At 43.3% G+C, this 141,377-nt stretch overlaps 9 protein-coding genes and 1 long non-coding RNA gene across 12 annotated transcripts in view; 6 read left to right on the top strand and 4 right to left on the bottom strand.

Annotated features, from left to right (window-relative positions):
• Positions 1-38,467, top strand: part of gak (cyclin G associated kinase) — a 39,201-nt gene extending 734 nt beyond the window's left edge. The window contains exons 2-28 of the mRNA XM_048996417.1: positions 3,801-3,862; positions 8,750-8,809; positions 9,944-10,058; positions 11,623-11,765; positions 13,571-13,696; positions 14,377-14,466; positions 15,104-15,239; positions 16,836-16,948; positions 18,400-18,490; positions 20,539-20,665; positions 22,202-22,251; positions 22,577-22,725; positions 23,808-23,930; positions 24,018-24,151; positions 24,728-24,922; positions 26,060-26,177; positions 27,043-27,122; positions 27,651-27,844; positions 28,190-28,348; positions 29,870-30,310; positions 31,432-31,587; positions 33,745-33,888; positions 34,009-34,095; positions 34,375-34,611; positions 35,331-35,479; positions 35,824-36,000; positions 36,339-38,467. Of these exons, the coding sequence (XP_048852374.1) occupies positions 3,801-3,862; positions 8,750-8,809; positions 9,944-10,058; positions 11,623-11,765; positions 13,571-13,696; positions 14,377-14,466; positions 15,104-15,239; positions 16,836-16,948; positions 18,400-18,490; positions 20,539-20,665; positions 22,202-22,251; positions 22,577-22,725; positions 23,808-23,930; positions 24,018-24,151; positions 24,728-24,922; positions 26,060-26,177; positions 27,043-27,122; positions 27,651-27,844; positions 28,190-28,348; positions 29,870-30,310; positions 31,432-31,587; positions 33,745-33,888; positions 34,009-34,095; positions 34,375-34,611; positions 35,331-35,479; positions 35,824-36,000; positions 36,339-36,440 (3,758 nt within the window). The 3' untranslated portion in view covers positions 36,441-38,467. The remainder of the gene's footprint in view (positions 1-3,800; positions 3,863-8,749; positions 8,810-9,943; positions 10,059-11,622; positions 11,766-13,570; positions 13,697-14,376; positions 14,467-15,103; positions 15,240-16,835; positions 16,949-18,399; positions 18,491-20,538; positions 20,666-22,201; positions 22,252-22,576; positions 22,726-23,807; positions 23,931-24,017; positions 24,152-24,727; positions 24,923-26,059; positions 26,178-27,042; positions 27,123-27,650; positions 27,845-28,189; positions 28,349-29,869; positions 30,311-31,431; positions 31,588-33,744; positions 33,889-34,008; positions 34,096-34,374; positions 34,612-35,330; positions 35,480-35,823; positions 36,001-36,338) is intronic.
• LOC125721113 (uncharacterized) lies at positions 34,618-35,127 on the top strand. The gene is made up of 3 exons (XR_007385684.1): positions 34,618-34,854; positions 34,890-35,029; positions 35,065-35,127. It is a non-coding gene; the product is annotated as an uncharacterized LOC125721113 (long non-coding RNA).
• A 2,361-nt stretch (positions 38,468-40,828) lies between the features above and the next one.
• acaa2 (acetyl-CoA acyltransferase 2) lies at positions 40,829-47,249 on the top strand. Its single transcript, XM_048996693.1, has 10 exons — positions 40,829-40,956; positions 41,598-41,764; positions 43,030-43,158; positions 43,562-43,678; positions 44,049-44,196; positions 44,775-44,950; positions 45,354-45,483; positions 45,855-45,925; positions 46,109-46,263; positions 46,661-47,249. The coding sequence occupies exons 1-10, from the start codon at positions 40,941-40,943 to the stop codon at positions 46,743-46,745; spliced, it is 1,194 nt and encodes a 397-aa protein (XP_048852650.1). The 5' UTR covers positions 40,829-40,940; the 3' UTR covers positions 46,746-47,249.
• Positions 47,250-49,074: 1,825 nt separating this feature from the next.
• On the top strand, positions 49,075-51,972 carry rpl6 (ribosomal protein L6). The gene is made up of 6 exons (XM_048996895.1): positions 49,075-49,266; positions 49,450-49,548; positions 49,632-49,775; positions 50,158-50,206; positions 50,498-50,682; positions 51,789-51,972. The coding sequence occupies exons 1-6, from the start codon at positions 49,102-49,104 to the stop codon at positions 51,939-51,941; spliced, it is 795 nt and encodes a 264-aa protein (XP_048852852.1). The 5' UTR covers positions 49,075-49,101; the 3' UTR covers positions 51,942-51,972.
• A 577-nt stretch (positions 51,973-52,549) lies between these two features.
• Positions 52,550-54,454, bottom strand: dynll1 (dynein, light chain, LC8-type 1). 2 transcript variants are annotated; one of them, XM_048997051.1, is made up of 4 exons: positions 54,388-54,405; positions 53,792-53,880; positions 53,348-53,486; positions 52,550-52,875 (listed from the first exon to the last, which is right to left on the bottom strand). In XM_048997051.1, exons 3-4 carry the CDS (start codon positions 53,477-53,479, stop codon positions 52,738-52,740), a joined length of 270 nt encoding a protein of 89 aa, XP_048853008.1. In that variant the 5' UTR covers positions 53,480-53,486; positions 53,792-53,880; positions 54,388-54,405; the 3' UTR covers positions 52,550-52,737. The 2 variants fall into 2 exon arrangements, with proteins under 2 accessions (XP_048853008.1, XP_048852998.1); XM_048997041.1 differs by lacking the exon at positions 53,792-53,880 and having other exon boundaries at positions 54,388-54,454.
• Positions 54,455-55,330: 876 nt separating this feature from the next.
• On the bottom strand, positions 55,331-61,485 carry polb (polymerase (DNA directed), beta). Its single transcript, XM_048996823.1, has 14 exons — positions 61,260-61,485; positions 60,531-60,588; positions 60,341-60,407; positions 60,102-60,176; positions 59,762-59,820; positions 59,583-59,632; positions 59,302-59,353; positions 59,079-59,133; positions 58,797-58,869; positions 58,632-58,702; positions 58,320-58,406; positions 58,036-58,097; positions 56,974-57,113; positions 55,331-56,848 (listed from the first exon to the last, which is right to left on the bottom strand). Exons 1-14 carry the CDS (start codon positions 61,318-61,320, stop codon positions 56,754-56,756), a joined length of 1,005 nt encoding a protein of 334 aa, XP_048852780.1. The 5' UTR covers positions 61,321-61,485; the 3' UTR covers positions 55,331-56,753.
• Positions 61,486-61,717: 232 nt separating this feature from the next.
• On the bottom strand, positions 61,718-67,557 carry enkd1 (enkurin domain containing 1). The gene is made up of 8 exons (XM_048996810.1): positions 67,427-67,557; positions 66,678-66,768; positions 65,079-65,303; positions 64,527-64,699; positions 63,918-64,046; positions 63,188-63,324; positions 62,965-63,101; positions 61,718-62,646 (listed from the first exon to the last, which is right to left on the bottom strand). Exons 2-8 carry the CDS (start codon positions 66,760-66,762, stop codon positions 62,486-62,488), a joined length of 1,047 nt encoding a protein of 348 aa, XP_048852767.1. The 5' UTR covers positions 66,763-66,768; positions 67,427-67,557; the 3' UTR covers positions 61,718-62,485.
• A 1,930-nt stretch (positions 67,558-69,487) lies between these two features.
• On the top strand, positions 69,488-79,636 carry vdac3 (voltage-dependent anion channel 3). The gene is made up of 9 exons (XM_048996880.1): positions 69,488-69,621; positions 71,717-71,794; positions 72,824-72,873; positions 75,313-75,465; positions 76,462-76,514; positions 76,743-76,970; positions 77,084-77,234; positions 77,460-77,517; positions 78,378-79,636. Exons 2-9 carry the CDS (start codon positions 71,728-71,730, stop codon positions 78,467-78,469), a joined length of 852 nt encoding a protein of 283 aa, XP_048852837.1. The 5' UTR covers positions 69,488-69,621; positions 71,717-71,727; the 3' UTR covers positions 78,470-79,636.
• Positions 79,637-80,298: 662 nt separating this feature from the next.
• On the bottom strand, positions 80,299-132,750 carry ikbkb (inhibitor of nuclear factor kappa B kinase subunit beta). 2 transcript variants are annotated; one of them, XM_048996497.1, is made up of 22 exons: positions 132,732-132,750; positions 119,977-120,098; positions 109,129-109,223; positions 101,329-101,446; positions 101,087-101,156; positions 100,427-100,515; positions 98,016-98,105; positions 97,664-97,788; positions 95,838-95,945; positions 94,947-95,076; positions 91,611-91,805; positions 91,323-91,437; positions 89,286-89,409; positions 88,863-89,014; positions 88,691-88,752; positions 88,465-88,568; positions 88,115-88,164; positions 87,929-88,028; positions 87,704-87,851; positions 87,328-87,434; positions 86,978-87,071; positions 80,299-82,430 (listed from the first exon to the last, which is right to left on the bottom strand). In XM_048996497.1, exons 1-22 carry the CDS (start codon positions 132,733-132,735, stop codon positions 82,389-82,391), a joined length of 2,244 nt encoding a protein of 747 aa, XP_048852454.1. In that variant the 5' UTR covers positions 132,736-132,750; the 3' UTR covers positions 80,299-82,388. The 2 variants fall into 2 exon arrangements, with proteins under 2 accessions (XP_048852454.1, XP_048852464.1); XM_048996507.1 differs by lacking the exon at positions 132,732-132,750 and adding an exon at positions 121,040-121,414.
• Positions 123,764-141,163, top strand: plat (plasminogen activator, tissue). The gene is made up of 15 exons (XM_048996600.1): positions 123,764-123,949; positions 131,533-131,626; positions 131,979-132,021; positions 132,791-132,925; positions 133,442-133,552; positions 134,296-134,470; positions 134,853-134,944; positions 135,045-135,219; positions 137,483-137,568; positions 137,788-137,847; positions 138,128-138,323; positions 138,402-138,538; positions 138,913-139,053; positions 139,322-139,470; positions 140,282-141,163. Exons 2-15 carry the CDS (start codon positions 131,564-131,566, stop codon positions 140,447-140,449), a joined length of 1,731 nt encoding a protein of 576 aa, XP_048852557.1. The 5' UTR covers positions 123,764-123,949; positions 131,533-131,563; the 3' UTR covers positions 140,450-141,163.
• Positions 141,164-141,377: the final 214 nt, after the last annotated feature.

Genomic DNA, 141,377 nt, shown 5'->3' with positions numbered 1-141,377 from the left:
TCACTGTTGGCTGAAAAATGCACCGGATGTACCAGTTTGTTTATGACAGAGGCTGATTCAGGTGTAAGCATCAGGGAAATAAAACTGCGAAGTATAAAATAGTTTGTTTTTTGATTTGCTGTCTTTGTGGGCACTCATATTGAAATTTTGACACTTGTAGTTTTTCTTTGTGAAATACAGACGTGTAGTTGTTTTTAATTATCAAATAATATGGAGTGAATTCAGTATCAAATACTTGTACTGAATCAGTGACACCAGAAAAGTTTTGTCTATGCCAGTGTATCCCAACCCAGTCCTTGGGGATACTGTTTTGTTTTAGGGAGATAGACTAACATATGACAATATGTCATTATTTTTACACTTGTAGATGTATCCCGCTTTAGTGAATATCAGCTGTATCTCTTACGATATTTTGCTGCTAACTTCTGGCCTTTTTACCATGGAGTAGCAGTCACCCCTCTATTCTGTATCCAGCTGTGCCTGTGTTTTATTGTTATACATTCTCATTCTGGCTTAACTCACATTTACAGCTACTGACAATTTATGTGGGTTAACCAGGAACCTTTGGTTAAACTTGAGGTCAGTGTTTTCAGTTTAAGTAGAATTTTGCTGAAATCAAAATGAACAATGGTGCCTCCAGAGCCCTTCAAAATTTGACATATCCATATCCACAACAAATATGAGAGGTTAAATAAAGAAACATCTAATGGCTGTCATACGGTGTCAATCAGCATCAGTCAAAACACTCTCAGGTTTACCTTCGTAAGGTTGATTAACGTGTGATGCGACGATGCTTGTCTTGCTGTCCGGCATGCAGCACTTAATGGAGGGTAGGGGAATGGCGGTCACACTGCAGCAATCAAGTGACCTCCTTGCCTTTTACCTTAGAGGAAACACAGCACCCTGTAATGTCAGCCTCCACTTACAAACCTTAAATACCTTTTTTTCTCATCAGTGTGTGTGTAGAGCTCTGAATTGACTTTTCATTTGACTTTTTGACTGTTCAGTCTTCTGTGACTAAAGTATAAGCAATGCTTACAGGCCCACCTTGTGAAAAGCTTGTAATTATTAAGCTGGAAATTTCAGTCAACACCACACAGAGTAGGCTTACTCTGAGCTGAACTGCCATTTGCGGAAATGGAGTCTAACGGATCATCATCTGCTGTTTTGTGATTGTGGCCACACACCAGGCATCAGCTGCCGTGGCACATCTATCAACTGAGAAATGCTTTCTGACTATGGAATTCATTTAACATTAATTTTTGAAAAATAGTCTAAAGAAACATAACTGGTTCTCCAAGAAATGGAGAAGCAGAGAAGTGAAAATGGTGTGTATGTTAGGTTTTTATCAAGATTTTCACAAAGATATTTCTGCACTTCTCCTTGTCTTCTTAGAAATAGTGTGACATAAAACTTTGAATGGCTGTCTCATGCCTGCTCTGGTTTGTAAAAAAAAAATGCATTAGTCATTAGGTGTGAGTTTGTTGTCATAAGAAAGTTAGATTTGTAGGTTTATGAATTGTGTTGCATTATATTTGCAACTGTAAACAACAGATTCGTACAGATTATCTTAAGTGAAATTTTACTTTCCTCCACATACTCTGGATTTCTTCTGCAGTCCAAAAAGACCTGTTTAGGTGAATTAGTGTCTCTAAATTGCATGTTGAGTCTCTCTCTCTGTCTGTCTCTCTCTGTCTGTTTCTCTGTTTCTCTGTGTGCCATGTTATGGATCAGCATTATTTCCAGGCTGTCTCCTGACTTTTGCTTTGTACACTTTGACCCTTCATTGTATTATTACTTATGGAAAATGTTAGGATGGACCTTCACTTTCGTGATAAATGATTGGAAGGTCATGTGTATGTTTATCACAAAATTGCATTTACATAAAGGACATGCAATCAGGAAGTGGTTATCAGCTTGGTATCTGGCTGGCATCACAGACCCTCTGCTGTATCTGCCAAGAGCACAACCAGATGCCCCTCTAGCTACTGGCTGTCCTGCATGCCATTGGCTTGAAATGAAGGCATTTTTGACATTTAGTTGAATTTGTTCGCCATTTAGCTCAAGCCATTTACCCCCCTACTGTAAGATCATCTACTGCCATTTAAACACTGATTCCCAGGGTGCATCTCTGCACTCTTGGCATGCTACGGATTTGATAATGGCACTGTCCAGCACACTGTCCAGCACACTGTCCAGCACACTGTCCAGCACACTGTCCAGCACACTGTCCAGCACACTGTCCAGCAAATCCAGATAGTGTTCCGAAGCAGCGAAAGTAGAAAGATACAAAATGACTCAAACAACTTTTTGCTGCTTTGCAGGTCCCAGATCCTAAACATATGATGGATTTTTCTGTTTGTATACTTAAATATGAGCGCAAAGGAAGTCTTTCTTATAAAATGGATTATTTTTTGTTCGATTATTTATCTTTCCCCCACTCTCTCCCTTTTACTTGCTTTTACGGGGTTTCTTAAGCGTTCCATGTCACTGAGGGCCTGTGGCGCTCATGATTCCTCCGGGGATTAACAAGTGTGTTTTGTGCCTGTGGGTGTTTGTAAAGGCCTGCTTACACTTTGTGAGGGTTTGTTTGGTGTTCTCCCTCAGCAATATGAAAACATGCGTTAGAGTAGTAAGTGAGGCCTCGCTCTCTTCTCTCTTGCCGCTGTAATCCTCTCAGTTTCTTTAATTTCCATGAGCCCTGTTTCTGGAGTGTCTTTTGGCATTCTTCGAAACGTGAGACCCAAAAAGCTGTTTTCTTTTGGCTCATGTGATATGTCGCCATGGTTACCCTGGCTCAGTCCCACACTGCCTGTGTTTCCACAGTGAGTATTATATGACACCTGAAGGTGCATTGTCTGGGGCTACTGACCTCTCCTCTTCTAATGGCTCCTTGTCCGAGTTACTCCGTTTTTGGGGGTATGCACCAACATTTATATGCCTTTTATTTGTAATGGATTAATTATTGAAGCTGTTGTGGTTGGGGGATGCCCGAAGCCCTGTTCATATGAATTGTAAGAATTTGCAGGTTTCTTGTTGTTAGCTATGAGAAATGAAAGCATATAATCTCATGAATTCTGTAATGATTACATTTTGGTTGCTCTAAAACTCAAGATCCTTAGAGGTGTTTAACAGAATGCCGCCTGGCACTAATCTCAGATTCATTTCTTGTTGGACACTGAAGAGGATCCTAAAATTTAAGCCTCTCAACCAGTTGCATTGCAATAATGTGGACACTTACATGTTACCTGTGTCATTACATTGTGCTACCATTCAAGTGCACCTTGCATTGAATTGTCTCTGTTGCCATGGGGATTGTCCGTATTTGAAATTGTTAATTTAGCTTAACACAGGAAGCCTCTCCCCAGTAATGGTGGGGCCATTGGTGGAATTTTCAACAGCAAGAACACAGAATTTTGTCACACAACAAACACAACCTAATTCCTTGACCAGACACTATCGACATGCATGATTCCTTAAAAGTTCTGTACCCTTGCTTGGACTGTCTTCTGCTGGGCCTGTTCTTACCAGGCATCTTGGTTTCTCTGTATTCACTCGCCTGTACATACCCGTGACCTGATTTACCCAGCTGGGTGTGTGTCGTTCAGATTCTCCTCTGCCTGGGTACAGAGATTCTTTGAAGAAGCCTCTGACCTGAATGCAAACATCATGCCTCAGCTGTCATAGAAGGGAAGCTGCCATGTACTGGAGGCTTCCTAGCAGGAAGTAGTGGCAGCAGTTGTGATTATAACCATTGTTAAATATGTATAACTAGGTTTTCTGTTTCTCTTGGTTTGCAGGTGGATTCGCCTTTGTGTATGAAGCACAGAATGTCACCAGCAACAAAGAATATGCTCTCAAGGTACTATGTCTTCCACAAGGTCATCTCCCTTTGTGGCCACACAAAAAGAATTAGAATAATTTCTTTTGTCCTCTTTCTCTCCTTTCTTAGCAGCATGTCTGCTGTTTTCTGGCCAGGTTTGTAACATGTAGGGTGCTTGGAAATACCACCTTGTAGGTCCTGCCAGGGTTTCAGACCGCGATCATTAAATTTCAGGTGGTCGCATCTCTGTGCGAGTGTATGATGATCATTAGGATGTTTTGGTCTGACACGGGTGCTGCATTAAAGAATTGCAATTGAAAGTTTTTCTTCACTGGCTTTGTGTGTCTCTTTTGAGCTGGTCTCTCCCTACCTGCACTTGGGAGTGCGTACATGTATGTGCACCGATGATAAAACACGCAAAAAAATTCCTTTAGCTGTGGTGTGAACATATTCCAAAAATGAAGAGGTTTGTAGCTGATTATTTTAAAAACAAAATGAGAAGGTGATGATGACAGTTATTAAAGTTAATGTTTTGATCCATATACAGTAACCGCTTCACATTTGTGCATTTGACTTTTACAGTTTTTGTCACTGGGGTGTTGGTCGTGAACAATTAAATGAGAATTTGTTTTGGAGGTTGATGAGAGATTTCAAAAATCTGAAACGGAATGCTCCCTATGTCCAGTATGTACTATGTACTCCCTATGTACTCCCTACTATGTACAGTAGTAACCTCGTACATACTGTGGTATAATTTAGATGGTTTGTATATTATTTAAAAGGGTTTTGACAGTTATTTGACATGCATAGAGTACAGTACTGTTTGTTTAGAAATTGGTAATAAGTAGACTTTTTATGTTATTGTAGAGGCTAGGGGTGCTTGACTATTATTCGCAAATTGTCACATTCACAAATCATCTGCCCTTTGTCTTAGGCCCACAGCCTTCTGCTGCTTACTAACACAGTCCTAACAAAATCCCTAATGATGGCTCTGTGTCTAGGGATCTGTGCCAGCAACTGGAAGGTTGCTGGTTCAAATTCCGTGAATGCTCGGAGTGATTCTACTCTGTTGGCCCTCTGAGCAAGGCACTTAATTTAACCTGCAATTGCTTCATCTTGGGTATGACGTTAATCTACATCCAGCCCTATCAGGAGGTCCTCCAACTTACAGGGAAAAACTTGGGGGTTGGTGGCAGGATTGGCACTAGTCCATTCAGACTAGTGTGGTCCTGAAGTATCACCCGCCGCATGGCTGCACTCAAATGCAAATATTGGTAACACTAGTGCCATCACTGAAAAAGTTAGTCAGGAGCCCTGCTCACCTAACGCTAATGGAACAAAAATATCTGAGTACCAAGTATACTGCTGTCATGAGCTGTTCAGAAACTGATTTTTCCTCCATTGGAATCTGTTATGCTTGTGCTGAGTTCAGTAAAATACATTTAGTTATGTGTGTCGCCTTGTAATTGTACTCCCTGGACAGGTACACATAAGGTATTTTTTATCAACTTTGAAGAGACATCGTGTTTGTTACGGAGTGGAACTTTTCAAACAGATTGTCCCAAAACCGAAGCAGCAGCACATAGTGATAGCAACAGGCAGACACTTCATATTACAGCTTGATAACTTGAAAATTGTTGGATCTTTTGCAGACTTTGCAGGCACATTGTTTGGGTGAAGATCTGAGCCCTATCAGATTTGTACTAAGACTGAAGCAACGTCGCTTTGTGACAGCAAAGGGAAGTGTCACCCCAGAAGACACTTGACCTTATGAACATTAAAAAGTATTCAGCAAAAGTATTCCATGGGTCTTTCGCAAACTTTTTATGAGCATTGCACAGGTCAGTGGTACTGAAATTATATGAATTTTAACCCTCCCCCTCCCACTAGCTTGGCAAATTTTATTAGGAGTTGGTCAGTGAGATTTGCCTTTGGGTAACTTTACTATTACAGAAATCCTTATCTACTGGTGTGGTACCTTCTGATTGAAAGCATGCTAATATAACGCCCATATTCAAAAAAGGGGATAGAAGTAATCCAACAAACTATAGACCAATCATCTTAACTTGCATAACAGGAAAAATAATGGAAGCTATTATCCAAGTGAAAATGGTAGATTATCTGGATTCTAATAACATTCTGAGGGATAGCCAACATGGATTTAGGAGAGGTAGGTCCTGTTTAACTAATCTACTTGAGTTCTTTGAGGAAGCTACAGGAGAAATTGATCACAGAAAGGGCTATGATGTGATCTACTTAGATTTCCAGAAGGCCTTTGATGTCCCCCACAAATGGCTCTTGCTTAAGATCAAAACTGCAAGGATTTCAGAAACTGTAGCAACTTGGATCGAAAACTGGTTAACAGATAGGAAGCAGCGAGTAGTTATTAGAGGCACAAAGTCACAGTGGGCCTACTTTCATAGTGGGGTACCGCAGGGTTCAATTTTAGGACCACTATTGTTCCTATTTTACATTAATGATATTGACACCAATTCATACAGTAAACTGGTCAAATTTGCAGACGACACCAAGGTGGGTGGTGTAGCTGATACTGAACTAGCAGCATGGAGGCTATAACAGGATCTTGATTTAATTAGCGACTGGGCTGATACATGGCAGATGAAATTTTACGTAGACAAATGTAAGGTAATCCATGCAGGAAGCAAAAATATAAAGTACAGATATTTTATGGGTTCCACTGAAATAAAGGTAGCTGATTATGAGAAAGACCTCGGTGTGTATGTTGATGCTTCCGTGTCCCACTCTCGCCAGTGAGGGGAAGCAATAAAAAAGGCCAATAGGATGTTGGGTTACATCTCTAGGTGTGTGGAGTTTACATCAAGGGAGGTGATGCTACAATTATACAATTCTTTGGTACGACCCCACCTAGAATATTGTGTGCAGGTTTGGTCACCATACCTTAAGAAGGACATTGCTGCCTTGGAAAAGTTTCAACATAGGGCTACAAGAATGATTCCTGGTCATAGAGGAATGTCTTATGATGAGAGGTCAACTGAGCCAAATCTGTTTAGCCTCGAGCAAAGGAGACTAAAGGGGGGATATGATCCAGGTATATAAGATTCTAACAGGTCTGGATGCTGTTCAGCCAAATGGCTACTTCAATATTAGTTTAAATACTAGAACTCGTGGCCATAGGTGTAAATTAGCGGGAGAACATTTTAAACTGAATTTGTGGAAGAACTTCTTTACACAGCGTTTAGTGTATGGACTGTCTTCCTGTTCATGTAGTGCAAGATAAAACCCTGGGTTCATTTAAATCAGAGCCAAAATAAGATTTTAACAACTCTGAGCTGTTAAGTTCTCCCCAAACGAGCTTAATGGGCTGAATGGCCTCCTCTCATTTGTAAATTTCTTCTGTTCTTATGTTTATTGTATAATTTAGTCCTAGTTCAGGTCAGTGGTGGCACCTGAAAGGACAGCAACAGACACAGATTTGATGAACCTGATTACACTGAGATACATCAGATGAAGGTCAGCTTGTACTAAGAAGTTTTTATGAGAGCTGTGGAGAGTGTATAGGGGATGCTTGGGTGGTATTATAGTAATATGGTGTACTGCAGTGTTTGCAGTTTACCTTAGTTTTTTTGGGTAGTATTTTCATTCAGCAAAATATATTGAAGGTGAACTCCCTCCTCTCCGTTGCCTAATCTTATCCTGGGGGGCCCCTCTGCCAAAATATTGGAATATCATTGCTTTTGGAAGGTCATACCGCTAAAATACCTTATACCACAATATAATATATGAATTATATGACGGATTGAAAAATTAGATACTGTTCAACCTAGTGTGGTGTTAGAGAGGTTGGGGGGTATGGGAGGAGTAGGGATTTGGTATGGGGGCTGTCTGTAGATTACACTGTTATTGTTCTGACTACATACTAGACTTGTAATTTCCTCCTCCCAGGGATTTTGGTAGGACTGAGTTATTAAGTAGCAGAAGGCTGTGGACCCAAGACAAAGGTGCTGAGTTACACTTCATGAACCAAGAAGTTTGAAAGACAATTTGTGGAGGTTGTTACTTATTAACATGTAGCCTGAGTCAATACACATCTGGAGAGAAGTAACACTTTGTACTTTTGCAAATGCAAAACCTTCACATTGACTCCAAGGACCATGGCGATCAATTGTTTGTCTGACTTCTAGGGAAGTGGTTCCGATACCATTTATTGAATAGACGAGAATATTCCATTATTTTCTATATATTACGCACATCGTCTTCACCTAGTTATGGACGTGAAAAGTAGTTGTTTAGGATAATGAGGTCACCTGGAGGTAAGAATAACTGACTTATGGAATGGGTAGGGACACTTGTGAGTTTGGGAACTTTTTTCCCAGGAAACACAAGGCGAATACACCGACTTTCCAACTAAATAATTCAACAAAGCAATTCATAGCTGCAGCAGAGTGACGACTAGCTCTTCCTGCAGACATGAAGGAGTTTGATTGGCTACCATTGGTTCTCTTCTGACAAATCCCGTGAATCTGTTCACATATTAATGTTTAGATTGTTGAAAATCCAATGTTTCCTCAAAGTGGTGTTTTCCGTAAAACTTGTGGCACATTTATCATACAGAAGTGTCATCAGTGTAGTGAATGATTTGTAGTATTTCAAACTGCATTAATAGTCTGCTAAATAGGAAGCTTTAGAGACAATGGTATGTTCATGACTGATTCAAGAATATTTCTAATCTATGCATTTAAATGTCTTTGTAAAAACTTGTTTTACATTTAGACTAACTTTTATGTGATATTGGTCTGTCCTTGTCCCTTTCATGAGCTTTAAATTATGTTTTTTAAAGAATCTCCATTGATTATTTTTTTTTTTTTTTGAGCACTAGTGACATTTACCAGTGTTTTCCATTTCTTTGCATCTAACCTGTGCTTGGTGTTCTGTGTGTATTTTCAGAGGTTATTGTCCAATGAGGAAGAAAAGAATAAGGCCATCATCCAGGAGGTCTGCTTTATGGTATCCTTTCGCGTATGTGGGAATGAAAGGGCCCACTGCATTTTGGAGCATTTTCTTGCATGCATTTGTATATTGAATTAAGGTCATCCTTAAGTCCCTGTGTTCTGTTTAGTTTGCTTTATTGTGATTATCTGGATTATTCATTTGATATTCTTTTCAAAGAATTTGTTTTGATTTGATGGGTTATAATGGTATGTGAGTGCACCCGGCATGCTTTATCAAGAATACTGCCTGTCAGACTGAGTGAAATGGAGGAACCAGTATGTGCTTTTTAAATTATAATAAATTGGCAGGTAAGTTCCTTGTCTGGAAATTTTACTTTGGCTCTTTGAAATTGAAATTTTGCTTAAACTTTAGTGGTCTACTTCACTTGCAGGCACTGCAGTTAGGAAAGTAACGCAGGCAGCACTGGATACCCAGAGTTTTATACCGACAAAGTGAGTTAGTCATTTTCAGACATTTTAGAGGTTGAAAGCCGCCTGAATGGGAGTGCAGTTTGAGGGGCTGCCCTACAGGACAGATGTCAAAAGCTGCATGTCACGCAAGTTTTACCGTCATAAGAACACCTGACGACCTCCCACCCTCGTTCTGCAGCCTTTTAGACCAAGCCCGAGAAAAGCTTGCAACACCACTAATAGCTTTTGTGCTTTGTCAAATTTGCTAGATCTCCATGGAAACCACAGTTCGCTATATCCTCTGTGCCCCTGTAGGGCGATTGAGGTGGTCTTCCTTCTGTCCAAACAGGATCTCCTTTCACTTCACTCTTTTAGGCCACGTATTGTCAGTCATTAAAATGTAAATGGCCACTCAGGTCTCATGTGAGTGTGTGCTTGTACAGTGTAGATAAATCAACCCATTTGATACCAGATTTTATTCAACAAATGTAAGCTTTATAAACTCATCCCAGTTGTATATTATGGCGCTGAGCCTTTATTGTTTCTTTGTTTCTTTTTTTAAGTCACAAGAAGTTTTTCAAAGCTTTGAACTGCTAATATGAAAACGCTAGTTCATTTCAAAGCAATTGTTTTCTCTTCTTTCAAAAGGGAAAAAAAAATCCTCTCCCTATTATGCCACCAGGTGGTGCTCAATTACATGTTGGATCCAAGGATATTTTCCTTCACTGTTTGTGTTCAGAAAAAGCTCTCGGGTCACCCCAACGTGGTCCAGTTCTGCTCGGCAGCATCCATCGGAAAGGAGGAGTCAGATACCGGCCAAGCAGAGTTTCTTATCCTCACTGAGCTCTGTAGAGGTAGGGTACTACCTGCTTCTCCCCGTTTGTCAGGAATTCAAAGTCCAACAACAATACATAGCCTACATTTTCTCTGGGTTAAATTTGCATAACATTAAAAAGAAAAATGGTGCCCCTTATAGCAGCTGCATATCTCACCAGCGTGATATTATGAGACCTCTGCACTGACCGGTGATCGCTGCTTTGTCTGCACTACAACATGCATGTCCTGCAGAGCATGTAGAACAAATAAAGATTCTGCCTAATAACGAACACTACATTTCTCGAATGATCTAGTGTAAACACATCTTTACACTGGCGATAACATGGCTAAAGCAGGGTAACACTCATATTGCATTGGTATTTAATGCTGTAAACATTTGTATTTTGTTGACCTTCGTTCTGTATCAAATGTATGAAAGTACATTTTTTTTACTTTGTATTTCAGAACACTAATATATAACACCCATTATATGTGTGGTATGTGTGTGTACTCATTTTAAAATGATAAAGTATAAAGAACACTTAAGCCAGCCTGGGGCGATATGGCCAAAATGTCATGTCATATGATATAGATCACGATTTTGTTTGTTTGCAAACCAAACACATTGGAATATGTGTAATAAAGTTAACCATTTAAAGAGTGGTTGTGTTTCCACCCGTTATAAACAGTCTTTGCAATGTTCGCAAATTAAAGTAATGTCGGATCTCGCAAATCCATACTGCTTCCACAAAATCGAAATAGATAATTTTTTGGAATTAATTCTCCCCCGTCAGCCATGCCATATGCTCTGTTTATTTGACAGCACGGTCATTCCTTTTATATCCATGTATTGCTTACTGTGTGACACAAGTTCAGTATTTTTTTATTTTTTTTGCTGTCCCTCGTAATATTTTTTTAAACCAAGTTAGCTAACTGGTAAGAAAAGATCAATTAAGTTTTTAGTTCAATGTCTAGTCCCTAAATTGAGATCCACTCAGACAGATAATTGATACGGTGACAGATATAGACTGTGCTGAGTTTTTATGCAGGCTGACATTGCTTTGTTTCGCATCGGTCTGCTTTTGTTGTAGTGTTGCAGCCGATGAACATTCTGGCATCGTGTGATTGGAGCTTGGTGGTTTGTTCTGTTATGATAATAGTATTAAGTAGTGCTGTATCGCGATTCTTGCGATAATGTTTATTCTGCATACAGTTGCAACCAGTAACGAGTAATTATCCCCATATCACCCACCACTAACTTAAACTGTTCTATCCAACTGAAATGTGTTCTTGTTGTTCTAAACTGGATCACTGTTTACTAATTGCTTATATTCTGCAAAATAGGGGGAGACAGATTTTTAAATGAATAACGTCATGTTTAAAATATCCCGATATGATACAATTATGGTGTAAATATTTAATTGCTTTGCTCTCTTTGTCAGAGTGCTGAATGATGATTCGAAATGAGCTTCATTAGCAGGAGAGAAGCTAGTTCTGCTGCGACAAAATCCAAGAAATAAACTCGTAAACATAACAGACAGAAGCTACAGAATGATAAGCGACAGGATTCTGACGGTTTCTTTGTCCATTTCTCTGATGCAGGTCAACTAGTGGACTTCATTAAAAGAATTGAAGTTAAGGGATCCATGTCATGTGACACCGTGCTGAAGATCTTCTACCAGTCATGTCGCGCCGTGCAGCACATGCACAAGCAGAAGCCACCAATCATACACAGGGACTTAAAAGTCAGTATGAAACAGCTGTGCAGATTGTAACTAACTGCACCTTTGCAGTAATATTTTTATGTATTTCAGAGTTACCAGAAAGAGGACACATTTCTACACTGTATTCCCTTTCTGTATTGCCTGATACTTCTGTTTAACTTTTCTCACTAGTCTATGGTGTTTATTCAGGAGTACTAAAAAACACTTCCTTGGGATGAATATGCATTTTGTCACCCTCTGGTGGATTATTCTGGATGTGACTGATTATCTTTGCCCAAAGGTAGAAGAGGCTATGTTTAATTACCCACTTATTACAGTGTCCTTGTAATAAACCTAGAAAGGTGTTAATTGCACACAGTCTCTAAGCAGCAAATATACTATATGGACAAAAATATTGGGGCAGACCTCTTAACCATTGAATCTAGGTGTTTCATTCACACCCATTGCCACATAAAATCAAGCACCTAGCCATGCAGTCAGGTTTACAAACATTTGTGAAAGAATGGGTTGTTCTAAAGAGGTTAGTGTAACAGTGCAGTACTGTTATAGGATGCCACCTTTGCAATATGGCAGTTCATGAAATCTCTTCCCTGCTAGATATTCCACCGTCAACTGTAAGTGGTATTATTGCAAATTGGTAGCGTTTCAGAACAACAGAAACTCAGATACGAAGTGGAGCAGTTGAAAAGTGTTCAGTGGACACACTTCTCTGACTGGCAGTCTGATGGACAAGTCTGGGTTTGGTGGATGCCAGGAGAACATTACCTGCCTGACTGCATTGTGCCAACTGTAAAGTTTTGGTGGAGGAGGGATAATGATATGGGGTTGTTTTTCAGGGGGTTGGCTAGGCCCCTTAGTTCGTGTGAAGTGAACTCTTAATGCTTCAGCATACCAAGACATTTTGGACAATTCTGTGCTTCCAACTTCATTGGAACAGTTGAAGGCCCTTTTCTGTTCCAACATGTCTGTGCCCCAGTGCACAAAGCAATGTCCATAAACACATGGTTGAGTGAGTTTCATGTGGAAGAACTTGATTGGCCAGCACAGATACCTCACCTCAACTATATCGGACACTTTTGGGATGAATTAGAACAGAGATTGAGCCAGGCCTCCACATCCAGCATCAGTGCTTGACCTCACAAATATTCTTCTGGTTGATTGGGTGAAAATTCCCACAGACACACTCTAATCTTGTGGAAAGCCTTCCTAGAAGAGTGGTAGCTATTATAGCTCCAAAGGAGGGGGACCAACTCCATATTGATGCCTAAGGATTTAGAATGGGATGTAAAAGTCCCTGTAGGTATAATGGTCTGGTGTAGCAATACCTTTGTCCATATAGTGTATAATAATCATTCTGGACTGGTGAATCAGGTTGGGATTTTTATGTATATTCATATAGTATTTATGTGAATGCAGCTGTTGAAATTGCTGAACTAGCATTATAATTTGTGTTACTTCTTCACTTTCCCCTTGTTTGCACAGTGAAATGTTTCTAGTCACTTTCCTTGGTCTAGTTGGCCTGTTGACAACTTACTCATTGGCTGGGGGGGGTGGGGTGGTGCTTTATGTAGAGGATGAAGTCAAAGACTAGAAGGAAGCAGAATAATTCCAGTGCTAGATCACATATTTGTGGAATTTTTAAAGAATTTTGCAAGACAGCATTTTAAAAGTAAAATGCATGACTTGGAAATGTGTGCTTGGGGAATTACAGGTATTTTAGATTGTCCAGGCACAGAATCTAGGTCTAATCCCAGCCTCTGTTGCCATGTGCAAAAACAACATGGATAAGCCAGTACCCACCGGACAATTGGCCTTTTCCCTTGCAGATCGAGAACCTGCTGATCAGTCACCAAGGCACCATCAAGCTGTGTGACTTTGGCAGTGCCACCACCATAGCTTACTACCCGGACTACAGCTGGTCTGCTCAGAAGAGGTCTATGGTTGAGGATGAGGTAGGAATCTCAAAGTGAGACCAAGCATGCCATTTTCTGTCTTTCAAGACATGGCTTGCTGTTTTGCAGCTAGTTAAATACTATCCTGGAAAGTGTAACAAGGTCTGAAAATGAAGACGGGCTTTAAGGTTTGAAGCCCATATTGCTCATCTCTGTCTGCTGGTCGTCATTGCAATTTAATAGACTTGTGAGCCATTAATTTTATTATTTTCCTTGAATGTTTTTCATCCCGGGATTGACAGCAGAAAGGATAAAAGCCTTTCAGATTTCCGGAAATCTTTTGGTCACCACTCACCTTGTTTGCACATTTCCTTAAAGTCGACCGTATGTCAATGAAATGGACAAGATTGATGTGCGTTTCTCTGCTGAATCCATGGAAACTGCGTCTGATCCAAACATCGCCATCCTCCAAGGCGTGTTTCCCGACCTGGTGACACATAATTAAATTTAGGGCCATTTGCACAATGTCAAAGAGCCCCTGACATGAATGAAATAAAGAGAGGAAGCCATCACTGAAACATAATGGCCGTGTTGATCTGCTGCAACAAGATTCTTCAAAATGCTTGCAGACAAGTTCAGAAGCAGTCTGTATTTTTGACATCAGCTTAGTTAATTTTCGGTACCGTTTCTGTCTGAGTGGAACTACACATGGAAGAACTGCATTGAAACTCTTTTCCCAGATAACCAGGAACACTACACCAGCTTACAGGACACCTGAAATGATAGACCTGTATTCCAACTACCCAATCAATGAGAAACAGGACATATGGGTGAGTGGGGAAAATTGACTTCATTACTGGTTTTACATCTAGCCAGAGACTAATTTTCTTTGTTTCTTTGATTTATAGTTAATGCGTTTTTTTTTAACCTTGCTTATTTGCAACTTGAATCTCCTAAGTATAATATTAAGTGACTCAAGGCTACAAGAGCTGAAACTCTTTATATATATATATATTCTTTAGCCTCTCTGCCACATGTTGGCACAGTATAGGGGCTCCTACACTATTCCTGTGGATCCTATAACAGCAGCTTGGGTTTAATCTCCATTCTGCTGCTTTAGGTGCAGTGCTGTGGTTCAGATAACCTGATTGACTACAGCAGGAACTGTAGTCAATCAGGTTTTAAATTCAAGTGCTTTACACAGCGGCAGAGGTCTGTACTCTGCAGGTTGCATAACCACCATTTTGCTGGTATATTCAATTTGGCTGGAAATGTAGGAGGTATTTTTGCCAGTGATCCACTCAATCCAGGTCGGAAAGAAGAGAAATAAAATGGGCTTTAACCAGCCTTACATTTAAGTAATATTGTATGACTGGCACCAAGTGAGAGTCTGTGTCCTTGTTGATGAATGAACTTTGCAGGCTTCGCCTTGGGTCCTTTTTGGTATCCCTGCTTCTTTCTCTGCAGGCTTTGGGCTGCATCCTTTACCTCCTCTGCTTCAAAGTTCACCCCTTTGAGGAGGGGGCTAAGCTGCAGATCGTCAATGGGAAGTACACCATCCCCCAGAATGACACCAAGTACACAGTCTTTCACGATCTCATCCGTGAGTTCCTCTCTGAAAATCCTACCCCCCCGCCCCCCCAGTTTTCTCAGTTATGGAACAGAATACCTTCAGGTGACCTAAGCTACGTCCAGCTGGGAAATTGAATGAGACCATAAGGAGTAATGTACAGTGCAAACTGCATTTAGTTGTCACGTCTGTCTGGGTGAAATTGATCACTGTAAGTGGATGATCATTATAACAAATGTTATAAATTATTTTGTCTTGGCAGATTACATTAATATAAGGTAATAGAATGGACAGCATAACTATTTTAATGGCTCACCTGTTTAAAACACTTTGCAAATTACTGTACCCTGCAAATTAAATTACTGAACTGTATAACCCAAACACACAATAATACAGTACTGTATATAAAATATAGCTTATTGTGGTTTCGTTGATTCATCTTATTGGCTCTTTTTGTCCGGTTTGTCAAGCTTTGAGTCTATACAGACGCTCCTCTACTTACGAATCAGATGTATTCCGAATGGCCGTTCGTAACTTGAAATGTTCATAAGTCATTATTCAATTCATTTTAAGGGCATACGCAAGTACAAAGAACTAGGATGCTGGGAGTCCGCACGATACGCTGCTGCGCGGCGGGAGTAGGGGCCAAAAATTGTACCAGGCGGAATTGCCGCACAGAAAAAAAAATTGATGTTGCAGGCAGAAAACAGGAGCCCAGTTAACAAAATTTGGACTTGCAGTCCTCTTCATTCGTATGTCTGAAAGTTCGTAAGTAGAGGAGCGTCTGTATTTTTCATTGAGAGAAAATGGGGAAGCAGAAGGGTTACTGCAATGCAAAGTAGGGCTATAATAGTAAGAAAAGAAAAAAAATAAAACAATTGCCATAGTTTGATTTTTCCATATGTTGTCATGTATAAAAACCCCAAAATGAACACTGTAAGCAGACTACTTGGTTACTATAAGAAAATCATTTAAACAATATTTCTATAGGAATGATTTTGTCCTAAGCTTTTTTGATCCATGTAAGCGGTACATCACTATGACCGTGATCGCTATGACCGTGATCACTAAAAGCAGTTTCCACTGTATTTGTATTAAAACAATTTAATGTCGTTAAAGGGAAGAAAAGAACGTTTTATGGTCAATTATACCTGTTATTCATCAGCACAAGTTATTATTTTGGTTAGATACAGCAGAGAAACCAGCCAATAGAAATTAAATGTCAGCTAAGGAACAGGGCTTGTAAACAGAGCAATGACTTTAAATTAGACCTTGATTTTGATTCTCAATGGTAGTAATATAGTCCAGACTAATCACTTTTCTGTCTACAAAGAAGTGCTGCGAGTATAATGCTCACTTGCTTTAAATGAGGAGCTGTTATGGAGGAAGAGGCACATCCCTCTTAGTATTTTTGGGGTGTAGTTAGACAGTAGATGCTTATGTCTTTAGGCTTGATCCATGGGGCCTGTGAGGAATTGAGCTATTTTAGTTATAGTCTGTGATATATAAGGCTAATGCAGTAACCTGTTCCGAAACCAGATGTGGCGGTCCAGGCCACTGATTGGTGATCAAAAGGGCAAATGAAATCTGTAAGAAGCACCCTGTATTATAATGTGTTGTCACTCATAGGGTCTATGCTGAAGATCAACCCAGACGAGAGGCTGTCCATCACTGAGGTGGTGAACCAGTTGCAGGAGGTGGCTGCTGCTAGGAACGTCAACCCCAAATCCCCCATCACTGAGGTAGGGCGGCCTCGCCTACCGGGCCCGTCTCCAGCTGGCGCTCATGCTTTCAAATTTACTTCAGATGAGTAGTAAGGTCTGGCTCCAAATGACATTTCTCCTGGGCAGCAATACAATTGCTCTATAAGGTGACCAGTAAAGGTAGAAACTATGTGTCAAAAATGATGTTATAAACTTAGTAGTCATTGCAGTTGCTGACTGAGCAGGTTTGTGATCTCATGCCTCCATGTTGCTCAGTTTGATTTCTTCCCTCAGCTCTGTGAGTATGGGGATTGCAGTTCAATGAAATTGTGTCTAAATTGGCCAGAGTGTGTGAGGTGATTGACTTGAGTGTGTTCATGGAGATAGGGTAGCATGCCATCAAGGGTACCCCCCCCACGCCCGCTGATATGGATTTCAGGCTCTGCTGATACGGGAAATAACCGCAAACATTCAGGGTGCCATTATGAGTAAGGTTCTGCTGGACAGAGCTATGCCGATTTCTCTTCTGTTTGATAGATATTCAGAAAATGGGAGAGGGGGCGGTACTGGTTAGGACTGGGAAATACTGGGTGGCCCTGGGAAATGAGGAGGAACTGTGAATTATCAATAGCTGTTTAGTCCAAATTTGTGAACTTCGCTGAGCTTTTTGCTGAGGGTTCTCCATGCCAATTACCTGTCAGGCTCTGTATATTAACATCAGCTATAGCCATGTTTGGATTCCCTGTTGTTCTGTACTGTGGGTGCAGGATGCTTGTAGCATGTCATCCCACAAAGCCCAGTGATCACTGGGCTTCTGCTCCGTTGTCTGTGGGTCACGACGCTGTGTACTGACGCTCTGCAGTGTAAACAAACAAACGGCGTGCCCTCCATGCAAATGTGTCCTGCTGCTCAGTGGCCTCTGAAGGACCATTCAGAACCTACTGGCTGCCTCCTCCACCCCCCCCTCGCCTAGCTCCTGACCCTGGAAGAAAAGCCGCCTTGTCTCCTGTGGCGGGCCTGTGAGCGGCGCCATCTCTGGCTGCTGGCCTCACGCGCCGGCGGGGCCAGCCGGACGCACAAGAGAGCAGGGTTACGTACGCACCAGGGCTCTGTTTGGGCACCGTCACCCTCGAGACCGGCAGACGTGGGGACCCGTGAGCCACGGGGGTGGGGCAGAGGGGGAGCTGTGCCCACCCCACTCTGTTTGACCACAGATGTAGCTTGAGATGATCTGGGTTAAGCTGGAGTTTCTGCCTGGGCTAAGGCGCTTACCCCCCCCATTGCAGTGGAGCAGAGCGGAGCAGAGCCGAGCGCAGAGGACAGTTTTGGCCAGTGTGCTGGCTGGGCGCTCTCACGACGCTCTGGGCGTCATAAACACTCTGCACGGTGCTCTGCCTCTCTGCTCCTCTTTGGGTTTAGTCTGTGCAGTCATGAGTCTGCTGAACACTTACTGCTGGAAGGCCACTTATGATGGCTATGAATCCCTGCAGCTGCTGGAGCAGAACGGCGGATTCGGCAACGTTGGGGCCCCTCAGGGGGCCCCCCAGCCTCCCACGCAGAGCAACAACATCCACAATGCAGGTGGGTGTCTACGAACAATCGTCACTCTGCTGCCTGTGTCTGTATTTCATTTCATGTTCTTAATAGTAATGCATTTTGTGTGTGTACATCATTTTCATGAGCTAATGCTGAATGTTATGTTATTACGTATGCCGTTGTGTGTTTAGTTATGCTGTGCTGTAGTCACTTTGATAGCATTTTGCTTTTGGTTCTTTGTGAGTCACTGTGCACCTGCTGAACATTATTATTGTAATATTGTTGTTGCTATTACAACATACGGATGGTTATAATCTAATCATTGATTTTCAGAATTCTGCCAGTCGATTTATTACTTATTACTCTCTTCTGGGAGCATTAATGTTAGAATTGGCATATGTCAACCTGATGCTGCCACAGATCTCTCCCAGTGTTTGGAGAGAACACTAATGAGTTAGTCGGCCCTCGTTTAGTCAGTGCTCTGCTTGGGTTGTTAGAAAATGTAGTTGATTGTTGGGTCTAACGAGGGGCCACATGAGTAATCTGCTCTCCGCTCTGGGTGGGGGAGAAAGTGTCATCAACCCAACAGATTGCCTTCTGCTGTGCCTTTGACGTGACCTGTGGACCTCCTGGTCACCCCCTCCCAAACTGCTTTATTTCTGAGGTCTTGGCCTCTATGTTTGGACCGTCTGCCCAAGGCCTTCACCACTCACACAGCTTGTCCAGTCCGCCCATCTCTGTAAGGCAGGTGTGGGCTCTGGCCTATATGGTGTGTATTGAGTCTGGTAAACCTAAGTTAGCTGCTCCTGTCTCCGTTAAGATGATGAGTGAGGTCAGTGGTGCTGTGGCGTCTCTCGCAGGTCACGTATCTCAGGCATATTCAATTGTGTCATTTTCTCATTAAGAGTAACTCTGGTCTTATTTCATTTAGGAAAATCGCTGTACATTGTCTTCATATCGATAGATAAATGGGTTGTTTCCATCTTGAAGTTATAATGCAGGTGACAGTATCAGTATTGAATATTCTTTGATGTTCGCTGTTTTACTGTGAATCTCAGTAAACAAAAATGCTAGTTTTTCCAAATGATTAAAATTTCAGAGTATCTAGCACACCTGTCTGGAACCATAACATAATCAAGACATTTTAGACTATTCTATGCTTCCCACTTTGTGGGAACCATTTTGGGAATACCCTTTTCTATTTTAGCATGACTGTGCACCAGTGAACAAAGCAAGGTCCATATAGAGATATGGTTGTGTGAGTTTGGTGTGGAAGAACTTGACTGACCTGCATGGTGAGCCCTGACCTCAATCCCATTGAACATCTTTGGGATGAACTAGAACTGAGATTGTGAGCCAGACCTTCACGTCCAACGTCAATGCCTGACCTCTCAAATGCTCTTCTGGATGAACAGGCAAATATTTCTACAGTCACACTCCAAAAGCTTGTGGAAAGCCCTCCCAGTGGACTGGCAGCTGTTATAGCTGCAAAGGAGGGGACCAACTCCTATTGATGCCTGTGGAACTAGAATGGAATGTCATGAGGGTTCCTGTTGGTGTAATAGTCAGGTGTCCCAATAATTCTGTCCATATAGTGTTATTCTTTGTAACAGTACTAGATCTCTGTACACTCTTAACACACTTAAATTAAACCCTGTGGTGCATGTTTGATAGTGTCTTGGACCAAGTACTTGAGGTAATCATTGCAGTATTGAAGTTCAGTAATTCACTTGTTAATTGCTCTCAAGCTAACACAGGCCAGGCTCTCTCTGGAAGGCCAAGTGCTGACTTTGATCTATTTAGACCTCCTATGTTTTGTCTGATACAATTTTTGTTTTATTTTAATGTCTAAAAACACAAAACATTTTTTAATCTGGGTCTTTAGTCTTTTTGTCAAATTGTAAAACATGGTTATGAACAACTTCCCTTGTATGAAAAAAATTGCACTTTCAATATTAATTGCATATTGACATGGTGAGTATGTACAAAATTGTACAGAACGCTAAGTGCTTACCTATTGTAAACCTGCTTAGTCGTCAGACAGTGGTGCTTATGTGTTTAGCATCAGTGCTAACGCTCCTCATCCCACCCAGGTCTGTATGGGTCCAATGTTGACCAGTCGATGAGTGGCGGCTTTCTGGACATCCTGAAAGGCGGCACAGAGCGCTTCCTAACCAACATCAAGGACACCTCGTCCAAGATGATCCAGTCAGTGGCCAGGTGAGTCGTACTCATGGCTTGGAATCATTACGTGAAATTAAGAAGGAAAGCATCTACCTTAAAACTATCTCTTATCTTGTAGCTACAGTCACTAGGAGGAGAGCCTGAAGCAGATGGCCATCTTGGCTGTAGTTAGGGCCCCATCTCCACATCTTAAGCATCAGTCAAACTGTCGCTGTTCTGCTGACAGTAATTTGACCCCCGCATATTAGAGATCAAGCTCAGCTTATGATGTGTAGGGTATTTAAAGTACCCATGTCCCAAATGCCTAGTTAGACGCCCTTAGAAATGAACACCATTTGATTAATTGACAGGGCATTGTAAAATAAAACTATGCAAATTAGAATTAGCTGATTCCAGACTCTGGTGTCTGTGATGGAAGCATTGACAGATTATCTAACCAGGTGTCATAGTTATTAATTTCCTGTTCAAATAATACATGGAGGGAAAAGAAAAAAAACTTGGATATTGTGATTAAAAGTGGCAGGACCCCCTTTTCTCGCAGTTGTATGTATTTTCACGGTGTTGCTAAACATAAAGAGATGATCAGTTGCTCAGAGTCCTACTTCACTTGCTGCTGTCCTTCCTACCATCTCCATTTGTATGTGACTTAGGTTATCAAACTTATTATTTGTCCATTTTGTTTTGTTTTACTCTGCCCCCGCCCCTTCCCCCCCCTCCACCCCCACCCACCCCAAACAACACTGCAACCACCCTTCATGGCGCTAAATCTTCATCCTCTAGCAGCCCAAGGTAAATGAAGGCTCTGGATGCTCTTGGTTTGTGTTGGTTTGTAGTGGACTGAAGACACTCTGCGTGACCCCTCTCCTGTGCCGTGTGCTGAAGTCAGCTTTGCCTGTGTCTCCTCCCTCCCTCTCTCACTTGTTTTGTTTGGAAACACAAACATGGGGATTGTGTCTGACGTCGATAATCATTGTTTTGTCTTTTGTCTTGTTGTGGGCTTGTTTTCACGTCGAGCATAATAAAGTGGCTGCCATGTTTGTAGTCTTTACTGTGTTTATCTAAAAGTGTGTTTTAATATCACTTCTGTAATCTATAAACTCATGTTGCACTATGCAACAAATCAAGTTTGAGGTTTCATGAACATTGATGGTAAAAGGAGTCTAACCAAACATTTGTTTTTATTTTTAATCAACCGCTGTGATAACTGATAACACACCTTGAATGAAACTTACAACTTAATGGAATTTGTATCCTTCCGGGCCCTCAAAGCACCAGCGTGACAGACTGTTCCATAATGAGGAAATGTGATGGCAACATCCTTGTGCACTTGATCTGATTTCTTTTAACAATATCAGTATGCAGAGAGAGGTTAGCCAAGCACTGGTGCCAGGCTACTCCTATGTCTTGGTGAGTTTCCCAGTCCAGATGGATGACACAAAGATGGACTGGTTCCAGAACTAGGCAACAGTGTAGCGACTGTGCCAGGGTCATTGACCAGGCGGAGCAACAAGAGGGAGACCTCTGTCTACAGAGAGAGCTGACGTTTTATTGATGTCATTTCTCTTCCTACAGTTATGCCAAAGGGGACCTTGACATTTCCTATATCACATCCAGAATTGCAGGTTCGTTTGCTAACCGTAATTAACTCTGAATTAATAGAGTAATGAATCATTAAGGACTGGGTTGGTTATTTACAAGCATTTGATTGGTGCAGTAATGTTTGTGTTTGGGAATTATGTAAAAACACAACAATAGTTAACCCAGGATAAGACCTTGCATTTTTAGTTATATCCCTAATGTAGTATGAGAACGTGGCGAAACCTTTTGCCATTTCCTCTGTGGTTATTGAATGTTAAGTTGTAATATGTTATAGTATTTTTCCTGGGGGGCATTTTGGCCTAAATGACTCCTCCCTTTGAACCTGACGCCGCCTTACCTCTGTTGCAGTCATGTCCTTCCCAGCAGAAGGAGTCGAGTCAGCCATCAAGAATAACATCGAGGACGTCCGTCTGTTCCTGGACTCGCGGCACGCAGGCCACTACGCTGTCTACAACCTGTCCAAGCGCTCATACCGGCCGTCCCGGTTCCATAACAGAGTAAGGTTACACTTCACAGCTGGGAACACGCTGCTCCTGAAGGCCCGAATGACGTTGCCTCATTAGGATGTGTTGGTTGCGTTAAGGAACCCCTTTAATGAAACTTAGTGCTTTATGCCAGCTTTCCCCAATCCCGGTCCTGGAGGGTCAGTCTGCAACACAATTTGCAGGTTTCCCTGCTGGAACACTCCTTCTAAAGCTGGCAGTTAGCCGATGAGCTGAGTAAGGTGGGTTTGAGCAGGAAAGTGTGTAAACTGTGGTGTGACCCTTCAGGATTGGACTTGGGCAACCTGGCCTTATGGTGTCGGGTGGCTGGCTTAGTCTGCACTGCAGCCCCTGCGCTCGGGGTTTGAACCCCCTCATTGTGTGTAATTTGCACGTTCTCACCATGCAATGGAGTTTGGTCTGGATGTGGACTGCAGTCGGCTGGTTGGTGACTGTTGCTCTCTAATTTACAGTTGCAGAATTTAAACCCTTTTTGGTAATCGTCAGATTATGGTTATTGGTGTTTTTCTGAGTTAATGAAAAAATATTTATTATATATTTATTGTTGGGGGCGGCATGGTGGTGCAGTGGTTAGCACTGTTGCCTCACACCTCTGGGACCTGGGTTCGAGTCTCCGCCTGGGTCACATGTGTGCGGAGTTTGCATGTTCTCCCCATGTCGTCGTGGGGTTTCCTCCGGGTACTCCGGTTTCCCGCAACAGTCCAAAGACATGCTGAGGCTAATTGGATTTGCTAAATTGGCCGTAGGTGTGCATGTGTGACTGCATGGTGTGTGAATGTGCCCTGCGATGGGCTGGCCCCACATTCTGGGTCGTTCCCTGCCTCGTGCCCATTGCTTCCAGGATAGGCTCTCGACCCAGTAGGATAAGCGGTTTGGAAAATGGATGGATGTATTTATTGTTTGCACATGTGTATTTATTATTGTTGTTGTTGTTGTTTTCTTTATTTTTAGCGTCTGTGTGTTAGGCAGGCATTAAACCCCCCCCCCCCCCCCCGCAGGAATCAGTCTGTTGAAGTCGACCGCTCTCCTGAGTTTTTGTGGGTCTTGCTTATGAGAAATGCGGTTTCCGTACTCAGGTGTCCGAGTGCGGCTGGCAGGCTCGACGGGCACCCAACCTGAGGAACCTCTACAGCATCTGCAAGAGCATGCATGGCTGGCTGAAGCAGGACCAGAAGAACATCTGCATCGTGCACTGCCTGGTGAGAGAGTGTCACGTGGGCATGCTAACCCTTGCCTGGAGCCCCCCCTGACCTGTGACCCCCCCCCCCCCCCCCCCGTGCCCCCAGGACGGCCGTGCAGCCTCGGCGGTGGCTGTCTGCTCCTTCTTGTGCTTCTGCCGCCTCTTCACCACGGCGGAGGCGGCTGTCTACATGTTCAGCATGAAGCGCTGCCCCCCAGGAATCGCACCCTCCCACAAGAGGTCAGCACCGCCCCCCCCCAGTTACAGTACTGTTGTCAATGAGCAAAATAAACAGGACAGCAAAATTAATCACAACTGAAACGTAGCAGACTGTAATCTGTGTTCTGCTAAATTATCGGGAGGAGGTACAAAACCAGCAAACTATCTAATTAAGCATCTAAATACTAAACATAGCAGGGAGTGACTGCACCGGCACCAGCAGCACTGTGCAACAAGCCACCGTGCAGCAAGCACTAGCAGGGAGAGAGAAAAGGTCAAAGGGTGACCCTCATACAGTGAAAATGACAGAGGCCTTAGCCAGCTTCCTGAGGTGCTACACAGTGTAAATCATTTGTGAACCAGTGCTTTAGACTGTTTGAGGCTGCCTGACAAATGATTTTGAATCAAATTAAATCCCATCCACATATCTATCATTTCCCACAAAGAATAAAAAAGAAAACAAGAAACACCTCCCTCCCCCCCCCCACTGCTCTGCAAGTTTTATTGACAGTTCTGTAGCAGATTATCTGTACGAACTGCTGTAGGTTCCTGCCGATCAGATTGCCTCCTATGCATTAAATGCTAATTACCCCCCAGGTACATAGAGTACATGTGTGACATGATGGCCGACGAGCCCATCATTCCGCACAGCAAGCCCATCCTGATCCGCTCCGTTGTCATGACGCCCGTGCCGCTCTTCAACAAACCGCGCAACGGCTGCCGGCCATTCTGCGAGGTGTATGTAGGCGAAGAGCGTGTGGCCACCACCTCGCTGGAGTACGACCGCATGAGGTGAGGTGGCCCTTTTCGCTGTTAATCATTCTCACTCCATGTCTGTGCTATAAACATGCTGTGAACATCTTATTATATTTGTCTTTCCATCCAGTGTGACTTGCATAAAGTTGCCTATGGATCACATTCATTTAGATTCTTAGTTTTTGAACTTTGTTAGTTTTTTTGTTTGAATACAGTAGCTGAGCATCTTCTGAGACTGTTGCCTTTGGGTTACCAGCTCAGTCCCTAACCCACTGCAGCCCCTGATTTCATGGCCCTTCCCATCCCTATACATGCCTGCATCTCTTCTCCGATTCCTCCCTTTGAAAGACTTGGTTGAGAGGTGGCGGAGGGCGCGCCTGGGAGGTGGCGGAGGGCGCGCCTGGGAGGTGGCGGAGGGCGCGCCTGGGAGGTGGCGGGGGGCGCGCCTGGGAGGTGGCGGGGGGCGCGCCTGGGAGGTGGCGGGGGGCGCGCCTGGGAGGTGGCGGGGGGCGCGCCTGGGAGGTGGCGGAGGGCGCGCCTGGGAGGTGGCGGAGGGCGCGCCTGGGAGGTGGCGGAGGGCGCGCCTGGGAGGTGGCGGAGGGCGCGCCTGGGAGGTGGCGGAGGGCGCGCCTGGGAGGTGGCGGAGGGCGCGCTTGAGTGTCAGTTGACCGCTTATCATTAAAAAAGCCTCTTGGGTGGCCTGTGGACTCCATTGCCAGAATCTGAAGCTGTCAGGTTGTGCTGGTCACCGCCAGCAGCTGCCTGCCTCGAGTGACTCACCAATGCTCCGTTTCAGATGTTTTGCAAACAAGTCTTACCAGTTGACCAGTTGACTTCCGGCTCTTGTGTGACCTTGGTTGTGACCTTGAATGTCCACATCTTGCTTAGAATGGAAATTCCAGAGGGCCTTTTAGGAGTGCATCACATCACATGGAGAATTATCAGCTTAAGCCCACGACTTTGGAGTGGTCGTGAAGTGTGATGACGCATATGTGTGATCAACCACTGAGTGTCAGCTGTGACTCAGCGATGAGGACCTGGCACTGTTTTTAGTTTTTCCACCCCAAGGATGTCAGTGTTGATGTGATCTGTCTTTCTGTTCAAATGACCAGTGTTAGTGGTATTAGTGAAGATGGCCATAGTGTTTATAAATGGGATGCGTTCTCTTTACAGGGACTTTAAAATCGAAGATGGACGGGCAGAGATCCCTCTCGGGGTTACAGTGCAGGGAGATGTGCTCATTGTCATCTACCATGCCCGCTCCACCCTGGGAGGCCGGCTGCAGGCCAAGGTAAGGCTGACAGGCTCCTCCTGCCGATGTCGTCTTTGATTTTATGTATATGCATTGAAGGTCCCTGGTCAAGTAAACATTGGTTGGCCTCTAATCTGAGGCTTTTGTTGGTGATGGCCAAAACCTTTCAAAAAGCGGTGTAGTGTGAATTTAAGCCTGGTATGAATTTCCTGGCAAAAGCGCACATTCGGATGATGTTATCTAAAATTCTAAAGTTAGCATGTTGAATGTGTTTCCAGTAAAATATGAGAGTTCAATATAACGGAGCCAACAGACATTCTTAGTTTTATGAACTACCTTCTCTGGTGTTGGCAAATTTTTTGGAAAGTCCCAGTGTTCCCAAACTACTGATTTGAGTGATGTGGGAGAATCTTTGATCTCTCCAGCACTAGCTATTACCAACTCAAAGCCGCAATTAGTATGTTTTCCATGTTGAGGAGCTTGTCAAGAAATGTATTAGTTTCATAGAGCGTTCCATACTGAAAATACTGTAACTGAAAGGCAGAAAGTGTAACAAAGTGTACCATTGCAGTCCTTGTCTTTACTGTAAATGTAGACCTGAAATGCTTTTCAGCAAAATTTCCACTATCTCTCTATAATGCCGATTTGGCCGGTCACTGCCGATTCCCATCCCTGCTATTTACCTTTATACTCCAGCTCAGTTTTCCCAACCCAGTCCTCTAGGCCCACAGATAGTCCACGTGCTCCTTCCTAGCTCCGTGGCAGAGGGAGCAAATGTATGGACTGTCTGCGGGTCCTGGACTGGACTGGGAAACAGTGGTCTAATTAATCAATAAACAAGCAGGTTACCTGACGCCAGCTGAATGCCCTCACATGCATGTGTGATGTTTATGTCCTCCTGCAGATGGCCTCCATGAAGATGTTCCAGATCCAGTTCCACACAGGTTTCGTGCCCAGAAATGCAACTACCGTCAAATTTGCCAAGTGTGTACTGCTGCTGTTCACGTGCCTCATCAGCAGTGCTGTGCTGCTCCACTCTGCTGCATACAAAACTAATCTTTCCATTCCACTTCAGTTCTTAAGACTAGCAGAATGTTATATTATTCTTTCACACAACTTAATTCAGACATATGATTTTCCAAATAGGCTGCATTGCTCCTAATTAACAAATACAATCAAGTCAATCCGCATATTGATTGTCAGTCATGGTAACAGCATAACATAATGCATAAATCTAGAGCATAATAAATACTGCAAATGCCCCTCAGAATATTACTGCACTTGGCGAAGTTATGCAGCTAATATCAACACACTTAGATTGGTGTCATGTTTCAAAATCATTATCTAATAAGTCACAAGTGTTTGAATTTAACTGGAACTGCAGAAGAGTTAATGACATTTGTTAAAATTAAAAATATCAAAATTAAGAACTAGTTTTAACAATTTGGTGGTGGATTTGTATGTCCCCATTTGGGGGATACATAAAAATTTCCATTGTCCGTCTCTTAACAGGTATGACTTGGACGCTTGCGACATCCAGGAGAAGTACCCAGATCTCTTTCAGGTCAACCTGGAGGTGGAGGTGGAGCCGAGAGATCGGCCAAGCCACAGGACGCCACCCTGGGAGAACTTTGCTACCAAGGGCCTTAATCCCAAGATCCTCTTTTCCAGCCGGGAAGAGCAACAGGAGATCCTCGCCAAGTTTGGTGAGCTGTGAGAGATTACATAGCGTCTTTGCTTGAGGTGGTGTCAACTAATCAGTCAGAATAGCGACCCCAGTCTGGAAAGAAAAGACTGGCCACACTTGTTAAACTTTCACTGGAAAACACCCAAGATCACAAGCTATTCACATTACTGATGTGACTTTGCACAAATGAAGCCCTCTCTGCTCAGTAAAATGCTTAAACAAATGGCAGCACCCTTCCGAATCCTAGCATCTGCACTATGATGGTCTCAACTGGACTTGCAGGATGTGTCTGCAGTGATCTATGACCTGTGGTAAAGATGGCTAGTGGGACCCAGGTGACTGGCGGCCATATCTGTACCCCCAGGCAAACCAGAGCTCCCACGTCAGCCTGGATCCACAGCCTTCTACGATGCTGAGTCGCCCCAGTTGGATCAAACTCCTGAGGGCTCCACCACGGAGCCAGAGTCCCCGCAGAGCATGGACACCAATGCCAACAACTTTTTCCAGACCCTGGACTGGGACGGTGAGCAGTCATTCCAGTGCTGATTATGGGATGTCCAGCTGCTGAACACTACAGCAGTAACTAAGCAGCTGTGTGAACGGCTGCTCATTAAAAGCTGTATTTAAAATACCTCCATGCTAATAGGTCATCAGATCAGTGTGAACGGCATTTAGTTTTTTCACTGAGGGTGAAAATCGGTTCAGGGGTGGCTTTCCCAAAAGCGATCGATCTTGGTGAATAATGAACAGAATGAAGAATGATGTAGGTAAAGAATTAATGAGGTTTACATGCGTTTCCCAAAAACCTTCGTTATTCAAGAATTAACTAATATACTCAGCCCACTAATCAGCCACCAGCAAACACACCATCCTTTGCTATCTGACACACTCCAAAGCTGGACCAGGTATAAGCACCATGTGTACTCCTAGCCCACTAGGAAAGCCATGTGCATCTGTAGGGCTGCAGGAATCCACCAGTGGCGTAGAAGCTGAACGGTGCACTGAGGGCAGAATTCCAGTCTGTTCCTCTTTTCAATTTGTCCAGCAGCAGACCAAGGAGGCTCATTATTTCACCCCAGGCCAGCCTGTATTTCTTCATGAATTGTTCATTAAGGAGATGCTGCAAGGGGTTCATGACCACCCACAAAAGCAACTTCTAGAGGACGTTGTCTCAAAAGCTGTCTTCTTTTGACTTGCACAATTCTGCATTGCTGGCCATGCGGGGTGATTCACCTTCCCAGTTCAAAAGATTTGACTGATTACATAGCAAGTTTGATTGACTGATTAGCTGATGTATCTTATCAAGATTGTGCAGGATTTACTAACTGGATTTTGAATTTGCTTGGCGACAACGTGTACGATGTTGAACTTGGATGACTGTAAGAGTTTAATTCATTTCAGTTCAATGCACTCACATGAATGACATTTAATCTAGCAAGACATGAATAATTACATAACAGATTTACTTCCAAGAAGGTAGATGTATATATTGATCTTATATGTGCACCAATGAGTAAACTTTATATTTGTATGATAAAGATAAAAATTTTAGCCTATTTTAACAATATGGATTTGGTTCATACAGCAGGCAAAAGTGCAAATAAAGATCAACATAGAAACTAAGGAGTGGGTCGGAGCCCTCATAAATCTACGGATGAGTTAACGAAATACATTAGTTACGAAGGGTTTTGGGAAATGCGTGCTGATTAACAATCAGTCTAAAGTACTAGATAAGGAACTACTTATTTCAGGAAAGCCACCCCAGATTGTTTGTCACATTACTGCTGTTCGGCTGGTTTTTGCTGGTCATTTCTGACTGTATCCCCCTTCAGATTTGGGTAACGCTGCTCAGCAAGGCTATAAATAAGCTGCACATGCATGGTCACATCTGCTATTTTTCCTGCTGCAGCTGTGCAGGCTTCTGTCTCAGCATTTCTCTCCAGGCTTTAAAGTGCCCCCCCCCCAGTACTCTCTGCTTTATTTGATTCCTGTGTTTTTTCCCCCCCTGTCAAACTCCACAATTCTTCCCCATTTCCTACCGCAGATGGGACTGAGCATCGGGAAAAGCCAGACAGTCCAGCGGAAGACCATGATCTGAGCGACCCCTCGGAGGAGGAGCCGTGCTCCTACCCAGGTCCATGCAGCAATGACCTCAGTGAGGACAGCCAGCCCTTCTCCCGGGAGCCCAGCGAGCCGCTCTTCATGGCCGAGCCGGCGAGCCAGCCGTCTGAGTCGGGCCACAGCGACAGCGTGGACCTGCTGGGCCTGAACTACGAGCCCCTGGCCCCGGCAGCGCCCCCCCCTGCCCCCGGAGGCATGAAGGCCTCCTCAAGCAACAGTGACCTCCTCAACGACCTTTTTGCCCCAGCCGCCCATGTTGACCCTGCTGGCACCGCCGACCTGATCGGAGGAGGTGTGGAGGGAGACCTGTTTTTTAGCAGCCAGCCCCCCCCTGCAGCTGGTACAGCCCCCACAACTTCCAAATGTAAGTATCTGCTGCAGTCAGAGTGCATCCATCACTTTTGTTCAATCTGCAGTCATATTTAAGTAAGCTGTATTCACTTAAGTAATATTCCAGCATTTTCCACTATCTCTATAAGCAGGAATGAGGTCAGAGATGAACCAGAATAGTTGAATTGATTATTGTTCTAGAACAAATATACAGGTCATTGGCTGTTATATGGAGACGTACACACAGGGCCTGGTTTATTAGGCTTACAAACAGCATGCTCCAGCAGGTGACGAATCATGTGGCTGCAACTGCATGTATACAGCATGGAGAGAGGCTGGGGATGCTCAGCTACTATGTGCGTGATTGCTGGTGCCAGATGTGATGGTTCAGTCATCTCAGAAACACAGCCTCCCCAGGATTTTCATGCACTATGATGGCTAAAAGTTAGAGAACTACTAGAGAAGAAAACTCCTTGTTGATGAGAGAGGTCAGAGGCGAATGGACTCATTAAAGCTAATAGGAAGATAAGTGCAAAAATAACAGCCCTATATAACAGCGCTGTGTAGAAAGGCTTCTCTGAACACACAGTTCATCTACCACTGAAACAACTATGGAGGTGCTAGCTAGAGGTACCTAATCATGTGGCCAGGTTCGGGGTCCAATATGTTATGTTTTTATGGGGCCCACAATCTCTAGCAGCACCACTGAACATGGTGACTGAGTCCATAATATAAAAAACAATGGTCCCAAAGCCCGCCTAAATAGTTACCGTATCATTAATCACATGTTACAGCACCAATATATGGTTAAAAAACAATGGCAAACAATTAACTGCAATAATCTGAGAAATGTCAGAATGATTATTAGTTTATTGTAATCATCTTGACCAGACTTTAAAATTGAAACTTGGCTAGTTATCTAGCTAGCAAAGATATAGACACAAAAAATGTAGGTTCTAGACTGCAAGCATGACAGAGTGGCACATCTGGGTGTCACTGGTCCAGCTTTTCGGTATTTGCTGAACTACTGTGCTTTACACTCTAAAGTCAGACTTACAAAAACCAGATTGAGAGGTCTGTACAGTCTGAAGGTCGCCATGTTCCCTTTATGAAGCAGAAATGAAACCTTGGCTGTCACTTTGCCCCCCCCCTCAGCCAGCGACTTGTTTGACCCGTTCGGCATGGGGCCATCCCTGCACTCCGAGTCGGACTTGTTCGGAGACCTCCTGAGTGCAGAGGATGCTGCCCCGAGCGTCCCGGCCAGCAGCCCGGCACCACCGCCCAGCTCCGTCTCAGGATACTTCAATCTCAGTAGGTGTCCCTCCTCTTTCCCCATTCCCCCCGCACGGCCGCCCCCGTCCCCCTCCTCTTTCCCCATTCCCCCCGCACGGCCGCCCCCGTCCCCCTCCTCTTTCCCCATTCCCCCCGCACGGCCGCCCCCGTCCCCCTCCTCTTTCCCCATTCCCCCCGCACGGCCGCCCCCGTCCCCCTCCTCTTTCCCCATTCCCCCCGCACGGCCGCCCCCGTCCCCCTCCTCTTTCCCCATTCCCCCCGCACGGCCGCCCACGTCCCCCTCCTCTTTCCCCATTCCCCCCGCACGGCCGCCCCCGTCCCCCTCCTCTTTCCCCATTCCCCCCGCACGGCCGCCCCCGTCCCCCTCCTCTTTCCCCATTCCCCTGTCCCCCTCCTCTTAACAGGAATCCCCTTTTTTAATTGTCCTGATGATATCAGCTGAGGCAGGTTTGTTGCTTCTGGGCCCCCCACTGAAAAAAATCACACCGGGGTCCCTTGCCCCCCTCAGATATTTAAAAAATTACATAGATAGCTAGCAAGCTAATTAGCAGAACTTCTGCTTCAGCATCTCCAAAATAATGAATGTGTTTATTCAATGTTTAGTGTACTGACTGCTTGTGGCCAACAGGGGGCGCATGGGTTGAGTGGTGGTAAACACTGCCGCTGATTATCGGAAGTTATGGGAATGGTGGGCTTTATTCTTTTGGAACTTGAATATTATTATCATTCAGAGAGACGTTAGCTGATAGTCAAACAAAATCATGTGAACTGTTGGTGTTAGTTTCATTCATTTTGGTTTTAAATCTACACTCACCGGCACACCTGTCCAACTGCTCCTTGACGCAAATTACCGATCAGCCAATGACATGGTGGCAACTCAATGCATTTAGGCATGTTGACATGGTCAAAACGAACCATTGCAGTTCAAACTGAGCTTCAGAATGGGGAAGAAAGGTGATTTAAGTGACTTTGACCATGGCATGGTTGTTGGTGCCAGACAGGCTGGTCTGAATATTGCAGAAACTGCTGATCTTCTGGGATTGTCACGCACAACCATCTCTAGGGTTTACAGAGAATGGTCCAAAAAAGGGAAAACATCCAGTGAGCGGCAGTTCTGTGGGCGAAAATGCCTTGTTGATGCCAGAGGTCAGAGGAGAATGGCCAGAGTGGTTCGAGCTGATAGAAAGGCAACAGTAACTCAAATAACCACTCGTTACCACCAAGGTATGCAGAAGAGCATCTCCGAACGCACATCGAACCTTGAGGCAGATGGGCTACAGCAGCAGAAGGGTTAGGGTTAGGGTGCCGCTCCTTAGTGGCCACACCGGGTGCCACTCCTGTCAGCAAAGAACAGGAAACTGAGGCTACAATTCGCACAGGCTCACCGAAATTGGACAATAGAAGATTGGAAAAATGTTGCCTGGTCTGATGAGTCTCGATTTCTGCTGCGACATTCGGATGGTAAGGTCAGAATTTGGCATCAACAGCATGAAAGCATGGATCCATCCTGCCTTCTATCAATGGTTCAGGCTGGTAGTGGTGGTGTAATGTTGTGGGGGACATTTTCTTGGCACACTTTGGGCCCCTTAGCACTAATTGATCATCATTGCAACGCCACAGCCTACCTGAGTATTGTTACTGACCATGTCTCTCGCTTTATGACCACAGTGTACCCCATCTTCTGATGGCTACTTCCAGCAGGATAATGCACCATGTCATAAAGCTCAAATCATCTCAGACTGGTTTCTTGAACATGACGATGAGTTCATTGTACTCAAATGGCCTCCACAGTCACCAGATCTCAGTCCAATAGAGCAACTTTGGAATGTGGTGGAACGGGAGATTCACATCATGGATGTGCAGCCGACAAATCTGCAGCAACTGCGTGATGCTATCATGTCAATATGGACCAATATCTCTGAGGAATGTTTCCAGTACCTTGTTGAATCTATGCCACGAAGGATTAAGGCAGTTCTGAAGGCAAAAGGGGGTCCAACCCAGTACTAGCAAGGTGTACCTAATAAAGTGGCCTGTATATTCTAACCAGATATTGGGGCAAGAGCCGCTTTCTTGTGTGCTGTATCATGCAGGATGTAAGCAACGGGTGTTAGATCCAGTTGGAATTCCCTATGTGATGCTGTTGGCATGACGTGGATTTTCGCTGTTCCTGCACAGATAAGGTGACGAACGAGCCAACTAAGATGACCTCGTCAGCCAGTCAGCCTGATCTGCTGGGGGGGTGGGACAGCTGGAGCTCAAGTGGGACTGGGAGCAGCACCGCAGCCAAGTCAGGCCCGTCCAGCAAGCCCCAGTTCATAGGTACAGGCCTCTCTTGGAAGCAGAACTGGAAGGTGTTCTGATACGACTGTCTGTGCATGGAAGGATGGACAGACCTGTGTCTTAGTTCATATAAGGTAACATATTTTATCGGCCTTCCAGCCCCTGGAATCTCCTCTTTCTCGAAAACCAAATCGCAGAGCTTTGACCCCTTTGCTGGCCTGGGCAGCCTGGGCTCCACCCTACCTGGTGAGTCACCAGTCAAAGTCTGTGGTAGATTGAGGTGGGCTATATATAAGCCTCATTGTAATGTTTTATTAAAAATGTGGTGCATTTTGCATAAAAAATACACAGTATTTGAAGAACTAGATTCACCAAACTGTATAAATCAGTATTTCAGAGGACAAATGGGTTCCCTGGGCAGGATATCAAATTATAGTCATATGTACATAGTGTGTTGGTATAATGTAAAATAATGAGTTTTAAAAAAAAAAAAAAAACCTACCCTGTTTTCCCATTGGTGTCTAGCTGCTGCTTCTACTGCTGGTTTTTCGGGTCCCAGTTTCAACACCAAACCCGCCCCATCAGCAAAAAGCGGAACCCAGTGGCAGTCAAGCCGGCCTGCTGCCCCCGGTCCCGGGAAACCCTGGGCTCCACAGAGCGCCCCCCCGAAAGCACAGCCCAACAAGCCCAACTACAACTTGAACTTCAGTGTGATCGGGGGCCGTGAGGACAGGGGCCTCCGGGGCGTCGGCGTCGGCTTCGGTGAGGAGGCAGCCGACCTGAGTGGGCAGCTTTGTTGGCATAAAATCGGCTTGCAAAACCCAGAGTTTCTGGAGGGTTGATGGTTTGTGTGTGTGTGGGGGGGGGCATATGACTCTGCCGACTGTCTCTGATTGGAAGGTCACTGGCTGAAATGCCCTGTCTGTGATTGGAAGGTCACTGGCTGAAATGCCCTGTCTGTGATTGGAAGGTCACTGGCTGAAATGCCCTGTCTGTGATTGGAAGGTCACTGGCTGAAATGCCCGGTCTGTGATTGGAAGGTCACTGGCTGAAATGCCCTGTCTCTGATTGGAAGGTCACTGGCTGAAATGCCCTGTCTCTGATTGGAAGGTCACTGGCTGAAATGCCCTGTCTCTGATTGGAAGGTCACTGGCTGAAATGCCCTGTCTCTGATTGGAAGGTCACTGGCTGAAATGCCCTGTCTCTGACTGGAAGGTCACTGGCTGAAATGCCCTGTCTCTGATTGGAAGGTCACTGGCTGAAATGCCCTGTCTCTGACTGGAAGGTCACTGGCTGAAATGCTGTGTCTGCCAGACTGACGTCACCACTGGGCCCTTGAGTGAGGCCTTTAATGGCTTAACTCCTTAACCCCTAATGGCTCCAGGGACACTGTCTAATCCTGATCTCTGATCTTCACTCCTATGTCTCTTTGGATAAAAGTGTCTGCTAAATACATGGATTTCCTTTATGTAAACCGACAGGTCCAAAGCCTGTAGTGAAGGAAGATGACTTTGAGGACCTCCTGTCAAACCAGGGATTTGCCTCCAAACCAGACAAGAAGGGTCCGAGGACTATTGCTGAGATGCGGAAGCAGGAACTCTCAAAGGATATGGACCCTCAGAAACTGCAGGTCACTGAATTGAATTCTGGGTAGAATGTGAATGAGATGATAGCATGACTAATCTATACACCTGGCTTGGATAAAGTTGCTCTAATTTTTATTCAAAGGGTTGCAATGAGCATTATGTTGGACCCTGCAGTGTTCATTCTCTGCAGACCTGATTATTTCCTAGTTGTGGTTTTGCAGCGAAACGTGACATTTCATAGAACAGTGAGGTGGATTAGTCTCATCTTGATGACAGTGATGTTTGTTAAATTTAAATTCATTTCCAGACCCACTTCAGCCCAGCTATTAAAGGACAAACCTTCTTGACCTCATTTGATAGCATATTTCATGTTTGATTGTTCTTGTAGATCTTGGAATGGATCGAAGGGAAGGAACGGAACATCCGGGCTCTGATATCAACACTTCACACTGTCCTCTGGGAGGGTGAGACTCGATGGAAGCCCGTGAGCATGGCTGACCTCGTCACCCCAGACCAAGTAAAGAAGTTCTACAGGAAGGCTGTACTTGTGGTCCATCCTGACAAGGTAGCTATAGTAATATTATCACTACTTCCTGAGCCTGGGTCCTCAGATCTTAGTTTTGGAATTGTTGTCTTCTGCAAATTTTAATTTTGCACGAGCTACTGTCTGCTAATTTTATTGTCTTGCGGTTGGTGCTTTTTGTTGCTAAAGATGCACAATCATTGGCCCTCCTACAGTCTCAGCTAAAACTGTGCTAGAGGGGTGAACTGCTAATCATGTCATATTTACAGTGTTCTCTGTCACACTTTTTCACCCTGAAATCTGTGGCTCATGTATTGCCAATTTCCTATTCTCAAATGAAGCTCTGTAATTTATATGTACATTTTTGCTGTTTCTTGAAGGCGGCAGGACAGCCCTACGAACAGTATGCCAAAATGATTTTCATGGAGCTGAATGATGCCTGGTCAGAGTTTGAGAACCAAGGCTCAAAAGCCCTCTTCTGACATGGACCTTGAGAGCCCTTCTGCTCCCACTTCTGCTTTCACTGTTTCTGAGACAATCACCAGACAAGAGGCAGTAATCGAAACAGGGATTTGTTTCCACGAGCATGCCACATTTCAGATGCCGAAGGATCATGGAAAACTGTAGCCCAGTGGTGCAAGGTAGTGAATGACACTCCCAGGACAGAAGATAATGCATCACATGAGACGTACAGATTTTCAAAACAGGCCATTATGTTAATGTTAACCTTCTGCGCTGGTGGTGGAAGGTGAAGATCTTAAATGCAGTCATCTGCCTTTCATGTTGAAGTGATTAATGAAATATATATTAAATCAATAAAAACAAAGAACTTGATTACATGAGCTAACCCATTTTGTCTTGTGCAAAGGTGGTAGTTTTCTATCACTGTAAATATTACATTGTCAGTATGGTTCTTTGATCTCTGCTGAGCCAGTGATTCAAAAACATAAAGCACTTGAATTCTCTTCTCGTCTTTCCTTGTTGATGTAACATTGTATTCTCAAGCTTGTGTTATCGGCTGTTATTCCAGTCCTATAAAGATTACATCTGATCATTTATGTTCCTACTCACGGGCCAGTCAGGCATTTTTCTTATTTATGTTTAGTCAGAAATTTACAAGGCATTTTAAAAGCAAAAAAAATAAATTATTATATAAATTGAATGTTTGGATTAAGATCTCCCCATAAGCAAATAGTTCTGTGTAGAAATAATTCCAAAGTATGTTACCATGAATGTGCTTTTATATGGACTTTGTATATTCCTATATATGTTACACCTTCCCATTCTAGTTTTTCTTAAATGATTCCTTAAGAGGGGCTTTTCCCGCTGTTTTTTCCATTTTAATGTTCCTTGCATCTCTTAACATACCATTGAAGAATTATTCCAGCAAATACACTATGATCCCTGAAGCTTTTGTTGTGAACAGACCCATATCATGCTAATAAAGCAGCATTCTCTCCACCAGAATACTGTAAAAAATGTGTTGGAGCAAATACTGTGCTTGAAATGGTCATTATGAAACTGATGCAGCAGAAAGCAGTTTACTAATAGGCTTCAGCTTGCTGTTACTGTGTCTTTACAGAGATGCATAAAAACAAGCTTGTGTATTAAGAGAGAGAGGTTTTTCGACTGTTGGCCATGAGTATAATATTTTGTGTTCATGTATTGTAAAGGTTTACTGGCAGTTGGTGGGGTGAACGTGATTGGAGGACAAAGTCCTCATTTTATATTTTTACCCATAGAAATATGACTTATTACGCAGTTTTCCCTACTGACAGTTTGCTAAATGCTCACTTAAATGAAACTCTACTGCTAATTATGTATTTGCTGCTACAAGACTGCCATTCCATAAGAGATTTCCCAACATGCCCTGTGGTAATTATTGACATTCAGGTGAAACTCAGCTGTTTATAGTAATACTAATAGCAGACGTAGAAGTAACTCATTCAAATGGGCACAACATTTGAGGTTGACAAATGTGTGTAGGCTAATTTAAATGATTTATTTTTTTGTTAAAAGACCAAATTTCATACAAATTCCTTGTAATCCTTTGCATAGCATATTTCTTTGCAATACACGCAAAAGTGCTTGAAACATTTAAGTTTACAAGTTTGATTGAAGGTGGGATCTGTTTAGATATGATTCTTAATGTTGAATTCAGTAATGAACACAATGTTAAGATCCTCCCGCTTTAAACAGACAGGAATAGCGCATTTGTAAATTACATGATGTACTGCTTTACCTTCTCTGTTTTTATTGACAAATTTTTCTCAGTTTTATTTTTCATAATCTCTAAATCCAGAGGACTAAATCTTCTCTTTGGTCACTTAAAGATGTGGTTTTCTTTTCCAGGTTTTATAGAGCAGAAAAAGTTACAAAAGGTGGTTTCTCACTATAAATACATTTGAGTGTTTGTATATATTTTGGTGCAGGGTTTAAACTTTCAAGTCATAAATGATGCAAATTGTGTATTTACAGCAATGACCAATAAACACAATCATCAAAAGAACTTTTTCATTCCTGCCATTTAGAATGAGAAATTAGTAACTTGTTGGAAGAATTAGACTAGTTTTTAAGATGTTTCTTTAACTTTAACAGCTTAATTCAAAAGATATTATATATTTAAAGGTTGAAATTATGATGTTCAAAATGGCAAAACTGATTACATTGGTTAAATTTTTACTTTCTTTTTGTTACAAATCGAAATAGGTGGATCTTATAATATTATTTATGCTGAATTCAAATATCTAATCAGAATTTACCTTTCATGCAAGGCTTTTGAGTGACAGTTAAACCTTGTTATATTTACGATATATGTGCATGGTGGAAGTGTATGATTTTCTGCTGTACATGGCCACAAGAACATCTCTCTTAAAGGTCCAGCAGAAGTCGGCAAGCATACTGGGGCTCCACTTGCCTTGATATTGTTTTTCCATATCGGAGAAAGAAGAGGATGCTGTCTCAATATGTCCAAACCTGTTACAGCCTTTAAACTCTGGCAAAACAGACTTACAGTACGTTGTGTCCTTCTGTAAAGTCCTAAAAATATTCAGAAATAGAAATAAAAGCATTTTTCCTAAATTACTCTTAAATATGTGCCCTTGAGAGGTAAAGTGGGCTATCCCACAAAAACAAAATTGAGAAAATGAGCTCAAGTTGAAATTTTTTCAAAAAAATCAGTGTGCCTATACCCCACAATTGATATATATCATAGGTAGCACAGAGGTATGACTTACATAATAGCAACTTATCCAATTGAAAATATTCAATAAAAAGGGGGTAGGGGTCAAAAATGTGGGATAGCCCACTTTACCTCTCAAGGGCACATATATCCCTACATTCTTAACAGGGAATTATTTGCTATCAATATAGCCTAAAAATTACATCAGTGGAAAACTATGGGTGAGATCAAAATTCTGAGAACATTTCTTAAATCAGCATTTAAACGTACATAAAGATACCCCTTACTTTTGTGAAAATGTTTGTTGAACAGTGTTATGTGAAATACCTATGTTTTAAACATTTTATGACAATTATAACAAAATTGACTCACAAACCTTGTGAAAAATCTTTGTTACATTTTATGATGCTGATCACATTAGTATCTGGGGAAAAGCATAAAAGAAATAAAAACCTTAAACCAGCCATTGAAACACAATTTGGATCTTAAATATCAGACATCTTTCTGACTTTTTTTTAAGGAATTGCATGAATTTCTACCCGAATTTAAGAACACAAAACAAAATGAGTCAGAGGGGCAGAGGGCTTGACCATGAGATTACAGAGTCAGTAAATTTTACTTAGGGCCTACATGTAAACCTCATTAATTATGTTTTTGGTGTTAGAAATTGGTTTCTAACTGAATTTCAATCAACTAAAGTATGTCATACTGTATTTAAAATAATAGCCAGCCACTGTACATAGATTTTGGTGAAAATTATTCATTTTCACACAGATTTCGTCATAGTCAACAGAAATGTTGCAATACTATTAACTTCTCAAAGTAAAAATTCCTATAATTTATCCAAGAAGAACTCAGCAACCTGATCAAATATAAAGAGGGGCCTTGTATAATAGCGTCCATTGCAAACTAAAATCCCTGCATCAACGTCGAGTGGGGTTTTTAAATGTGCTAGTTCATACAATTATTTTAATATTTATTCCCAAGTTTTCAAAGCTGAGTTTGGGATGTTAAATTACTTTATTCCCCCCGTTACAGTTTGGCCGTGGTCTCAGAGAAATGATCACACAGCTGCGACATCAGAATATATCAGATATAGCGCAGTAGCCATGTCATCATCGACCACAATGTAATAAAGATCAAATTTATAAAACTAACGTACGATATCAACTGCCTAGATAGTACAATGACATGATCAAAGCACCAAATAAACTTATTAAATTATGACTTAGCGGTCTAAAATAAAACCACATTCCCTACATACACTAGTGCTAACGAACCGAATTAGCTAGTTTGTAAATCCCCTGATAGATACATATTTACTAAATTCTGGTTTAACGACTTAGATCAAATATACTGAAGCGCTTCCCGGTCACCTTATTTCTATAATCATTTCGGCACTTCATAAAAAATGCCAGATCATATAAGGAAAACAAGAGATCACATTCGGTACAACGCTTCAGAAGAACGCTCGGACTGCTATGATGTATTAATTGTATAAAACGCAGCAGCACTTTCTGTTGTCCCAAAGAGCGGCCCAAAAAAATAATTATTTATATTTTATTATTTTATAAAATACCACTTAAATTTTATTTGCAGGTTTCAGCTTAACATGGAAGATATAGATGACTCACCTTTTAAAACTTGCAGTTATATTGTCATATAAAGCGAATGTTAGATTACCAATGTGGAGCTGATTTTCGTATCTAGGCGAAAGGTCGCACTATTGACAGCCTGTTAGATGTGGCGGCAGAACTCGCAGACTCACTGACCTTTGGAAATTAGCGCTGGAAGCAGCAGCATGTCGCTCATTAGAGGTAAGTAAACTTTAGCGAACTGGCTTAAAACCTACTGTTGTTGTATCTGTTACAACGCACCTATTAATCTTTGCCGGTTCGATGTTATAATGAATAGAAAGGCATGAATCACTAAGGCGTACGATTAATATTTAGATCAAAGTATATTTTACTTAAAAAAACTACTGACGAATCAAAAGCTGTTATTTGAACGTGCATTCGTGTCTGCTCTGTGTATTACAATAAACCAGTATTATTTAATATATCGTTTTTAGTAAGTAAGTCATTGCTGTGTTTAAAGTATCACTCAGGAATGTTATAATAGGTAATAAGATGACATTTATTAATGAGATGCGGAGATTGAAGGTAATGCATGTATTAGCATTTTCCTGTTCACTGTGATATTGCTCGGGAGATTTTGGATGTTGTAGCGAGGAGACGAACATAAGATGGAAAAAAAACTGAAGTTTATTCAAAATCTCATAGAGATTATGTTAAACCCGCATATATTAAAACAATAGTATGTTAGAAACGATAAATACGCATATTTGTCACGGTTGTGATAGCCTTGTTTTAGAAGGTTACTGAAGAACTCATCATTGGTGCAACAGAAAATTTGCAGTAGCGTAATAACCGAATATATGGGTTTTGAAACTGTTCAGGTGTGTTCATTGTGTCTGCGAAGCGCACTCCCTTTGGTACGTATGGGGGGCTCCTGAAAGATCACAGCGCCACTGACCTGGCGGAGCACGCCTCACGGGCCGCGCTGGCCGCCGGGAACCTGGCCCCCGAGCTGGTCAACAGTGTCATTATGGGAAATGTCATGCAGGTGAGACCCTGCGTTGTGTAATCAGAATGTATGCTTTATCAATCAATAATGGACAGCAGGTCACACAGTGCTGAAGATATGGTCCACAAGACTTCAGATCATTTTTTCATGTAGTAGGCAGGTTCCTAATCTTCTGAGCTCCAAAAACCTGTAATGAAACTGATGTTGGTGACGTTACATCTAGAGATCCTGTGTGCTGGTGTGTAGCAGCCACTACATATAATGCAGGCAGTCAGATATTGGGAAGCTGTGCTGATTTGGGAGACTGTAGTGAGCTTATACAGAGTGAACTAACCAATGAAATCCTCCCTCCTTCACTATAGAAAATGATAGATTGTCCAATGCAATCACCTCCATTATTTTAGCATTTATGTCTTCAGTGGTGCTAGTGAACATTGACTAGAGTCTACAGTACATATTGGTCGGCAGTATTGGCTAAGATTGACATATTTGACCAGGGATGTAGCCACATAGTAAAAATACATGTTTGAATGCCCCCTCCTCAGTCTGCAAAATCTGCTGAGGCAGACCTGTGCCCCACAAAATTAATCTAACTACAGGCCTGCACCTGACTGATGCCAGTGTCTTGATTTAATGACTGCTGACTGATACACATGTACTAACTGCTGTATCGGGCAGCTTTAATACATTAAAATGGGAATGTAATTGGCCATCATTGATCACAGTGTTCATATTGCCTTTTTATGAATTATATAGCTATAACTATATTAATAGTATATTAATATTATATTCATAATAGTTCAATAATTAAAAAACATTTTATTTGTTTGTTCATTTCACAATTCTTGGAGTGCTTAGCTGTTTGTCTGTAACTGACACTGTTTATGTGATTTATGTAACACTCATCGATGTTGCCACTTGCTTGTAAACGTGGTTGTCAAGCTAGTTATCTTGTACAGCAGACATTTAACATTACAGGTTATATTGTGTAAAACCATGTTCTTCTCAGCAGCCGTGTCATGTGACCTTTATTACAGTTGGAACTTATCCAGTATTCCTCGCTTTGAAAGCTGATATACACTTCAAAAAGCACGATAACCCTTTTGCACAGGTGATACTCTGAATACCATTTTGTAACTGGCATGACTTCACTGGCAGAAAATTAGTGGATAGTAGTAGATTTCATCCATATGTAACTAGCTCAGCTGCTCTGATGACCTTAGTGTTTGGTGCTACTGCTCTGCAGCCTGTATTCAAAGCCCTACACCTATGGCCTGTGAATGTTTTTCTGCGTCCCTCCCCAGAGCTCTGCAGACGCCCCCTACATTGCACGCCATGTGGGCCTGAGGTGTGATGTTCCTGTGCCTGTCCCAGCTCTCACCGTCAACAGGCTTTGTGGTTCAGGCTTCCAGTCCATCATCAACGGTGCTCAGGTAGACAGAACGTTGGCGCACCTTGTGATTTTAGCTCCGATGAAACTTGATGGAGACCCCTCTATGCCAGGGGTCTCTAACTCCGGCCCTGGAGAGCTACTATCCAGTAGGTTTTCTATCCTACCTGGCTTCTGATGACTCACACCTGCTCTCAGGCAAATACCAAGAGCAGCTCTGGCTCATCAGAAGCCGGGTAGGATAGAAAACCTACTGGATAGTAGCTCTCCAGGTTCGGAGTTGGAGACCCCTGATTTATGCAGATATTTGATGCTTCAGGATGTTACTGTTGCTTCTGTTTTTTTTTTTTTTGGATCTCTACCATCATGGTGCAGCACAAGAGGGGGGAAAATGCATATTGCTTCATAATAATGCTTAATCTGCTGTTTACTCTTCTATCCACTAGGAAATTTGCTTGAAGGAGTCAGAGGTTGTCCTGTGTGGTGGATCCGAGAGCATGAGTCAAGCCCCATATGCTGTACGCAACATCCGCTTCGGGACCAAGTTCGGCCTGGACCTTAAGGTGCGTGACAGCTTCAGAATTGAATTTTGGCACTTCATCATTATCCCGGTCGTTTCTGGGGAAGTGAGCAAATACCCTGCCGGAATGTTTCCTCTATTAATACTGCATTTCACAATAAATCATTATACTGAGCTGCAGTCTGTTTGCGGCAGGCTTACGGATACAGTAGCCCTGTTGTTGTAGAATCGCGGAAATGTGAAGCATGATCAACTGAAAACCTTTTTTTGTGGCGCACCAAAGATTAAACCTGGACGAAATATTAATATTTCCATTTTTTTTAAGTCCGTTCCTGGGGGATTCAAATTAGCATCCGGAGCTTAGAAAATGAGATCCTGTAAGACGTTGTTGACCATTGCCCTGTGTCTGTCAGCTGGAAGACACGCTGTGGGCAGGGCTCACGGATCTGCACGTGAAAACGCCCATGGGCATAACGGCTGAGAACCTGGCCGATAAATACCAGATCAGCCGGGAGGAGTGTGACGCGTATGCTTACCAGACGCAGCAAAGGTGGAAGGCAGGTGAGCACCGTTGACTCTTTCATCATCACCTGGGTTCGACAGTGATTGCTGATGGGGCTTTAGGATTCCATACAGGAACGGTTTCAATTCAGCAAACATCATGTGACAGTATCTTGCTGAATGAAATGTGTGTGTGATTTGAGCTGTCATGTAAGCACACTGGAGAGAGCCATTGACACCTAGAGTCAGATTGCTTCTGTGAGCCAGCATGCTTGGCCAACAAACCTGAATCTGATTCGGTAATATGGGATAAATCTCAGACTAAACTTCTTTACTCCTGATTTCATGTTTCATGAGGATTTTTTGACATTGATATTTTGTATAAATAAGAAATGAACTCTATTGTGTTGCATTCATTTCAATATTATTGTTTGGAATATGAAATGTATTGAATGAGTATTCCTTAGAATTTGTGTTTCCCAAGGGAATTGCCTTGTCATACCCGTGGAAGAAATGACATGCTGAATTCAGCCATAGCAGTACTTGTCGTTCAGAGGATTGCTCCCCCCCCCGGCCTGCTACCTCTGTTGATACTGCAGGATGATCTCATTGTAGAGTCTTTGTCTCCTTTGGCACAGCACATGAGGCCGGCCACTTCAACGCTGAGATCGCGCCCATTGATGTCAAGGCGAAAAAGGGCAAGGTGGCCATGACACATGACGAGCACCCCCGCCCACAGACCACCCTGGAGCAGATGGCCAAGTTGCCAACGGTCTTCAAGAAGGGTGGAACCGTGACGGCCGCCAATGCCTCTGTGAGCGTGCAGGCTGCCGCGAGTAATTTCCTCACGGAAAAATGTCCTGATGATGCTGCTGAGATGACAAATTTGGTTTTTGGTTCTATGGATGCTCCAGACCAGTGTTTCCCAACCTGATGCATGGGGACCCACAGACAGTCCACATTTTTGCTCCCTCCCAGCTCCTTGCCAGACGGTCCACATTTTTGCTCCCTCCCAGCTCCTTGCCAGACGGTCCACATTTTTGCTCCCTCCCAGCTTCTGCCTGCGGGTCCCCATGGGCCGGATTGGGAAACGCTGCTCTAGAAAGTGTTATGTAGTAATAGCTGTAATTTGTTAAGCAAAATGAAATGTTTAAGAGCATGATGACAGAGATTTTTTCCATGGTTTCTTTGTGTTGCTGACTGGCGTGTGTTGACAGGGCGTGTCCGATGGGGCTGCCGCCGTGGTAATAGCCAGTGAGGATGCGCTGAAGCAGCACAAGCTGACTCCTCTAGCCAGGATCGTGGCCTATCATGTATCTGGCTGTGATCCCAGCATCATGGGAATTGGTAAATGACCAGCACTGCGAAGAAGCTCAGCGTTCGACCATTACTGCTTTTCAAAATTGGCCCTGTTTATAGAGGCGTTGGTGGGCCGAGGCAGTCTGTGATTCCCAGTGAGGCCTCAGCAGAAGCTTGCAAAGAACGGGTGGCAAGCAGCGAGGGCAGGGCTGAGATCAGCGGGAAGAGCTAAAAACATGACAAAGTATCAACAGGATCCGTTAAAGGACTGAAATGATTCTGATGATGATATTAGTTTGCTATTGCATGGGGATAAGATGCATCTGTTTTTTCTAGAAAAATTTCTGACACTAATTTTATGCAACGTGTGTAATATAAAATGCTAAAATATTAACAAATTATGTAAAATGTTTCCTTAGGCCCTGTGCCAGCGATCACTGAAGCTCTGAAAAAAGCTGGTCTCTCTCTGAAAGACATGGATCTTGTAGAGGTGTGAATCTAATAGTACGAGCATTAATCCTGCGTGTATTTGGGTCACTTATACAGTCTGGATCACATGACCACATGGGGCTGACACTTTTCACTTTCCTACCCATGGTGTTGTGTTAGATGGTCTGCTGTGAGCTCTGATCCAAGCGCCATAATCTGCTGTTGTATGAACATTCTCTCCTAGGTGAACGAGGCCTTTGCTTCGCAATACCTCTCTGTGGCCAAGTCGCTGGGGCTGGACCCTGAAAAGAGCAATGTGAACGGAGGTGCCATTGCCCTGGGCCACCCTCTTGGGGCCTCTGGCGCGCGCATCACTGCTCATCTGGTCCACGAGCTCAGGTAGCGTCAGTCTCTAAATAACACCTGCATGTGTATCACCACTCACCTGCTCTGCTGGGTTAGGTGACTGAAGCAAAAACCTGTTTAAAACGACCCACACATTTCCATTTCAGTTAAGGTTTGGGGTGGCTGGTAAAGTAATTCTCTCTCTAAGCAATGTCGATGTGTATATTGGGGATTAATTGAGTATTTTATGCTAATTTCTTATTTGGACTTCCCCATAACAATTTGCTTGGGTGCATAAAATAGACATTAAGTGTTGTTTGCAGTTACCTGTTAACAGAGTATAATAAAACCAGTCAAGATGCATAACATTCCAAGACGCACGCATTACAAAATAAATTCCCAGGTTTTAGAAAGCAGCCAACTAGATGTTCTGTATGCTTACTATTCACAGGCGGCGCGGAGCAAAATACGCTATTGGGTCGGCCTGCATTGGTGGAGGTCAGGGCATCGCTATCATCCTGGAAAACACCAAATGAAGATGCGGTCCCCATCTAATCCGGATGCTGGCTGCCGCTATGTCCATGAGATGGTTCCTTTGCAGAACAGAATACCACTAATGACCATACTCTTCTTTTCAGCTACAAACACATTCACATGTTTATAAAAATCATATCTGTGCCTTAAAGACCTAACAGCTTAGCTTTAGCACTGATACATTTTAATGTATCATTTATATTTTTGTTTTTGAAGGCGCCTACAGTTTTCCCTCTGTGTGTGCACTCATATAGTTGTCACACACATCACATGTGTCTTGATTAATTAATTTCTGCAATGAAAAGGATTCTGTTGGAAGTTTTCCCCTCCCGTCATACAATGACATCATGCTGTTCTCCTTCTGACCGTGATAAACACACTCGCTCTAACTGGCTCACATATATCAAACAGTTCACAGACACATGAGCAAACTGGAAAAGCCTGACATTGCTTTGTTCTATGTTTGTGTAAGGAATCATTTCTTAATAAAACTGGGATTTAACAAGTGTGTTTGGTAACTATAGTTTGTTTTCTTTAGTTAGAAGTACAAGCAGGTAATTTTGCTATATTGTTCAATTTTGTCTGTTGTGTTCAATTTTTATATATATATATAAACACACACACACACTAGAGCTCTTAGTGACACTGACAAGGGTCAAATCATGTTCAGACAATGGAGTCAGAGCATCTTTGAAATTTATCACATGTGGCACAAATCACAGGAGTAATATGTTATGACACAGCACATGAACCCTCTTGCATATGTGCTTATGTAGCCATGGATTGCTCAGCCCCGCACATTCCACAGATGCTTACGCTGCAGGACTCGATGCATATAGTTTAGTTAGTTAACTAGTAAGTAAGTAATTGAAAGAAAGACAGACGGACGAACGTACCATGGAAAAAAATATCTCCCCCATGGCTGCCTCTAGCTATGGGCAAAATATGAAGGTGCCTAGAGCCCCCAAATCACCTGTGCTGTGGAGGAAGTGAAACGACAATCACTTTGCTTGATAGGGGGGCATCCCAAGTAAAGCTTTGCCTAGGGCCAATGAAGAGGTAGATGCGGCCCTGCCTAAAACCACATTTTAGTTTTTAAATGTTGTATCAATTTGCATTGAATTATTTATTTGGCCATCACATTACTTATTACACATTATTGATTCTCCAAGTTAGCTGTGCACGCTGTGAATATTTTAGCTCATAGTGAACCTGACAAACATATTTGACTTTGTCATCAGGTAATTTCAATCTCTAGGCATAATGAGCAAGCAGCCAGCTTGTTCTCACCTACAGAGAAAACGTTGGAGGAGATGTAAACAGAATTTACACATGGGGATCGATAACGCATCTATTATTATTATTATTGTTCTTATTATCTGACTATCATCATCATTATTAGTAGTAGTAGTGATAGTAGTATAATTATACGTTACTGTAACATTCAATCGAAAACTACACAGTCCAGCAGGCAATGCGTGTGCGTCATACGTCACGCAAATCTCGTTTATAGCCGTCAGTGTCCCGTATGTCGGTCTTTTTTTCTTAGTGAAGGTAAGAATGGTTCCTCCTCGTTCCTTTCTGGGAATTAATATCGTTAACCATCCTTGCGAAAACAAATTAATTGTTTAGCCGCTCGTTTATACATGAACGTTTTATCAATGTTAATGTCTTTTAATGTGGAAATTACGCATTTCTTTTGCGCGAACATTTGATTAAATCAATGATTTCGAAAGCGTAGGCCCAACATCAGAGAGGCACGCACAAAATGCTCCTTTTTCTTAAATAATTCTACGTTTTCCAGTACCGTCACTGTAAAACTTAATCGTTGCCTTTCTGCTGCTGGCGACATTTTATGTCTAAAGTTTTGTTCGGCTTCTTCCTAGTCAGTGTTACAGGGCTTATGCCTGTTTTGAGTCCTTGTCGATGTGTAGCGTGAGTCGGGCCTCCGCACTAATATTTATGAATAAACGAATGATTTGTGCTGCCTTTGATTACTGTTCGGTGTTTAAAAACTTTTAAAAGCTGCATGAGCTGTCAGAAACTAACTACCTCGGGTATTCAAGCGCCTGAAAAACTGTTACTGGAGACGTTTCTGCCGATGTGTGTTAGATGTGCCCCGCATGCTCTACAGTAGGTGGCACATTGTATTTGCACGTTTTTGTCAAAAATTGCAGTTTTGTTCAGCTAACCTTAGCTGAATTCTTTAACTGCTGACAACAGATTAAACCGAACGTTGCTTAGCTCGAATGACTTAGTCGTACAGGTAATTGATATTGACTCGGCTAAATTTTGCTAAGGCTGTAGCATTGCTAATGAGATGTTCGCTCCTAACTAGTACATTATCCTTGACCACAGATGGCAGAGGGTGATAAGAAGGTGGTGAAGAAGAAGAAGGCGGCCAAGAAGAGGCACTCGAGCCGCAACCCTGTATTGGCTCGGGGGTTGTGTCGCTACTCCCGCTCTGTCATGTATGCTCGCAAAGCGCTATATAAGAGGAAAACCAAGGCACCTGAGACCAAGGTGAGTACATATTATTTGATGGGTCGGTGGGACAGGGGTCAGGTATGGTTCAGACAGGAATCTGAAATTTGGAGGGGTCTCTGTACAGCCCAATGCCGATGTAAATGGTGTGTTCCTGTTCTTAACATGTAAGGGTGCATGTAAGCATGCAACTTGTATGCTTGATGGTGCACATGTCCGCAGATTGAAAAGAAGTTGAAGGAAAAGCTGCCGACAACGGTCACAAAGACCGTTGGGGGGGACAAGAATGGAGGCACGCGTGTGGTCAAGCTGCGGAAGATGGTGAGCCTGGGCGTCTCTCTGGGTGGGTGTCTTCTCTCTCCCCCTTACGTGCAGCTTTCACTGATGGCTTTTTCTCCCCAAAGCCCCGCTACTACCCCACAGAAGACGTTCCTCGCAAGCTCCTGAGTCACGGCAAGAAACCCTTCAGCCAGCACAAGCGACGGCTGCGTAGCTCCATCACCCCAGGCACCGTCCTCATCCTGCTGACGGGCCGGCACCGCGGAAAGGTGAGCCCAGGCAGGCGTCCGCACCGCTGCGCTTATCCTGCCAGAAATCCTGCCCAAGTGTTTGTCTAATTGCTGCTGCTTAAGCCTAAGCCGTGGCTGCCACCTCCTGAATTTGGTGTCTTCAGCTTAATATCTTTAAAGCTCTTTGCTGTTCATTCCAAATGAGTTCTTGCTGTCCTATTTTGTGCGGAGGTACTACAGTTATACTGTAGTAAGGTAAGCATGAGAGTCTGCTAGCACATTGTAGATCACATGGCCTGAACATTCTGTAAGTAGTCATTGGGTCTAGGGCTGTTTTCATTCTTGGATGTATGCACAGCTTGTCATTTACTGTGAAAATCTGACATAGAACTGTCATTAATTATTTTTTCCCCTCCCTTAGCGTGTCGTGTTCCTGAAGCAGCTGTCCAGTGGTCTTCTTCTTGTCACCGGTAAGAGTTGATTGACAACTCCTGTTGGACGTTGCGCTAACATCTTTATACAGGAGTCAGTATCCAGTCTTGAGGAGAAAATGATAGTAACGTCTGACCCAGCATGGAGAAATGTTGTGTGTGTGTGGTTGGTTTTTTTTTGTGCTTATCTAGTGTATATTGTATGCATCCAATTTGCCACACTGTCCTGTTTACCATTTTGAACAGCTCTTGCCTCAGCTTCAGGCCTCATGTCTGAGCTTAATGCTGGTGGACAATGACTGACACCCTGTTTGATCTGTCCTTGCTCAGGGCCGCTGGTCGTCAATCGCGTGCCTCTTCGCAGAGCTCACCAAAAGTTTGTCATTGCCACCACCACAAAAATCGACATCTCCACTGTGAAGATCCCCAGGACCCTCACAGACTCGTACTTCAAGAAGAAGAAGCTGAGGAGACCCCGGCACCAGGAGGGCGAGATCTTCGACACGGAGAAGGAGGTAATGTTCCCCTCGATCCCATAAGACCCCAGTATTCTCTCTACATTCTCAGTCAGAGGAGAATTGCATTTCCAGCTCATTTACATGGTTTACGTTGCCCAGGAATATCATGCATCTGATTAATTGTAAAAGCAATGTTGCATTTAAACATAGCTTGTCTGCCCTTATTTTTGGCTGTTCTTTGTATGTCCTCCTTGTGAGGCTCCAAACCTTCTGTTTGTGACAGATTTTACCAATGGCCAGTTTTTGGGGATGTTAAGTTGTGATTTCATTTTTGGTTTTTACCCCTCTACTATTGTGTAATGGTGCCACGTCTCAATAGAATCATCTCTTTGCTGTAGAGCTGTAACTTGTCACATTATCTGTTGAAGACATGATTTGAATTTTCAAAGTATAGGAGTTTAGGCTATTTGGATTTGCAGAACTGGTTGAAAGTATGTGGACAGTCATTAAAAATCACTCTGTATGGAGTGTTGGTGTGGTTTAAACTTGTTTGTTCAATTTGAATCTTCTGAATTTTAATATGCAAGGCCTTTGAAATTGGGATTGACGTTTCTGGATTGACTACACAATTCATTAAATAAAATTAAATTTCTGCTGTGTTGGCTAATTGGCTTGCTACCCATGCAGATTGCTGTTGTGTAAAACTATTTGACAAGACGGGTCCAAATTGAACCCTACATATGACATTAAACCCTTTCCCGATAAGGGTCTTGAGTATCTTATTTACTTGTTACGGTTTAATGGCAAATCAAATTTAAACAGAATGAGTTTTTGGTACTTAAAGTTGCCAATATAAATCTTTGCTTGGCCATCTTCTCCTGGCTGTGGTGTCTTTTTAAAGCTTCTTTTATTCCATGTTGGTACTACTTCGGGCCCAAGTTTGTATGCATGCATGTAAGTGGTTATTCAAGTGTACTGTGAAGGTGTGGCCATTTGCTGAGTGAGGTTGGGGATCTGTGCTTGTGTTCCGACGTTTGCTTCTTTGAATTCTGTGACCAGCAGAGCCAAACCTAAACTTCAGTTGCTCCAGGTTAGTTTGGTACAAGTCCTGCTGTCTGACCTCAAGCCTTCCTCACTTAGTACGTTCGCTGTGTCCCCCACAGAAATACCAGGTGACAGAGCAGCGTAAGATTGACCAGAAGGCTGTGGACGCCCAGCTGCTGCCCCTCATCAGGAAGGTCCCTCAGCTGAAGGGTTACCTGCGTGGCTCATTCTGCCTCACCAATGGTGTCTATCCGCACAAGCTGGTCTTCTAAACAGTCTAATAAATGACATCCTGTCCACTGACTGTGTGCTCATTCATTTTTGCAGTGACCCAGTATGTCGGGGTCATGCAGTGACTTGGTGGTCAGCAGTTCAGCCTTTTGCCATCAGGGCTGTGGCTTCCCGTCCTCTTTGGTTTGCTGTTCGTTTGTCCTGCCTGTGTGGGTTTGCTCCTGCCTCGCTATGTCAGATGTGCGTAAATCTCTCCATTGTGTGTGGTGCAAGCCCTGCTTTGGGGTGTTTCCCCCAGCTGGATGGCATGGTGTACAGGCTCATTGGCTTAACCCCATAACTAAAGTTAATATTGGCTGAAGGATGACACAGGTTTTAAATTACCAGTGATCTTTAAATCTGATTCCCTGGCCATGTTGCCCTTTTAGGCTATTCACCCTAAAGTTTCCCATTATGTGTCGTGACAGTGGGTGGGTGACGTGTGTAGGGAAGCCTTAGCATCGAGTCTCATGCTGATTTGTAATGTAAGCTTCGGTGTGTCTTACATGTGGAAAAATCACAGGTGGCATCAATGAAATGCTGTAGAAAGTCACTGTAGCAAAAAATGTATACATGAAGTTGTGGACCTTAAACAAACCAGTCATGAAACTTAAGTAAAAAATTTATTTTGAGGACTTAACATTCTGCTATATAGAAAATAAATACAAGTCTTTACATGGCCATTTCTAACAGAAGCAGCACAGAAAAAAATGCAGGTCCCTGTAACCAAGAAGGGGGTTTTGTTGTCAGTCTTTGCCAGTCAGTTTAACTTCAGGGCTTGGCTGCTGAGCTGCAACTTCAACCAGACTTGAACAGCAGAATGGCCACCTGACCCAAGTAGAAGTAGATGAAATGCTTGGTCTCGTGGGTGACGTAGCTCCCGAAATTCCTCCCCACAATGCAATGCCAGGTGGGGTTGTACTTCTTATCAAACTCCTAGGGGAAAAACAATCAATTCACTATACACCTGTATCCACTTCATACACAACAAAAGATTTAATCTTAACCCCCACACCACCACCAAATACCAGACATAATTGAGGAACATTAATGCCGGAATTCAATTCAATGGAATGAATGTGCAGTAAAAAACAGCTGCACTGTATGTCTGATGGATATTGACATGCATGTAATCTCATGAGAATGCAGCATAGAAAAGGCCATAATGCAGTTTTTTCCTCCCACGTACAATACCGCCGCATTTATAAAAAAAAAATCAAAAGCGGCGTTCACAATGCTCCGCTCTTCAGGACTTAAAGGCGTGGGCACAGGCTCTGGGCCACACAGCCCCTTAGAACACAAGTGACCTCTCTGTTAATGTGTTGTCTCTATCATCTTTCTACCCTTAATCTGCGCATCATTGGAGCACATTAATTAAGGGGATTAATGACATGACGAGGCACGCTACCTTCTTGATGTAGGCGGCGATGTCTTTCTCGATGTTGTACTTCTCCAGGGCCTGGGTCGCGCACTCCACGGCGTCCTGCTGCATCTCCTCGGACATGTCCGCGTTTTTGATCACCGCCTTTCTGTCGGACATGGTTACGCTGCGAAAAGCGTACGGAGCAGATTCGTTAACCGGACGTGGGGCATCCCTGCGGCACCTTGCAAGGGGTGCGCCAAGGGTGCGTTGTACAAAATCATTGTGAAAACATCCAATGTTTCATACGGACGTAAAGCGGAATTTAACAAAGTCTAATTGACCACGGAGAGATAACGAATTAATACCATACCATATGAAACACACGCGGTTTCCAAGACATTTTCGCTATTATAACCTCACCTCATAAAAGCACAATTACTAACTCGGCTTCCACAAAACCTTCAACAGTAATGCAGCTAAAAGACATACTTCCAAGTACTTCTCACACTTGCGGGGTTGTGGGTCCGAGTCCCGCCCCGAATTGTTGTTTTCCGTTCCCTCCGGGTACTCCGCTTTCCCTACCCAAAGACACCAGGCAAACTGACGCTTCAGTTCCCCGTAGTGTGTGTATCCCTGCCCCCGTCCTGGATGTCCCCTGCCCCCCGTCCCCCAGCCTCCACGGAAAGGCTCCCGATTGCTGCAGACGGACGGATTCGCCCGTTTCACGCCCGGCCGTGTTTCGGCCAATAATTACCGCATGACCGCAGCAAGTTATCCGTATATCCCACTTAAGCACCACAGTATGTTAACATAAAAATAATAAACTACTAAGTTTACAAAACCATAAAGTTGGTTATAGTTTTAAACAGCAGGTGTATAGAAATCACTAATAAAAAAGCAGCTAAAATCAGTGATGTTACCTACCTTCCACTATCGTTCTTTTAATTTGTTACGTAAATAACCAGAATTTAAATACCATTAATAATAAAGTTGGAATTATTTACAGAATATAAAATTTTTATTCCGCTTTCCGAGATGTTTTATTAATATTGCAATGCCACTCTGCAAGTACGGGAAAACGTTACCTGCTAGGTACGTATCACAGATCACACGCCCTGCGAATCGCTTCGTTGCTGAAACGGACTCGACTCGCCTCGGCAAATGGCTGGAAAATGCTTCAAGCATAACCCACCCTGTCGGCACGCTATTGGTTCTAAAGAGCGCACACAACTATCCTATTGGCTAAGCACTCTGAGTTTTGCTGGACTTTATATCAGCATTTTATTTCAAACCATGATCCTTTGCGTTTAAGACGCCAGTTTTGGTATCCATGGATACTTTTCATTAAAACAGCTCATTTTGCCCACCGCTGAGCGTCCTTTCATTGTTTACAAAGTATTGGAATACCTGAATTATATGAATTATATGGCTGAATTTACTTTTTGAAAGTGGACTGACACTTTTTGGTTTATAGTAAATGCTGCGTATATCACATACCCGATAGCGTTCCTTGATTCCCCGTGGCTGACCTACGGCCTTTGAAATTTTCTAGAACAATTGACAGATAATTACAAGGCAACGCTGCTAGCAGCCGTCATTCCGTTTTTAAAAGCTTTTACTTTGTGTTGTCCTGGTCAAAAGTCTTGTGGGGGAACAAAGAGAATTTGAGTATTTCTTTAAATATTAATTTGTATAAAAGCATTACTAATTAGCAAAACAAGGACTATATCGTTTTTTCAGCCGGAGGTGGGGAGTTTCCGAAGGGTCGAAGTGTACATTTAGTGTTTTGTTATCCTGTCTAACTTTTAGGCTATAAAACATTAAAACATGTTGATACTAATCTTGGCATTTTATTTCAATACCATCGGGTAACTAGCTGATCGTTCTAGTGGGTCCACTGCAAAAATTAATACTGTGATAACATTTGTGTATGCCCGATCATACACTGGATATCAGGCGATAGTAAAACCAAGAAAATCACATTCGTTATAGATAAAATATTTTTTCTCAAAGACTGAAACAAGGACATGGAAATAAATGTTTTTATTTCTCAAAAACAAATAAATTTTCCATGTATCTTAGCAGATAATTATTTGAACAACGTTGTATGACATATCTGTGAACTATGGAGCTTAATTTTTAAATAGCTACCTCATGAAAATACCATACAATCAATATTGTTGTCTTTTACACTCAACTGACAAATAATAAATACACAATTACAATATACCAAGTAACAGTAAGAAATGATATTCAGTTCCAGATTGGTATGGAACTATAAGCTTTTTGTGGTCTTTATATAGCACCTTTCTACTTTGAAAAGAGTGTAGTAATATTACCTGTATTAGCAGATGTGCAGTACTGCATTTCTCCAAATACTCTTGATTCATTTGTTTGATCGTGACATTATGGCATATTCAATTATAACACAATTTCCAAATGGGAAGAGTTATAATATGGCTAAAAGAAAAACATGCAATAGGTATTTCACTGAGGACTACGAATTTTATACTTTTTGCCAAACCCAAACTGAATGCAGAGGTCGTTCATCATTGCCCTCAATGGTATATTTACGCAGAGAATTAAGTCATCTTACCTACAAGTCCCAATACCATGTATATGATTTTGCCTAATCCTTACAACATGTATAATGCAACTGAACCTGTAGCAAGTACATGCTTTTAAGTGATACTTGTCTAACAATAATGACCCAGAACTGTGCCTGTTTCTGTTGCTCCATCTGAAACATGAAGAGGACAGAGAGGTAAACCTATGAGGATCTTTGTCTGAACACCATTAGCTCGTCCCTGAGAACTCGTAACATGAGCCCCGCTACGGACTTCGCTCCCCGAAAGGAGCCATTGAACAGGACAGTCACACAGTCACACTGAGTATTGGTTTACGTCTGCTCCTCCTGGGCCACAATTAACGCTCTCATGTACACCGGCATGTTTCGGCACGATGTTCCAAAACAGCAGCAAAGGGAAACATTTCCATCTGTGTCAGAGCTGCATGATTTTAGCAGTAATATCACGAGAAGTCGTCGCTCCTCCAAAAGCAGTGAAATGCTAGGCTGTCTCCCTCTATTCTTACTCATCAGTTATGCAATCATTCTATCATTCATCTAGAAAAGCACTCTGACATTATCATAAGTTGTACCTTATTGTAAGGTGGACATCACATGAAGTAAGCCAAATACAATATTACCTTCAAAAAGCTAAAAATGAGACAAAGTAAAAACACTTTTCCAGAGATCTCCCTAAATTTTCTGCCATCTCTAAAGGCAGTTTCTTACAGAAAAGTGACCAAAATTAAAATGAAAATCACAAGCACACACGTGCAAACAGTCTCCAAACCACACATATGTTCTATTCACTGCAACAGTTTGATTTTGCTAGAAAGGATGACAGTAACTAAAGCCGAAGTGCTTTGCTGTGACCCTCACTGCCTCTCACTCGCTGCGGTCTTTAGGTTCTCTGTATTTCCACTGGATGTAGTCGAAAACATCCTTCTCACTATCCACCGGCAGAGGCTCCCCTGCTACACCTGAGGAGGAGGACTGGGTGTTAATATCACTGACAAACAACCAACAAATTCAAAAAGTCTGACAGACATCCAGTGCCCCCACAAAGATAAAAAAATGAAGGCACTAACATGTGCTGGTAACCTACCAGTAACCCCAATTGGTCGGATGGTGTACTCATTGAGAGTGAAACCTTGCTCCAAAGCATGAGTTCTCATGTTCTTATTGAAGATGTCACTGCCCGTAAAATACAGCACGCCACAGTAGTACTGGTCCTTAGGGATCAATCTGAGAGGGAAATTACACACAGAAAACAAAGATGAAAAAGGGAGCTGATTTGATACTGATATAAGCAGATGCTATAAGCTTCTCGACAGTCTACTTGCCTCTTTTCAGTGTACATTTCAACTTTAGTCATTAGCAAATGCTTTCATATCCAAAGTGATATACATTTTAATAACTGGGGATTAAGGGTCTTGCTCAATGGACCAGCAATGAAATCAGTCTATGAAATTTGTGACTTACTGATTGATTAAAAGTGTTCATTGCGAAGAAACAAGCATTTAAAGGGGCAGTTTGTGCTCCTGATAATACCACCTTAGTTAATAGCAATTACAGCTCAATACTGCTAGCTCACATAACACCAGAGAGCTAGTAAAAGTTGGCGTTCAGTCAAAGAGGAGGCCATTGATGTTTACATCAGGTCACGTTGTCAAGCGGGCGAACGTCCCAGTGCTAACTTCTGTGCAGGGATACGATTGCAGTGTGGAGTTTGGTAGAAAGAAAATAGTTGGTACATTAAACTGCTCACTACAAAGTATGTGGCTTATCTTCAATAACTGGGTCGTGATTTCTGGCAAGAGACATTGCTGTTGGATTTTTGAAATGTATTTTTTTGGCGTTTTAATTACCACAGAAAGAATGCCATTCACTTTCATTATGTTCGAGAGAAGCCAAAAATTTCAATGACTGATATCTCCAAAACTAAGCAATTCTCACCACAACGATCTAGATAGACAAATGGCCCTATCAAACACCATGTTATCAAACACATGTTTTTTTATGGGGAAGATCTGGCCATTAAAAAGCCAGTGAGTGACAATTTGCACTTTTGACTTCACATTTCGATACATTTTGATCCTCACCACAGACAGACCCTGACAGAGCACAATGATTTCATCCAGTAATGTGAATATGGAAAAGCATCTACCTGATGTCAATGCGGCGATGTGGGTTTTCTTCTCCATCGCCATGATCCAGTTGACAAACCCCCTACCAAAAGTCAGGAACAAATTTGTTGAGCTAAAACATCCAGCAGAATGCATAAAGCTAGCAGTGGAAAGAATGATTAACTTCAAAGGGGACCAATAAAAAGCGGCAAAATGCGTCAGACCGGCCAGTGACTGACAGCTTACTGCTGTGTGTTATGAAGTCTCAATCTACCATCTCTGGTTAACTCCAACAGCAAAGAAAGAGACTGACAGCATCACTGACCATGAACTTTGTGTCTCCTTTTGACAAGGTTTCAGTGATGAAGCTAAGTGACTCAAGGTGGTCGACCACATCATGCAGAAGTTTGGGCTGTGGAAAAAATTTGAAACAAGGTAGGAAAAGAGAAATCAGAGAACATAAGGAATCGCCCCAACATTGTAATTCATTAAAGGGCTGGAATGGAGTCCCTCTGAAATCCACTAGTCCACCGGGGAAATGGTCCCCCCCCCCATACAACAGCCTAATGGAAATAATTAGTGTTGCAATTTTACATTTACATCACATTACCAAATATCACTATCAAGTGACTGTTACCTGTTTCTCAGACTGAGAGGTGAAGTTTGGATGAGTCAGCAAGATGTCAATATCACCACTGGATTCAGCCCCTGGCAGTGTGTGGACACATTACAAGCGAATTATGGGGGGTTTTACATGCCAACAAGCAAATTAACTATGTTTAATCGAAAACCGTAGGCCCACCTCGCCGGAAACTTCCACAGATGGTTCCGATGTACTCTGGGTCCAAAACCTCCAGCTCCTGGAGAATCAGAGCCTACAGAGAGGACACACATGGGGGAAGCCTGGAGTCAAGGATCCTGATTTATGATTAAAAAAAAAACTGCATTTCAAGAAAAGGCATGAAGTTTCCTTTGTCTTGTATTTCTTGATAGTATTCATCACGAAATCCACACAATGTGAGGCTGGCTAGTTCGCCTAGTGATATCTCACACATTTCTAAAATTATACTGCTATATTACTCACCTCCATCTTTTCCATCTCAGCACGAGGAATTCTCTTCTCGAAGTCCTCAAAGTATCTGCAACACAGTATGCTAAATAACTACAATCATCTATTTCTTAATTACTAAAATTTATCAACACAATTAAATCAAAGGCATCAAACGTATTACTCATAATGTGTACAAACAATTATCCACATTCTTGAACAGACACTCCACCCAGAATAGATTAAATTAACTACATACTTAAGTCCAATCTTTTGATGGTGATTAAGCTTGTGTTCATTCTTCTTCAGATCTGAAATTATAGTGAAAACCAGGTTAAAAATCACTATACATTTATATTGCAATTACATTTTAATGTTTCATTGTTTTATATACTGAATAGCTGCATAACTCAATTTTCTGTTACACTCTTTCAGCGCGTTCGGAATAATGACGGAATAATGATTTAAGCTCATCTTCACTTATCACCCTGTTCTTGAGTCTCAGGCGTTTTGTAAAGAAATAATAACAAGAGAACGAACCCTCGAGTGTCTTCACACCCTCTTCCACAAACTTGCGAGCAGCTGCCGGGCTGTAGAGAGAAAGAATAAAATGTAGCATGCAATCAGAGTTGAAATACATACCAAAGAACCTCAAACAAACAAGCAAACAAACAAACAAAAACCAAACAAATTAAACTACACGAAAGAAAAAGCCATACCCAATGCCGGTGACCCTGGTAAGGAAGTTAATGGAACTGCTGGTATCATCATTTCGGATCTGTGAAATATCAAAAACAAATGAACAGTTTGTTATATTTTTCATATGTATCTAACACCAATTTTGTTTATATATGTGTGTGCCCATTTATGTATTTATACACTCGCATTTTACCAAAACCGTCTTATTTTATTCTTGTCCAGTATTACGCTACTATTCGTTCTGACACCAGCCCCCCCCCCCCCCAACTCCACCAAGATTTCACACTGTTCTCTAAGTATGTGTGAAATTAAAAAGTTGAAAATCAGATTCATAGACACACTGGCTGACATGTCATTCACCTTTTCTAACTTCTTCAGCTTTCCCGTGGCCAGAAACTCGTCAATCTTTTCTGCGATTTTCGCTCCCACTCCATCCTGTTGTCGGCGAAACGTAAAAGGTGACTGACAAAAACGTACGAGTATATGGGAGTCAAAATAGAACGGAATGAGCTGCTGAGCGTTAGATACTTGGTGTGACAGACACACCGAATTTTAAATCACCCTCCTATGTCACTCCAGAAGCACAGAAGAGACCATACCAGTTTTTTGGCTTCTGTGCCACTTTTAATCTTCTCTGGGTATTTCGCAATGACAGAAGCAGCTTTCCTGTAACACAGGGGAAGAGACGCGCAAGATAATGCCAAGTTTCATTAAAAATTCAGAAAATAAACCAAGTTATTTGTTCGTTTCATAACATTAAGAAAACTGTCCCCCACCACCACAGCTCACCTGTATGCATTGTACTTATGAATAGCTCGGTTCACGTTTCTCTCATAATTAGCCAATTCTGCAGAGAGATCATAAGGAAAAACAAATTACGAAGCAAAAAGATAATAGGAAATTAAGCACGTTGGTTGTACCTATAGTTCTACATGGTCGTGCCCAATTTATTTATTTATCACCCATTATGTCACTTAGAGTCATTGGGAACAGGAGTTCTTTAGGGTTTTATTTAAGATTATAAACAATGTAACTGCGAAGGGCATGTAAAAACAGAATAACAGCTGTATGTAAAACTCGTTCAATGTAATATGGAAAGCTTCATTACTTATGCCCTCGTAACCAATCAGAATTCGTACGAAGGGGTTTTAATTTCTAAATGCGGAAGAGAATCTTTAAGTGTACAGATACACACCTCTATTAGTACTAGCGTGCACAGTTATAGCCACAGAGCACGGTAAATGTTATTTCTACCACTAAAAAGGATAATATTCAGATTTAAGAAGTACATTTTAAAGACTGTGTTGAAACTGCAACCACTCTATCATCCGTCGCAACCATTATTCGAATAAATGACTGGCTGATTGAGTCCTTCTAAACGACATAGTACATTTTATTTCATGATCGTCAGCTATACAGTACGATGATTTTAAAGTGACATTTCTGGGATTTAATACAAACACCATCATGCGAACAATACAGAAGCTAACTGTTAGCAGCTAATGTTTCGCTTCGTACCTATAAGAAAGTCTGTGATTCCTTCGTTCAGTTTCTCTTGCGGTGCCTTTCTTTTACTCATCGCTTTGTATAGCTGTTTAGTACTGAGATCGGTGATTCAAATGGGATAAATATGCAAGAAAATAAAATTTGAAAATTAAACCCAATCTTGCACTGACATTCGTTTGAACAATGAAATCTTACAAAAAAAAAAAATCGTGCGTGCGTGCCGCATAGTAACGTGACGACGTAAGGAACGTAAACGGTATTTCTTCTTCGACGGTTGTTCACCCTCATCTAACACAAGTGTGCTGCTCTCTGCTGTGGGCTATATGAATAACTGCCCAGATGTTAAAAATATCGATGCAAAAGGATCAGTATTGAATACTCCTGATCAACATGACCTCTGGGGTATTATTTACTGAAGTGGTGTGTACTTGTGTATCCTACTATAAAAAAAATACGTTTCGAGAGCAAAATAATATACTTGCATTTATTATAGATTCCTTGCTAGACCAAGCTTAAACTTTTGAACTTTGGACAGTTAAATACAATGGTGGCCCTGTTTTTCAATACACTATAGCCAGGATTCTGAAAACAACAAACTGAAACCAGGAAATGGAGGATATAGTAATGTCAATACTAATTATTTCATTTGGAAGTACTAATCCTGGTCATTTTAAGGAAACTTCTCCTTCTCATCATCATCATCATCATCATTTTATTCCCATCCCTCACCCTGGTGAGGCTTGCGGGGGCATCGTGCCAAGCAGGTCGGATCAGGTCTTTTTCTTTGGCCACTGTCTTGCCCTGGGGGATCCCTAGACTTTCCCAAGCCAGCTGGGGGATTTAATCCCTCCAGTGTGTCCAGGGCCCAGGGGGATAAGCCAGGAATAGCTCCCCTGGGAGCTGTCTAGGTTGTATTCCTGTAAGATTCCCAGATCACCGATGGAATAACAACTCTATTTTGTTGCCTTCCAGATCTAGAAAACTTTGATTACAAATTAATCTCATATTTTGTATCATATTTACAGATTATGAATAAATAGAACATTAGACAAAGAGTCTTAACATTGAAATGCAATGATAAATACTACATTTGCTACAAAACATTTATTTACAATGTAATACAAAAATGGACAAAGAGTATTACTCTTGATAGAAAATATTGTCTGGTCTTTCAGTTTCTCCCCAAGCTGGGAATACTGACCAATACTTTATTCTAGGAAGACATTTTGCTGGCCTTGCTAAGAGTCAATCTTGACAAACACTTTGTCCCGGGAGAAGACCTTGATGGCCTCCTCTACTTCAGACAGCTTGCGGTCCAGCTGAGCCCGGCGATTCTGAACGCTCAAGGTATCCACACGCACAGGCAGAGAGAGGAGCTCGTTCACCAGGGACTGTTGAGCTGGGGAGGGACAGTGAGAAGACACTCAGACCTGGGTGCAAGACGAGGTAAAGCAGGACATGGAACAGGATGTCCAGCTGGACGAGAAAAGCGTCAGACTGCCCCTTAAGAACCAGAGGAGCACCTACAACGCGCAACACTCTCTGTAAATTAATTAGCCCTTCCCAAATTGTGCCACAAGCTAACACCGTAAGTATTCCAGAGTATACTGGCAGGCAGGTCGCATATTGTTCGGTATGTTAGAAGTACAAAAGTATCAAAGGAATATATAGGCTTACAAATCTGCAACTGCAAAGGAATTAAGATAAAGCAGCATACTTTCTTTCAGTGACTGAAGTGTTTCCTGTCTCTCCTTCTCAGACATCAAGGAGTGTCCTGCTGGGATAGACGGGTCGGGAGTGTTCCTTCTCTTCTCTTCCTCCTCTTGTCGCCACTGTTCCTTCCTCTGCTCAAGACTGTTAAAGGCAGGAAGTGAGTGAGGGAGGCGCACGCATTTCCTCTGGCTTCCAGGGGTGCCGGCGGGCGGCCCAGCGTCACTCACTATTTCGGCACGCGCCCCTTCTGTGCGCTGGGCAGCTTCACCAGCGACTGGAGGGACTGCGAGCGCCGCAGCGCTGTCTTTCCTGCAGCGTGCATGTTGTGCCTCACAAAGTCCATGGCCACCCCACACACTCGCATCTGCAGAGCAAAGAGGACGCAGGCAGCATGATGCTTACACTCTAATAGGCTGAAAATACCAGCTTTTACTAGGAGGGGCTCAGATTCCATATCGGAGTAACAAGAATACTATATACTATAATAGTATTTATATACTATAAGGATACTATAATTACAATACAGTTTTATAACAATATGGTGTGATATGGTGTGCTGAATGGATCTGCAGGACAATACTGCCAAGCCTGCCAGACATCTAAACCCATCGGTGCAAGATCAGGGGAAAACAGCCATAATGCCAAGACTGAGAAGATGAGGAGAAGCTTTTGCCTTCAGGTCATGTGACCTTTACACTCTGCTTAGTCATCGTCATATTCTGTATTTGCAGTACCCAGAATTCATAGTCTTAAATTCTGATAATTATGTCACTCATACTGCATTTGTACTTTACCGCCATGCTGTGGAAGGGCTCTGCACCTAACTTTGCCAACTTCATATTACACTCATACATATACTATTGTCTCCCCCCACTTTCACATGGTTCTGACCCCAAACTGGTCCGATATTCCCGACACAGCTGCCGCTCCTGATGACAGCACAAGCCACCTACTCACCTCGGCATCGGGGGCGACCAGGCTGTGGGAGGAGGCTGCGCGGTGCAGGCGCGGCGACCCCTGAGCTCCGCCGCGGGAGTGTGCTTTAAGATAGTTCTGGCACTCGGCCTTCTTGGGGGGGGCAGCATCCTATCACCCACAGAATGAGAGAGAGAGAGAGAGAGAGAGGGGGGAAGGGAGAGGGCTAATTTATAAGTTACTACTGTATGCTCCATGTTTTTTTATTCAAAGAAACTATTGACAATTTGCTTGAGCCAATTACACTTTTACACTTCACCCAGTAAATTTTATCACCAGGAAAACCTTCCCCCAACTTCCCCATCGGCAATTTTTATCGCCAGGGTCCCACCTCACAAGGCAGTGGACCGTGGCTTTGCGCTGCTGATGGAATCTGGCCCCCTGCTATAGATGATGCATCCGTTCAGAAATCCCAACATTTACTTCTGACCAAATGTAAATGCCTTGGTTTGAAATGTAAAACAAGCACAGTGCTCTCACTTGATAAAAGCAGCTTGTTACACCCAGATCAGAGTATTTTTCTGTTATATGATGCAGGACATGAAAGGTGTATGCTGCATAGCGTCTGAAAATCCAGCTGTCCCCCCTTACCTGTAGGTGAGCCATCACCTTCGACGGGACGCTCTGGTACTTGGAGGAGGTCCAGAGTGCCTTGACGGGAGTAGGCCGGGAGCGCTCCCTCTCGGCCTCCAGCTCTCGGCACCGTCTCTGGATCGCCCTTAGCCTGCGCACATTCTCCCTGCCGTAGTCCCGCGACTGAGCCTCTGGAGAGTCATGGCGATAAGACGACAGAGGGTGTGTGCAATGGGAGCTCTGCTACAGGATGGCCAAAGCAGTTCGCAATGATTTATAACTCATTCAGAGCTCCAAATATAAGGGCAAAATCCATTATCATCATCATTATTATTATTAGCTTGTATGTATATGTGCCCTGGAACGGACTGGCATCCCACTCAGAGTATATGACACCTAGACTAGCGCCCTCTGCTGCCTGGGACAGGCTCCAGCTGTCTATAACCATAACTAGACTAAGTGACTTGAAGATCGATGGATTATTATTTATTAATTCCACCATATTACAGTCAGGCAATCAATAGTGAGTATTTTTTAGACAGCACTAAATGCACAGGTATTGATTCTTACTTGCTCTGATGGGGTTAGGGTTGAGAGAGACCCCCTCCAGCTTGAGAAGGACCCCCACTACTCCACTTTGGCTTTTCTCCCGATTGTGGGCAGCACCAGCACCAATGCGAGGGGGAGGGGCTGCCCGTGCACTGTAGCATTCTGGGTATAGGGAGGGGTCAGGGGCAAGTGGCCCCAAGAGCAGAGCTTGAGCTGCCTGGTGGTTTCCCTCTAAACGGCCCCTAGCTGGAAAACCAATGAGGAGCAGTCCTTAGAAGACTGACAAGAAATATAATAATAATAATGAAACTACAGCAATAATAATGGCACTGCATAGGATGCATTGTAATACAAGACACAAATATAAATAATCACAAAGAGATATTTGCCTCTGATCTGTTCAGTACATCATTTTCGGTTCAGCACACACAATCAGATGAATGAATACCTTCATTGACACAAGCTGAACCTACGTTTACAAGCAGTTCAACATGAAAACATTATACTGATTGTGACTGTGAGTTGGTTACAGTCTGTGCTGGTTACAGTCAGTCATAATCAGCGGTTTGGGAACATTTTGGTTTCCTAGTAATGTACACCAGCACTGGACGGGGTAGTTTAAACCAAGACTGTCAGTTCTGTTACACCAAACTTGGATATGTTGCTGGAAACACGTCCAACATGCTAACTGATGTGAGACAGCATCAACCAGGTTCATGTACAACTGGAGCAAGTTAGTCTTCCCGTGGCATTTAAGGTGTGTTTGCAGGGAAATTGCGACTGAGCTAAAAATAAATAAATAACGATGATTAAAAAAATATAGCTAAAGGGGTGTTTATCACTATAGGTATATAACCATACTTCGTAGCAGGGAAAACAGGATTTGGAGGGGATGTGGTTCCTTACTCTTATTAAGGTTTTCTATTTTTGAATTTTAAATTTGTTAGACAATGTGCACATAAGTCTTTTAGTTTTTGTTACTCAGACATGTTGACAGACCCAATGCCTTTGCTTTACATCTGTTGCTAATTGTGTTTGCAGTTTTAATTAATAACTAACTTCAGAACAAGTTCTATTTTCCTTGCTGTACTGAAAATGTACTGAACCGTGACCTAAAACCGAGGTTTGTACTAAACCATGAATTCTGTGTACTGTTACACCCCTACTCAAATATGTAAAGAAAATCATCCAATGACCGAAACCTATTTAGGGAAAAGTAACTTTTCTGTCTTTGTGCTTCTTATATGGAAATAATGTTTCCATAGTTTCACTTTGCTTTAAGCTCCCTGACCACACTTTCATACTTCATAAAATAAAAAGGTGACAAACGGCCACCAAAGATAAAGCTGCAGTAAGTCTTTTTACAGTTCATACCTTGGTCTGGTTTTGGTGGTACAGAGCATGTTTGGATCACCCAAGTTATCTTCCTTTGCCAGTATGTTAGAGGGTTTAAATTAGCAGCTAAAGTAATCCGCACTAATTGGTGTGGAGATTAAAGTCAGTAGGAATCATCTGAATTAATTCTTCAGGAATCCCAGACTTAAGAGGTCCAGAACATCTGATAGTTCTTCATAGTGTCACAGAGCACACCGTGAGATTTGTCAAAGCCCTTTGTCTTACCAGAGGCAGGCTGCCTGTAGTACTGAGGAAAGAGCGACGGATCCGGAGGGATGGGGCCAGATATCAAGGAAGGACCTTCACACATTTTCGACTGTAACAGAACAAAGAAGATTACACTATAAATACATGGCAGCAAGTCATTCCTAATGCATCCATTTATTTCAATTAACTCCGTATCCAAAACCCTTTTGGAGCTCTGGCTGCGGTTCCTATAAGTACAGGGTAACGGCAGGAAAAAGCCTACCCATCCACTGAACTTTTTGCGGGGCCTCTGGAGAGAGTAATTCCTATGCAAATACGTGTGGGGGCACTTGAGCACTTGCCCTTTTTCGCCTGAACGAATCAAAGTTCAACCCCTTAGATGTCCCAAGTACCGCTTTTTGATAACCGGCGATTTCCCGAGAAGACCCCCCTCCGAGAGGGACCCCCTGGCCGAAACGCCCCCTGTTCGAGCACCTGCCCCACGAAAATCTATGCATGTCACGGCTCATATGTAATGGAAACGATCTGTAAAAATACATCCCAAATCGGTCTTATTCAAACGTTACAATATATCTGTCTGCGCATCTCCATCCTCAAGCTATACGCGAGGCTGGTTCTCAGCTAACTCTTCAGCTACTGTGAAACGCATATAATCTGAAACCATGACAACCGAAAAAAACAACCTTCGCTAAACACCATTATTAAGATTACTGTGAGTTGATTCGTGTAAATTAAAATTAATTGTGCGAGTGCCATGGAGCAGTTACCTGAATTAGCCAGAAGTTACCGGGAATTGATACTAAATACAAATGCTACTCAACTCCAGCCGTTGAATTAGACTGTGAAGTCGTTCATTGTTGTCTACTGCGCATGAGTCACGACCGACCAATCAGATGTTTTGATGCCAAGAGCGCAAAGCATGTGTGTCCTAAAGACCTGTCAATGTTTACGGCGCCTGTGTATTGCTCTACCCTTAAAACGTTTAGACATTTACAGCTTTCTTTAAATGGCAGTTGGACTAGAAGAATGAAATGGTAGCAGATCGCCTCGGAGTTATCGACGATGGATTCGTGACAAAACTAGGTTAACGGTTTAAATCTGAAGTGGACGTTAGCATCGGGTAATGCTTTAACATGAAAGTAAGATACTGAATCCTAATTTGGACTGTATGGAACACGGCACGAACGAGGATAACCCGCGATAATCTACCTCAGTCCTTCATACTTTTTCATGGAAAAGATTTTTTGTATAACTTTTGACGCTGAAAAATAACCGGAGACTCCTGACACATGTGCAGTCAGAGGTATTCGACATCAGGCGCTTGCAAGGGGGTGGGGTTTGGTTGCCTGATCACCTCGCCGAACTATCCCCGAAATTGTCCCGTTTCTGAGGGACTGGAGTACCCCTGTTCAGTTTACCGAGGGGGACTCCCCCCCTCACCGATAGACTACATGCCCCTCGAAAAGTCTTTGCTTGACACTGGTTGTATTATTGATGGTACGGTGGTGCCTGCGGTTCACGAACGCTGTGGCCTACGAACAATTTGGTTCGGTATAAAAAAAAATTATGGAAAAGAATGCATTGACTCGCGTACAAAATTTGGTTGACGAACAGATTCCTCGACCAAGTTCCTTTTTTATATTAGTGTAGCATCGGTATCCCAGCGTGCACCGCGCGCACTTGTAAATTGAAGGACTACAACAGGCAAACAAGGAACACCGAACCCAAATACACAGACGGACATGGAACTGTAAGATGCACACACGGTGGAGATTTACACATGCCATTATACACATGAGGATCGGACTGGGTACACACAAGGTCCGGGCAAACATACGCGCAACAATAGGGAAATGCAACCATTAACATTAATAACAATACAAGGGTTAAGGACTGTTAATAAAGAGCGTGATTTCCCGGGCAAGCAAGTCTCTATGATTCTCTCTGCTCCCGCGATGCCTCGGTCCGCCCGTAGCCACACAATATTGTGGTTTTTTGTGTTTAGGTTTTTACTATAAAAACCAGAAAATTGATTAACGAAAAATATTATTTGGTAGGCTTGTTGAACTAATTAATCGAATTTCAATACTTTTTATGGGTAATATTGTCTTGGTTTGCATACAAATTGGTTCGCAACCACTTTCCTAGAACGGATTTTTTGCTGAACCTCAGGCACCGCTGTATAACGTAATACGTCGGCACTAAGCTGCCCACTAAACTGGCCTTTGGAAAAAAATAGTGATCGTCAGTAAAACCCCAAAACCTTCCATTATCAGATCATAACCAGTTTTGCATTTATGCTTAATGACTCTGTTAAATATTAGGCAGGCACATCATTTAACAATAGCAGGAAAATGTCATCAAATGGAAATGACAACAAAATGGCATTTGTCCTTAATAAAGAATATAGCTATCATTTATATACATAAAGTATTTACTGTCGGTGTAGGGTAATTTTAGGCACTGGTAAATGTTTTTGCAGTGTCTGTACTTTTTGCACACTTGCACTTTATGTAGCCCTGTGTCGATGTGTCATGTAGCGCCATGGTCCTGGAGGAACGCTGTCTTGTAAATGGTTGAAACGACAATTAAAGCCACTTGACTTGACTTAAGGATCACTGCTAAATGCGGTTGTCAGTTTTACAACCTCAGTGTATAACTTTTCCCATGATCTTATAGGAAAATATAGGAATATTACTTGTAATAACAAGCAATAATGCAACACATTGCTTATTTTAAAACCGAAGGCTCTTCCCACAAAATAGATGGAAGTAGGCTCACAATTTAAACTAACAATAAAAGGAGCACGTATGCCCGTAAATTTTGCGCTCAGGCTGCGCTGTATGATGTCCTTTACGCCTGGTGTGCGCACGCGTAGTTCACTACACGCTCGGCTTTCTCCTTCACCTCGTCCTATTGCGAGACTCAGTATCTGCCGTGGCACCAGACTTACAGTCGGACGGTAAGAAGGCCTCGATTTGCGCTTTGATCGCTTCATTTTTTTGTACTTTGTACAGTATCAGGAAGGCTACCGTTTAAAAAACGCAGTTCCGACGGAGGGGTGAATGTGCATAGAATTAGCGGTATCCACAGAGGCCCGATCTCTCCACTGCTTTGAGAATAGAAAATGAAATGTACAGGCCACAGTGTATCAGTTGTAAATGGTGTATGTCATATATTAAAAGTACATTCCTGCCGAACAGTCAGATACTTGTAAACAGTTTTTAAAACTCGACGAGTTCGTACAATCGTAAATTTCCTATTGCTAATTTGTGGGATTGGAAAGGGCGTGTATAGAGTGCTAACTTGGAGGCACACTGCTGGTTTGACCACATTAAATCTCATATGTTAACGCCGTTAATATCACACGCTAAACCAAGTGTAAAGATGCGGTACGTGGTTTTTGTTATGTGAAAGTAGCGGTGTCTTGTCTCTTATCTGTTTGATCTGCCTGATCGTTATCGAAAATTATCCATGAGATACGGCCACTGATGCGGGACAAGTAAGGAAAGGGTGGTAATCTGCCGGCAAGACCTTGTTACTTAATGTCCCCTTAACAGTTAGTCTGATTAGAACTGTGTGTGACTGGTCACGTTAATGTGTTTGATCAGGGATCGGGTAAAAGGACAGTGAGTGTGATTTGAAATTTTAATCAATACAATTGGTTACCTATACAGTTATATGCAATCAATACAACTGCAAAATTTCAACTAATAATGCACGGATTTTCATTGAAATTAATAATGATGGATATTTCTATACTGAAGTGTTTTATATATTGGTCTATTATGTTTAATAGGCTAGATAAATATTATTTTGCCTGAACTCTGCCAGTCAAAATAAGCAGATTGGTCCCATCAGGAAATAGTTTTTTGTTTGCTTAAAGTGTGTCTTTGTGTAAATGTGGTAGTAACGCTGAGGAGGTCTGTTGGTGTGAGCCACTGTGTGTATGGTAGCATTGATAGCAGAAGGTTCAGCATCTAAGTTGTAATACATGACCTTATTCACCTTATCTTATAGCTACAAGCACATACAGTAAGAACTTGTCACCATTGCCAGTGGTGTTTCAGATGGAGTATATTCACCGATTAGTGTTTTTGCAGTGTCCTATTAATATATTTCAATTGTCATTTTGTCCCCTAAAATACCATACATTAGTGTGGACTGCTTTGTTCATAGGGTCGTGAATTGCCCTTGCATTATGTTTATTTTCTGTGGGGCAACGAGAGCATTGAGGTTAACCAATGAGGTCTTTGGGAACAGGCTTATTTCATAAGTGTCTGATCACATGAAGGTCTGTATCGTATTTGCCCAGTCTAATAATAGTTGGGTGCTGGACTGTCAAGCGACTGACGCAGGTGATTTGAAGCCCCGGAGTCAGTGCCTGGTTTCTCCCCTACGTCGTGTAATGTACCACCACTGTGGGGGGGTCATTTAACCACACGTTCCTAGAGAGGATGGCATGAGAAACAGCGACAGGCAGCTTCCGACCTCACGTCCCACTTCCCCTTGTCCTTCTGTGCTGGGCTCACTTTTTATACAATAAAGCAAAATACACTGTCAAAATCGGATTTTATTCCCTTTTTTTAGGTAGTATCTCTAAAAATGACCGCATGTTATATTTGCCAGGGGAACATGAATTCAGCCCTGCTAAGTTATACTTTATGGTTGGGCTTGCTAGAGTTGTGAATTCTCACTTGTAGAAGAAATAATTACAATAAAGACTGAAAATGTTGGTGTTAATATCCAGAGCAAAGAATGAGGGTCAGCTTGTATACATCAGTCTGACCCTTTGACTTTGAGTATGTTATTTTGTAAATACACTGCTAATGTGAAGAGCCAATCATATGGCGACCAAAGCAATAACAGTGGAATGTTAGCGATGGTTTGTGCATCGTTTCTAAACTCCCTTTTGATTGGCTACCCACATTTACATTCCGCATCTAGCAAGCCGTGGAAGCTGGTCAGGAGGATGGCTGTGTTCCTCAGATTGTTTGTAAAATGTGAATGGAAATGTTATGTTTAATGACTCCCGCTCTGTTGTGTTCTCTCCACAGATACTGACACCATGGCTGTTCCTCCCTCATACTCAGATCTGGGCAAGTCTGCCAAAGACATCTTCAGCAAAGGCTATGGTAACGAACCTTTACGCTGTCTGTTTGAACCCAGAGTCAATTGTCAGCGCCCTGCTAACGTATCTGGGAGCAGCTGCTAAGCCATTTTCCCCATTGCATCAGTGTCATGCTTAAAATGGCTCCGTCCGTATAAGCATCCTGACCATGTGACCTGGGGGGAAAGGAGAGCCAATGCTGGGTGTTCCATTGGGGTGACAGGGCCGGTTACAGTGTTGTGCTTGCAGGCTACTTATTTTCAAATAATTTTACAGATGAGAAACGAGTCTAAAAACCATTAATTTTCTAAAGTCATACATTTCAGCTGCAGTACATTTGTGCCATTTTATTTTTTTTTGTTCACTTTTTTTTTGTTTTTGTGCACTTGTTACCTCTCGCAGATTTGTACAGTTTGAACGTTGTAGTTTCTGACTTCAACCCTGCCTGCAGAGTCAGTCACAGTCCTGTACTCCAGGTCACATGACTGAGACGTTAGTTTTGACGTCAGGGCTGGAGCAGAGTGCCCTTAATGGCTTAGCCTCCCAGGGGCCCCCTTGTAGTAGAATTACCGTAAATCACATTGCATGTAAGTCAGGTGCATTGGCATTGATCTGAGGCTCCACAGGAGTCAGGCTAAATACCTTTGGCCCTTTGATGGGCTGTTTTTTACGGAGTTTCTTAGTGTCTGTCAACTTTCAGAGCTATTTTTGAAATTAAAATAGTTTGACGGTGCTTTCAGAAAAATTAGATGATAATTCAGTGTAATACATTACAAGACAGGAACTGGTAGGTTTTAGGTTGCAAGATGTTAGTCTGTGAAATTAGGCTAATGGAAATGGCATGTGCCCTGCAGTCATGACTAGGATAAGTGGTTAGAAGATGGACAGATGGATGGATGGACAGACAGATGAATGGAAAAGTGAAATCTCATTTGAAAATGGAAATTAGTTTCATTTGGGAGGACTGTTGTCATATTCTTCTTCAATGAACACCGTTTCCTTCTTGAAAACAGTACTTCGTCTCCCCAAACATTCCCTTCCCTCTGTCTTCTAGGCTTTGGAGCCATCAAGCTGGATCTGAAGACCAAGTCCCAGAGTGGAGTTGTGAGTATCTTGCCCGCATTCCGTCCTTGGCATTCCGCTGCAGCGCCCTTGCCTGTTTACCTGGATTGGCAGGGGATTGTCATGTGTATCGTAGAGGGCCGAGCTGCCCTCAGCTAATAATGTGGCGTGATTTAAGGTCACATGGTATTTCCTGTGTGCTGGGGGGAGCTCAGTGGGTAGTAGAGTAGCCTCATACCTGCAGGGTTCAGGGTTCCAATGCAGCCCCTTGCTCTCTGTATCTGTGGTTTATACTTTCTCCCTGTCCTGTGTTTCTTTTTTTTTGGGTAACGCCATTTTCCTCCGTGCCTCTGTTGCATGTAAAATGTAAACTTCATATTTAACATATTTAGCTTTTGTCCAAGAGACATACAAGTGGGGCAAATAGCCATATGTTGGTGATGTTCTGTCAAGGAGTCTCCATGGTATAAGTGCAGCTAGGCTGAGCTTCCAGTGATTGCTCAGCTACAGGTGTAATTAGCATTGGAGTAAGAGCTACAACACAACTTCTAATGTGTCCAGGTGCCTGCCCTGTGATAGGCCGGCATCCCATGTCAGGTATAAACGAATCCCCTGATGCTCTGGATCTCTTTCTGTCTTCTATCATGTTATATTCGTGTATAAATACCGAGTGCTTTTAGGGTGCTTTTGCACTGCACCAGGTACCACATTTTTGGTACTAAAAGGTGTCTGTTTTCCACTGACATAAAAACCGATACCAGTGTTGAATTACATTACAGCACAAGGCGGAGTATTTTATACTGAATTTGAAAAATGGCTGTAGTATTTTATAGGGCTGGATGATGTGTGAGATTGATACCATCATCGCATGTTACGCACATTGTTCTTACATCACTAGTCAGCTAGATTAAAGATCAGGCTTTTTCTTTAAGTTCTGTACGGACATTGTGTCTTTCACTAAAACATTTTTACTGTCATAGGAAAAAAAACTTAGAATGTTTTGCAGTTTTAATGTTGAGAAGGAATAATCATTATCTAGTATATGCTTAAAAACCAGTTTAAAGTTTACCTCCGCTGGTTTTTCATGAGGGCTGCATGTGTTCTCTGAGACAATTATAATCATTTTCATCCTCGCTGTTTAAATCACTCCTGGACGGGTTTGTGAGAAATTAATGTTGAACTCCTTATTTTCTTTATGAATACCCCGATATTTATCGAAAAATAATATCGTGTCTCCCTGGTATATTATTCAAATTACTTACTTTCTTGACATGCTTTTGTAGTCATGTTGTTGTATCTGCTCTTCCAATTATATTGCAAATTAAGCTTGGATCTTTCATTTGTCCATCCATCCATTATTACTACTTTTTATTTATTTTTTACTTTATCATTGTTTTCTGAGATCGTAACTTTTCCCAAGGCTGCATTTGTATTGTGTTTCAGAGGCAGGCTATTTGCGTAACCAATAGACTAAGAAAGCATTTCAAGTCCCACCCAAAAGTACCAAAAAGTACCCTAGTTGATTTGGCATTTTTGGTACTGGAACTTGACTGGATGTCAATGGAAAAGAGAAAGTATCAAATGTGCTGTGGAAAGGTGCCCTTGGTTTCATTCTGCGGCTGCTGCTGATGGGGATTTCCACCGTTTTTCATGGTTTCCTGGTTTCTGCTTGACTGTTGATCATCACTGGACTTGCCCTCGCTTCCATGCTTTGTGTGGCGTCCTGCCAACGCAGAGGCAGCCCTGCTGCTGAGGTAGTGAGGTTCTCACCTGCTCAGTCCTGCTTAACACGGCTTTTCTTTCGTCTTATACTATGTGCATGACGTTCTGACCAATTATCAAAGTTCTGAGCAAAGAGACGTGTTTATAACTCGTCATGCTCATCTGTCGGGTGTCATTTGACTAATGGTTCTGTCCCCTGGGCAGTAAGGGCCTCGCTCTGTGTTTGTCCCGCTCTAACTCTTCTGTTCCTTTCTTTCCGCTGCCGTCTCTGGATCTCTGCATGTCAGATGGTAAGGATGCGTAAGCCTGGTACGAGCAGCATCTCCCTGCTGGCTCCCACACTCCACGGTGCCACAGCACTTCAGTGAATCTGGCAATTCTCTGCAGGACGTGGCATCTCTCTATGTCCACCTCTAGCTTTGCATGCTGCTTACCTAGACCAGGCTGAAGGTTTATGGGAACAAACCTTTAAATATCTACCTTCAATAGTTACTAAAAGCCAGTAAGAGCCCAGGCAGAGTGTAAAGCAGCATGTTTTTAAACATACCCAGGCTGGTAGCCCCTTATTTATATTAATGCATCTTCAGTTGCCCTGACTACCAGTGTTTGGCTTATGGGCCTTTTACTTGTTTTTCTTCCTCCCTTATTCCTTCACATCTTCTCCCCATAACCTGATTTTTTTTTTCCTGTCACCATCCCTCTCCCGCCTCCCTTCCCTTCTGCATTCTCCACATTCCTGAACCCTTCTGCCCATCTCAGGAATTCACCACCACCGGATCCAGCAACACGGACACGGGCAAAGCCAGCGGCAACCTGGAGACCAAGTACAAGATGAAGGACCTCGGCCTCAGCTTCAGCCAGAAGTGGAACACGGACAACACTCTGACAACGGAGATCACCCTGGAGGACCAGGTACGCCTCCCTCACCCTTAAGCAGGGGCCATGGTGACCTTCCACAAGATGGCCAATGAGAACCCCACACTACACTATGGTTTGCTTTGTGTTTCGCTCGTGGGAGTTTTACTTATCCAAAAATGTTCTGAGGGGAGAATGAAGAATGATTTGTTCAGTGAGATAACCAATCAGATTGTAGAAGAGGTAGGCCCAAGCAACTAGAGGAAGCAGGACTAACCAATCAGATATATTTGTCCTGCCTCCTCTACAATCTGATTGGTTATCTCTCTGAACCAATCATTATTCATTCTGCCCTCAGAACAGAAAGTAAAATTCCCATGAGCTTGTGTTATCATCATTAGTGTTTTTGTTTCACTGTTTAGTCAGTTTACCCAAAGGAAGTTTGTTAAGCCCATACAGCTTTTTCTGAGCTTAACTAACATTTGCGTGTATTAATTTAGCAGATGCTTTTATCTAAACTGACATACTGGGCAGGATCAGAGAGGAGGGTTACAGTATCGCAGTTGAGGTTGAGTCTTGCTCAGGGGCCCAGCAGTGAAATGTCTACGTCGCTGGTCAGGGATTCCAACCCACGACTTTCCAGACATGGGCACATATCCACAACCTGCTGAGCTAAACCCCATAAATTTGAGCAGATTCATTTAAGCGTCTTTATCAAGAATTCAGCAAAACCCTTCTGCGTTCTATGTCTGTTGCATTTCCTTTCTTGCTACACTGTTTGGGTGATGACCAGGATTAATATGAACTCTGAGTGATGCTTCCTTAGAAATACATTGCAACATAATGCAAACGTCACTTCTCCAAAATATATCTGGTAAATATGGAGAATGTTTTTTTTTTTTCTTTCCAAAATTAGTTAAGCCATTTGATCTTTGTGTTTGGGTTTGCATAGTATTGTAAATATGTATTTGATTTCAGTATTAATCACTGTTTTAATATTTAGGTACATTTTTTAAATTCAGAATTAAGTCGTTGTCATCCTTGTTTTTGCAGCTGGCTCAGGGACTGAAATTGACATTCGACACTTCATTTGTGCCAAACACTGGGTAACTGCTGCTCTTTTTAAAACGTAACTGACACTAAAACCTCCTTGCTTGTAATAATAAGCCTGTGCTGTTTTGTTTTAAGATTGTGTACTGTGTGGTTTGTCAGTGAACAGCCACTTGGTTCTGCTCAGTCTAATGGTATTTACCCTACGTTAAACAGAATCCATTACTTCATGTTTGGTAGACTTCATATTACAGTTAAAGTTCTTCTAACGTCTTGGACTTCAGTAAGAAGAGCGGAAAGCTGAAGACCGGCTACAAGCGTGACTACGTGAACCTGGGCTGTGACATCGACTTCGACTTTGCGGGGCCCACGGTGCACGCCGCCACAGTCCTGGGCTACGAGGGCTGGCTGGCTGGGTACCAGATGGCCTTCGACACGGCCAAGTCCAAGCTGGTCCAGAACAACTTTGCGTTAGGCTACAAGGCTGGTGACTTCCAGCTGCACACCAATGTGTGAGTACGGGCTACTTCGCCCCCTGCTGGCCCACTAATGAACTACAGCAATATAACTTCTTTCCCACAATGTTTTGCTGTTTTGATGTTGCTGCACATCTGGCTTCTCACAGGAATGACGGGACAGAATTCGGAGGATCCGTATATCAGAAGGTGAACGACAAGCTGGAAACCGCTGTCACCCTGGCCTGGACGGCTGGAAGCAACAACACACGCTTCGGCATCGCTGCCAAGTACCAGCTGGACAAAAACTCCTCCATTTCTGTAAGACTCCCCTCCCTTACCGCTGCAAGAATTTCTGTTTTGCTTAGGACATTAAGCTCTCATCAGATGAGGTGTTTTGGTCTTCAAGTCTTAACGTCGTCTCTGATGAAGGACGTAACGTATTTCTCTTTGACTTCTCTGTGTTAAATCTGCCTTCTTCCGACAAACTCCTCATTTGAGAAGGACAGCGAGATCTAATGTCTGTTTATCTGTTACCCACTGAAGGCCAAAGTTAACAACGCGAGTCTGATAGGGGTGGGCTACACGCAGAGCCTGCGGCCAGGTAAGCAGCCTGTGAGCTTGGAACATGTCTGTGTAGCTATAACACAGTTTTCCTGAATATGTGTGTTCATATTTCCTTAAGCATTTGCACTTTTCCAAATGTCCAGACTGTTACACTCAGATGTGATTTACAGTAAGAACCTGGTCAAGTTAGTAAAATAGGGCAGCCAAAAATTATTTTGATGATCATTTGGTGACCCAAAAAAAGAGTTTAAAGAAAGGTGCAAATGCTGATATTATAAGCCACTGATATTTAAGTCACAGTTGTAATAAAATCTTGTGAAACAGTCTAAAGAATAAATTGACACAATCGCATTGAAACAAATGCCTGCTATTCTCAGTCATATTTAGCTTGCTAATAATTGTACTTTATACCACAGTATGTGGTATTTTGATGACATTTTCTTCCCATTTTGAAATTTTGGCCTTACAATTATTGAATGGGATTGGGGGGGGGTTTCCTGTAAAATTTTATTTCTAACTGTTGTTAACTTTTGCTAGGTGGTGATGTCATTATACATTATTTATGCAGCACACTGCAAAAATGCAACCAAGTGATGACAATTCATTGTCAGCTATTTTTATTCCCGATTTATCGATGAGTTGTTTTAGCTCTAGCCAGCAACACATAAACAGTATAATAAAATAAAGAAGAGGCAGTAAGTGTCTGACTTACTTTTCAAATGGACTGGTTCTGTTGTCCTCTGGAATGATCAGTGGCTGATTTTAACTGTAAGCTTTTACCTGTAGCTAAATCAGAATGGCCCTAGTTCTCAGTACATAATGTCATGTTCAGTGACACAGCGGAGCTGAGAAACAAGGTGGCAGAAAGCTTCTCACGTGCCTGTCGCTCCTCTGTAGGCGTGAAGCTGACTTTGTCCGCGCTGGTCGACGGCAAGAACTTCAGCAGTGGGGGCCACAAGGTGGGGATGGGCTTCGAGCTGGAGGCGTAGAGGGGAGGAGCACGGAGATGCCCCCCCCCCCCCATCCACAGCACTCCTCACACACACCCACACGTTCAGCCTTAATCCCTCCCAGAAGAATCCAGTACTCTTTACACTGTCTCAACCGCAGCTGAAGCCCTCGTTTAGACTGTAATTAATTTAAGTGTGATCACAGTTATGACTTTAGTTCTGCTGGCATACAGTCAGTATCGGAGTCCCCCTGCAGGCTGCCGTGCTCCTAGGACCCAGCCATGGTGATTGTTTCCGATTCTTTCACGACTCGGCTTCATTGATGATTTTGTGGGAACATACTCCATTTTTTTGTGGCCATAGGTTTTGCATATCATCACTTTATCATTTTTACTTTCCAGGAATCTTATAACCAGCTCACTTGATTTAAATCGTTTTTTTTTTTTTTTTTTTGTGGAACTACTTTTCATGGTACACCCACAAAGCAAACAGTGATTTTATGAAGGCTATTGTTCTTATAAATGTAACTTTTTTTTTTTTTGAGTTCCTTTTAAGTTTCTGTATTTGACCAGACAGGAATGTACCACTAAAGGCTCCCAAAGCTGTAGGAGCAATGAGGAAGCCCATGTGAAGACTGCCAAAAAGGTTTCACGTTCTTACGAGGTTTTCTTTTCACACAATAAACATGTAACGCACACCGACTGAAAGTGATCAGCACGTTTTTAGAGTGCGATTACCGGTGTGTCTGCAGTTAATTTTCAGGGCTCAGTGAGTCATTTCAGCCTCAGTCGCCCAGCTCACCTCCGTGTGGTCTGTCTAACATGATAGTCTTCTGTCCGAGCTGGTTTTATCTGTGACGTAAAACCCAGCCCAGGGAAGTTGCTGCTTTTCAAAGGACTGTCTACTTCTTCCGGAACCTGTAAATCCAGGAGAATTCAGTTCACATTAGCAGCATCAAATTATTTTGTAAGGAAACCCTGCAGATATTACAGGCCTCCAGAACAGAGCTAAGAGGCTTTGGAACTTCCATTGTTATGGTTACAAGTAATCATGTTATGGTCTATGGGAACGCTGTGTTTGCATGTTCTTTTAATGATTAGTTTTTCGATTTGAACTCCACCGCCCTCAGTGACTGTTGTGTTGGGAGATAAGGTGATTGTAAGGAAACCCAAATTAAGAAATAAAAATCAAGCTTAAAACTGAAAATTGTAAGTTTTTTCCCCCCTCTGTTATAAATACCTAGCGACATCTCATTCGCAGCCATGAAGCTAACATTGTTATTTTTAAAAAGGACAAATACCCTGAATGAAAGACAAATTTAAGTATCTACAGACGAGAGATTCAAGACCTTTTAAGCCTTAATGGCACTTAAATTTATGGCCAGGTTCACAATAACACTGCATTGCAGTGAAAGAGCATGCAGTGACAGCAGTGACTTTAGGTTGCTGGTTGCTTTGTTTCCCATATAAATGGCAACATTCCACAGCACTGAACCCCATTGAACTTATTGCACAATGAGCCTGACATGGTTACACCCATGTTGCAAGTTTGGGGTCATCCAACCAGTTCGCAGTGAATTTGCTGATTGACTGATGACATCAGGGTCAGATCCAGGCAAACTAGGCAGCTGCCTACGGCCCAATTGGCACAAGGGGGCCCAGACAAAGTCATGAAAACTGTATATATTCATTTATATATAATTTATATACAATTATACACAAAATAATGAAAAAACAAAACCACACACATTACAACTATTATGTGCAGGCAGAAACGTGGCCACTAAACAGGCAACAATCTTCCCAGTCATGAACACACAAACCAGTGTTGTTATCCACATCTGTGACATTTTTAGGACCCTTAAAAGATGGATTTAAGACATTTTAATACCAATTAATGTTTTTTTCAGATAACACGTTAAGAAAACAGGTATTCATTGTATGACACTGAAATCAACACACAGTCATATACTGTCAAAAGATATAAAAGGACAAAACAATCACAAGGAGGCAGAAACATCTTAGCAAATGCACAGATATATTTGTAATATAAACAGTTTTTGGTATGCAAACCAGAGAGTTTGTCTTTCGCTAAAACATTTTTACTCCCTTTTAATCATTATTCCTTTTATAGATTATCTGTTTAAAAATCAGTTTAAAGTTTTACCTCCGTTGCTTCTGCATGAGCGTTTACGGCACTCATACATGAGTTTGTGAGAAACGTATGAACTTCCCCTTTTGTGTTATAAATACCTGAATATTTATTACAACAAAATCACATTGCTAGGATCCTAGTATATTAAACAAAATACTGTTTTAATTTCTTGTCACGCCATCCTGATCTTCTGACCAGATCACAATATATTTTAACTTTATCACTCTTTTCTGAGATCATAACTGTTTTCAAGGTGCCGTTTGTATTGTGTTTCAGAAGCAGGCTATTTGTACAACCAGTCGATAAATGTTTCAGATCCCATCCCAAAGTACCAAGGAAGTACCCCGGCTGGTTTCACACTTTTGGTACTGGAACTCGACTGGAAGTCAATGGAAAAGGGAAAGTACCATAGTAGGTGTGGTAGAAAAGTGCCATAACTGTTTGCCTTTAAATACAAAAAAACACAGCTTTAAATTTCTTTTTTTAAGTCACAGAAGTTAAAATGCCAAATTATTAATAGACACAGTAAAACCTTCAGTGATATTTTAAAGGAGATTACTTCTTCAAAGATCACAATAAAACCACTACATTTTCTTATAAAGTACAAGGATTACAAACCATTGCAGACAGATATTCCCAGATATATAAAACCAACACCAAAATAATAATTAAAAAAAAAATTCAAGTGTTTTCTACAAATTAAGCTGGAATTATAAGTCCGTTAGTGAAAAGCACAGAAATGAAGCCTCTGACTGCTTTCAGCCTTGGTCCTACTGCCACTCTGTTTTGGAAGCGGGCTTGGAGCGCAGATTGCAATTCTGTTCCAGAAGCGGGCTTGGAGCGCAGACTGTAACTCCATTCCAGAAGCGGGCTTGGAGCGCAGACTGTAATTCTCTTCCGGAAGCGGGCTTGGAGCGCAGACTATAATTCTGTTCTGGAAGCGGGCTTGGAGCGCAGACTGTAACTCTGTTCCGGAAGCGGGCTTGGAGCGCAGACTATAATTCTGTTCTGGAAGCGGGCTTGGAGCACAGACTGTAATTCTGTTCCCGAAGCGGGCTTGGAGCACAGACTGTAATTCTGTTCCCGAAGCGGGCTTGGAGCACAGACTGTAACTCCGTTCCGGAAGCGGGCTTGGAGCGCAGACTGTAATTCTGTTCTGGAAGCGGGCTTGGAGCGCAGACTGTAATTCCGTTCCAGAAGCGGGCTTGGAGCGCAGACTGTAATTCTGTTCCGGAAGCCGGCTTTGAGAGCAGACTGTAACTCCGTTCCGGAAGTGGGCTTCGAGCTCAGACTGTAACTCTGTTCCAGGAATGGGCTTCGAGCTCAGACTGTAACTCTGCCTCGTTTACTTTAAAAGCAGATATTTTTCTTCTTCGTACCAGTACCTTAAAATCAGGTTTCCTTTTCACAGGGCATAAAAGTTTACAAAGCACTATCTCTCTGCCTCAGGAATGGTTTGCAAAATACCATAAAAATGTGCCCTTTCAACATTGTTCCTCAATTCTATCAAACTGTAGCCATGATTTTAAGTTAAAACCTGATACCTCAATACACACTAAAATTTCAGGAAGAGAAGGGCTCTGAAATTGTAGCTGTTGTGAAACAGTAAAAAAAAAAAAAAAGTGGATTAAAAAAACAGAACTACAGACCATCCTTGTAGCTCCACATAAACCTGTAATAATTTGTTCCTTCCATACAGAGGCGGCATCGAGCTACAAAAGCATCTTAGAGGCACTTGAAGCGAAAGTGATTCCAGCTGGTGTATGCAGACAGTTTCTCCTTCACTGTGATGAATTTCTGAGTATCAAGAGAGGTCTCCATTAAGCCAGTGCCAGTCCCTGAGAAGCTGAGAAAAACGGGGGTGGGGGAGAGATACATACGTCTAAATCAGATGAAGCGGGTGCATTACAACAGCATGCTAAAGCTATACATTGCGTATGAGTCATGAAACTGGAAGCATGAGGGCCAGTCTCCACCTGCAGGGGGAGATCACAGCGCAGAGGCTGCAGGACAAACAGGCATCAAATATGAGGCACGACTCCAACAGACAGCATGTACATTCACAAAACTGATGTATATAACGTTTCTCATCAGGTTCCAAAGTTGCTCTACACCTGTGAAACGCCACACCACACAACCAAATTTCAACACTTGAGTAGCCATTTTAAATATAAAACCATATTTTTTAATGTATAAATTTATGACAGTATAAAAGTTCCATCATCGCTGCATACATCATTAACAATGTAATACATAAATGTAATTTATTTAAAAAAATACATTTGTCAGATTTCAGTCACTGAGGTTATTGGGACATACATTATATTTTAAGTTCTTGCTCTATTAAACTGCTTCCTCGGGTGAATCCATACTTTCTCGTGTTATTTAATAAATTTATAGAAATTTCATTTCTCAGCTTCTCCATGTCACTGGTACTATGCGTTACAAGGTCAAGGTAACTGATGATTTGTCAAAATAATCCTGTATGCTTTTTATACACTATATGGAAAACGGTATTGGGATACACCTCTTAATTATAGAATTCAGGTGTTTCATTCAGACCCATTGCCGCAGGTTATAACTCAAGCACCTAGCCATGAGGTCAGGTTTACATGCAGTTATGAATGAATGGGTCATTCTGAAGAGTTCAGTGACTTCAAGCATGGTATTGTCATAGGATGCCACCTTTGCTGTAAGTCATCCATCCATCCATCCATCCATCCATCCATCCATTTTCCAAACCGCTTATCCTACTGGGTCGCGGGGGGTCCGGAGCCTATCCCGGAAGCAATGGGCACGAGGCAGGGAACAACCCAGGATGGGGGGCCAGCCCATCGCAGGGCACACTCACACACCATTCACTCACACATGCACTCCTACGGGCAATTTAGCAAGTCCAATTAGCCTCAGCATGTTTTTGGACTGTGGGGGGAAACCGGAGTACCCGGAGGAAACCCCACGACGACATGGGGAGATATCATGAAAAACCTTCCCTGCTAAATAGGGATGTAACGATACACTCAACTCACAATTAGATACAAGTTCACGATACGATTTTCCCACAATTTTTTATCAGAATGAGCTGCAGACAAATTTATCTAAAAAATATTCCTTTATCTTTCTAAACTGTGCAAAACGTGTCCTCTTCTTAACAGTGCAACTCAAATTGAATAAAATACTGTTTAAAAAAATCCCAAATTAAAATAAGTAAAGAAATCTTCAAATAAATAAACTAAGGCTTGCATGTGCAGCTTTTTAGTGTGGTTTGCCCTTTTAATAATTTTCGCTCTAGCGGTGGTGAATTGAGCTCACTGTGGTGCTGGTGGACATGCTGAAACATGTTCGTTGTGCTATTTGTGTATGTTTGTATGTTATCAGTCGTTTACAATGTCTGCATGCAGTTTTTGTCGTCTGTAAATTGTGATTACCAGAAAGCTAAAATGCTGCCACACCGACGACATAAGATCAGGCGGTGTGTCCATCCATCCATCCATTTTCTGAAACCGCTTAATCCCAACTGGGGTCGCGGGGGGGGGACAGGAGACTATCACGGGAACAATGGGCGCAGACGAGAACCGACCCTGGACAGTCGCCTACACACCACAGGGCACACGCACTCACACAACTACAGGGCCAATTCAGGCTCAATCAATCAACCTACCCTGCACACTTTTGGACCGTGGGAGGAAACCAGAGCCCCCAGCGAAAATGGGGAGAGCGTGCGAACTCCACACAGAAAGGACCTGGGACTGAACTCAGGACCTTCTTGCTGTGAGGCAGCAGCGATAATCACTGCACCACCACGCCACGCGGTGGTTGGTCTTCAATTTCAAGCCATCTCGCGTTCGGTCAACACCGAACAACAAAAAATGACGTCTGACGTCGACGTGAATACGCAGTGACATCTGACGTCGAACTGACATCGTGAAATCAAACATAATATTACACCAATTTTTCTGTTAAGTAAAGTACAGTGAAGTACTCCTACAGTAACGATTTTTAACCGGTTTGCGATTCATCGTTACATGCCTACTGCTAAATATTCCATGGTCATGTGCAAGTTGTATTATTGCAAAGTGGAAGCTTTTAGGAGCTTTTAGGTCATGAAGTGCCAGATGACAAAATAACACTCAGTAACACTCAATGATGACTCAATAATTGCACAGTTACAAACTTCCTCTGGCATTAACTCCAGCACAAAAACTGTACACTGGGAGCTTCATGGAATGGGCTTCCATGGCCGAGCAGCTGCATGCACATCTCACATCACCAAGCGCAATGCCAAGCTTTGGATGGAGTGGTGTAAAGCACATTGCCACTGGACTATGAAACAGTGGAAATGTGCTCTGTGGACTGATGAATCACGCTTCTCTGTCTGGCAGTCTGGTGCACAGTTTGGGTTTGGCAGATGTCAGTACTTTTCTGACTGCATTGTCCCAACTGTAAAGTTTGGTGGAGGAGGGATAATGGTATGGGGTTGTTTTTCGGGGTTTTGGCTAGGCCCCTTAGTTCCAGTGAAGAGAAATCTTAATGTTTCAGCAAAACAAGATATTTCGGACAATTCTGTGCTTCTAGCTGTATGGGAACAATTTGGGGAAGGCCTTTGGTTGGTGAGTTTGGTGTGAAAAAAGTTGACTGGCCCGGCACAAAGCCCCAACCTAAATCCCATCAAACACCTTTAGAATGAACTAGAACAGAGATTACGAGCCAGGCCTTCACGCCCAACATCAGTGTCTGACCTCACAAATGCTCTTCTGGATGACTGGGCAAAAATTTCCACAGACACACTCCGAAAGCTTGTGCAAAGCCCTCCCAGTAGACTGACAGCTGTTATAGCTGTAAAGGGGGGGGGGGCTGATTCCATACTTATGCCTATGAATTTAGAATGGGATGTCACAAAGGGTCCTGTTGGTGTAATGGTCAGGTGTACCAACACTTTTGTTCATATATTATATCACAAAATTTAAGTAGTTGCTATTTATATGACATAAATAATAATGTAAAAAATTAGACGCTCCCTGAGTTATAATGGTTCATGTTATGATAAGCCTAACACTTTATTATAAAACAGGGTTTGTGTTAAAGATTTTGCCCAACTGTAGGATAATGTAAGTGTTCTAAGGATGTTTCAGGTAGGCTAGCCTATGATGTTTGTTCGGTTAGGTGTACTGAATTAAAATGCATTTTCGGCTTACGATATTTTCACCTTTTGATTTATCGGAACGTAACCCCATCGTAAGCTGGGGAGAGGCTGTATAATAAATACATAAGGCAGTAACATAGTTGCTTATTATCCTTGTCACATAATATGAACTTACGTAACTGTATGTGCTGTACGAGTGGCAGCACAGTAGGTTTGCTTACACCGGCATCACCACCGTAAGGATTACGTTGCACTATGACATTACGTGGCAACAGGAACTTTTCAGCTCCGTTATTTTTACGGGACCAACTTCATATGTGCAGTTATGCAGCACATGCCTGTATATTTATAATTGCCTTGCTGATAAACGTTAAACACTATTTTAGCTTTTCTCCTTTTTTCACAAAAGCTTAAACTGACACTAATGTAGGTCTTTTGTACAACCGAAGTGGCGTAAAAATTCGCAAAGTGGGGGATGCCTGGATATGAAATTATTGGAATTATTGGAAGCTCTTAATTTTGCATGCATAAGTACATGTTAAACAGTCATGGTAGACTTTTTCAGATTAATGAAAATTATGTATCCATCTCAATTCTTAATCCAAATGGTTAATGACCTATGAAGTGAATCCTGCTGTGATATGAACTGTCAAAGAAGCAGATAAGATAGAGAGCAGTGAAGGAAGATGACAGCGCAGTGAAATGAGCTGCTTGCTGGATGGTATTCTCTCCTGGTAACAATCACTCAGTCACGATGTTTACTGCACATTTCAGTGGACTGGCCCCAGTATGACCTCTTTTTGTCATAAATTACTGCCAAATAGATGAGTAAAGGGGGCGGCATGGTGGTGCAGTGGTTAGCACTGTTGCCTCACACCTCTGAGACCCGGGTTACATGTGTGTGGAGTTTGCATGTTCTCCCCATGTCGTTGTGGGGTTTCCTCTGGGTACTCCGGTTTCCCCTCACAGTCCAAAAACATGCTGAGGTTAATTGGAGTTGCTAAATTGCCCGTAGGTGTGCATGCGTGAGTAAATGGTGTGTGAGTATGCCCTGCGATGGGCTGGCCCCCCATCCTGAGTTGTTCCCTGCCTCGTGTCCATTGCTTCCGGGATAGGCTCCGGACCCCCCGCGACCCAGTAGGATAAGCGGTTTGGAAAATGGATGGATGGATGGATGGATGAGTAAAAAAAAAAGGTAAAGAGCCCACAGCAAAGCAAGAAAGGCATGTCCTCTCTGAAAGGTGGCCTACCTCCATGTCGCTCTCGTGGATAGTTTCCTGCACTAAGCTCTGCATTCGACTCTCAAACATCCTGCTCTCCTCGATCACTTGATAGGATTCATCTCTGCAACATAAGCAAAAACAGGGTAGAGTCACTTCAGACAATCATGATACATTAGGATTAGCCAACATTCTAAATGACCATTTCCTGTGCTGCATAACCGAATGTTTTGGAAACTATAATGCAGGAGTATCATTATGATTCATATAAATGGCTGACAAAGGGAGAGGTTCGGCAGAATGACATAGCATTGCGATCTGAAGTTACAGGAACATTAATACAATGCGATGACATCAGAGGGCTGGGGGTGTGGCCTTACCGTGACTGGCTGGGCTCTAGGCTGGTGGAGGGAGGCTGGAGAGACTGGACGGAGGGGGAGCCACGCCCCCCGTCGGGGCTGCCACTCACAGGGCTGCGTACCTTGCTCTGCGTCACACAACGGTAAGGAGGAAAAGAAATTCACAGACAGTACAATGGATGATGCAGCATCTAGAAAGATGCTTAACTCTGACAGCTGTGTTTTAAAGGAAAGCTGCTTTGGATCAAGAAAAATCAGCAACTAAACATATGTCAACAATATGCAAGACAGATGTTTATAGGCTAATGTAGCAGCTCTTTTCCAAAAGCATGACTGGATGCTTTGAGTCACTCTTTTCCTGCTTGGTACCGGCCTGGCCTGGCAGCGGGTGACTCACACAGGCCACTTTGAGCAGATTCCAGAGCTCTCTCTGCCGCTTCTCCTGCAGGGCCATGAGCGCCTGCTCCCTGTCAGCCATCTGGCTCACCAGGCCCTCCACACGTGGCAGCAGGTCCATGACGCGCTGCCGGCACACCACCGTCTTACTAAGGAGGGAGGGAGGACCGGCCGTCAGCCCCCGTCATGAGATACTGGCCTTGGGGAGCTCAGAAGGCTCGCTGACCTCAGGTGTGTGTAGAAGTCCCTCAGCTTCTTCTCGTAGAACTGCACCGCCTGAACCACCAGCCGCACAACCTCCTGACAGTCACCTGAACAGCGCTGCTCTGGGGGAGGGGGGGCAGGGGGTGTCAGCACGCATCACACTGGCGTGCTTCAATCAGAGCAGCAGCACTGTAGAGTGCAGACGTACCTCTGGGCTTCTCTCTGAGGCTGCGAAACAGCTCCATGGCCTTCCCTTCACTGCAGGGAGATGCAGGGAGATGCAGAGAGATGCAGAGCGGCCCTTACTACCCAGCTTGAGGTTTCACACATCATTTCACACATTCTATATAGAGGTTTCACACATTCTATATGCAGATATGTCCTAAGTGTTATGATTTGAGCCATTCTCCCCCACCCTGTACCCGTCCTCCCAAAATCCCTCCCTCACTCTCACTCTGCACTGCTAAATGGCTACACCAAGCAGCTCTAGTTTTTATTCCTTAGCCCCTTCAAATTGAAATTCTAGTTGAATTACTATTTCTAGTGGGTCCCACTCACAGCGTGTCCAAGGCCTCCCCCGACCTCCACGGCTGCCTCTGGATGTCCACGATGTTTGTCTGCAGTGACATCATCTCTTCATCCAGTCTGCTCACTTCTTCTGTCTGAGAGACATGCGTTTGGACACATCGACAGTCACTGACAGAGATTCTATCACTTCCAGCTGACTGATCTGTGCTTCTTGCAGCCCTGCAGACACACGATGACCCACAAGATTCAAACAGACCTGAGCACAGGTGACGGCGGTGTCCTCCATCTCCCTCCAGACACTCAGCATTTTCTCAGAGGCTGTCAAGAGGAGGGATTACTTTCACCATGTTTACATCTGCAAACCTGGTGCAGAATGAACAGATAGAGAAAGCATTAAGGTAGGGGGGAGGCTATGACCCCACACATACCGATGCCCGTGGTCCTCTGCTCCTGGTACTTGTCCATGTCGATATGGAGGCTGGTCATGAAGAAGTCCAGTTTGGCCCGCAGACGCTGGTGCATGGACACCATCTCGTTCTTTTGCTTGGACAGGGAGCTGTTGTGACGCAGGAGACTCATGCTGTGGGGGGTGGGAAGACGACATGACGTCATAACCTGAAGGCTGACTGGCGAAGCCCTAGAGAGGCCCAGCTCTTGTACTTCACTATTCAGCCTCAACTCACTTTGGACAAGAGCATGTGCTAGATGAATAAATGAGAATGTAAATGATGCACTAAAAACTGTTCTATGTCCAGAGGCATAGCCAGAGATGCAAGTGACTAAGCATCTACAGCGCAAAGTGACACTCTTGATAAGGTGACAGGATAACGCTCGGAGGGGTGTGCACCCACATGGCGGCCTTCTGGCCCTGCTGGAGCCGCTGCCAGTCCTCCTTCAGGGTACGGATGGTGTGCCAGGCCTGGCCGTAGGTGCGACGCAGGGGGCCGTAGGGAAGCTGGCGCTTGGGCTCCATCTCTGAGGGGGCGCAGGCACACATGCACAAACACACGCACACACACACACACGCACGCACACGCACAGATGGATCAGTGCACTTAAAGGAAAGGCATCTACAGTACACAAGTAGGGCTTGGCAGGGATTCAGAGGACCAATGTTCAGGCAGCACACTAGTAGAAAGCTCCTCCCAATTTAAGAATGATGTCACCATACATACTAATGCAGAGATGCAGCATAAAAACAGAGTGCGGGCTGGTCTATTCCCAGACAGGGCAGTCAAGCGGGGCAGCGGAGGAGATCGGGGAGGGACAGCGGAGAAGATCGGGGAGGGACAGCGGAGGAGATCGGGGAGGGACAGCGGAGGAGATCGGGGAGGGGCAGCGGAGGAGATCGGGGAGGGGCAGCGGAGGAGATCGGGGAGGGGCAGCGGAGGAGATCGGGGAGGGGCAGCGGAGGAGATCGGGGCGGGGCAGCGGAGGAGATCGGGGAGGGACAGCGGAGGAGATCGGGGAGGGACAGCGGAGGAGATCGGGGAGGGGCAGCGGAGGAGATCGGGGAGGGACAGCGGAGGAGATCGGGGAGGGGCAGCGGAGGAGATCGGGGAGGGGCAGCGGAGGAGATCGGGGAGGGACAGCGGAGGAGATCGGGGAGGGACAGCGGAGGAGATCGGGGCGGGGCAGCGGAGGAGATCGGGGAGGGGCAGCGGAGGAGATCGGGGCGGGGCAGCGGAGGAGATCGGGGAGGGACAGCGGAGGAGATCGGGGAGGGACAGCGGAGGAGATCGGGGAGGGGCAGCGGAGAAGATCGGGGAGGGACAGCGGAGGAGATCGGGGAGGGGCAGCGGAGAAGATCGGGGCGGGGCAGCGGAGGAGATCGGGGAGGGACAGCGGAGGAGATCGGGGAGGGACAGCGGAGAAGATCGGGGAGGGACAGCGGAGGAGATCGGGGAGGGGCAGCGGAGGAGATCGGGGAGGGGCAGCGGAGGAGATCGGGGAGGGGCAGCGGAGGAGATCGGGGCGGGGCAGCGGAGGAGATCGGGGAGGGACAGCGGAGGAGATCGGGGAGGGACAGCGGAGGAGATCGGGGCGGGGCAGCGGAGGAGATCGGGGAGGGGCAGCGGAGGAGATCGGGGAGGGGCAGCGGAGGAGATCGGGGAGGGACAGCGGAGGAGATCGGGGAGGGACAGCGGAGGAGATCGGGGCGGGGCAGCGGAGGAGATCGGGGAGGGGCAGCGGAGGAGATCGGGGAGGGACAGCGGAGGAGATCGGGGAGGGACAGCGGAGGAGATCGGGGAGGGACAGCGGAGGAGATCGGGGAGGGACAGCGGAGGAGATCGGGGCGGGACAGCGGAGGAGATCGGGGAGGGACAGCGGAGGAGATCGGGGCGGGGCAGCGGAGGAGATCGGGGAGGGGCAGCGGAGGAGATCGGGGAGGGACAGCGGAGGAGATCGGGGAGGGACAGCGGAGGAGATCGGGGCGGGGCAGCGGAGGAGATCGGGGCGGGGCAGCGGAGGAGATCGGGGAGGGACAGCGGAGGAGATCGGGGAGGGACAGCGGAGGAGATCGGGGAGGGACAGCGGAGGAGATCGGGGAGGGACAGCGGAGGAGACCGGGGAGGGACAGCGGAGGAGATCGGGGAGGGACAGCGGAGGAGATCGGGGAGGGACAGCGGAGGAGATCAGGGAGGGACAGCGGAGGAGACCGGGGAGGGACAGCGGAGGAGACCGGGGAGGGACAGCGGAGGAGATCAGGGAGGGACAGCGGAGGAGACCGGGGAGGGACAGCGGAGGAGATCGGGGAGGGACAGCGGAGGAGACCGGGGAGGGACAGCGGAGGACATCGGGGAGGGACAGCGGAGGAGACCGGGGAGGGACAGTTACAGTCAGAACACATCTGCGACGTCCTCTGGTGGCAAGGAGCCGGCACTCACGCACAAAGCGGATGTTCTCGGGCAGCAAGCGTGGGTTGAATTGCGGCTCGTAGCTGCTGCAGCTGCGGTCGAACAGGAAGACGAGGGGCAAGTCCGTCCTGCGCCCGTCGATCAGCTGACGCACCGAGAGGGCAGAGTCAGCCATGTTAGTGTCAGCGACACACCCAATACTTTCCATCTACCTAGATTCTAATAACCTCCAGGATGTTTGAACAAATCCTAGCTGGTTGCTGGTGCCCAGGAAGGGCTAGCTGTCAGACGTGACCTTAATGTAAGGGGGACACGCACACTGTAATCCACGGCGCACTCCAGCACGGAGCGCTTCGGCTCCAGCGCCAGCCCCGCCTCCAGCAGCAGCTCCTGATTGGCCGTGGGAATATGGGTGTCGCAGGCGATTCGCTCCTGCAGTACGGCCACGGTCTCACCTTCCTGCACAGGGTACGTGTGGATCTTCGCTGACACCATGTTCAGCACGTGGACCAGCTTTGGAGGACGAGAACCACAGAGAGAAAGAAAGATGGAGAGGAGGACAGCCATCACTCCTAATGTGAGATGTTGGCATTTACAGTGCAGATATCCTACCTATAATGCAGTTTATACCGAAACGTCCAATTTCACTGTCACCTCTGACTAATAAACAACCTTCAGCATCACAGGCTGATAGTAAATATTCAATTCTGATCCCAGCTCTGTGCATGTTCTTCCAATGACATGTATAGGTGAAATGCAGTCCCTAACTTAGTGTGCATATGTGTGCGTGTTTGCCCTGTAATAGCCTAGCATCCCATCCAGGGCGTCCCTGGTCTTATGCCCTGTGTTTCCTAGGACAACCACCAGCCTTAACAAAACCCTCTACTGGGTTCTTATGGAGAAAGAACGCATGGACTTTTAATGAACCACACCTAATACTGTCCACAGAAACACTGCCTTTATGTAAACTCGCCAATCTGCTTGCTTACTGTGGCATTCATACAAATGACTTTGGCAGGTAAAATGTTATTTGGTGAGAGGCTCTGGAATTAAACTGCACTGCAAATGGAAAGTAGGTCTGACCAGAAAGGTTTCTACGGTCACGGTGCCTCCATTCAGAAGCTGCAAGTAAGCGGGGTGTGATGGAGCAGATGTCGGGGGGGAGAGCAGGCCTAAATTATACTTCAAAGGAAACACTAGTCCATCTTTCAGGCTACCATGTACACTCAGCTAAGTTATAGTGCTGGTGAAAGCATTTCAGCCTTTGCACGCCTCAGGCAACCTCAAAAAAGTTATGCAGGTACAAAGATGGACTGGCAGCCTGTCCTCCACGCCCAGGCTCATGGCTCATGTACCCGGGGATTAGCTCTAGTTTCAGCACTGCTCTGTACTAGATAAGACCCCATGTAAGATAGATGGATGTATGTATATACTGGTGGGTGATATGAAAGTAAATGATCGTGACCAGTTGCAACTGTATGCCCGATTCAGTGTTTCACAAGAATTGTGATAATAGCACAACTATTAGTACAACCGAATAAACCTCCAATCACCGATCTTGCAACTCCTGAATGTTCCGAGACTGAATCAGCACTACAACAAAAGCAAACCGATGTGAAACAAACCAATTTCAACCTGCATAATGTCTCAGCACTGTCCGTATATCTCACTTCAATTACCTGCCTCAGTGGATCACAACCTAGTAACTAAAATTAAAACTAAGAAATCTTTTATCACAGTTGATGTCCAAAATATATACATACATTTTTTTTATAAAAGTAAAAAAAGGATAGCCTTCATTCACATCTCACAACGATGTGTCTTAGCCACCCAACACTCCATTGGCAGATGGTGGACTTTCCCTCCTCAGACCTCTCTCAGTGCTCACCCCAGCTGACTGCGATCACCCCACAAGCCTTGCCATTTCGTAAACGCTCTGACCCAGCTGTCTCACCATAATCATTTGGCCCTTGTCAAAAGCACTCTTGCCCATTTCTTCTGCATTCAACGTTTCAACTATGAGTACGGAATGTTTAAAGAATATTTAAAACGCTTGGCAGAGCACAAATACAGCATTCTAAATTTATTTGTATTCCAACTGCTAGTAGCAGTTAGTGTTCAGATTAGTAATTATATCTTTACTTGTAAGCCAAGTGTTGCTAGCAGTCACAGTATAAACACTGCAGTACAGCCATAGCATTTTTTGTTTTGTTAATAATATTAAGTAATATGAACAGTTATTTGACATGTGTAATGGTTATTGAAAGCGTTTAATGCTATCAATATATAAGATGCATAGTGTTTCGATGGTTTCCACTTGCTAGCACATTTCTCCTGGGTTAAGCCCCGAGCTTTCCAGCATATGCTATGTTCCTCTTATGTGGTAAACATTCAGTCCCTGTCACACCGCTGCGTCAGTGTTAATTCTGCTCATGTTCTGTGAACCTCTTCTGAAAGGTTTCACTATGAGTCATGGCGTCCTTACTGATGGCAATTCCTCTAGAAATAAAAATACCCCTTAAACCGTAACATGCCCACAATTCTGCCTCAGATCATTATGTTACAGTATCTGCCAAATTTTAATATTTTTGTTTGTTCGTGGCCAAAAATCCCCACAGACCGTTGGATTTGAGGTTCTTATGGTGTGCCCATGTGATTTCTCCCGTTGCTTTGAGGGATAATTGTAAAGGATTTGCATTGTTTATAAAAGGACAGAATTTAATTGAAAAGGGTTTTCATGAGAAAAAGCATGATGAAGATGATTAGATTAACAAACTTTCATGTCACAGTATAAAACTGTATAGTTAAACTTAAGTTAGCTACTGGAAATGTCCCAAGCAGCATTTTGTATGCCTGTTAATTATTATTCATGAAACAAAGAGATAGGAGTGGAACCCTAAAAGATGAGCATCGCCAACAGCCTAGACACAAAACGGCATAATTATGTGGAATCATGGAATGACAGAATATAGTATTGCATGTCAACAGGATTCCTTTAAATAACTCAAGCGTCAGATATTAACCAAAATGCTTAAGACCACTTAAACGGCACCTGAAATCGCCTGAACAACCCCTGGGGCTTGATGCGTCACCTGAGGAAATACCGTTATGTAAATCTGAAAACATTCACTTAATGTACCATCTTCTGATGAAACATGCGAATTCTCCAGGGAATTCCTGTGCTTGGCTGATTAACTTACTCCCACCCAAGTACTAGCCTGATTTTACTGTGGAGCTTGACAAAGGCAGACTGTGGTACCATATCAACCACATATTTACAGGTAGATGAACTGCTAAAATCAATTACCTATAAACTGACACACAGACTTCACAGCTCTCTGCTTCCCTTAGCTTGCTGCCCTTTTAATAATGAGCTCATTAGCAATAAGCATTACATCGGAAAGGAGGCTACACGAGCCCAGTGAGACCCATGATAGCACATCAGATTGGGTGCTCAACCCAGACCAATGTAATTATGGTCCAAATTTCTGGAATTGTCCTAAGCCCCCCTTTACGGCACCCTGGACAGTAAGCATTAAAATGAACCAGAGTCCACTACACAGATCACAAGAAGGTACAGCCAGAAGGTAATGTGCTGATTCAGGATCTGGAGCACAAATGAGAATGTGAGATGGTGACCTTTCATTGTCTGACCTTGAGGTCCAGAATGTGGTCTAGGGCGGCAAAGCAGCCATTCGGGCCGTACTGGGGGTCCTTGCCCCTCTCCTGGGGGGACAGCTTCAGCAGAAGCCTCAGCCACCTCTCCAGCTTCTCAGAGAGCAGCCTAGAACAGGTGGTAGACAGGTAGAGACAGGTGGATGGATGGATGGATGGATGGATGGAATCACAAACCGCTGACATGATTTTACATTTTGCAAAATGTTACAACCACTCACACACAGGAATGAGAATCTGAAGCTGAGCATTGCTTGACTTCTCATTTCAGCTGGAAACTGTGAAGTCTACATGTCCAGAAAAACAACTGCCATGTAGGTAAGGCAGGATTAAATTAGCATTCGTATTATCTTTACACATCGGCAATTCCCCAACTGATGATACAGAGACATTTAATTTTGTGAAGATGTGGCAACACAGGAACTGAAATCACATGAATAGAGTGGGAACATCTGACTAACACAGTATAACCAACTATATATATATATATATAACATAAGGGTCTACAGCATTTCCAGAATCAGTCATGATCACGTCATTTCATTCTTAGAAGTCAGACTTTTTGAGAATATCATTCTCTGGATTAGAGAAGTGAAGACTTCTAAGGAACAACAAATACTGTTCAACTTTACCTTAACACCTCTGCAAAAAAGGTAAAGGTTATGAGTGATGTTAGTGAGCTTAAGTTGCTTTGATAAAAGCATCAGATAAAGAATAAATGTCAATGCAGACGGGGACGATGGCATTTTTGTGTGGTGGTGTGTGCTGCAGCTGTTTAATGGCGGCATAAGAACATAAGAACTATACAAACGAGAGGAGGCCATTCGGCCCATCAAGCTCGCTTGGCATGGTGAGCTCAGACTATCTTACTTGTTCAGATTATTGGGTTGGGGCAGGTGTTTGGAGAAATGCACTTCATTCGCCAGGTCTTCGTATATCATGATGTCATCGTCATGCTTCTGTTTTAACTTGGCAAACCTGTAGGAGGCGACAAGCAGGGATGGGTAAAAAGTTAAGCCAATGCAAAGTTCAGTTTTTCACATGCACTTTCTGGCTGTGGATGGTTGTCCACATGGAAGCTTGTGTTCATATTATTATACATCATATATTGGTGCATATAGCAGTGATGTTCCACCAGACCAGTAGAGAGCAGATATATAAACACAAATACAAGCATTGTAGTGAAATGGGTAAACTTTTATCAATACTTTTAAAGTTATTATTCATGGTTCAGGCAGTATTACAGTAATAAAGCATACTATGGATTTTTGAAATCCTAAAACAAAATCAGTCAGATCTCCCCTCTCCCTGCTTGGCAAGTTTTATTGCCAGTATTTCAAAATGCTGGAATAAAATACCATATACCTAAGTGTTTTCATAACCACAATCCATCTGCTCTGCAATTCCTTGTCCATTATCCAGGGCTGCAGTGAACCTAGAAGCTATCCTGGGAAGCCCTAGAAGCTATCCTGGGAGGCCTAGAACATATCCTAGGAAGCCCAGAGAAGAGGGAAAATCCTGTACACAATGCCAGTAACACCTTAACATGCTGATATGCATGACAATTAAGACAAAAAACTATGTGCAGTTCAGCTTAAGTTTAGCTGAAGCTGTGACCTCACAAATTACTATTTGGATATCCCTGTTTTAGCGTTCTGTTCTCGCTGAGCACTTTAAAACATGATGAAATTTCCATGACTGCAGAGAAAGTCAGACTCCTAACTGTCAAAACTGTTTGGGACAAGGAAATAAACACTTGTGTCTCTACGTAAGCATCTGAAACATGTAAGCATATGACACTGCGGCATCCATCAAACACGTATGACTCATGTTCTGATTGTCGTAGAAACACCACTAAATGAATAAGATAACGGGGGCGAACCCAGAGCTGCATGTATCACAGCTTCGCAGCTGTCCATGTTTTTCATAGCAAAGACGGCCAACCACGTCTTTCCCAGCTATGAGGGCCACTTGCATCTTTCACAGCTACGAGGACCATCCGAGGGCCACCCGCGTCGCTCACAGCTACGAGGGCCACCCGCGTCGCTCACAGCTACGAGGGCCACCCGCGTCGCTCACAGCTACGAGGGCCACCCGTGTCATTTACAGCTACGAGGGCCACCCGCCTCGCTCACAGCTACGAGGGCCACCCGCGTCGTTCACAGCTACGAGGGCCACCCGCGTCATTCACAGCTACGAGGGCCACCCGCGTCATTCACAGCTACGAGGGCCACCCGCATCATTCACAGCTACGAGGGCCACCCGCATCATTCACAGCTACGAGTGCCGCTTGCATCTTTCACAGTTACGAGGGTGCTTGCATCTTTCACAGCTACGAGGGCCACCCGCGTCATTCACAGCTACGAGGGCCACCCGCGTCATTCACAGCTACGAGGGCCACCCGCGTCATTCACAGCTACGAGGGCCACCCGCGTCATTCACAGCTACGAGGGCCAAAAAAAATTTTAACTCACCAATTTTACCATTTGAGATCTAGCTAGCTTTATCTTATACAGGACAGGCTGTAACTCAACTTATTGCCGCTATATTTGGTCTTCAAAAGGTCCCAGAACTCAAAGTGTTATTAAAACTCTGAAGTTCCAATGAAACTCATACGTGTCGCAGCAGACCTGTACTAGATAAAATTTACAAAAAACAAACATGAGCTGGTGGCATGGAGAGGTGCATGATGGTACCAGAGCACAGGCTGCCACGCGGGCAGGAACGGGCGGAAGCCGGTGATGCACTCAAACACCAGGGTCCCGAAGCTCCAGTAATCCACTGTCACGGTGTACTTCTGCTGCTCCACCAGCTCCGGGGCCTGGCCAAGGGCACAAGAGGCAGGAGAAGAGGAGAGGAGCAGAACCACAGGGATTAATGGGGGAAAGGAACAAACAATTAGCTACAGTAATTAAAGAACCACAGGGAATTAACTAAGAAAGTCACCAGCTGGTAGCAAGGCTCTGGGAGAGATGAGGATTAGGCAGAAAACATAAGTAAACTTAAAACCATTAGCCACGTGGAGTAAAAAACAAGCATGAATCTTACCAGATACTGCAGAGTTCCCACAAAGGATGTACACAGGCTGTTTTGGTCTAGTTCCTTAGCATAACCCAGGTCTATGATCTTATGGATCAACTGAGATAGAGAAAGACAATCTTAAAATCAATACTTTTACTTACTAAATACTTAAAAATGCATACTGAATAATCAGTTACGGATGATAAAACCCTGCAGAGGATGCCAGCTAGGGGTAAACGATTTATTGATTTCAAATCGAAACTGTAATTTGAAACAACTCAGTTAGCAAATCGCAAAGGTTAGTTTAGTATGTATTTAGTATGCTTTATACACATGGATTAACATAACTGGTATGCAAGTACGCATTCACCTTTAAAAGTGATACGTGCGGCAATTGATTCTTGTAACAGCGTGAATGTGTATGTATTTTATGTGCATTTGCGTTGATACGACAAGAAATTATCGTGCATTTTAACCTTTATATGCTAATTCGTACTTCATTTGCGGTATAGAGAGAGATTTTCAATCAGATTCAAATCTGCACAGAAATGCAAATGCATTTACAAGTAAGTAATAGTTTTATTACCTTGTAAATAGTCTGTAGCATTTGCAAACTACCCCAAAGCTTTTGATGTAGCTAATTTTAGGTTTATAATGGAATTATACATATATTTGCCATATGATTTCTGGCGTAAGAGTCTGAAAGCGTAAGTCTCATTCCAGATGTGTCGAAAGCTTGTAACCCTGAAGATGTACCTACATATACAGACGCTCATCTACTTACGAACTTTCAGACATATGAATGAAGAGGACTGTAAGTCCAAATTGTGTTCACTGGGTTCCCGTTTCCTGTCCGCAACACCAATTTCCTGTCCGCACAGCAGTGTAGCGTGCGGACTCCCAGCATCCTAGTTCTTAGTACTTGCGTATGCCCTTAAAATGATGTTGAATAACGACTTACGAACATTTAAAGTTACGAACGGTCGCTCAGAATGCATCTCATTCGTAAGTAGAGGAGCATCTGTACATGAAATTGCATCACCTGAGATGATTTGTATAAAAAATAACATAATACAGTTGTTCAAAAGTGGAAACTGAAAATGAAATCACCAATAAACTACATCTATTTATTCAACGTTTTATAAAATGCATACTGCATTTGAAAATTTACTGGACAGGACAGAGCAGCCATTCTGTTAAGAACCTTATCGCTTTTTGGTTGAGGGTGTTAGATTTTGTTGCTTTTAACAACACCAACGGCACATAACAAGAGAGCTGCACACGTCTTGCTTGGAGGTTAAAGGAGTTTGATGTTCATTGGCGTGGGAAACGGTGGTTCTAGTGTTATTAGGGCTCCAAGCAGGGTTAGCTGATCCCTATTGGTTTTATTTTAAATTGAATTGCTTTATTTTTATCATTATTTGATTTAACATAACAGTCACAGTTAGTGGGTGGCATGGTGGTGCAGTGGTTAGCACTGTTGCCTCACACCTCTGGGACCCAGGTTCGAGTCGCCGCCTGGGTCACATGCGTGCGGAGTTTGCATGTTCTCCCCATGTCATCATGGGGTTTCCTCCGGGTACTCCGGTTTCCCCTCACGGTCCAAAGACACGCTGAGGTTAATTGGAGTTGCTAAATTGCCCATAGGAATGCATGTGTGAGTGACTGGTATGTGAGTGTGCCCTGTGATGGGCTGGCCCCCCATCCTGGGTTGTTCCCTGCCTTGTACCCATTGCTTCCGGGATAGGCTCCGGACCCCCCGTGACCCAGTAGGATAAGCGGTTTGGAAAATGGATGGATGGATGGGTCACAGTTAGTTCTCTGGTAATTTAAAAAAGTAAAATTCATGTTGGAAGCAATTTATACCTTTTAGCTCTCATCCTTGCATTAGAATATATACCAGTAAATATTTTATCACGTGATAATGTTGTCGTATGTCTTAAATCTATTATACACTGAATATTGAACTGAAGCTTGAGAAATAAAAAATGATATCGCAAATCAAATCGTAATTGAAATATGGCAATTAAATATTTTCCGTAAATCGTTCAGTACTAATGCCAGCCCATCAGAGGGTATATACCACTAAGGATTTATAAACCCCAGTTAGCAGGGGAAGAACATGCAAACTGTACACATAGAGAGGGAGCAGGAACCCAACCCTACTACAGGCCTACAGTGTGAGCCCATAGTGCTACACACAGAAACAGCATACCACACTGAAGTCTCAGCTTCATATGTTCCAGTCAGCTTTCAAGACCACAGCACAACAAAAAGCCTGTAACTATCGCACACATTCTTACATAAGAGTTGATGTTCTCATCCTGTGGAATGAGCAGAGGGTTCATTGTGTGAGTGCAGATCCACATGGTAGCGCCATGAGACCATACTGGCATGAATGCAGGGTAACACAACAAAATCACAGAGTAGTGACTCACTCGCTTGTCTCCTTGCTGCAAAACGATATTTTCTGGCTTGAGGTCTCTGTGGATGATCCGCTTCTTGTGAAGGTAGGTCAGCGCAGAGGCTGTCATTTTCAGGGGAGGGGGGCGCAGTCACCCATACAGTTATTGTAACCAGACTAAAAGTTCATCAGGCTTTTACTTGTCACTAAACCCCCGATTAAACAATCCTGGCACTGCAAAGCAGTGAAAACCATTATTATCAGTTATTAAATGTTATTATGTGAATTGCCTGATCCCTCTGAAATGAAACCCTGCTAAGCAATTCCACAAAGGAATTATCTACAAGACATCTGGATTTCTGGGTAATGCATGACTAAATATTTTCATTGTAGTGAATGACATTTTTGACATCAGTTACAGACGCTCCTCTACATACGTACTTTCAACTTACGAACTTTCAGACATACGAAATAAAGAGAATGGAGAGGTTGCGTCACATTTCAAGTTATCCTGCATTCTCTACTGCCATTCCACATCGGTGAAATTCAAATTGTTTCCGTTCTACTCTTACTAATTTACATTTGTTGATGTTTATGAGTAATACTGTTGTAAGGTCCAATGCTTGGCATACTGACAAAAAAAGTGTGTGTGTGTGAGTGGTGAAGTGGGAGCCTATTGTGCGTCAATACTTACAAATGTCCCGCAAAAGGATCAGGACGGAGCCCTCCCTCATCCCACAGCAGTTTTCCAGCCCATTCAGGTACTGCAGGGACAGAAGATCCAGCAGCACTTCAGTGACACGACCATCAACTCAAAGCAAGGTATGTGGGGGTGTACTGGGAGGGTTTACTGGTTTACTGTCAGGACATATTAAGACAGCACCATCGTAATGGGAATATACACTGATACGCCATGGCGGTGGACAGGTTCCTAACCTTTCGCAGATCGCCACCCTGACAGTACTCCATGGCCAGTAGGGGGAGATCATTGGGGCCCTGTTTCTGGAGCTCTTCTGGGACATCCCGACCAGCCACCACATTCTCATGGTTCAGCCTGAGGGCAATGAGATACCGTCACCCACCCACACAAACAAACAAACAAACAAAAACACACACACACACACACACACACACACACACACACACACACACACACACACACACACACACACACACACACACACACAAACTCACAGTTCACTTCCTGAGTTTTCCCTTGAGGGGACAGGAAAAATGGCCTCACAAGGTAAAATGCATCAGGTTTTTATTACATTGTAGGATGCTGGGTCTATGTCATATATACAAAAATATAGACATACACACACACCTCATGGTTCCCTCACCATTATAGGTAGCAAAACAACTGCAAAAACCACTTATTTAAAAAAATTAACAGTCCATTTAGGAAGATGTCTTGTACTGGGTTAGGCTAAAGCCACAAGCATTCAGCAGAAACAGGCTGCGTCAGTCTCAGGAAACAATACCAAACTATTTATACACTGGCTGTGAACTGCAGCATCTGAGTCTCTCTTCCGTAACCACAAAGCTGCCACTTGCCAGAGTCCTGTGTTTGGGAATGGCGAGCTGGCCAGGTGCAACCTCAGGTTACTGGGGTGGAAGGGGTCCGACAGGGAAAAGCGCACATAAATTCCAACCCATTTCAGAAGGTGAAAACTGAACCTGGCAGTTTAAAGAGTAAAATCCTGAAGAATTCGGAATGAATTTTCCACTCATGTACTTACTGCTAGTGTTTTATTGCATCATACAGTATTGCCCTGTTCATTTTGTAAACAATAAAAGGATAACATATTTTCCTACTATGCTCCCCCCCCAAGACAAGGATATATTTTTTTCAAAACAAGGACAGTTAGTGCTGTTTAGATAATCAGCATGAGTTCTTATTATACTGTATATATTAATACCATGTACACAGAATATGAAACATTTTTGCAATTAATAAATCAAATTTCCTAAATTCCTCTCTTATATGTGCTTCATAATAAAACCTAAAGTTGGGGGTGCATAAACTGAGGTACAAATTTAATCTCTAATTCCATCCATTTTTTTCTCTTACCAGAATAATAAACAGCATTGGCAATTCATCGTTATAAGACCATAAGAACATAAGAACTATACAAACGAGAGGCGGCCATTCGGCCCATCAAGCTCGCTTGGGGAGAACTAAACTAATAGCTCAGAGTCGTTAAAATCTTATCTAGCTCTGATTTAAAGGAACCCAAGGATTCAGCTTGCACTACATTATCAGGAAGGCTATTCCATACTCTGACTACACGCTGTGTAAAGAAGTGCTTCCTTAAATCCAGCTTGAAATGTTCTCCCGCTAATTTCCACCTATGGCCACGAGTTCGTGTATTTAAACTAATGCTGAAGTAACTATTTGGTTGAACAGCATCCAAACCATGTCGCTGCATCTGATTCACAACTCATCCTGTAAAGCTCATAATGTCATAGGAGTATGTTTATACAGATGGGGAAAAAACTGCAAACTCAAGAATTCCTTCTGCAATTAAATGTTTCCATGCATAATTATTAGATTTAAGATACATCCCTAGCTATCAATTAAAATAATGATTATTTCTAAGGTCAGGTCTGGTTGCAGAGTGTTGCTGCCTCCATCTTACACCTAAACACCTCAGGATCCCGGCTGGCAGCTCCCCAGGTACTGCAGCTACACAGGTTCTGTGTCCACTCTGCACAGCACTCATGGTACTGGTGTACAAGCCGGCCATGACATCCAGCAACTTTGGGGGGATCCTGGGAAGCCTCAGGATGTCCTACAGAGCAGCTCAATCAACCAAGTCGAACGCTTTACAAAAATCAACAAAACCTGCAAAGAAACTCTGCTGAAATTAACATTTTTCGCTTGATGAGAACTCTCAGTGCCAGGATGCGGTAGATGGTAGGCTTCTTGGGCATAAAACCAGACTGCTCTGGTCACTGGCAGGCACCGAGAGCAGTGTTATCCCCCTGTAATTGTTGCAATCCAGGCGATCACCTTTTCCTTTCCATATAGGGACAACAAGTCCCATTTTCCACTCAGTTGAGATGACACCCATCTCCCAGCAAAGATTGCCTGCAGTACCAGGAGGACAGCCTTACCACCAGCCTGGAGAAGTTCACCCCAGATACCACAGATCCCTGTAGCCTGTCCTCCCTTCAGCTGGTTCACCACCTGTGCAATCTCAGTGAGATTAGGTAGTTCATAGCTAACTGGAGGATCATCCTCAAGATCAGTGGACCCAGAGATGTTCAAATTCCTAGCCAGAGGATCAGCTTTATACAGCTGCTCAAAGTAGCCAGCCAAGGAGGTCACAACTGCAGTATCATCCATAAAAACCATTCCAGCTCCTGCCCTCACTGCAACTGCCTGAGGAACAGATTCAGATGTGCGTAATGCTCAGTTCCTCAGTAAGCAGGACGTGGGTTTCTAGGCCTTAGATGGAGTGTCACTTGCTCACAGTTTGCTCCAGCCAACACCTCCTTACCTGCCCTCAGAGCCCTCCCTCTTAGTTCCCGGTACAGGCTGGATGTGTCATGCGCTGCGACTAGGATTGAACGATTTGGGGAAAATATCTAATTGCGATTTTTCTGACAAACATACAGAGGAAGCAGGATTTGATTTGCGATAAATTTTTTATGTCAAGCTTCAGTTCAATATTCAGTGTGTAGTAAATTTAAAACATATGACGCAGCATGAGATACCATCAATATTAACAGGTCTATATTGTAATGCAAGGAAGAGAATTTAAAGATGTGGTATGTTAAGTTAAATAAAGTAATGATGAAAACAACTGCAGCAAAAAGAAAAAAAATAGTGATCTTGCAGATAACGCTGATTACCCCCCTAATAACACCGGAACCGCATTTTGCTATATTAATGAACAAGCAAGAACTACTTCGGTGTATGCAGCCCTTCTGTTTACGCTAATGTGTTATTAGTGTTAATAACAGCAGCGAATCTAACACTCAATTAAAAAGCCGTCATTTTCATGAGTGCCTGTTCTGTCCATAAAAGCTAGAAATTTGTAAACATAGTATGCATTTTATAAAATGTTGAATAAATAGAAGTAGTTCATTGGTGATTTCATGTTGGTCGAAGTTTCCACTTTTTAACAACTGTATACAGTTATTTTCTATACAAATCAATTCAAGTGAAACAAAAAAATGTACCTGATTAGGGTTGCAAACTCTTTTAGACTCTCACGCAAGATATCTTACAGCAAAATCTATATTATTCCATTCTGAACTTAGCTGTATCAAAAACGTTAGGGCAGTTTGCAAACCCTACAGACTATTTGTAAGGTAATGAAACTTTTACATACATGTAAGTGTGTGTGCAGAACAGAGAACAGAAAATCTCACTCCATGCAGCTGACCAAAGTTGGCAACTCTGCATTTTATTTGAAATGAGACGTAAAATGCAGTTCAGACAAAATGAATGAACAAACATTACATGCGTCTCTTTTTTGTATCTTTTCTAAATAAGACCATGCGCAAATGTAATAGCAATTAAAACGATCTATCCTTTTATCATTTATGTTAAAGCGAGGCTTATATTTTATTACTGTAATGGGATTAATATTAATTTCACAAGATTAATTTTTGGAAATACTTAAATTAATAAAAACAAAAACATGACAAACACGACAGTATTATGGGTTTTATGGCTTTTTTGGGGGTCACAGACTGCTGCTGTAAGGATTACTGACTGTCAATGTTGTTTTGATGGGTTAGCGGCATGCTAATGCCATTGCCCATTAACAAAAACAAGAGGTACGATACGCTGAAGTATGTTGCTGCTGCTGTTTAAAAGGTTGTCGCCGGTTCTATTGATGGATAGGACCTTTCTGAAACAATCTCAGACCACGAAATAGGAAGGTTATTCACATATAACTCAGTAGCAGAATCAGTATTTTTTCCGCACCATGAATGCAACATTTTTCTTGGGTTTCACGTGTTTGCCATTTGTGGGCCTATACGCGGACTTCTTTGGCCATTTCTGATTGGTGAGCATGACTGGTATGAGAAATACTGCGCTTGTGATTGGTGAGAAGGACTGTCACACAGGTAGAATGGCATAAATTCATGAAACTATTCTCACAACAGTTTTAAACTCTGGGTCCGACATGCTGTATAATTTATATCCTAAATCGCAGCCTTTGCGATTTGCTAATCGTGTTGTTTCAAATCGAGATTTCGATTAGAAATTGAAAAGTCCTTCAGCCCTAGCTGCGACTCCTTTCGATGATCTCCAGGGTGCGATGAATGTTTGAGATGAAACACCAGCTCCTAAGCACACCAACAACACCAACATAACCCTCAGCAACTTTCAGGGTCTTGTCACAGAAGGTCTCCCACATCATGTTAGAATCAGCAGTCGTCCCCAAGTCTGCAAGTTCCTCACACATTAGATAAGCCTGATCCTGGAGTCTGGCTACATCCAGTCTCATAGTCTGAGTAGGTGGTAGCCTACAAAGTTGGATCTTCAGAGCAGCAAAAACAAGTCATCTGTGCTTAGAATTCACAAACTGGGCACTTCTGTAGACTCAGCAGTTCTGCATGAGCCTCCAGCATCTGCCCACCACCACACCACCAGTATTGGAGTATCAAGTTCAACGATGCAGGTCAGGATGCTGGAACCAAGACACAGCAATGTGCAACCCCTGACCTTTAGCAAAGTGAAGGAACCCAGAGGAGTGTCACCTCGTGGGCACCCATAAACCACTGACGTGACAAATAAAATGTCTCCCTCATTGAGACATCACTCACCATGGTTGGAGCATACACTGGGACAACAGACAAGACACCCAGAAAGTGTCTCAGCCTGAATCTCATAACAAGCTCGTTGAATGGAGTGATACCATCGGAAAGACCCAATTTGCCACAGTAACAGCCTATCCCTGAGTATGGCAACCAGGGCTCGGTTTCTCAAAACCTTCTTAACGCTACATCATTCATAAGTTCTTAGTAAAAAGATAGAGAAACTCACCACAGACCAATAACAGGTATACCCACCTACAGAGATCTGGCTATTCACTGTTCTGCGTACCTCAGATAGTGCCACCACTGAAATGTGAAGTTTACGGAGCTCCTCCTACAGCAGAGAAAGATGGTCATCTTGCCAGAGAGACAAGATGTTCCCCGTGCCGACCCGGATGAGCCTCCTCAGACTGGGACCCAAGTGCGGCTCTGCAGCGGATGACACCTCAGCTCCACACCAGTTCCAATCCTCAACAAGCCTGATCCTATTGTCTCTCCAGCGGTTTCGACTCTTCCACAGACGAGTCTCCCAAGGGCTTTCCCCATCCCCTTCATGGTGCGTGCAGCCTTCCTGTGTGTGGCTGCAGCAGAGCTACTCCCGCGGAGAGCAAGGAAGTCTTCAGTTTGCCTGGTCTGAGCTATGTGAAGTTTCTGTAGTGGCTGAAGTGCCAATCTCGCCAGCAATCCCCAAATTGTTCCTTGCAAGCGTACTTTTCACGTCTATTTCAGTTTATATCTCATTGAAATTTTCATGTAGAATCATGAAAAAACGCTGAATAAATCCGTAATCTGTCTTCTTTTCAAAACGTCTATTGTCGGAAGTATTAAAGTAAAAAAGTAAACCATGTTACCTTTCTTTGGTTTACTTGCATCGGAGGTGTGTAGTGCCGCCCTCACCTGAAGATCGCTATTCGCATCATAAATAGCCGCATTTCCACGTATTAAAATCGCATTTGCATGGTAATTTGATGAACAACTCAACGGTGAAACGCGATGCAGATACATCCCCATCAGCACCATAAAAGGGGGGGGGGAGGGGGGCGTGTGACCAGGTGTGAATGGATCATGCATACACATGAAAGTTGCTACATATTCAATGGCAGGAGACTGGAAATAGTGACAAGAGTCAGGTTTTTCTTATTTATTTATCCAACTGAATGTTGCAACTACACCATTTAGTCATCTTCATGTATCCAAGACTTTGGTGATCAGATATCTGGGATCAAAACAAACTGCCACCATTGCTTACTAAGTACTTTTATAATATTTTTGCTAGTGTTCCAAACTGCATTTTGCAATGTCTATACTTTGATGTCAAATTACAAACTCACATAAATCTGACATATTTACAAGATTCAGATGAGTTTAATGCCATAACAAATAAAAAATAATTTATTTGCCATGAATTAAGTTTATGATATTGAATGGAATGTGTGATCATGCCCCAGTCAGTGAAAGTATGTTCCCTACCCCTAGACCCCAGAGGGTTAACGTCATATCCAGGATATTCGTAAAGTCATCACTCTTCCAGTCAAATTCAAGTGTGAACAATGGTGCAAATCCCTCTCTGAATATTATTTTCCCCAAAAGCATTCTAACACTCAGTTTCCCTGAACCATAATGGCCTGAGCTGCTTTACAATTCCACTTGTAAATGGTCTATTGAAAACTTGGAAAAATAACATCAGACAAAAACAAAATCGATTCCAGATGGCAAACAGAACCATATGACTGAAATAACAAGTCTTGAGAAGACAACTCCTTAATTTTCACTTCACAATCCAAGAAAAATATGATAAAAAAAATTACAATTACAAAACTTCAAACAACTGACAACAAATATAAATGTTATTTTTGGTCAGTACGTAGCTAACAGTGAGAGATAACCAGCCCAGAACATTCCATGAGATTACACATGAAATGCCGGGTCAATTTACAGGAAGTGCAGAGAGGCAGCACTATCCCATGACGTCAGAGAGGCCAAAGAAAAAACTGTCTTCCCATTTCCTTCCATGAGCATATCCACTTACTGATATTACTATTATGATTATCATTCTTTGGTGCTCGGTTAGTGCTTACATTTAATGTGCTGCACGTGTTTTCTGACGAAATACAGGTTACATGTCTGCCCCCACAATCCCTTGTAATGGATTCTGGAAATCATGCCCCCAGCCCCCGGCTAATGTCCAAATAATCCAAGTCCTTTGATTCCGATGGAGCTCATCTGAACAAACACTAAGACTTAACAAACAAACTGCAGTAGTTCTTCAGTCATTTTCGGTCAAGTGACGTACATTACGGCCAGGCTATGTGAAGCACTCCTGGCAGACACCAACGCGGCGCAACCATGTGAGCCTAAGTGCATTTCGGGTTGTGTGTGCTGGGGAGGAGTACTGGCTGCTTGTGCGGTGTGCGGCTCTGTGGGTCACTACTGCGTAGGTGCAGCAGGTCCTGTGGCCCAGACCCAGTCTGTCTGTCGGGAGACAGTATTAAAACGGAAAACACGAAAACAAAATAAACCACAGGCCCTCAGGGTCGACACCACCACAGCCCACTCCCGAAATGAGCACCACAGCCTGGAGGCCCGTGTTTTTCGTCAAGCCCGTCTGCGTGCGGCGTTCTATAAAACAGGCGGGAGGGTAAAAATAGCCGAAGCTTTCATGTCCTCATTATGTTGTCGGTCACTTTTATTGCTGGGGAATCTTAAAATGCGCCACCCTTGTTTTCTGGCCTAGATCATAACCGTCAGAGAAACCCCTATACCGCCGATGCAGGGAACAAAAACACACCAAGGACGAGTTTCCTGGTAGAGTGGAACATTGATTTTAGCCCAAGCCTAGAAGATTGGTGTTGAGATACAGACTGCAGAGTTGGGCGACAGGGCTTTTCAATGCTGTACGGACGTTTATTTATGTTAAGCAGTTAAGTAGTACGGAGAAATATGGCCTTTTGTCACCTTTTCATGATCTTGATCTCCAGGCACCAGCGCTCCCTGTTCTTGGTGCTCAGCTCTTGGCGACATTGTTTGATAGCAATCTGCTCCCCCGTATCCTGCATTAGAGCATACACACAAAGACATTGTTCATACATGAATACACTCACACACACCACATACAAACACCCACACAAGAAAACAGATCAGAGGCGCACAAAAAATGCAAAAGGTGAATTACGGAGCCAGTGTAGCATTTTTTTAAAGGTTGACAATCCATGGTGGCAATTTCACAATATAGATCCAGACATAAATATAGCCCTGATAGACCAGTGGACATGCAGAATCTGAATGGTGAGTTCCATGCCCAAACATAAAACACAGTATCTACAGTTTATTACTATACTGTATAGGCGCATTCAAACTGCAAGAACTTTTTCCAGAACCAGGAACATCTCTTAAGTTCCTCATATCTCAGGAACTCGGCCCGACTGTACTTCCTCGGAGGCAGTTCTAGAACCCTATTCTGTACCTACTCCAGACTAGGTACTTTTTGTTCAAACACAAATTACTGGGTAGACACAGTGATAGCTTGCTGATTGGTTGACCACAAGCAACTACAGCTAACTTGGGAGTTAGTGATATAACTAGTGGAGCAAAAATTGAGCAGATGGAAGAATTTTTGTATTTCAGATATGGAGATGCAAACAAAAATGGACTCATTAAATATTATTGTCACGCCCCCTCAGGCGGAACCCGCCGCCAGCGCTACGTCAGCCCCTCCTGAGTAGGCGGGGCTCTCCAGGTGTTGCGTATTTTCCCTAATTGGACTCCTAGATAAGCAGGGAACACAGACAGCTCCCTGCGAAGTATTGTGCCATGGTTATGTGCCTTACCGAGCGTTTACTTGTCTTCCGTCCAGATTTCCCTGCCTGCTCCGTGTCCCCATTGTTCTTACCTTGCCTCGTCTTCTCCCTTTCCCCAGACTCGTTCCCGTACCTGACCCGCTTCACCTGCTGAGACTGGCACCTCCTGTTCCCCTTCCCCCGTGTGTTTGTGTCCCTCGTGATTGTGTAGGACTGATCTTCCAGCTTTTGACCCCAGCTTTCGACCATTCTTTAGTCATAACCCCTTGGATACCACAGAATCAATAAATCCTCCCGCTGTGTGCATGTCTGGATCCTCGCAGTTTTGTTCTGTCGTCTCTCACAATTATTGCATCAGTCAATTTGATAGATAACCAATACAGTACTTTTGTCTAATATCACTGGTGCCAGCGGTGAAACTGGTCAGCAGTTTTTAGCAGAATACATTAAGCATTTAGCAGAATACATTAAGCATTTTTTCTTCAATGAAACAGAAAGATCAATCTGCCAGCCACGTTTAATAATGAAACATTAACATGTCATGGATTGTATGAATCAAATATGAATTAAAGGCTGTGTACCATTTTGATCACAATCGCTCCTCTTGATAACTTATAAACTTGTTCATTCTCCATTCTTTTGGTGTGGTGGTGTAGTTTTGAATGATGTGTGAAGTTCAACCTATGAGCTTTTTGCATCTCCTGTTCTGATTTAGTATACAGGACCCAGTTCCTGTTTTGTGGTATGAAAGCGGCCAGGAGCTTCAAAAACAGGGGTGTAGTTAGAGATGAAAGGATAGAGGGGCTGAGTCTTTACTTGGGGGGGACTGATGGCAAACTATTCATGATTAAAGCCAATAAATACACATTTACTTGGGGGGCTAAGGGAATTTTTAACCAGGAAACAGGTTCCAGAACTTTGGTGTGAAACCGCTTACTGAGAAGCTCAAAACCTAAATCTGACATGTGACCCCAAAGTTGAGAAGAGGCCAATAGTGTTCTCTCTAGGTAGGCCTGCATGAAACTGGACAAAAATTCACACAGAGAGTTTGATTGCAATACTTCATTGATGATTGCAATTAGGGCTGTGCAATTAATCGAATTTCGATTTCGGGTCTCAACGATCACAAAAATGGTGTAATCGAAAAAAACGATTATTCACTTATTTTTTTTTTAGTTATTTTGACCTGCGCTCTGACGCACGCGCGCGCATCCGCACTTTCGCCCTTCCAGAAGCCTGAACTCTCTCACTCTATAGTCAGCGAAGAAGTTGTGTATGTGGCATCTGATCACATTTAAAAATCAGCGCGAGTGAAGATGGCAGAAAAAGAGCAGCCACAGAAGTCTTTGGTTAACAAAAGAGGTAGAAGCAATTCTGTTGTTTGGGAACAGTTTGGATTCGAAGAAGCGGACGTGGATCAAAAACATATTAGGTGCAAGATTTGTTATGCGGTTGTGTCGGCACCGGTTGGTAAAACCACAAATCTTTTTAACCATTTAAAATTTAAACACAGACCGACATATGACCAACTAATAAAGAAACAGAAAGAACGGCGAACAACCCCCACAACATCCTCCGCAACACAGTCATCCATTAAAGACACGCTCTTCAGTGCAACTCCGTATCCATCCAGCTCAGAAAGGCACAAAAAAATAACAGATGCTGTTGCATACTTTTTAGCCAAAGACATGTGCCCTATTAGCATGGTTGAGAATGAAGGATTCAGGAAAATGATAAATGTATTCCAGCCACAAGTTCTTCATCAGAGCGAGTCTTTAGCACTAGCGGAAATATTGTCTCCTGCTTGCATTCATCACTGAAACCAGATCATGTGAATAGGCTGGTGTTTCTGGCTAAAAACCTTTAAGGTTTAGATCTGTAATCCTATCAGCATTTTGGCCATGTTGAAACATGTTTACATAGGCTAAAGTTGAAGTTAAACATATTTGCTGTTAGTTCTGAGCGATAGTGTGCCAGCCAAAAATATTCTTGGACTGAGTTACTGACCGGAATTTTATTGTTAATTATGTTTAAAATGTAGAATGTTGTAAAATGTTGTTTTGAATTTTTCAGTTTGTTAAGGCACATACGTGAGCAAATTTATTTTGGACTAATTTATTTATTATTTTATTTAATATTTATATTTTATTTACTACTTGTTTTCAAAAGATTGTGGAAGTGCACTACATTGTTGATCTTGTTTGCCTTTATCTGTTTTATCTGTCTTAATCTGTTTTAAGGAAAATTCACTGTTCTGTTCAATAAATGCAACATATTTCCAAAGTCAATGAGTAATCGTGTAAAATAATCGTGATTTCAATCATGACCAAAATAATCGTGATTATGATTTTTTCCATAATCGAGCAGCCCTAATTGCAATATTTATAAAACAAAAAAGGAGTTGAAAATTTACTCAGCAGCTCAGAAGGTAAATGCTTTTTATTAACCAGTTCTTGTTCATGTTTCTCCTCCTCACTCATTTTTGTTAATATTCTCACAAACGCACCACACCGTCTATGAGTGAGTTCAACAGCAAGGATAAAAATGATTAGGAATGTAACGGTATTGTAAATACCGTCGTACCGCAATAGCAAATTTTTTCGATATTACCGTGGTCGCATGACTCGATAAAACGCTAGGTCTTCTGAGAAAAGTTTGCTCAGGCTAATGGAGCGAACGGGAACTACAATTCCCATCAGCCCAAGCGTCGCCATCATCCTTTGCGGTCTGTTGTCGCTACAGATCCAGTAATGCTGTAATGGCGAGTGCTGTTAGTAGCGGCGAAGGAAAAGAGATGGAAATGGTAGAACCTAAAGCGGGTTTTAAATCGGATGTGTGGAAGCATTTCGGTTTCTCTCTGAAATGAAACGAAAAAGGAGAAAAGGTGACAGACAAAGAAAATACGGTATGCAGGCACTGCCAGACTGTGGTGAAATACAAGTCGGGGAATACGACTAACATGAGGAGCCATTTGTTAAATCATCACCCCGAAAAGTTACGTGAAGGTACGAGGAGCAAAATCCAGTCAGACCAAAAGACTATAAAAGAAGCGTTTACAGCCTCACTCCCCCACAACAGTGCGAGAGCACAAGAAATCACAAGATGCATTGGTGAATATATAGCCAAAGACCTACGGCCCTTTTCGGTGGTGGATAATGAAGGTTTTAAGAGGTTAGTAAACATGCTGGAGCCAAAGTATAAAATCCCGTCGCGCCCACACTTTAGTCAAACTATTTTACCAGCTCTTTACAAAGAGACAAGGGCGAAAGTTGCACAGAGCCTCAAACAAGTGCATCTCAATCACCACAGATGAGTGGACTTCACGAGCTACTCAGAGCTATGTTGTCATTACAGCACATGCTATGACAAGTGAATGGGAGATAAAAACTTTTGTCCTACAGACACGGGTACTCTTTGAGTCACACACTGGACACAACATAGGCGAGGTGTTAAAATCTGCTGTTTCAGAGTGGGAGCTTGGCATGATTTACAACAACAATCACCAGGGCATTGCTGTGGTTACTGACAACGCAAGAAACATGGGTGTAGCGGTGAAAGAGGCTGGTCTGTCCCCACATGTAAAGTGTTTTGCTCACACCTTAAACCTTGCGTCCCAGGCAGGTTTGAAGGTAAACCGTGTCAGTCGTCTGCTTGGCAGAGTGAGGCGTGTAGCAACGTTTTTTCACCGCAGTTCAACTGCAACAGCTGTGCTGACCTCCAAGCAGCAAATGTTAAACCTGCCAGTACATAAACTGATAATGGATGTAGTAACTAGGTGGAACAGCTCCCTTGACATGATTGAGCGCTACCTGGAGCAACAACAGGCAATTGCTGCAGCCCTACTGAGTTCTGAAGTCAGGCGCAATGCACATGAAATAGACACTCTAGACGCAGCTGACCTCGGAGATGCTGAGGACATCGTTAAACTTCTCATACCCTTGAAAAAAGCAACCACTGTGCTGTGCCACGAATCTCGACCAACAATCTCTCTTATCATGCCTCTCAAACACATGATTCAAGTGAGCATGGCACCGTGCGATGTAGACTCAAACACCGTCTCTCAAATGAAGGCAGCAATACTGAATGATTTGGCAGACCGTTACCAAGGGGAGCAAGCAGAGTTTCTGTACGAGAGCAGTGCGTTGGACCCCCGGTTCCGGGCCCTCCCCCATCTGAATAACAGCGAAAGGGATGTAATTTTCAACAGGCTCAAGTTAAAAGCAAAACAGATTCAGAACTAGGTATTTGTTTAAAAATACTTTGTGTGTGTGTGCCTTTTTTTTTTTTTTTAGAGTAACCAATATTTACAAAAATTGTGTGCGTGTCTAACATTTAAAATTTTTGTAACTCTGCTTGCTTCTGCAGAACCCTAGTGAAGAGGAAGGTGCAGCACCAGGCAGCCATGAACATGTAGCTGGACACTCAAAAACTGACCTGCCACAAAAAGCACATGCTGTGGGAGGTGTCTCTCCTCCATCCAAAAAGACTGCTCTTGAAGATCTCCTTGGGGATTCTTTTAGTCAAGGGGACAGCAGAACACAGCACACTGCTCAGATTGATGCAGACATTGACTTGTACCGCAAAGAGACCTCTATCTCACTCATGGCTTGTCCTCTCGAGTGGTGGAAAGACAATGCACAACGTTACCCACTGCTGTCAACCTTGGCCAAGTCATATCTCTCTGTCCCAGCAACCTCAGTCCCAAGTGAGAGGGTGTTTTCTGTTGCAGGGGACATTGTAAATGCCCAAAGATCCCAGCTTTTACCAGATAATGTTGATATGCTAATTTTCCTTAAAAAAAACCTGTCTCTGTCTGAATAAGTGAGTGAATGAGGTGAGTGTTCTCAAATACTCATTCAGCACATGGGCCAGCTGCAATACGTATGCTGCTATTTTTATTTTTTCTGAGTTTTCAAGAATACTAAATTGAAACTTTAATATTTTTGTTATTAAAATTGAAAAATTGAAGTTCCTGTCAAAGTTTACAGATAGATGGCTAATTTGTATGCCATTGATGTTCAGTGTTCATGTGAACTGTTTAATAAACACTTCTGGCACTTTTTTCAAGTCTCTTCATTAGTTTTGTTTTTCCTATTATTCAATAAATACCGTACCGTGCCATTCATACCGAGGTATTACCGTACCGTGAAGTTTTGATACCGTTACATCCCTAAAAATGATTATGACTGGCTTGGAGAGTATATACAGAGTGCATGCAAAATCAGCAGCGGTGAACTTAACACTGTTTTTTTAAAAACATATACAGTAAAACCTAGGATTGTGAGTAACTTGGTCTGCGAGTGCTTTGCAAGATGAGCAAAAAATTTTCATAAATTTTAACTTGATAAACAAGCGAGGTCTTGCAATACAAGTATTACATATACGCTTTGTCTGCCGAGCATCACGTAATCACAACTGAGCCGATGTTGCTTCTCTCTCTCACGCTGCGGGATTGTGGGTAATTGTGTCCCATGTTTGTTTTTGTGGGCGTGCCTCACTCGTATAGACAAAATTTAGTAGAAAAGCACCACCTGAATAAGGGCGCAGCAGTGTGAGCAATGAATCTGTTTAACGACAATGTAATGTCACATTTCTGAGAAATCGAAAAGGAGGCAAAAGCAGCTGTCATTGGATAGGTTCCTTGTTAAAGTCATACAAAAAGAAAAAGATTCCAGTGAGCCAACAGATAGCAGTGATTCCGTTAGTTATAGTGAAGGTCGTCCTCCCTCACACCATCCACGATTCTTTTCAAATGTAAAGTGCAGGTTAATTTTTTTATATTAATTTTTTTATACAAATTTTTATATGAACATTTTTGGGTGATGGAACGAATCATCTGAGTTTCCATTTTTTCTTATGGGAAAATTTGCTTTGATATACAAGTGCTTTGGATTACAAGCATGTTTCCGGAACGAATTATGCTCGCAAACCAAGGTACCACTGTACTAGATAATCTGTAAAAGGAACAATCATTGAAATTCCAAAGTTTGCCAAGTTTAGTTTCCTGTGACAGATTAAAAACGTTTTAGCGAAAATTATTGATGGTCTCAACCCAGCTATTATGGTCCTTGCAATGTGACAACTGTATGTGCATAACATGCAATGTCCAAATTCTCACTGCACATCCTACAGACCTGTGAGCTTTTTCACTTTATCTGTTCATGTGTCAGTGTGCTGGAGAAGACCTATTTCACTGGCGCCTCCAATCAGTCAAATTCCGGACCCCTTGACCTCATAGGGAGTGTCATTCTCTCAGTTAGACCTCACTGATTACTCCTTTTGAAGGACTGAGGTTTCACCTCCTGGCATTTATGCATAGCAGGAGGGTTATCAGCAGCTCCTCCACCCCCCCACTGAGCCCCAGTATCCTGGTTACAGGGCTCTGGCCAGCGTCTCCTCGTCAAGGAATGCTGTCACTCTCCGAGGAGTCAGTAACACAGAGCAAAATAAACCAGCAGAGTCTGGCAGCAAGATTAAACCCATATACCAGGTTTCAGATGTTAACAACCCTTTATCCACCAAGGCTACTGTAAGTCAAAACTTAACTTAGAGGACGTGATGAAGGCCAGCCGCCCATAAGTGAGCTAACATTATAACCTCCATAATTATGCGTCACAAATGTTTCTAAGCCAAGTCCTTTAGTTACAGTAAATGAGTCTCATGTTACTTTTTTCCTGCAAATCCAACTCACAGGCTTTACAGCTGCAGGAAGCGTGTGGCGGAAACCAGCTGGCAGCACAGACACTGCCTGGAAGCAGCAGCTCATACAGTGCCCAGATGCCATTCCGCCCTGGCGCTTCCATCACCCCAACTGGGAGGCACTGTCCTGCTCTGCTGTCATGCCTGCCCCTGACATTCAGTGACAAGTCGGAAATAACACAGAATTAAAAAAGGATGCAGGCTGGCACCCCTTCTGCCATTTTTATGATCCTCTCATGAAACACAATGACTACAGTCCTCACCCTTCCATCACTCAACATAGTGTGCTTAAGGGGAACCTTTTCCAAGCTGGTGCAGGTCACCTAAAGGCTGTCTGCTGTTTGTACTCACTGGAAATCATTCCGGGAAAATTAAAGGTGACCTCTTATGCTTTTCCATTTTTTCCCCTTTCCTTCAGTGCATTTTATAGCTTTATGTGCATGTAAATGGTCTGCAAAGTCTTAAGGCCCAAAGTACACACCAAACGGAGTAACACTCACCACAGAAACCACTCTTCTCTAATCTGCCTGAAACATCTCGTTGGAATTCCTACCCTAACTTCTGTGACATGGTGAGGTCACCTTGTAACACAATCCTTATTGACTGCCTACCTAGAACTATCTGTCTGCAGACTAAAAGATGGGCGGGACATGCAGGGCAAGCTAACCAATGAGAGCACACTGGACTCATCAGAAGTGGAGCGTAAAGCTCTAACTGAGCATTTCAAACAGAGGGTGAATAGAAATATATGCCTGAGAAAAAAAATGTGTTTTTGGACCACTGAAGCATGTTAATCCATTCTAGTAGTCCCCAAAAAGGAAATTATGAACTGTGAAAATGAGCATAATTGGCCCCCTTTAACAAAGGGATGGAAACACCAGCCAAGGAAATGAATGTCAACTTAACACTGATTGAGAAGAGACCCAGAAACTGCACTTGTGTGATTCAAAATTTTACAGGCTGGCTGGTGCTATAGAAACTGAAACAACGTATTAAAATCCAGGTACTTAATGTAGCACAGACATGCATCTGACCAAAATACAGCATATACTGGGATTTTAGCTACATCAGCATGAGTAGTGTGCAGTTTAATTTACAGTACTGAGCAAATTTTCTTTGGCTGCCTTAGATTTTAGGTTTAAATGATCTTCATGTTGGCATGGTGGTGCAGTGGTTAGCACTGTTGCCTCACACCTCTGGGACCCGGGTTCGAGTCTCCACCTGGGTTACATGTGTATGGAGTTTGCATGTTCTCCCCATATCGTCGTGGGGTTTCCTCTGGGTATTCCAGTTTCCCCACACAGTCCAAAAACATGCTGAGGCTAATTGGACTTGCTAAATTGCCCGTAGGAATGCATGTGTGAGTGACTTGCATGTGAATGTGCCCTGCGATGGGCTGGCCCCCCATCCTGGGTTGTTCCCTGCCTCGTGCCCATTGCTTCCGGGATAGGCTCCGGACCCCCCGCAACCCAGTAGGATAAGCAGTTTGAAAAATGGATGGATGGATGGATCTTCATGTTAGTGTAAAAATATGCTATTATGCCTGTCAAAGCATGCTATCCTAGCCATTTCAAAACCTTTTCTAAAATCACTTCAGTATTTGGCAGCAAACATCCACACACTCATATTTTTTTACTTGATCACTAGCATGCCTTGCATAGCTAATCAATTTTAAAAATTACATTTTTAGACTAAATAATTAAGTGAGCTGGCAATAAAATTTAAGAAATACATGGAATGGCTGAGGTGCCCCTCAAGAGAGGATTGGGAACCAAAGTGATGTTCATCTAGCCATCCAGCAAGACACTGTAATTTTTTGGAGAACAGGAGAAATTCTTACTAGTTTTTATTGTGTTACTCTTCATTTGCATATGTTCAAATGCTAAATTGTGCTTTTTGTTCTGAGCAGAAGTGCACTTACTACCCAGATAAATAGCTTTAGCCATTTCTTTGGACTGCCCAAGACTTTTGCACAGTATTGTATGCATTTCAGAAAATGGAGGCTAAGTGCCTGGTTGTGAGAGGGGAACTTAATTCACTTAATTCAGTAACGACTGCGCTACAGGATGGCATCTGTAAGCACAGCTCTACAAAGGCTGTGGGAAACTGACACAAGGAGGGGGAAGTGCTGAAGAATCAGGAACTGGCTAGGAATAGTATACCTAAGAGCAGGAAGTACACATGAACACGACAGTTAGCATCCTGTGAGTATGCATGCTGTCACATGAGCACTGCCCATTCCAAACCGAGCAATGACATCACAGGAAAAATGGGTATTTGTACCTGAAGTCATTGATTTCCTGTAACTAAAGACACAAAGTTTGAAGTTTAGAGATGTAGTTGAATCTCTTAACTTCTGACTGCAAAAATAATGTATAAAGCAAGAAATGTTTTGCTCCCTGGTAACTTACAAAAAACATTATTAAACAATATGAAAAGTTACGAATGATGAGGAAACTCAATAAGCCATTTGCTCATGCCACTTTGAAGAAAACATGTATAATCGGCCTGTGGGGTCAATTTATGGAATAGATTGGAACGCAGGACGAATAACTATAAATCAATTCCAACATTTCTGAGTTGAATGTATTAAAATTAAAGTTTGTGTTAATATATGGTTTTATGATGTTTATGTTGTTGTTATTTATATGAATTATACTTATATATAAATAATATTTGTAACTACTAAGACACAAACAGGAAAATATGAGTCATGAGCTATTTGTAGGAGTTAAGTTTGACCTCACCCTACTTGTTTTCAGACATTTTTCTTTCAGTTTTTATTTGGTTGGAGTTTGGTATTGGTGTTCAGTTTGAATCTGGCTGTATTGTACTAAACTAAAAGTAAACTTTTGACATTTTTTGTAATTATTTAGGAAGCAGAAAAGATCAAACTACAATTCTTACAGTATTGGATGACATGCCAGTATTGCTTAAATAATTCCACAGATGATATTTCTGTCAAAAGTTCTGAAGCATTTACAAAGAGTATGCATTAAAAATGCAACACTAACAATCACATACAGCTGCAAAATGTAGTTTAAAAAGACATACCAATAAAATTATATTATTAATGCATTGCAGAATGGATAAATGTCCATACACAAGTCCTGCCTTTTTGATTCCACAATATCCTGAATCACAGTATGACTGAGGCTCTCATTCTGACACAGTTATTTAGTCACACTGAAGCTATAAGAGTAAGACTGACGACTACAAGCCTGAAGCTGTTCACTTTAGGAGAGCAACAGTGGAGCCATCACAGTGAAAAGGACAGCAACGGCAGAGTGAGGTCTGCTTTCGGTACCTTGTTCTGCCAGCGTGTGACAAAGCCAAACCCTCCGGTTCCAAGGCGCTCCTTCAGCTCCCAGGGGCCACAGACTTGAGGCTGCAGGGGCGGTACGCGGTTCATGCTGCTGCTGACAGAGCCTGGAGGGGAGGGCAAGGTGACAAGTTTTAGATGTTTCAAAAAAACTGTCCAATACGAAGGCTCACCCTGACCTCACGCCTCCAAGGCTGCGGGTTCAACTCACACCCCCCGAGTCTGTATGTGTGCAGTCTGCATGTCTTCATGCTGGTAAGTTTTTTCCCCACAATTAAAAAAACTTGACATTACGTGAAATGACATCTTTAACTGCCTTTTGTGGGTCTTTTTATTTAATACCACATTTATAAAATATGTATTTAAAATGAAAGCCATCCATCGGAATCCTGTTTTGGTTGGCTATGACTATCCCTGGAACAATGGGTGAGGTTTAAAAAAAACCATGTGATTCTTGCCTAGACGACCATGGGCAGGCAGGTAGAGCTCACTCTGTGATCAGGTGTCCTGAAATATCCAGACCTCTCTTAAGAGCACCGAAAAATGTCTATTGATTCACAGAACCGAGATTTTGCAGAAAATGCTGTTAATGATATAAAACATTCGTGGAAGTACTCTGAAGTACACTTCGAACAGACAGACTAACATTTATCACTTTTACACTATTATTAAAGTCCCTCTTACATTAAAGTTAAAACAAATTTAGGATCAATAAGTAAAACGAAAAAAAAAAACAACTTTCATATCTTTTCAAAACATTCAAATCTGAGTGGTACCCCTTTCGTTTCTGTTGTTATTCCAAGACAGCGTGGATTTAGCTTTGCACGTTTACAGCGGTGCCGAATGATGGAAATACTATTAAGCTAAAATTATCTCTAAAACAATAATTCAACTTCAGTTATTATTCAGATAAATGCTAAGGCAAGCTTTAAACGCAGGAAATGGAAAACAAGGTAAAGAAGGGAACATCAGCTAGCACGTTATATAGTTGTGGACAGCCGCGGACCGAGGCCGGAAAGCTGTAAGCACGTTAAATTAAGGGTCTTACCTGTCTGTCACTCACACAGGTTCACTTGGTTTTATTTTTACTTTCTAACTTTCCAAGTCAATGTATATTAGTTCTCTATAAAATACAATCTCTCAGGAAAGTAGTCCCAATAAACAAACAAAATCCTGAGCCATGATCAAAACAGCTGCTTACTAATGCGAGTGATTTTGAAATGAATATTTGTTAGAAAACAACTCTATGCGTTTGGCTACCTTATAAAGTATTTGGGTAGTTACATAGAGATAATTGTGCAACTTTCTCGCTTCTCTTTAATTCTTATTAAAAATGTACACGATTGATTTCTGATCGTGGCTCGTCCAACTTCTACGAACTTCCTGAAAGTCACATTTCCCGTAGCAGAGACACTCCGAAGCGCGCTCCCGCCCACTCAGCCCAGTGCGCGCTTCCAGACCGTGCAAACTGCGCCTGCGCGATTACAGGATTTACGCGGTGTATAATAGGCTTGGATAAGCGCTGTAATAATTGCAATTGAGTATTTTTTACGTGTATAGTGAAATTAGTTTAATTCTATAGCTGCTAACACACTAATAATGGACCCTTTATTGATATATTAAGTTTAAACTAAAGTAAGTCTCTGGTCTTGTGTCAAACGCAGTATAGTCAACACCAATGCTCGAGTCTTGCATTGAGACACGCCTGTCCAAGTAAGGATAGGTCGATGACCTCTAATCAAAGGGAAATATCAAATAGTCTAAATTATCAGGTAGTTTATAAAAAAAGGTCATGCTAATCTTCATCCATCCATCCATTTTCCAAACCGCTTATCCTACTGGGTCGTGGGGGTCATGCTAATCTTATACAAATTAATTCTACTAACCCTTTGTGAGATCATTTCATGGTATAAAAAACACAGGCAGGTGTGCCAGGACTGGCCTGGACTGGGCATGGCATACTGGGGAAGGCCAGGGCCAATATTTAATCCTAGTCCAGCCCTATCAGCAAGTTTATCTTAACTAAAGACAAAAAACTAACTGGGGGGCATCTTTCAAGTGGGGGAAATCTTTCAAGTGACAGCTGTATGACCAGCAAAATTTTGTGGTACATTTTGCACTATCGTCAGTGCTGGAAAATGTGCACACAATAAAATTTGCTAAGAGTGAGGGGGTGCCTTTGTAAATCTTGAAAAGGGGCACATTCAAGACTCAGCTGGGAACAACTTTCAATTGTCCATGCAAAAGGAGCAGGTGATTCGATAACTCCCCACCTCACCCCATAAATGCCTGGGTGACAGTGATACCATCTGTAGTTTTTTTGGGCAAACTCTCCTAGAATTTCTACAGTCAGTTTAGACTGTTATACTTAAGTTATACCTTTGTGTGACAAACCAAGAACTGGTACTCAGCTTTCAACGCGCCTGTCTCAGTGTTTAGAAGGGGATTTGTGTTGTTAGTCGATCTGATATCATGTAATACAGTAGTGGTATCAGAGAACCGTGAAGATCAGATGAAGCAAGAAACTAAATCATTCTTTCTACTGTTATTTGAATGACTTACAGCTTGCTCAATTATTGTCCAATGTCTGGAATAACTCTAGAATAAATGTTGATCACTCCTGAGAAAAAATAAATTGCATTAGATACGAGTGCTGTAAACCTTTGCAACCAGTTTCCTAACAAAAATTCTGTAGAAATGGATTTTCCCACTCAGATTAATTTTCCACTGCTTGGGTATGACTGGGACTTTTTGTCTATGCATATTGCGGTTCCTTTTTACAATAACAGAATGGCAAAGAGAATGGAACCTTCCAGGCAGCATAGGGCCACATATAGTGAACTATATGGCCCCCTCAGTGACATCATTGTATTCACAAATTATTGTTATTGCTCTGATAGATTTCAATAGTTTAAATATGTTAAAGTGTTAGAAGGTTTTAGTTTGTCGCATTTGGTTTTGTTGTTTTGGTTCTTTGCGGGTCTGTGCCTTCAAACAGCGTCAGCTAACTAATGTAAACTGCTCCTGATCACAAACTTCCTGTCTCTGTTTACAGCTGGAAGGCAGCAATACAAACAATTCATGCAGCCCTTAAAATCTGCAATTATCCTTACAGGAACAGAAGATCTTATTTGTAGCATGATAAGCTACCCCTTATCACACAGAGGCTATGGGCACAAGGCAGGGAACAACCCAAGATGAGGTGCCCATCCATTACAGAACACGCCTATTGGCAGTTTGATAACTCCAATCAGCCTCAGCATGTTTTTCGACTGTGAGTGGAAAACTGGAGTAACTGGAGAAAAATCCATGACAACAAGGGGAGAACAAGCAAACTCCACACACATGGAGAGACTTGAACCCTGGTCCCAAAGGTGTGAGGTCCCCTATTAAGGATTGTGGGGTGTCTATGGGCAAGAGGCAGGAAGGTTTTCTCCATCATTCGATGAAGAAAGAATGTAATTACAATACCCCACTTAATGTTTAATCTGAGAACATGTAAAAATCCCAAAAGAGAAGCTTTAACCTAAACACACCAATATCACCACTAAAAGGAATGACTGTCAAAATACTCTAGTCCCCTTCTCTTAATTAACTATCGTTCGTTTAGCACATTAAATCGTATAGTAGTTTATGCTGCCTAGCTAGGATGGATTGTTGGACGATGTGTGCAGTGACTATGCTCCTAGATATGTATTACCTCATGTAGGGTGTTATCGATGCAAGACAATGGTATCAAAAATAGTGAATGATGCCAAAATCTATAACTCCCAGAACCGTATCCTGCCCAGCGGTGCCGGCGCCGTGGACCTGCCTCTTCCGCTGATCAACACGAAAGGCATATATAACAGACGGATTCAGTAGAGAAATCAGCAATCTCACTCGAGTACAGACGCGGGGATTTAGAGGGACGGCATTCGAGCACAAACGGAATCAGAGCAGGATCTCCTTTAAAGAGGTAAAGGCAGAAGATAATAACCTGCATGTCGAACCTTTAATATGCGCGGGCTGCCTCTTGTGCCGAGTTATTTCTTGGGAATGTTTACTGTCGATTTGTTGCAGATCGTCGTGCATGCGCAAATAGTCGGGTGATATTTATTGTTAAGATTAAATGCATAGAATAAACGAATTTAGCGGAAAAGTCTGTTTTAGTCGTGCATTTAGAATACATTTAAAATGCATTCTAAAGTTAAAAATTTAGCCTACTTACCTGGATGTTTAGATCAGAGTGACTATCTTAAGTAATCCAACGAGTAGGCTGGGTTAAGGGTTTAGGTTGACTAAGTTGTAGGAAGGTTATTGAGTGTGTTACCTCAAGGAAAGCGTCGTAAAGGAACATATGCAATGGGCAGTGCATGTATGCAGTGCGTGTGCGTCCGGTGCTTTACTTTTTACTTTATGCATAGTGACTATAATGCAGCACTTAAAGTAAAAAATCAATGGTAATAAATCGGTAAAATAAAAAATTTAAGCAAGTTTTTATGTGTCTAAAATACAAAGCATTGTTTAATATCCAGTACTCATTGCAGTAAGCTAAAATAAGTGTCAAAAGTATCAAGGAGAAACCCTAATTTTTATGTAATCTCCTGCTTTTTAATTTAGAAATATCGTGGATGTACAGAAATGCTGCTGTAGGTCGGTTTTGGCAGCTGTTTTGCCCCGGTTTTCCACATCTTTTGATTACAAAACGAACGTACATATTTATTCACTTTCCTTTTTGATGACTGTCCTGTAGTCCAGGTGCACCATGGTATATTCCGGTTTTAATTTAAAATTGGCCGCAGCCTAGGATGAGGCTACATTTCAGGGTGTAAAGAAAGGCTGAGCGCTCGCACTTCGGCTGGCCAGCTGAGACCCGGGTGGGGAGCCACACTTTTTATAGTTTTCATTAGTGTCCCTTTACCTGACCGTTCCGGACCAGTAATCCAAGGTTCACGAGTCTTGATGGTTATTACGGGTGGATAAGTGCAATCTCACCGTGAGGAGTGGAGGCGTGTGAGAAGTTCTTTCTTTTTTGTAAGATTAGTCGCCTTGGTCACCACGGCGACAGTCACGCTGATATTTCTTGTCTAAGGCGGATTTCTGCAAAACACCTTGTGGTGTTAAACCACAAAGCCTGAAATCGCCCCGAGAATGCGATATCCTAACGCGAAGATATTGCCCTAAGCTGTCTTGACAATCCCCAAGCAGTGTAATAAGGATCGGACATTCTTTGGTGCTTGCTCATCTGTGTTACTGTGCTGACCTCATCACTGCCTTGCGACACTGCTTTCTGTACCTCAGTTAAGACTTAAAGGCTAATGCAGGAGCATCTATCGCTGAACAGAGTTGCTGTCATGCTCAGATGGAATGTATTAAGGGAGAGGATACTTTTGCTTAAATTAAAAGACGTTAGACTGAGTAGTGCATTGCGAAATCTGTCTGTTAGTAACAAACTTGTTTTTGGAGTTATACCAATATTCCAGCTGCTTGTATGCACATGTACGTTCATGTACTTCCGCATAATTTCCCATAATTTTGTTTTGTACAGTAATTTTGTCAGTCTGTTAACTAGAGGGGGATTGAGGATTGGGGTGTAGTTTTTAGAAACCGTGGTTAGAATTTTTATTTTGGGTTCTAAACCATCCCCAGACTTTTAACAGACTTTTAAATCTTTGTTGGGCTCATCAAAATGAAGAACAAAATGTTTTCCCAGGCACATTTCCAGAGATTTTCCTTATTTTTTATGTTTAATTTGTCCTCTTTAACCCCAATCTGCCACTAACCATTCACTGTCTGTGCTGATCCTTCACTTTATTGCCCAGATCTGTGTAACATGCAGTCTGAGAGAGAAACCACTCTCTAACCAGCTGTCTGAAACCAGATGCTTTTTTTCCTTCCTGCTGCTCTGGTCTGTCAGACTGGACAACTTTGTACACTTCACATTTCCAACATTCTCACATTTCACAGAGGAACAGTTTCAACATTTTCAGTCTCTGATAACAAATCCGAATATGAACGGACATAAAGCTGCTGCTGTGTTTCTGCAATAATACACATTAATCTCAAGGTTTCCTTCTTCCTCCTTGGCGGCTAAAATGTTAAATACCTTTCTTTCTAAAATTCCCAAGGCCATTGCTTAACTTGGAGTATTAGTTTTCTGTGTTGTTTTCTGGTAGGTGATAAGAATTATACCTTGGTAAAGTAATAATTGCTTTTTAATTCAAACAGAAAAATGCAGGAGTTATTGTTAACAAAGAGTTCTAATATAGCATCTCCTTACTTCATTGCAATTTCCTACCTCCACAGATAAAGTCGCTTTAAAAAAATAATAAAAAATAGTCCCAGCCTTTCCTGGTCCACAAAAAGTACAAATTTACTCTCCAGAGAGAGAGAGATTCTCTCTGAAAGGTGCCGCCGGATATGGAGAGTTGCCCAGTGTGACCCCCCCCCATCTCCGTTGCTTGGTGAGTCACCCTGGACGACTTGACTAACGCTAAACACGCCTGCTAGCCTTTGCTTGTGCTGTCAGCACTTTTATATTATTCCGGCCCCTCAGACCAGCCCGACCTCCTGGGGATGTGTCCTTCACAGGACAGCAAAGGCAGGGATATTGGCTGGAGTTTGCGAGGCGAATGTGGGCCGAGATGCCATAGGCTGCTCGTCAGACGCCACCAGTCATCTGTTGCTGTGACGTGCTGCTGGTTTTAAGGCGAGAGCTAAAGTGCAAGGGGGAGGGAGAGAGGTCAGCTGGGGCGGTGCCAGGAGCCGTCCTCATTGGGTCACATTTTCAATTATATTTGTCCACTCCACAAGCTCTGCAGGAGAGTGAACTCCCCCCTCCCCCTCCTACACACCCTCTGCACAACCATCTCCTTTCTTCCCTCTCTAGCTGAGTCACGCTCTTTATAATGGCAGACAGTGACAGAATGGGGGCCAGCTGAGGGGGCTGCATCCACAGGCGGGCTCTGCTGTGCACAGAGATAGTGCTGTGTGTCTGCTGGTCACCTGCATGCCCCCAGCCCTGCCCCTCAGCGCTGCCCCCCAGCCCAGCGCTGCTCCATTTGGGGCTTTTGTGTGTGTGCTATCCAGTGACTGTAACTGAGAAATGAAATGATGATACTTTATTTGCCATTTGCGCAAAAATGGATAAATTTACAGTGTTACCCCTACCATTATATTAGGGGGGTGCCCCCCCCCTTGAAGGTCAAGTTAATTTTATTTAATTTTATTTTCTATATAGCGTCAGATCACAACAGCCATTTAAGGTTGCACACAGGTGAGCACACTCCCACCAGCGGACAGAGAGCGCGCATCGGAAAATATGTTGCATCAACCACCTGAAAAGCAGACAAAAAATATCTGCGTTTTTTAAAAATATAAAACATAAAAATGTGTATTTTTATATTGCCTGTTGTCATTAAAAGAAACACATGAACACTATGAATCCGGCTGGGGTTCACCTGCCCCCCCAAAAGCTATAAACCAATGGGAAACACTTTAGTTTTGCATATCCCATCTTTCTCTCCTTTGAGACGTGCACACATACGAAAGCTGATTTTATGCCTGTCAGTGTGTCAACTTGGCCATTTCAAAACCCCTCCTGAAGTCAGCCCAGTATTTGCAGTGATCATCCAATACACCTGGGTATTTGGCGACCACTGGCACACCATGATTAGATAACCAATACCTCATGATGTTATTTTAAACAATTGTGTTATGTGACCTGGCAGTGAAATTTAAGCAATACTTGGAATGGCTGTGGTGCCCCTGAGGAGAGGTTTGGGAACCAAACTGATACTGATATCGTATTAGATGGATAAAGTGACTTTTTGGAGAACAGAAACTGTTCATTTGTTTTATTTTAATGTTTAATTGGCTTCTTCTTTTTTCTTTGATTGCCTTTTACTTTTGCACAGTGCTGTGTGTGTGTGTGTGTGTGTGTGTGTGTGTGTGTGTGTAACTGGCCAGTGTGAAGCTTGGGTCAGGGTCAGCTATTTGCCTAGTGCTCCTGGAACATTACTGAGTGTTAAGGACCTTGCTCAGGGTCCATCCGGGATGTAACTATTCTGCTGAGGTGCAGGATCTGCCTGGGTGACCTTCTGAACCAGGCACAGATGCTTAACCCACTGGGCCATGCACTGTTAGGTCAGAGCTTGTACTTCTGTCATCCCCTCTGCCTCCAATTTTGGCACAAAGCTGTTACCTCAGCTTAGTTACCATGGAAAGTTTTCGTGCTCTAGTTCTGCAGCTGTATTTTGTGAGCCGTGTTGATGCCTCCGTTTCTGTTTGTATTTATCTCCCAGCCCAAATGGATCATGGGGCCTCTGGCTCATGGGCGCCAGCAAACTCCCATGGCAATTAAGATGGAAGGGTGGTGTCCATCCTGTATGTCCTTCCACCAGCCCAAAGCTGTAAAGTCAGACATGATGGTGCGTTCGTTTTTCTCTCAGAACTCAGAAATTCCGAGTTGAGTGATATCACGTCCAACAATCTCCCGTTCGAGCTACCACATCTCGGAACAAACATGGCTGCCTCCATGAATACGCTGCTGTGTGTTGTTGCTTTATATTTTAGCAGTTTTGGAGTAAGACTTTTTTCCGAGATACAAACAAACAAGAAACACGAACTAGTCAAACCACATTAAAAGCTTTAGAAAATATCTTGGTACATTCATAGCGATATCCTTTTTTCGAGAGGCAAACTACACACAAACCAAAGACACTAACAAGTCTGGTAAAAATCTGATATTGCATGCTAGAATACTGTTTACGGTCACGATATGGTATTCTCTAAATCGAAAACGTGCAATTACATTTATAACTCAATACATTTAGCAAAAAACATTTTTAAAGATTTATAAAATAGAATTACTGTTGAGTGTGTAAGCCGCCATGTTGAAATTTCGTCACAGGGGCAACTCGGACAAGAAAATTTTGTTTGACATCAACGTCATAAAAGAGGTGTGTTTCCGATAGGAAGTGACGTTTTTCGTAACGTTTTTCGTCCGAATTCCGAGTCGGAGAGAAATAATCGAACGCACCATGACTGTGGGGGAGGGGAGAGTAAGGCCAAGAAGGTAAAGAAGGAGGAGAGAAAAGAGGGACAACAAAGCTCTCCAGAAAGATGTGTGTGACAGTTAGTAACATGAAGTGAAAAACATTATTACGTTTTCTGTAAAATACACGGAAGTATCTATGTTAAAGTGTTAATTGCCTTCTGGCTTCTTGAAGAAACTATAAAATGCTAAGGACAGATGGTACTGTGGTGGGCATAAAGCACAATTCTAGGAGGTATTCATGAACAGAAAGGCCACAGGTCAGGAGAAAATTTTAGAAACAAGGTCAGTGGGAGGGCGTGCTGGATGTGAATCAGCCATGGATGGTTATTTAATGACCGTTTCACCAGTGAGCCTGCAGTCAGTGTTCACTGTCCACTTTCATTACATTTACTAATAATATATTAATAACCGTGTAGAACAGCCAGCAGACCCCACTCCCCTTATCCGGGGGAAGCGGGGGAAGTGAAACAATATACAACAAATTCTTTACAGTCTATAAAACAATCCCTGAAATTGTATTGTTTCAAAGTGTGTTATGAAGAACGATATAAATGCAATCAGTGTTTATATGAACAATAATGTCATTTACCTTTAGGCCGTCTTTCATATTTTTACATTATTTGTGAGCTTTATCTGGATCTTGAAAGCCAACAAATATAAGGTTAATTAAGTAACAGTTTAGCAGCTGCCAGGAAAGATCTATGTGAGCTTCAAAGTTGTAGCTCAATCCTGCCCTGGCAAAGCATGTGGCTTTCTAACATCAGTGATGTCGACAATGGATTTTACCTGATTCGAGAAATCAATCATTCAGTTTATTTATAAATCACATTTTAAGATGCCATATGTCAACCAGTACAGAATAGCAATATCTGCATAACAGTGAAAAGAAATGGTACTTCATAAATAACCTCATACTCCACAGCTGCAGATGACAAAAATCAGTGACCAGTATTGACTGAAGCTTCTGTTTCTAAGATATGAATTTACCAAAGCTGACCTCTGAATATCAAGTACATGATCTAGATGGTTAAGTATTTGTGGTTGAGTGTAAAAGGCTGAACTCAAATCTAAAAGAATTAAAATGGCACCATTGTCTAAGTCCAGCGAATGTGCCCAGCAGAGCTGGGTGGTATGACCGAAAATTTATATCACGGCATTTATATCGGTTTCACGGTATACGACGGTATGACTGGGCGTTTACCACATTTTACAGGATTTTATAGGACACTTTTTTTTTGTTTGTTTTACGTTGTTCCATTGTCCCCACCTTAAATATATTTTACTATTAGCCATTATGCCTATCCGCTACCTTAATGATAACATGTTGGCTAACTGCTTATAGATAAACGGCTAATGTTAAGGTGTGCGCCGTCCAAGTTAACATTTTTGATAAATGTTTAATAGTTAAGTGTTACTGGAAATTTCTCATAAAAACCAGGATGTCGGTCTTTAAGATGCTTAGGTTTGACGTGTTACTTGACTTCGTCGCCACAACTTTGTAGCACTGTTTGCATAGAGGTTTATTGACATCCTTGGCCTTTCCATGCTCGTCTGCAAAATACTTCTAAACGGCACTTTTGCGTTTTTTTTTTTTACTAAAGCAGCTTGCCAAATGCCTTCAACTACGCTATATTCGACCAACTCGGTGCGTATGTGCTAACCAACGCGCGTGCGTTCAGCGGCCATTGAGGAGGGGAGGGGCTGCGCGATTGTGAGTGAGCGTGCGTGCTCACTACCCTTCGCTGTGGTGGTGCTGTACGAAATTTGGCGAATGAGGTGAAAACATCACTGTTGGTATCAATAATGGTGAAAATGAGTATCTAATCAGAGACAAATTTTTAATATCGATTAGTGTCTGAGAATCGATTTTTGACATCCCCAGTGTCTCCTTATATTCAACTCCAGCGTCAGCTATATCTTACGTTTTTGATCGTTCACGGTACATTTTAGCGGTGCAGCAGCAGTGAAAAAGGTCCCCCCTTAAACAGTTTCCAGCTGCGGTTTTCGGTATGAACCGATATACCGCCCAACAGTAGTCAGTTGCAAGTAGAAGATGATTAGTCACTTTTTTTTTTTAAGTGCGGGAAAGCCAGACTGAAATTTATCACGGACAACAAAAGTCAGTTTCACACGTACCGCACAATCACTTCAGAATTTCTGTCCTATTTTTGGGCTTCCCCAGCAGAAAGCATGCTCATTTTTTTGTATTTTGAGAAAATATTTATATAAATACGGGAAATTTGTTTTTGCATTGTAACGTAACGAAAAATTGAAACCACGTTTAACTGTAAAACCGATACAAAATCAAAGCACGATGTATAATCACTTTAAGTATTGGGGATGTATTGGGGACTGTGATTCTGAGCTTATAGTATAACAAAATTACCAATAAAAATCCCAAACTATGAGTGAACGTGTGAGCTTGTATGTTCTTGTTGCTGCTAGCATTGGGCGGGGGGCTGTTCTTCCTGCGTGCCGCTGAAACATTATCTGTATTTCAGGAAACCTCTCCAAAGGCACCAGAAACCCACCATGACGGCCATATCTGCTGTTCTGCTTTTTGCTTCGGCGCTCTGTCTCTCCCTGGCGGACCAGGTAAACACGGCAGCCAGCCAGCGTTTTGCCTCATCTGACTGCTACTGCAGTGGTGCTTTGCGTACATCTGTCCACCCAGTTTATTTTCCTTAACCCAGTTACTAGGTATGCCTTGCAGAACAGCTTGCTATGTTTTATATTAATGGAGAATTTAACAACTTTATTGAGAATGTTGAAGTGTGTTTAAAATATATGAGAACTTGTAATGTTCTTCAGTTCTGGCATGTACATAGTTTGGGGAGTATTTTAAAACAAAACTGCACCCCGTTTGAATGGGAGAGTCACCCAGCCGGGAAGGTGTTACTCTGCACTGGGCTCCTGTACCATCACACCCACTGTCTCTGTGCCACAGGTAACATTACATCGCTTCCGGAGAGGGACTCGTCGCTACAGAGGTGAGTTTCCCCTAATCTGTCCTCACCAGGCTACTTTAATGACCATGTGAAGTTCTGTCTCTGTTTCCCCTGAGACATGTCTAGACTTTTTTAAATGGCATTTCTTGTTTGGAAACTGTTGGCTTCATCTGTGTCCCCACTGGAAACCAAATGGCCAAATCGGGCAATTCTGACACCCCTCTTTCGGCTCTGTGTGGGCTGCGCATGATTAGTGGAAACCTCAGTCAACCGTGGGTCAGTTTGACTTCATCCGAAGTGCGCATGACCTTTCAGAGGGCTGTGTGTTTTAATGCCAAACATAAAAGGAATCCCACACGGAACCTATAAGTCATTGTGGGGGACGCAGCAAATTCGACTGCTCTCTGGATTTGCCTTGCTGGCCCAAACCCACTCAGGGAAGCTTGTTTTAACTCTCAGCTGGAGGTTCCGTAGGGGAACATTTGTAATTGGAAATGTTTTTTATTTCTTACAGCTGTATGAACACTTGCTTGACCAAGGGCTTTGTTATTAATAATATTAAGCCAGAAAATGCTTTTGAGTTCATATGGCTTAAAGTTAGAGAGTTAGATCCGCCACCATCAAACGAACAAAGTATTAAAGGTCACTGATCTGAATGGAAGAATCATGGATTTATGAGGCAGCATTCTAGAACTTTCTGCTGCGTTCTCTTCTGTCCTTCATCCATCCCTTTATTGTTCATCTGTACATACCCATTCCGATGAGCACTGACCCTGTGGCGTTCCTCCATCCTGTCCTCCATCCCTGTCAGAGGTCTGTATGGACACCCTCTCCACCTCTGTCTACGCCCGTGGGGCCACCTGGGTGCGCTGGAGGGGCCTGCAGGCCGAGTTCTGCCGCTGCACATCGAGGGGAAGAGAGCAGTGTCACAGTGTCCCTGTCACCAGTGAGTGTGTTTGACACCTGCTGATTCACACTTTCATACACACACAGACGCGCACAGTGCCTGCTGTCAGTGAATGCCTGCACAGTGCTTGGGATATACACATACCTGTACCACGATGCTGGGTCAGTAAGAAATTGGTGGTCATCATATCTGGCTCTACAAGGCCTATGTCATCCCTCCATTTTCCTGACACCCCCCCCCCCATTCATGCCATTTGTCTCTCTCTGTCTGCTGTCATTCCCTGGACAAATAAGTGAGTGGCGATCCAGCCCAATGGTAAATAGTCAAACTAAAACCACAATTTTACTTTGCCATGCATGGAACCTCTGCTGTCTGAGATGCAAATGGAGTATGGGGAGGGGGCTGTTACCTTCAGGACTGGAGGTTTGAATGGAACCTCTGTTGGGGGACCTTCACAGCCATAACTGTGTAAGTTAGAGAGGCTAACTGAGATGAAAAGGAAGCAATGATCTGATACTGATTCCCATCCATCCCCCCCCCCCCCCCCCCCGGCAGCATGTTACACCCCTTACTGCTACAACGGTGGGACTTGCAAGGAGGCGGTGTACACCTCTGACTTCCTGTGCGTCTGCCAGCCCGGATTCACAGGGCTGCAGTGCGAGATCAGTGAGTACCGCCACCACTGGCGTTTAATCTAATCTAACACGACAACCACAAGCAAACTGGAAAAACAATTACTGACCCATAACTGCATGATGAAGCTTTCAAAATCATTACATGATAAATAGCTTCGTGCATGTTCTCGGGCTGCTGCTGCAAATGTTTCATGATGGACTACAGCAGGTGGAGAGGCTGAAGCTTTATAAACCTTTTTATTAGTAGTGGTCTGCTGGCACTGGTGCCCTGTTCTGTATCCTGGAAGCTAGGCCTTACCTCTGAGTGATCTCCTAGCATTACATGGCTCTGCATCTGGATACAGGAAATTAGGTCAGGCTCTGCCTTCCTTTCCTCAGTTCAATGACTCATCCCCCCCGATATGCATCATTAGGCTTGTGGTTTGGTAAAGGCTCTCAAAGACGAACTTGGTGAAGAAAAACATTGCGAAACTCTACATTATCCATTAGTGACGCATCACTCTTAGTGTGACCAAGCTCCACCCCCAGCAAATGTGCCCAGCAAAGTCATCTCTCAGACGCTATCTGGTCGAAAGCATTTCATAGTCTTAGTGACTAGAGGAACCAGTTTTGCAGAGACAAGCATTTTTGTGAAACTACTACTGTCGTTAGCAGGGATATGAGCAAAGTGATAGTACAACTGGGCGTAGATTCAAGGAAACATGACACAAATTCCGGCTGAGGCCATTTTTCATGACAAGTTCTTATTGTGACCTATTCTGTCTTGCCCATCAGACACGGCTGAGAAGTGCATCGTGGGAAGGGGGGAGAGCTACCGCGGCACGTGGAGTGTGACCCAGTCAGGGCTCAGCTGCCTTAACTGGAATTCCACTGCAGTGCAGGGCAAGAAGTTCAACGCTCTGAAGCCGAGGGCAGGAACTCAGGGTCTGGGCAACCACAATTACTGCAGGTACGCCGGGCTACAGCTGCCGTGCAGGACAGTCGTCTAATGCCAACCTGCCATTCTGCACACGGGAACCTTTCCAGTTATGTCCAGAGGGCTAATGCTGTGTCTAAATAACAGAGAAAGAGAGAATTTATTTATTTAGCACATGCTTTTATGCAACAATTTAGAGCAGAATCAGACAGTCCTTGGAGGACCAAGGTTAAGAGCCATGCTCTGGGGCCAATGGTGACGTCAATCTGAACTCAGGAGTCCTTAACACTAGCATCCTAATCCACTGAGACACACGCCACAATAAATCACATTAAATAATGTAGCACAATGAAGAGAACTACCAGCTTGGGGGTAATTAGCCAAGCTGCTGACTCGTCCTCGCTTTTGCACCCAGAAACCCGGACAATGACTCGACACCCTGGTGCTACGTCTACAAGGGGATTCAGATCGACTGGGAGTACTGCTCGCTGCCCAGCTGTCCCACAGGCATGGAGACGGCCCTCCTAACACCTGCCTCTGTACGGCAGCTTTTAGTTACCTTTGGTACAGCATTGATATTAATGTTTCAATGGTTCGACTTCTGCAGATCCAGACTTGGAATGCCTTAAGGATACGGGGAAGACCTACCGGGGTACAGCGGCACAGACGAAAACAGGCCAGCAGTGCCTGCCTTGGGATTCCCCTGTGTTGAGGAGGAAGGGGTACAATGCCTGGAGGTCCGACGCCGTGGATCTTGGCCTGGCCAGCCACAGTTACTGCAGGTCTGTACTCCCTGCGAACATCCCACCTGAGGCATATTGATTTCAGGGAGGCAGATGAATGGGGGGGATAGGTTGGCTAGGCTTAGGAGGTATTACCATACTATATACTGCGTTATTTTTGCTTGAAAATGTGCCCCCATTTCGGCAAATTTAACCTGGAAATGCCAGAATAGCATTGCTATTTAAAGTGCCGTCAAGATACCATGTATAGTGGTATAAGATCTGGATGGTATAACGGTTTTAAAAATCAGATACTGCGCAAGTCTAGTGCTGGCTGGGGTTGCAGGGGTAAAACTTCATTCCCGCTAATTTTACCACTGCTGAATAGCAGGACAGGTTTTCTGGGACATTGCGCATCACTTGTGGACGCTGCTGTCAGTCTGCGAGAGACCCTTCCGGGAGAGGTGGGATGTCTGTTTATGCATCTCTACCAAAAGGGCTAACAAATATCATAACACTCACATCTCATCTATAAAGCCAAGGCTAACATCACATCCCTAGACATCAATTAGCGTAGCCTCAGCTGATGTTCACACCCTTGGTAAAGCATTAGCATGTGCATAATTAATGTCCAAACAGCAAGGATGACTTTAGTGCTTCCACGGTTAGCATCTACATTGCCGATAAGTCATTAACACAGCCATTGCTAATGATCGTGACACCAACAAACACGTTAATCTGCACTCGTTAACGACTACACCCTTGTTACTGCGCCAATGCACAGTTAGCATGGATATTTCCAACAAACCATTAAACAGGCACAGCCAATAACCAACAAAACATTACTTCACCAAACCAGCAAAATATTAGTGTTTTGCTGGCTTAATGAGCATACCACAAATGACCTATAATGCACCCACACATCTGACATCTGCACAGCCAGCGAACTATTCCTGTACCTATAGTGGCCATCAGTAAACCACAGAGGCATGCTGGAACCCACAGCTCGTAGTATCTGCCTTTCTTGTAATGCATCGCAGTTAACTGGGAAGAAATTATTTACAATTACGAGCAGACTGGGAGTTGTTAAAAGGGAGGAACTGCCACATAAAATATGGCAAAGGAAATTAATGTTGAAAAACTGAAGGCACATTGAGACAGACCCTGCACTTCAGTGCATTGTCATATTGGCAGGCAGATGGATGCAGATGTCTCTGGGTAGCGTGCCAGGATGTCCATGGCCGCTGACTCGCCCACAGCATTTTAATTGGAAATAAGCAGCAAGCTTTAGAAGAATAACACCCGCCTTTCATTCCAGCACATATTCCCTTCGGTCCCTGTCACTTCCTCGGCTGTCCACTTATTCGGCTCCCTCTAGTCACATGGTCTCTCTCTCACTCACACACACACACACACACACACACACACAGTACTGTCTTCTGCAGTCATTAAGCCCATCACCGTGGGTAGTGGTGGCTTAATGGTTAGGGAAGCGCACTTGTAATTGAAAGATTGCAGGTTCGAATCCCCGACCAGCAAGGTACCACTGAGAGACCCTGAGTAAGGTACCGCCCCCAAGCGCTGCTCCTCTAGGTAGCTGCCCCCTGCTATCTCACAATGCCGCATATGGATTAAATGTAGAGGGCACATTTAATTGTTGTGCACTCTGTGCTGTGCAAATGATGTTTAAATGATCTTCATATTGGAGTTAAAGTGATAGTATGCCTGTTAGTGTGTGTCAGCTTAGCCATTTCAAAACTCAGTATTTGCAATGACCATCCGATACACCCATGTATTTTCTGACTCGACCACTAGCACATCTTGTATAGCTAATCAATTTAAAAAAAGGACTTTTTTTAGACTAAATAATTAAGTGAGCTGGTGGTGAAATTTAATAAATACCCAGAATGGCTGAGGTGCCCCTGAACAGAGGTTTGAGAACTGAAGCGGTGTTCATCTAACCTTCCAACTAGATATCAGTGACTTTTTGGAGAATAGAAGAGATCCTTACTAGTTTTTGTTGTTACTCTTAATTTGCACATGTTCTAATGCTAAATTGTGTTTTGTTCTGAGCAAAAGTGCACTTTTGTTCTGAGCAAAAGTGCACTTTTGTTCTGAGCAAAAGTGCACTTTTGTTCTGAGCAAAAGTGCACTTTTGTTCTGAGCAAAAGTGCACTTACTACTCAGATAAATAGCTTTAAACATTTCTTTTGACTGCCTAAGACTTGTGTACAACACTATGCGCACGCACGCACACACACACACACACACACACACACACACACAGTGGTCCTCACTCAGCAGTTTATCTCATCACCTGCAGGAACCCAGATGGTGACCTAGCGCCCTGGTGTCACGTCTACAAGGGCCTCAAGCTGACGTGGGAGTTTTGTAACATTCGCCTGTGTGGTGAGTCGCCCAGCTGTCATCACCGCGTCATGACCCTGTTTTGGCCAGGCAGGGCCAGCCGTCTGGTCCTGTGGTTCTCCAAGACCTCCTCTGTCTGGCACCAGCGCTGACTAGACTATACAACTACAGCAATGTCAGAACATTTCAAAACGGGCATCTAAAAACTCCCCATTGTTAACTGGGGGACTCATTCTTATATACCGATGTGTGTCACTGCAGAAAAACCACCGCTGGCCCCCTCCATCTCCGGAATCCATGCCCCCGCAACCATGAACAGAGGTAGGGCAGGAAGAACGTCAGGACATTCAGTGACTCGTGCTGGTGACAGTGGCATTTCAGAAACATGGAGCTACCAACATGGGCCTTGGCTTGGGTTTGGGCAGTAGTCTCTTGTGGGAGTGTCCTGTGTGTTTAGGGGGGCGAGGGTTCGGGGTAGATTTTCTCCCCACCAGTGCTGAAACCAAACCTACTCCCTTGGTTATAAGACTTACAATTTGCCACCTCCCTTACCCAGGTAAAAAATAAATGGTGCCCCTTCTGAATTCTATCTTTCGGCTAGGCACTTGTGGACTGCGGGAACAGAGAGCACTGCAGTTCCGAATCCGCGGGGGGCAGAAGAGCGACATTACTCTGCAACCCTGGCAGGCCGCTATCAGGGTGTACCTTTCGCGCCCCAAGATCTACTCATTCTTCTGCGGGGGTGTGCTGATCGACTCCTGCTGGGTGCTATCTGCAGCCCACTGCTTCTCTGAAGGGTACGGCTCAGCACTGCCTCTCGCCGTGTCTCTGCTGCTGTGCAGGCCTGGCAGCGAGTAACTCTTAGCATTGTTCAGGTATAAAGCTGAGGACCTGCAAGTGACCCTAGGAAGAACGTTCCGGCTACAGAACTCCAGCAGCGACCAGATCTTTGGCGTGGAGGATTACTGGGTACACGAGCAGTATGATGAAGCCACAGAGGACAATGACATCAGTGAGTGCAGATCACATGCAAATTTCAGACCTCAGATTGCACCAAGACATTTACTTCAGATACTCATCATATCCTGTCTTACCATCTGCCACTTTCTGCCAATTTGACAGTTGAGATTTTAATGATTGAATTTAGGCCCATTGTTTCTCAGGGGTACAACAGTAAGACCCCTTTTGGCTAAAAGACAAAGCCTTTCAACATTAGACCACTTACTGCCTTATAGTTCTATATCATTTTATCCGTATACCCATCCATCCATCTTCCAACCACTGCGCCACCCAGTGGCCAAAAAAAGCTCTGCAGGTTATGCCATAGCAACGAGTGGTTCAGCAACGAGTGGTTCAGCAACATGTGTACCCTCATCTCTTCTTCAGTGTTGCTGAAGCTGAAGAGTGACAATGGCATCTGTGCGGTCTACACCCCTGAGGTCCGACCCATCTGCCTGCCGGAGCCGGACCTAGTGCTCCCTGAATGGACGGAGTGTGAGATCTCAGGATACGGCAAAGACAAAGAATGTACGCCTAAAGTTTCGCTTAGCATTTTGTGGCTTCTTTTTAATTCTGCAGGTGCTCAACTTGAAGTTGCAAAGGACTCAGTCCTGCTTAGGTCATGTGTTGTCAATAACCTGTCAGCTTTCTCAATAAAGGATACATACAGAACATTATCTGTAATGGTGGGTGTGTGTGTGTGGTAATGAGGTTGACTTTGCCTTTCTCTGCGAGTGTGACAGCATCCCCAGGCAGACGAGCTGAGAATTGACCACTTTCCCACTCTCTCCTCCAGTCGACGCGGAATATTCCAATCAGGTGAAGAGGGGACATGTGCGACTGTGGCCCGACAGCCAGTGTCTGCCAGAGAAACTGTCCAACCGACCGGTGACCCAGAATATGATATGTGCCGGCGATACCCGAGGCCTGGACGACGCCTGCAAGGTGTGCTGACATCATTGCGTTGTATCATGATTGTATTCTAAAGCGACATCCTTCCACTTCTGCCAGCTGAATCGACCATGTTATATGAAGACATTTACACAAAATGCACCCATATACCATCCATTATTGCTGTATTCTTTCCATTATTTCATGCTATAGCAATTGGCCTCAATATAAGAGGGTTACCAGTCACTCTCAAGTCTCACGCAGTTAATTCTCATTAAGCATGTGATTCTCATTAAGCATGCAGCCTGGGTGGGCGACGCTGGCTAACGCTGATGGGCTCGGGATCAGGGCACCCTGCTCATTACAGCACTCAACATGACAGAGGGGATTCCTTTAACTGGATAAAGAAGTGGAATCAATAATTATAATCAATGCATCATCAGTAAAACATCTTTTGTAAGCATTGTGAACTAATTCAAATTAGAGTAGAATATAGCACGATATAAATATTTAGGAATTTTGAATACTATAAATATTGTACCCCAAACAAATGGAAAACATGTTCGTGGTCTTCGTTTTTGTTGGGGATTCCCTAAGCACATCCGGAACATTTAAACGGTTTTGATTTTTGTTGCCACATGTCTGGATGGTGCGTGAGCCCTCCGATGGGTTGGCACCCCGTCCTGGGTTATGTCCTGCCTGGTGGCTGCTGTTCCAGACCCCTGCAACTCGTATACTACCAAGCGAGATAAAAGACAGATGGATGGAAAAAATGAAATGACTCAATAGGTTGGACACCTCTGTTATAGGTCCTGAAGTAAGGCAATAAACGTGTAACCTTGTTTACCTCTTTCTCATTCCACAGGGTGATTCTGGGGGCCCCCTTGTCTGCCCAAAGGATGGACGTCTGACCCTGCTAGGCATTGTAAGCTGGGGCGATGGATGTGGAAAGAAGGATGTCCCGGGAGTGTACACGCGTGTCACGCGCTATGTCAGCTGGATCACCAACAAGATGCAGGCCAACAGTAACTAGGATGGGCTCTTGACTGGACTCAGACCCTTGTTATTCCAACTTGGTTAAGAACAAGCAATTGAATTCACGTAGGTGCAAGAATTACCAAAGAGAACTAATACATAAAACAAATAGGAATATAATTATATTCAGATAAACACTGCAAATTTTAATGATGTTTTTTTCCCCTGTAGACAAAAAAAAAGTATATAATGTTTAAACTTTTATGGGCACATAAGTTTGTATGTAAGAAAATGTTTTTATAATGCGTGGTTTTTAACGATTTTTGACAAAGTTTTTCCAGCAATTTTTTTTTTTGTTTTGAAGCAGGTTTTGTAAATTTGTTTTGTGTTGCGTACTAATATGGCTGAGACCTGGAACGCTGAAAGTGAAAGTCTGCTGGCAGAGAATCTGCAGCCGTAAGCTAATCCCACAGGGTTTGTGTGCATGGGGTTGACCCCAGTGTTATGCATTTGTAAATAAACATTAGGAGAAGCGGCTATGTTTGTATTTAATGTAGACATGACTTTAAGATCGTAATTACTGACCTCACCGATGCAAATCTTTGCTGGTGGTGTGAATGTGTGTATAATCCTCATGACAACATGATTTAAGGTATTTTTGTGTTTTTTTTTTATTACTATTTATCTATTTATAGACCGTAACTTTTGCTTTTTTAAAATAGGAAATACATTAACCTCTCTATTTAAAAATAAACATTTTATAACAAACAAACTGGCTGTAATATTTCTTGCACACAGACATCCTTCCTTTTTGCTTTACCCCCAGTTCTTACCCATACGTGTGAGTGGGGATTCTGATGATGAAAGCAACATTAACTCTTACTTTCAATATGTATTTAAGTTAAGTACCATTGGTACTTGCAGTCCTGTTTATCTATTTTTGTTGTGCTTGATTTACTGCTAAGTTGCTAGACCAGGGGAGCCCA

This window comes from Brienomyrus brachyistius, chromosome 2, assembly GCF_023856365.1.
Source record: "Brienomyrus brachyistius isolate T26 chromosome 2, BBRACH_0.4, whole genome shotgun sequence".
NCBI lineage: Eukaryota > Metazoa > Chordata > Actinopteri > Osteoglossiformes > Mormyridae > Brienomyrus > Brienomyrus brachyistius.
This window is presented reverse-complemented; position numbering and strand designations above follow the sequence as displayed.

What these genes read in the sequence shown, in the direction of transcription:
- rpl6 (XM_048996895.1), top strand. Translation starts at nt 49,102, where the DNA reads ATGGCAGAGGGTGATAAGAAGGTGGTGAAGAAGAAGAAGGCGGCCAAG. An exon ending in CGGGCCGGCACCGCGGAAAG is followed by an intron (nt 49,776 to 50,157) that starts GTGAGCCCAGGC and finishes CCCCTCCCTTAG; the next exon opens with CGTGTCGTGTTCCTGAAGCA. An exon ending in TCTTCGACACGGAGAAGGAG is followed by an intron (nt 50,683 to 51,788) that starts GTAATGTTCCCC and finishes TGTCCCCCACAG; the next exon opens with AAATACCAGGTGACAGAGCA.
- polb (XM_048996823.1), bottom strand. Translation starts at nt 61,320, where the DNA reads ATGAGTAAAAGAAAGGCACCGCAAGAGAAACTGAACGAAGGAATCACA. An exon ending in CATCAAAAGATTGGACTTAA is followed by an intron (nt 59,134 to 59,301) that starts GTATGTAGTTAA and finishes ACTGTGTTGCAG; the next exon opens with ATACTTTGAGGACTTCGAGA. An exon ending in AAGGAGACACAAAGTTCATG is followed by an intron (nt 58,098 to 58,319) that starts GTCAGTGATGCT and finishes GACTTTTGGTAG; the next exon opens with GGGGTTTGTCAACTGGATCA.
- ikbkb (XM_048996497.1), bottom strand. An exon ending in AGGGTGGCGATCTGCGAAAG is followed by an intron (nt 101,157 to 101,328) that starts GTTAGGAACCTG and finishes CTGTCCCTGCAG; the next exon opens with TACCTGAATGGGCTGGAAAA. An exon ending in CAACCCAATAATCTGAACAA is followed by an intron (nt 95,077 to 95,837) that starts GTAAGATAGTCT and finishes CACCTGTTCTAG; the next exon opens with GCTGCTCTCTGAGAAGCTGG.
- dynll1 (XM_048997041.1), bottom strand. Translation starts at nt 53,479, where the DNA reads ATGTCCGACAGAAAGGCGGTGATCAAAAACGCGGACATGTCCGAGGAG. An exon ending in TCGCCGCCTACATCAAGAAG is followed by an intron (nt 52,876 to 53,347) that starts GTAGCGTGCCTC and finishes TTTTTCCCCTAG; the next exon opens with GAGTTTGATAAGAAGTACAA.
- acaa2 (XM_048996693.1), top strand. An exon ending in AAGACATGGATCTTGTAGAG is followed by an intron (nt 45,926 to 46,108) that starts GTGTGAATCTAA and finishes ATTCTCTCCTAG; the next exon opens with GTGAACGAGGCCTTTGCTTC. An exon ending in CATCTGGTCCACGAGCTCAG is followed by an intron (nt 46,264 to 46,660) that starts GTAGCGTCAGTC and finishes TACTATTCACAG; the next exon opens with GCGGCGCGGAGCAAAATACG.
- enkd1 (XM_048996810.1), bottom strand. Translation starts at nt 66,762, where the DNA reads ATGTGTGAAGGTCCTTCCTTGATATCTGGCCCCATCCCTCCGGATCCG. An exon ending in CCCTAACCCCATCAGAGCAA is followed by an intron (nt 64,700 to 65,078) that starts GTAAGAATCAAT and finishes ATGACTCTCCAG; the next exon opens with AGGCTCAGTCGCGGGACTAC. An exon ending in ACTTCAGTCACTGAAAGAAA is followed by an intron (nt 62,647 to 62,964) that starts GTATGCTGCTTT and finishes GTCCCTCCCCAG; the next exon opens with CTCAACAGTCCCTGGTGAAC.
- vdac3 (XM_048996880.1), top strand. Translation starts at nt 71,728, where the DNA reads ATGGCTGTTCCTCCCTCATACTCAGATCTGGGCAAGTCTGCCAAAGAC. An exon ending in CATCTTCAGCAAAGGCTATG is followed by an intron (nt 71,795 to 72,823) that starts GTAACGAACCTT and finishes TCTGTCTTCTAG; the next exon opens with GCTTTGGAGCCATCAAGCTG. An exon ending in TCATTTGTGCCAAACACTGG is followed by an intron (nt 76,515 to 76,742) that starts GTAACTGCTGCT and finishes CTTGGACTTCAG; the next exon opens with TAAGAAGAGCGGAAAGCTGA.
- plat (XM_048996600.1), top strand. Translation starts at nt 131,564, where the DNA reads ATGACGGCCATATCTGCTGTTCTGCTTTTTGCTTCGGCGCTCTGTCTC. An exon ending in GCTGCCCAGCTGTCCCACAG is followed by an intron (nt 134,945 to 135,044) that starts GCATGGAGACGG and finishes CGACTTCTGCAG; the next exon opens with ATCCAGACTTGGAATGCCTT. An exon ending in CCCCGCAACCATGAACAGAG is followed by an intron (nt 137,848 to 138,127) that starts GTAGGGCAGGAA and finishes TCTTTCGGCTAG; the next exon opens with GCACTTGTGGACTGCGGGAA.